Source organism: Schistocerca serialis, chromosome 4, assembly GCF_023864345.2.
Source record: "Schistocerca serialis cubense isolate TAMUIC-IGC-003099 chromosome 4, iqSchSeri2.2, whole genome shotgun sequence".
NCBI classification, from domain to species: domain Eukaryota; kingdom Metazoa; phylum Arthropoda; class Insecta; order Orthoptera; family Acrididae; genus Schistocerca; species Schistocerca serialis.
The window spans coordinates 435080718-435224896 of NC_064641.1; the positions used below are offsets into that span (position 1 = coordinate 435080718).

Consider the following 144179-nt stretch of genomic DNA (forward strand, 5'->3'; position numbering starts at 1 on the left):
GTAACTCTTTTGTGCCTAATTTGTTATACTTCAAAGGGATTTCACGAGTGTATTCAGTGAAATAAATTACTATACAGTTCATAGAATTCCGTTGTTCTACGATATTTTTATTGGTCTAAGCTTCCCGTTCGTTAATTTGCTCTTTTACTTAAAATTTGTTGTCTAATATTCTGAACTGTTGCTTGTTTCACCAATGGGGATTTAGTTCCGGTAAAATTCTGTCAAGTTTGTAGGCAATTATGCTTGTCATCTATATTTATCTGGTGCTATATGTTATCTAGTTGAAAGAAGGATCTTTACTTTACTTGTTTCATTCCATTTACTCTTGTAAAGACTGTGTAGGGTTTTTAATTATGTTTGTTATTGGTGACTAGTGGAAGATCGGTCTTGTAAAAGATTTTGTAAGACTTTTTTTTGGGATATGTGTAATAAACCTTTGTGAATTACAAGCCTGAGATCGCATTTTCTTGTGATTGCCCTTTGTGACTGATTTGAGGATTGTAAATTTCACGTCGCAACTAGTAGCAGAGTTTTATCTACGGTGGGGGTGGGGGGCCCTCCTACGTTTCCGCATGGATTGTAGCGGTATTTCCCTTGTGTTTTCCTTGTAATATTACTGGTTATTCCAAAGATATTGATCTGTTCTTTGTTCACAGGAGACCATTCCTGCCATGGCTAGCAGCACATGCCCGGGAACAGCGTATCTACATCGCCAACATCTGTTGTATGAGCTGCGCTTGCGCGGCCAATCGTGTGATGGAAATGTCATGGACCTTGTGGCCTGTCTCCGTGCATCAGCCAACGCTCCTGTAACTATACCAGCTGACATCTTCACTGATAGTGAATTCCTATCTCGTCTTCCTTCTGCTATCGATGAGCTCTCTCATACTGTAACCTTAGAATCCGCTCAACCCACTCAGTGACAAATTTGTCGTGTTCAACCACATTTTAAGCATTATAGGCATTGTTTATCTGATATCGCCTCACTTGGCTTGCCAGAGCCCACTGTAGAAACTCAAGCCCGCTTAACGGACACCGTGTGTTTTCTAGTTGTAACGTTCTCTGGCAGCACGCATCCAAAGTGGAAGTTAAAAGAACATTCCGATGTATGATGCTTACTGTAACAAACAATTTATATGTATTTCTGTTAACTGAATTTCAAAAGGACACTTAATTTTTTGAGGAAAAGTATAATTACGAATTTTGCTATTATAAATGATTATTCAAAGAGTGTGAAATACTATCTGTGGCGGAGGATGTGAAAACCGCTACAGAAGAAATGATATGTAACAAGAAATGACAAAGACTGTGAAGAATTACTTAAGATATAAATAGCCAGTATATTGTAATAGAACCGCTTGTCTTCTGCACGGACTCAATGGGAGAGGAACCCGTGACGTTGCATTAGGCTCTTATGTAGTCTTCATTTGTCATAAGTCGATGATCGACGCCATTTGTAGCTAGGATTGTAAAAGGTGGGAAAAGATTTTAATTGTTTCTGTTAAAATATATTTATCTAGTAAAATCAGTTTGTCTCAATTACTGCAAAGTTCACACCGGACATTACCCATTTCATTTAAGAAATTTCACCATTTTATTGGATATCGCTGGCGGTGCGGAGCTGCGCCGCGAGCGAGCAATCTGCAGCAGCGGCAGATTTAAATATACGATCGCAATAACGACCACATCCTAAAAAGGGTACAGGTAGAGATGAAAGAAAATAATAACGTGTTTCTTTTCACAGCACTCCAGGCGCAGAATAAAAGGAGATAGTAAATTTTATCTTGTGCATTCACAGGTGGATGCAAGCCGCAGCTTTTGTAAATTGTAAATGTTCATTCAAAAAAAGTGATAAATTCTGGACATATCGTAAAGTGTATTTAAAAGTGAAAAATTTTCATGAGAGCTTAGCAATATAAAAAAGAAAACATTTTCATATAGTAAAGATAGTCTCATGCTTCAAAGCTAGTCGGGGTATATACAGTAAAACAAAAATCCACTGCAACGTGAAAATGTTTGCCAAGTTCGACGGACAATAATACAGGGTGATTCAAAAAGAATACCACAACTTTAGGAATTTAAAACTCTGCAACGACAAAAGGCAGAGCTAAGCACTATCTGTCGGCGAATTAAGGGAGCTATAAAGTTTCATTTAGGTGTACATTTGTTTGCTTGAGGCGCTGTTGACTAGGCGTCAACGTCAGTTGATGCTAAGATGGCGACCACTCAACAGAAAGCTTTTTGTGTTATTGAGTACGGCAGAAGTGAATCGACGACAGTTGTTCAGCGTGCATTTCGAACGAAGTATGGTGTTAAACCTCCTGATAGGTGGTGTATTAAACGTTGGTATAAACAGTTTACAGAGAATGGGTGTTTGTGCAAAGGGTAAAGTTCTGGACGGCCGAGAACGAGTGATGAAAATGTAGCACGCATCCAGCAAGCATTTGTTCGCAGCCCAGGAAAATCGACTCGCAGAGCTAGCAGAGAGCTGCAAATTCCACAATCAACTGTATGGAGAGTCCTACGAAAAAGGTTAGTTATGAAACCTGAACGTCAACTACCCGAGACGATGGATCGGCCGCCAGGCAGCCCGTGACAGAGCACTTCATCACTGGCCTCCAAGAAGCCCTGATCTTACCCCCTGCGATTTTTTCTTATGGGGGTATGTTAAGGATATGGTGTTTCGGCCACCTCTCCCAGCCACCATTGATGATTTGAAACGAGAAATAACAGCAGCTATCCAAACTGTTACGCCTGATATGCTACAGAGAGTGTGGAACGAGTTGGAGTATCGGGTTGATATTGCTCGAGTGTCTGGAGGGGGCCATATTGAACATCTCTGAACTTGTTTTTGAGTGAAAAAAACCTTTTTAAATACTCTTTGTAATGATGTATAACAGAAGGTTATATTATGTTTCTTTCATTAAATACACATTTTTAAAGTTGTGGTATTCTTTTTGAATCACCCTGTATTTTCATTCTCGCACAAACGGCTTTAGTACTTGAATAAAACTTGAATAATTGTTTTGGAGTATTCAAAGAAATTCATTTTTATTAATCTGCAACAAAATATTTCATACGTAAACTAATAATCACAGATGTAAAATTTATTGCAACCTTTCATTTCTCGTGTCCATCCATGTATATGTTAAGTTCAATCTCAACGGATTCCCAGTCAAATTAAACGCAAAAAGCAAAGAAAGTTTAAATCCAGAACGTCAACTCCCGAATAATTAAAACAGACAGAATCGCTGAGGGCGTTAAGTTTAGAGGGGGAGGCTTGGGTTCTGAACCCGGCGCCTCTGTGTCAGCGACCGTGGTCGCGTCTCCATCCGGAGTTGCATTATCGGAGCAATTTGCTAAACTGCTTAATCCTCTTGTCGCGTTGCTCAATGAAGTTGAAGTTGTCGGAGACGTTAAGTCAAATTAGATCTGTTTTGTGGTTGCTCGTTCAATTGCAAATTTGAGGATTCTCTCCAGGTGCCACATATAGAGGCTTTTATCTATCAGCTAACTAAAGTAGTGCTCAGTATCATTGTTTCTGAAGTTTTAAAATCTCAGTGCTTTTTGAGGCAACTTCGCCAGCGAGTAGTGGGGACAAAACTGTCCGCGCGGATTCGTGTGAAATTAGAACTGGATTTCTGTTGGCACATGCAGGCACAAGACAAAACACTAGCTCGGTACTTCGACCGCATACGCACATAAGTGGTGACTTTTGATATGTAGGTGCCAGAAGAGAGTTGCATGGAATGCATGATTGAGGGAATGAGCCCCAGGACTGGTCGCGTTTCATTTTTTTCTAGGCGGCCCGAGTCGTTACAGCAATAACTCGGCTGAAGCTTTAGCTTTTGTCGACGAACAGCGTGAGGGGTTGTCTTGCAGGCAGGTTCCTGGGGAAGGAATCACTCAGCAGTTGCCCAGGTTAGTGAACGCAGGGCGCAACCACGTCCATGTTACCGTTCTGGCTCCCCAGGTCATTTTGCTAAACAGTGTCAGGTACAAATGGTTCAAATGGCTCTGAGCACTATGGGACTCAACTGCTGTGGTCATAAGTCCCCTAGAACTTAGAACTACTTAAACCTAACTAATCTAAGGACAGCACACAACACCCAGCCATCACGAGGCAGAGAAAATCCCTGACCCCGCCGGGAATCGAACCCGGGAACCCGGGCGTGGGAAACGAGAACGCTACCGCACGACCACGGGATGCGGGCAGTGTCAGGTACAGCGGCCTCCTCGTCCAAATAGTTGACACCAGGAAAAGGGGAGGGGCAAGAGGCGTCGCCCTAGGAAACGGCTGGCGAATTGTAAGGCGGTCTGTGTACCTGAGACTACTTCCATCGCCTATATCTGCTCCCACTTAGGTCAAGAACCCAGCTATGTTTTACTTGATGCAGGTAGTTCTGTCTCCCTGATTGACCAACAATGGTATCTTGAATTTTGCCATTTATGTACACTGTATGCCCCGCATCTTGTTGAGCGGAGACGTCGGCTCGCTGATAGGCAATGGTTACCTCTGCTAGGGCAGGAGCGGGCAGTATCTCGACACTTTTCATGGCCAGTTTCTTTGATTATAGCTAGGAGGTTGGATACTCCCCTGATTCTGTGATTTGATTTTATGCATCGTACCGGTCTCATTTGACACTATGAGGGAGGGAGTTTTTGTTTAAAGTTGTGTGCTGCCAAGAACTTTTCCTTCTGCTCCTGTAAGCTTTCGGTTGGAATTAACGCTGTGTCTGAGGAAGGGATGCAGGTTGTGAGTCGTCTCAGTTCTGAATAGGCCAGGCAAGTTGGACGACTACTTAACCGCTATCCTGACGTTCTGTCGGATAGGTTGTGGGTTACGCATCTGGTGGGGTAAAACATCCAGTTAACTGATAACATTCCGGTCCGTCACGCTCCATACAGGCTCTCTCCTCCAAAGATGAAGGTACTGCGTGCTATGATTGATCAGATGCTGCAGGACCGAGTCACTAAGCGGTCCGCTTCTCCTTACGCCTCCCCGGCATTTCTCGTCCCCAAAGGGAAAGTGTGGGGATTTTCGAAATGTGATGGATTACCGGGTCCTCAACAAGAAGGTTGTCTTAAAATCTGCGCCCTTACCTGATCTCCAGAATTGCTTTACGTCGTTCTCCGAGCTACGGTGTTTACTGTGCTGAATTTAAACCAGGCCTATTATCAGATTCCTCTCGCAAAGATGTCAAAGCCGGTCACCGCCCTTTCTACGGACTGAAACTTGTTTGAATTTAACCGCGATCCATTTGGTCTGGCCACCGGGGCGGCGGTCCTGTCTCGTCCTTTGGATAATGTGTTAGGTGACCTTAAATTTGCCTGTGTTCACAGTTAAGTCGACGACCCGGTTATTTTCAGTCATTTCTTCTCCGTTCATCTGGAGCATTTGGACGAGGTTTTTGCTCGGTTGCGCTCGGTAGGTCTTACGGTCAAACCATCGAAGATCACCTTGTGTAGACCACGTACTTCATTCTTGTGTCATTTTATTTCGGCCGGTGGGGTCCGCATTGATCAGAACAGGACCAAGGATCTTAGAGAATTTCCTCCTCCGTGAGATAAGCGTAGTATTGCCCGTTTTGTTGGAATGGAAAATTTTTTCGGAAGTTCATTCCAAATTTTGCACAAGTAGCGGCTCCTCTTAATGACTAGATAAGAAGCACCTGTAGTTTGTTTGGGGACAGAAGCAGCAGGAGGCCTTTCAGACTCTGAAAACTGCCATTGCTAATACCCTGGTCCTGGCTGTTCTCGACTTTATTGTCCAAACGGGTGCCTCACATACTGGCATTGCTGCCGTTCTCCCGCAAGAACAACGAGAGACACCCAGTCGCCTATGCTTCCCAGCGCCTTACCAACCCCGAGCGTAATTAAACCACCTACGAATGTGAAACTCTTGCGGTCCTATTTGCCCCTCAGTTCTTATCTCGAACACCAAGAAATCATACACGAAACGGTTAACCACGCTCTGAGTTGGGTCTCGGCCAGGTCACGCAAGAGCGTCGTATTGCTCACTGGGCGGTATGTATTTCAGCCTTTCGTTTTGGAGTGCGTCAACTGATAATTATGCCGCCGATGCGCTCAGTCGCATGTATGCAGAAGAGTCGGAGGAAGGGGAAAGTAATACAGAGCCGGACCTCCGATTTAGCGCTATTCTCTGCGAAATGCTCGGGCTCTTCCGCTATCTTAGTACCAACAATCCTAGGATCCTATTCGGGGGCCGCTCCGTTATCAGTTGGATGGAGAGGTGGTTCCGGATTTTGTCTCAGGAAGGGTGTTATTTGTAAGCAAGTTGGGTCCAGTCAAGAGTGAAAGACGTGCCTCCCCAGGGAATTGGTCTGGATGGTACTCCGCTGTTTCCATAATTCAGCAGTGGGTGGACATCTTGGTCTGTATAAGACTTTGAAGCCTGTCGGTGAGACATTATTCTGGCCTACATTGTACTGGGACGTTCGGCGCTTTGTCAGTAATTGTAATCAGTGCTAGCACGCCAAACCCGGTTCGGGAACAGGTAGAGGGCTCAAGCAATCCGAACGGGAACAATACCCTCTGGATCGTATGTTTATCGATTATATCGGTCTGTTGCCTCGTACCAAAAGGGGCAATAAGTATATCCTTGTAGCTGTGGATGCCTCTTCTCGTTTCACGTGGCTGCTGCATATGCGAGGAGCCACTGCCAACATCATGGTCCAGCGACTATGTAAGATCATTTGTTGGTTTGGTCCTCCGAAGAGCCTGGTGAGCGATAACGATCCGGCTTTTCCCTCAAAGACCTTTAAAGGGTTTTGAGTCAACAATGGGATTAAACATATTACAACCGTCACATACTACCACAAGTCATCTTTTGCCAAGCATACTAACAGAAACCTCAAGGCCGCCCTGTGCATCTATAGTGCAAGGACGCTCACACTGTGGGATGCTACCTTGCCTTGGCTTAATCAGGCCTTTAATCCGGCCAGACATGAGGCTACGTCGTCAGCTCTGAGCTCTCTCATGTTTGCCTATACCCTGAATTCTCCGTTATTCAATCCATGCTATCTTACCCACAGCGATTATTCCCGCGACTCTTGGGGACAATTGGGCATGGGCGAAGAACAATATTCACTTGGCTCACCAAAGACAGGCAATCAGATATAACAGAGGTCGGGGTCCATTTCAGGGGAAAAGAGGGGACATGGCCTTTATTAAAAACTTTGCTGTTAATTCCAGCCAAGATAGGGGTAAATTGAAACCACTCTTGCGAAGCTCCTGTGGTATTGTAAAAATTCTTAGCCCAATAAATTTTGTGGTGAAGGGCGGGGGGCAGGACCAACTAAGGGGCTCCTCAGGGAGTTAGACACTTGTACGTGTTTGTGTGGCGGAGGTTAAGCCGTGGGAGAGTCGCAGCGCCAGTGATTCTCTTATCTACAGGGGACTATACTCCTACTCGTTCTGGCATAGGCGTTTTCTTCTTGGTTTTCCTCTTCTGGACGCTGTTTAAGTGCGATGCTTCCAGCTACGGTTCTCTTGGTTTTCCCCTCCGGGGTCCTAGTGGTCGTACTTGCCCGTTGCTTGGGCATACGTTGTCTCGACGAGTCTTGGAGTGACCGTTATGGAGGAACGCCGGTTGCTACTGGTGCAGTGTTATGATTTGAGGAGTGTGTCGGCGGCGGGCTGGTGGTGATGACTTCCAATGCAGTAGCAAATGTGTATTGCGCTACCTGATACTGGATGCCTATGTATGATATGTGGATTCTCGTCGTTTGTTGCTGCTAACAGTGGGCGTCTGCTATTTCTTTGAAGTTGTATTTTGTGATCAATCGGATCGTAATTTGTGATCACAGCCGGATATGTCATTATCTCCACCGTAGCGGTAATAAGAAATTCACTCTTGGTTACAGTGTATGTTGAGTAGTGTGTTAAGAGTGTAAAACACTGTTCAGTGAATGGAGCACTAAGCATGAGTGGAGTAAAGGCTGCAGGAGTCATTCTAGGATAGTGTGCGGGCCATGTTTAGTGTTAAGTGTGCTTGTAATGTTACTTGAGTATCTTATGATTTTTTCTGTGGTCTCCGTTTGAAGGGGATGTGACTTTGGTGTCTTATATTATGCGTTTTTATACTCTTGTTTCGGCAGGCCATTAACTTCTCCAGACTTTATGCTTGTTATTAGGGCCCGCATGTAAGAGTAAAGAATTATGAGCTGTAAGAAGTGGATAAATTTCCATGCTATTTGTCTGAGGTCTTGCATGTGTTAAGGAGATTAAAGGGGGGTGTAACTCTGAAATAAGAGGGTTCATGTTGTGTCCTTTGTTTTGGTCGTCTTGTAAAGATTCATGTTGGATGTTACTTAAGTTTCTTCTCCCTGGTCCAGTGATGAATGAATGCGAAATTTTCCATGCTTAACAAAATTTATTCACATTGACATTCCAACTGCGCACTCATAATTTATTTTTCCACTCTTGGTTATTGCATACAATACATACTGTCCTTATACCCCTATAGTTCACGACTATTTTCTTCACAATTTCTAACACCTTGCAACACTTTATATCGTCAACTACTTTCTCCAGGTAGACAAATCCCGTTAACGCGTTTGGGTTTTACTTCAATCTTCCTTCCACCACCAACCACACCATCCGAACTCCCTCTCTGGCGCCTTTACCTTTCCTAAAGCCAAACTGACCGTCATCTAACAGACCCTCAATTTTCTATTCCATTCTTCTGTATATTACTCTTGTCAGCAACTTGGATGCGTGAGCAGCTGTGCTGATTGTCTGCCATTGCTATCTTCGGTATTCTGTGGTTGATATTTTTCCGAAAGTCTTGAGGTATGTCTCCAGACTCACAGCCTGTACATACTAATTTGAATAGTTGCTTCGCTGCCCCTTTCCCCAATGATTTCAGGTATTCCGAATGAGTGTTATCTATTTCTTCTGCCTTATGTGATTGCAAGTCCAAAAGAACTCTATTAAACTCCAATACTAAATCCTCTGTGTCATTCATGTCGACTCGCATTTCTTCCTCAGTCATGTCATCAAACAAGTCGTCTTCCTCATAGTGACCTCTAGGTTTCACTTTCCACCAATTCGCACTTCCCTCCCCAATCAACAATGTAATTTCTGTTGCATTCTTAATGCTGACGATCTCGCTTTTAATTTCCTGAAGGTTATTTTGAGTTTTCTATAAGCTAAATAAATCCTCCAGACGACCATTTTCGATTTCTTCGCATTTTTCCTTCAACCATTTCTGGTATCACCCACTGTCGATACCACGCCATGCAGTCCATGTGGAGGTGTTGGCAGTAATCGTGTGACTGCACCAAAAGTCTGTGGCAGGCTCTCAGAAACACCCGCTGTAGCATGTGTGGTCAGCGTCACCACGGAGCCGAATTAAGAAGACGGTGCATATACCGCTGGACAGTCTCCGTGTGTTCGTTGAGTTCTGCCTGGGCCCTCGAAGCGTCACGGGCACCTCTGTTATTCTTGCGACTGACAAACCAGTCTATCTGAAGGAAAGGGAAGTGATTGTATTCTGGGCTTCTATCAGTCAAGTTAAATAAAAAGATATTACTTAAACATTTCGTGTACATCTCGTTATTTTTCCTCTTCGGTAACTGTCCTTCTTAGAAGTGTACGTTCTAGAACTAAACTGCCTCTTATGGTGCGCATTAGCGCAACATCTACAACCACAGACAACTTCAGTCGTATCTCTTTATTCCTAAGTAATTCAATATCTTACCTCATTGCCCAGTAATTCTTCTGGACTAGTTTCTTAAACTTCAGCCTGCTCTTTATCATAACTTAATTGTGAGCTCCACAGGACGCTTTACAACCCAATATTTGATTACGCAATCTCTCCCATGATGATATCCGATTCGAATCTTCCGTATTTCCAGGCCGTTTCCAAGTATATCTGTTTCTCTTCTGATTTTTGGGCGCTGTATTCACAATTACTAAGTGAAATTTATTGCATAGCTTAGTCTTTTTCTTCTCTCATTTCTGCTACCTAGCCCATATTCTCCAATAAATCTTTCTTCTAGGCTTCCCCCCACTACCGCGTTCCAGTCACCAATAGTTATTAGATTATCATCTCCTTTTACATACTGAATTACCCATTCATTGTCTCATATATTTTTTCTACCTATTCGTCTTTCGTTTGTGACGTCAGCATGTGCACCTGAACTAATTTTGCTAACGTTGATTTAATATCGATTCGGACAGAAGCAAATCCTACCACTAACGTGTTCATAGTGCTCGCTCTACCCTGATTTCTCATTCATAACGAATCCTGCTCCTGTTATACCATGTTTTGATGCTGTTTATACTACTCTATGATCTTATGACCAGAAATCCTTACGGTCTTTCCATTTCACTTTACTGCCAAGCAATTTTTTTCGTATCACTGACTCCCACTGCATGTAGACTGAGTATTCAGATTTCCGTCTTCATATTTTCTTGGTTCCTTACCACGTTCAGACTTCTCACATTCCATTAATCTAGTTAATTAATTCATTATTATGTTGTGCCTCAATATTTTTCCAGTGATCGATCTGTAAGAAACAAAACGGTTGTGATTCTAGCGTGTAGAATGAACATTCTTTATCTTGATGCCTAATTGACAATAATTTTGCGAAGTAAGGGCTGGATGAAGAAGATAAAGTAAGCACTTCTCTTAGTTAACAATGGAAAAGACATCAGCTTTCGTTCACTTTACGAGAAACAAGGGAGCACAGGCACCAACGTTCAAAACTTTGTTTACAAGCTTCTTTCAGCCACTAACACAATAACGCAGCCAAGAGACAATGCATGAATTCACGTGACTGTGTTTTACTCTTTGAAAATGGAACACACCTGTGCAGCAGCTGTATCGACAACAGGCTACCGAGAAATTTCAGCAGCTTGAAAACCTTGAGTGAAGGCCGAGGCACATTTAAAGGATCAGCCATAATATGCAAAAGCGTCACTCGGGTTCTGCTCGCGAAGCTGACGAACCTATTGCCATGCTGCTGAAGGTCAGAAAATTGTTTGGCATTCTCCTTCTTCAGTTCATCACCTATGGCCAGGTAACGTTTAGATTCGACAAATTTTTGGAACGCATTAGTTAACCGCAAACTTAAGGAAAGAAGACGTCATATTTGTGTACTGAAATGGTAATAGGTCATAATGACTAGTGCTGTAGCTTTAGAGACCTAGAATAGTAGTTCTAGTGCTGTAAAATAGAATTTAGGAAATATAATGAATATGTCGTGATTTGAGAAAAAGTCGACAGATTTGTCGTAATTGTGAGTTTCCATAATGAAGGTGGGATATCTTCCAGATAACTGATGCATTGTGGACTGTTTGTATTAGTTTCTTCTAAACTTTTCTGAATGGTTACTGGTATGTTATCAACGCCGAAAGATAACCCGTTACATTGAGAAGGGTCTTAAAGAGGATTTATTTACAGAATGGTTTTGAAAGCCTACTGGGTTACATTGCTGGTATTAGTGGGGAGCATAGAATTCGCCCTCTGAACGAAAGAAGGAGCAAGTAGACACTACCCACCACTTACTGTAGAATGGGGCTATACTTATACATGAGGCGTTGTTCTGGTTCTCCACTTATTACACATTATACACAAGAGAGCTGTGGCTATATTTATGTTAAGTATAATGAACTGCTGAATCTTGGTTCTTTAATTTACTGTATTTCACAATTTTGTTGCTATACTGCATGGCTGTAATGTGAAAGCATCTCTGAACAAGCATAAGTAGAATTAAAATGTGAAACCATTTCAGAAGACGAATATATGAGGGGGGGATAAGACAGTGGAGAAAATGGAGACAAAAGATGCAAGTTGGCAGTGAATTGAAACTGTTGCAAATTAGTAACATATTGTGTATTTAAAATCTTGAACATGCAGCAATCAGCAACAGTAGAATTATGGATACAATGGGACCACACATCCAAATAGTTGCACCTAAGTAAAGGTTTTAATCAACTTCTGACATGCGACTGGTTTGCTGTGTGGTTCTCGTCGTGTCCGTATTATGTATTTGAAAATAAAATGATATCTGGAACCACTGGGGTAAGTTGACAACGAAGCAACTATTGAAACTGTCTACGAGTATCAGAACATATATATATAGACTTTTGGAAAAGTATCACCCATACAATCCCTAAGATAGAAATGGTAGACAAGTGCTAGAACTGTCATACAATCAGCTTAACAGTTCATGCATCCATGTTCCTGACAATAGTAATATACAGAAGAATGCAAAAGATCAGTGAATTCCAAACCAGCAGTATGTCAGTACCATACCAGGTATCCATAATTGTTTTCCGGAAATACTGGTCATGACTTGTCGTAATGGCTGAAAGTACTCGACTAAGTCGCCATCCACAATAGGTAGGATAACAGGATATTTTTTGGCAAATTTGTACTCCTATGCCACAGCCCGACATCGATTCGAGAGCAATGAAGAGAAGCTGGGATTAATTCCAGGTCGAACTGAAGAAAACGTTTGGTCACAACCAGCAACAAGTCCGCTTATCAGACGAAAATTGAAGAACCACATCCAAGTATAATGAACTGCTTTTCCCCATGCCACGTTATGAATCAGTATACGACAGAAGCTGGCAAAATCAAGGTCTTCATAACAGGAGTCACAAATGCATGTACCAAGCTCTTCCGGTAAAGGATGTCACAACTACTGAGGAATTTTTTAGGTGGTACCAACTCATCGAGAAAATGCTACGAAGGGTCCCTGTGGCAGTTATTGAAGATCTCCGAGTCCTCGTCCCTCTTATATGCCATTAATAAGAGAAGAGATGAATGGACTTCACCAACTCGAACCTGCACCGCAGGACAACCCAGCATCCTAAAAACGCAGATACAACCAACTCCTCTGCCCATTGTAACGCCCAACAGATGAACAGGTATTTCGAGGACAGAGAATACGCACCGTTACGTTTCTACTGATGATGCACTGGACACGTTGTATACTGCTGCAGAGAAATGTGACAAGTTTTCGACCATTACTACGCCGTCAGACATCAAACATTACAACAATTTTATTGAAGCCCATCAAATGCAGAGGATTAATAGTTGACCGGTAAAAGAATCTCTCTGCTGTGTCTTGAACAAGTTACTCCCAAACATGTCGTAGCTGTTCCCCGTCGTCGTACAGACGTACCGGCATCTCGTCTGACCGCCGAATTCAGGAAAACTACCGGACGCGAAGCGACCGCGCGCGTAAGTGGGCCCGACAGGGATGAAAATCCGCCATGGACGACAATCACAAAGATACCAGAAAAAGTTTAACATTACTGTTTAACATCACGTCGACGATGAGATCGTTAGAGATGGGGCGCAAGATGTGATAGGAAGTCAGCTGTGTCTATTCGAAGGAACCATCCTGGCATTTGCCTTAAACGATTTAGGAAAAATCATGGAGAACCTAAATCAGGATCGCCGGATGTGGATTTGAAGCGTCATCCACCTGAATGTTAGTCTAGTGTGCTAACCGGTGCGCTATCTCTCTCGATCCCAAGGTGTCAGTAAATCACCCTGACGCCATCATCAACGACCAACCTGTTTGGTCGCTGGGCGACTCTGGGACTTCTCTTTCAGTAACCTAAAATGTTTATGTCACCAGCTAAATACAGATATGTTTCGTGATACGAAAGCGACTGCAGTAAAAGTCGCAAAAGGGAAATATGTCCAGCAGATCAGAACATGTACTGCAAGAATAACTATCAATGACAGAAAACAGCCCTTCGAATTCGTGGTTTTAACAAAACGTAGTCATAATGCTGTTCTCAGATACGGGCATCAAAAGCAATCATAGACTATGGATAAACAGAGCTCTAGATTTACGGTGGTTGTTTGCCGTTGTAGATTTTTGCTGTCCCTCTGCAATCAACGAGACGAGTTCCAGTCCTCAGTCTAGGTATTCAGTTAACTGTGAGGGTTTTATAGATTGCAAAAAGATACTGTCTCACAAAAGAAATCTACATGCTAGTGTTATTATTATAAGCATTGCAGAGAGACAAGAATAACTTCATATTACTAACTATAACGAGAAGCCACGATTCTGTCCTGAAGGTATATTCGTAGGGACAGCTGAACCAGTCCGAGAATGGCAAGTTAGCGACTAGTAGTAGAGCAGTGCTCTACTACCACTGCAAACGACGCAGTAGAGGAAGCTACTGTCTAACTGAAAATGGGAATTGGCCTCACCAAGGACCAATGAGGATGATAGTTATCCATTCTCAACAAATTTTCGGATGCGTTCAAATCAACAATGGATAACATTGGTAATGTTATGGCTCATGGTAAAGAACCGAGAAACATCTACCAATATTCCAGATTTGAAACAAAGTGTCGCCTGCTCAACGACGTACAATTAGAGGCGATGTGGAAAAAATGCTTCAAGATGATATTATTGAACTCTCAGAGTTCTCAGACTTCTAGTGAGCAAAAAGAACGGCACAAGGCGATTCTGCGCCGAGTCCCAGCCACAGTACAAAATCACAAAAAAGATCATCTACCGATTCCCGCATACTGACGATAACCTAGGCTGACAGAAGAAAGCAAAATACACACATCAAAAAAAGTTTTGCATCACCCTGGTTCCCAGAACTCCTGGAGATAGACGATGAATATGGATATTGTATCACAGACACAGTCCCTTCGATTGTTCAGAGATGTCACTAAAACCGGCCAAAGACGTAAACAACCATGCATGAGCAGCGCTTATTAGACGGAGGTGGTCCGACAGCCGATCAGTTCCAGTCGTTCCATAAGGAAGGAGGTACACGGCTCACGTTGTCTGTAGTTCAACTATACCTAGACCATGGTTCGATCGCGTCCTCATTGTTACTTGGTGCCAGGAAGGGCTTTCAACAAGGGAAGTGTCCAGGCGTCTGGGAGAGAACCAAAGAGATGCTGTTCGGACATGGAAGAGATACAGAGAGACAGGATCTGTCGATGACATGCCTCGCTCACGCAGCCCAACGGCTACTGCTGCAGTGGATGACCCCTACCTACGGATTATGGCGTGGAGGAGCCCTGACAACAACGCCACCATGTTTAAACTGTGCGCAATAGTTTGCTTGATGCGCAAGCATATCGAGGTCCATCTTTGCAACCACACCATGCAGCGCGGTACAGATGGGCCCAAAAACATGCCGAATGGACCGCACAGGATTGGAATCACGTTGTCTTCACCGATGAGTGTCGCATATGTCCTCAACCAGACAATCGTCAGAGACGTGTTTGGAGGCAACCTGGTCAGGCTGAACGCCTTAGACACACTGCCCAGCAAGTGTAACAAGTGGAGGTTCCCTGCTGTTTCGGGATGGCGTTCTGTGGGGCCGACGTACGGCGCTGGTGGTCATGGAAGGCGCCGTAACGGCTGGACGATACGTGAATGGCATCCCCCTACCGATAGTGCAACCTCATCGACAGCATATTGGTGAGGCATTCGTCTTCATGGAGGACAATTCATTCCCCCATCGTGCACATCTTGTGAATGACGTCCTTCAGGATAACGATATCGCTCGGCTAGAGCGGCCAGCATGTTCCCCAGACATGAACAAGCCTGGGATAGATTGAAAAGGGCTGTTTATGGACGACGTGACCCACCAACCACTCTGAGGGATACACACTGAATTGCCGTTGAGGAGTGGGACAATCTGGACCAACAGTGCCTTGATGAACTTGTGAATCGTATGCCACGACGAATACAGGAATGCATCAATGCAAGACGACGTGCAACTGGGTATCAGAGGTACCTGTGCGTACAGCAATCTGGACCACCACCACTGGAGGTCTCGCTCTATGGTAGGACAACATGCAATGCCTGGTTTTCATGAGCAATAAAACGGCTGCAATGATGTTTACGTTGATCTGTATTCCAATTGTCTGTTCGGGTTCCATAACTATGGGAACCGAGGTGACGCAAAACTTGTTTTGATGTGTGTATTTATCAACCTCAGACACGCAAATAGGTTCATGAGACTGACTGGGAAAAGATAAAAACTCGTGAAGGCCTCTATGAGTTCAAAGTACGCCGTTTGTACTCTGTTAACACTCGAGACATCTTCGAACGTATGATGGACAACCTGTGCCGACAACTTAAATGGACAAACTGTCTTTGCAATTTGGATGACTATGTCTTTTTTTCTTTTTTTTCTTTTGAAACCTTTTAAGAACATATAAGCTGCCCGCAAAATGTGCTGAAGTGTGTTCAGAATTCAGGTCTCCACCTAAATCCGAAAAAGTGCCTCTTCATCAACCAATGAAAATCTTGGGGCATCTAGTGACTGGCCATAACCCGCCCTGCTCCAGAGAAAATAAGAACAGTCACAGAATTTTTGACTCCCCAACACAATTGTGATGTGAGAAGCTCTCCTGTAATATGCTCACCCTACCGTCAATTCATGTAAGTGTCCTGTACTAAGGTGCAGGGAGACACCAACATTCCTAGGAACAAGGTGCAAGGGAATCCTTCATTGTCCTTAATAAGGCGCTAACATATCCTTCAGATCGGTTTGACGGAGGAGATAGAGAAGATCCAAAGAAGAGCGGCGCGTTTCGTCTCAGGGTTATTTGGTAACCGTGATAGCGTTACGGAGATGTTTAATAAACTCAAGTGGCAGACTCTGCAAGAGAGGCGCTCTGCATCACGGTGTAGCTTGCTCGCCAGGTTTCGAGAGGGTGCGTTTCTGGATGAGGTATCGAATATATTGCTTCCCCCTACTTATACCTCCCGAGGAGATCACGAATGTAAAATTAGAGAGATTAGAGCGCGCACGGAGGCTTTCAGACAGTCGTTCTTCCCGCGAACCATACGCGACTGGAACAGGAAAGGGAGGTAATGACAGTGGCATGTAAAGTGCCCTCCGCCACACACCGTTGGGTGGCTTGCGGAGTATAAATGTAGATGTAGATGTAAAGCATTGTATGAATAGAATGCCAAGAAAGTAATTCACATTGACGCTAGCGGTTATGGGATAGCTGCAGTTCTAGTACGAATTCAGGAAGCTGCTGAAAAGGAGATAGCTTATGCTTCCAAGTATTCTCCAATACGAGATGAAGTACCATTAGTAAGTAATGATCTCTGTGATTCAATGCAAGGAATGGATTTACGTTACCAATGTGAAATGCAACGAACACAATCCAAGATGGCGGCAGCCACGCACCTCCCCCATGTCTGTCATCTGACATGGCCTTTCCCCACTCTTCCCTCTAGCTCCATCAACTTTTTCCCTCCCCCCAACTGTTTCCAACCAGTCACAGTGCAGTAATAAAAAAGAAAGATCCAATGAAAAATCGAACACGGCGAACTACATAGCCCAGTTGTGCATTATGCTCCACCCACCTCCACTCCTTTTCACTCAATCACAGCGAAATATTAAAGTGAGACACCAATAAATAAATAAAATAAATTTAAAATACCTGACTACCTGAATTGGGCTTTGTACACTCCCCTTACTCCTTATTTCATGCCAATCGGTACATACACTCCTGGAAATTGAAATAAGAACACCGTGAATTCATTGTCCCAGGAAGGGGAAACTTTATTGACACATTCCTGGGGTCACATACATCACATGATCACACTGACAGAACCACAGGCACATAGACACAGGCAACAGAGCATGTACAATGTCGGCACTAGTACAGTGTATATCCACTTTTCGCAGCAATGCAGGCTGCTATTCTCCCATGGAGACGATCGTAGAGATGCTGGATGTAGTCCTGTGGAACGGCTTGCCATGCCATTTCCACCTGGCGCCTCAGTTGGACCAGCGTTCGTGCTGGACGTGCAGACCGCGTGAGACGACGCTTCATCCAGTCCCAAACATGCTCAATGGGGGACAGATCCGGAGATCTTGCTGGCCAGGGTAGTTGACGTACACCTTCTAGAGCACGTTGGGTGGCACGGGATACATGCGGACGTGCATTGTCCTGTTGGAACAGCAAGTTCCCTTGCCGGTCTAGGAATGGTAGAACGATGGGTTCGATGACGGTTTGGATGTACCGTGCACTATTCAGTGTCCCCTCGCCGATCACCAGTGGTGTACGGCCAGTGTAGGAGATCGCTCCCCACACCATGATGCCGGGTGTTGGCCCTGTGTGCCTCGGTCGTATGCAGTCCTGATTGTGGCGCTCACCTGCACGGCGCCAAACACGCATACGACCATCATTGCCACCAAGGCAGAAGCGACTCTCATCGCTGAAGACGACACGTCTCCATTCGTCCCTCCATTCACGCCTGTCGCGACACTACTGGAGGCGGGCTGCACGATGTTGGGGCGTGAGCGGAAGACGGCCTAACGGTGTGCGGGACCGTAGCCCAGCTTCATGGAGACGGTTGCGAATGGTCCTCGCCGATACCCCATGAGCAACAGTGTCCCTAATTTGCTGGGAAGTGGCGGTGCGGTCCCCTACGGCACTGCGTAGGATCCTACGGTCTTGGCGTGCATCCGTGCGTCGCTGCGGTCCGGTCCCAGGTCGACGGGCACGTGCACCTTCCGCCGACCCCTGGCGACAACATCGATGTACTGTGGAGACCTCACGCCCCACGTGTTGAGCAATTCGGCGGTACGTCCACCCGGCCTCCCGCATGCCCACTATACGCCCTCGCTTAAAGTCCGTCAACTGCACATACGGTTCACGTCCACGCTGTCGCGGCATGCTACCAGTGTTAAAGACTGCGATGGAGCTCCGTATGCCACGGCAAACTGGCTGACACTGACGGCGGCGGTGCACAAATGCTGCGCAGCTAGCGCCATTCGACGGCCAACACCGCGGTTCCTGGTGTGTCCGCTGTGCCGTGCGTGTGATCATTGCTTGTACAGCCCTCTCGCAGTGTCCGGAGCAAGTATGGTGGGTCTGACACACCGGTGTCAATGTGTTCTTTTTTCCATTTCCAGGAGTGTAGTATTAAAGCGATGCCGAACTCAAAGATATGCATTATTTCCGTGAATTTACATAAAACTGTGTAATACTAAAATGATACAATATAATATAATAATATAAAGGTAAAATATATGCATTATTTCCATGGTGTGTACTTAAAATTGTGAACAAATACACACTTCTGTCGCCACCTTTTCACTTGAAAGTCTAAGATAATTATGCACACACACACACACATAACTCTGGCATAAAACTGAATAAGAGAGAGCCACCCTCAGTGACATCCATGAACAACTGCTGAGGCGGGTGTTTGTAGATTAGATATTCTGGTGGTTTGGAGGAGACATAGTTATGCGTCGCGGGCTGTAGCGCCTATTGTGACATGCTTATGGAGTTTGGGTACCCACAATGGTACCAAAATTAGTGTGCAGCATCCCCGAATTGCATAAGATGCCAGCAAGAAGCAGTACCTGGAACCAGTACGAGATGTGTGACACTGTTGCAATGTGCACACATCAAGGAGTTTGTCTACTGTGATTGTGACCGTTTGTGTCCATGCAACAGAGTGCAGGGAGGGGGGGGGGGGTTCCACCGCAAGTGACACTGAGTCTAATCTTGGGATGCTGTTACTTTTTGCCTATGACTAAAGATACTGAACATTCTGTCAGCCATAGCCAAGCGCCATCTGTTTGGCTCTGTCTCATTCGCAATTAAACTGAGCTGTAGGTCTCTTGGTAGGTTATCAACAACAAGGTTCACAGCGTGGCATGCGATATAAAAGGTGAATCAGCTGAGGTGTGGAGGCAGAGCCAGAAATGGGAGAGTGTACAATCACCATGTCTGATCTCGTACATGACATTTCGAGAGTTGCTGTTCCCACATACAGGACTATCTTCTGTAACAGCACTGCCTTGGGTGTCTCATGTCTATTCCCAGCAGGAGGCAGCTTGATGATATCATAAATTAGTTCAGAGTGGCTGGCCTGGTCACTGAACGTATGCGTATACTTTGACTGGTCGTCGAAAATGCTGTTTGTCTGAAGAAAATACTCGATGTTCGTTAACCACATGCTCAGACTCTTGGCGTCGAAAAGTGGCAGTTTGAGCTGAACGCTACATGAACATCTCGGTTTACCAGTGGTCGCATTATGTTCGTGAAGTATGTGGGCAAGATGGCTGCCGATTGTTCATGTGTAGTTGGTTGTAGGATGGCGAATTGCGAATGTTGAAATACGTTGTGTGATGTGTGGAAGACACAGGTGACATGAACGTAGTGTTTATTTATTTATTTATTGCCAAATTGTAGACCTGTTACCTGATGTTTAAAACAGGTCGTACATCTTACAATTTTCGTTTTTCATTCTTTGTAAATAAAACGTAGTGTTGCAGAAATGGTTAGAATCGAGGAGACCCTCAAAGGGGTCTACGTAATTCACTGGATATAAATCAGTTAATAGGTTCACAGTATCCGCCATTGTTGATGCGGCATCATGCCACTGTTGACTATTGGTAACGAAAACATACAGTATTCAGAGTCGGTTTCACACACTGTCCAAACCGATGCTACACTGTATTCTTGCGAGCAGCATCTGTTGATCTAAGTAGAATAGCTGGTGCATGATGGCCACGTTATCACTACACAGCAAACACGATGGACTTCAGAGAAGAATTTGAGTGTATTCGTGGTTGATGTTAGGTCTCCAGTGTGCAAATTGGGATACTACGGCAGTAGTAAGCCACCGTCGATGATAAGAATACTCTTTATTAAGCTGAGCATTAGAACAGGCCGTCTCGTCTATCACATTCCAGCTCACACCGAAGACTGTCCCAAAGATCTACCACACCACCATGTTTTGTCTCTCTGAGACGAAAGTCCCCACAACCGTATACAAAACTAAGGTCGTTTGCTACCCCTGTGGATCAACTTGAGTACTGGCACTAACGTGCATACTAATAAACAAATACATACTTGAATCTTACAGCTAGGTCATCAGGCAATTCACTTCGTTCAGGGTCGTATATGAGTTTTAGAGTTTTGCGGAGAATGTAGTTTAGAAACCTTTTATAAGATTTTCTCGTAGTACCTTACACACGAAATACAATATGTCATGGGAATTATAGAATGTCAAGTGACCTTTATTCACATGACACACGAACGTCTGACATATTTCAATTACACCATACACACAAGATTTGAAATTCAGGTTACCTCTCTTCACAGGAGTCCACAAGAAAAGACAGTACTTGCTACATAATTATTTTTTTAAATTTTTACGCAAGGACTGAGATCGAAACTTTGTATGAGGCAGTCCATCAAGATGCTCTGGGCAAGTGAGTGCAATGTTATTAAATCCACAGCAGAGGAATTAGAACGCGTCGTGCTTACAACCAGTAAGAATGTAGCTTTAATTTACGACATATCTGATGTAAGAGTGAATACTAACCAAGCTACATTGTACACTGAAATACGATTTCCAATGGTAGGAATTAAAGTGCAACAGCAATGTTACACGATACATTCATATCTGATAAAATGGAATACAAATGGAAAATAGATACAGATACAAACTCACGAAGTGTTATTAGTTTCTAGATGAAGAGATGCTCTTGCCATTATTTCTGTAGCATATTTCAAAGATTGTATTGGTGAAAATGTTATTATTTCTGGTACAACATGTGAAATTCAGTGCCGCGCGGGGTTAGCCGAGCGGTCTAAGGCGCTGCAGTCATGGACTGTGGGGCTGGTCCCGGCGGAGGTTCGAGTCCTCCCTCGGGCATGGGTGTGTGTGTTTGTCCTTAGGTTAGTTTAGGTTATGTAGTGTGTAAGCTTAGGGATTGATGACCTTAGCAGTTAAGTCCCATAAGATTTCACACACATTTGAACATCTTTTTAACAAATAAAACAGACGTAAAATTTGTTCTTGGTCTGTGAGTATAGTTATTTGGGCTAACTGGTTTTGGTATCAATTTCCAACATGACAACGGAGATAATGGCAAAAACCTTTGTCAAACAGCATTGCCTTTTGTAACTACTTGCGCTACTTTTGCTTCCAGTGAGCACTATGAGTGAAGTTGTGACTACAGTCCGCAGCTCGTGGTCGTGCGGTAGCGTTCTCGCTTCCCACGCCGGGTTCCCGGGTTCGATTCCGGGCGGGGTCAGGGATTTTCTCTGCCTCGTGATGACTTGGTGTTGTGGGGTGTCCTTAGGTTAGTTAGGTTTAAGTAGTTCTTAGTTCTAGGGGATTGATGACAATAGATGTTAAGTCCCATAGTGCTCAGAGCCATTTGTGACTACAGGTTTACATGAAAGTAAATTTAGTAGAAATCCCTCGTTTTAGAATTAGGTCCTTCCCAGAACCCCCGAGACACCCCACACATCCAACTTCTACATGCTCCGCGAAATCCACAAATCTTACAGTCATTGGCACCTCATTGTTATAGATTGTTCTGTCCCCAATAAAAGAATTTCGGTCCTCGTTGACCAACAGGAATCTAACCAGTCGCCTGTTATCTAGCTTCCCACGTCAAAAATACCACCTCTTCCTTCACTGACTTCCACCATTCCTGCCAGTTTTACTATTGACGTCACTTCCCCGTACATCACTATCTCTCACGTTCATGGTCTTGCTTTTACTGAAAACTACCTTCCCAAACACCCCTCAGACTCTGAACCCACAACCTGATTCCTCATACATCTTACCAACTTTATCCTAGCTTACAACTAATTCCCCTTTGCAGGGAAGGCATACAAACACCTGCCATTGCGCCCTGAATTGAAACACATCCTACCCAAGAGCGTCCCCACCCCTTGTAAGGTGGTGTCCCATTGCCAACCCAACGTCACTGAGTCCCAACTTCAGCACCATGCCACAGTGATTGATATCCCCGTGGAAGACCCAGGTGCAAGACCTGCCCAATCCATGCATCCAGCCCTTTCTATCCCATTCCTGTCACTGGCTTATCCTACCCGCATCAGAGACTAGGCCCCCTATGAAAGCAGCCATGTCATGTAGCAGCAATCATTGCAGAGCTCCTTATCTTGGTATGACTACCAACTAGTTGTCCACCATGACGAATGACCAACGCCAATCTTTGGCCAGAAGTGTGGTAGACCACTCTGTGACACATGTAGCTGAATATTACATGCTCAATTTCAATGGCTGCTTCACAACCAGATCCAGCTGGATCCTCCCCTCTGCCATCAGCTTTTCGGAATTGCACAGCTGGGAATTATTCTTACAAAACATTCTCTGTTCCTCAAATTATCCTGTCCTTCACCTGCAGTAACTTACTGTCCTCACACCCTCCACACAACCGTCTCTGCCCCATCTATCCTACCACTAGCTTCCTGTTCACGTCCACTCACTTTCATTTTGTACTGCCTTATACCTACACATCTGCCCATCTTTCCCATTCCCTGCAACTCTCCTTTTCAGGTGTCCTTCCGCCGGTCCCCCACCACCGCGCCTCCTTCGACGCTGCGCCTTGTTAAGCCTCCATCTACTCCGTTAACTCTCGACCACACAGCGCTCTTCTCTCCCCCTACCCCCTGCCCTGATACCCCACGTACTTACCTGCCACACTCCACGTTGCTACTTTCGTTCACTGTGACAACTGTATTCCGGTCCAAACTGCTGGAGATGGCGCTAATGTGTGCGTGAGGTGTGCTTGCTTGTATGAATGTGCATCTGTATTTTCCTTTCTGGTGAATGCTAAATGAGTAACAGTCTTTTCGTTGTGGCTATCTGCATCTCAACAAATTGTCTGTAGAGTCACTAGCAATCTATCGTTTTCCTGATATTGTTAGCAGTCAACATCACGTGTTCACTGATGGGGATGAAAATGTGGAGCACAAATAGATAAAATTGAAAAGTATCGTTCCGTATGCCTTAGACAAGCATGTTTCGAAAAGGATTTTAATGGATGGGAAAGATCCACCATGGTTTAATAGCCGTGTAATAACACAGAAGAAAGCTTTATCGCAAAGACAAGTCAAAACCAAGCTGACAAAAAAAAGCCGAACAAAACGACAACGAAAATTAGGAGAGCAACGAAAAGAATCGTTCAGTGACTTCGAAAGCAAAATTTTGCCAGTTGATCTGACTTAAAACTCTACGAAATTCTGGTCTTTTACAAAATCAGCAAGCGTATGTAAATAATCTATTCAGTCACTCTTTGGCTGTACTCAGAAGAAAACGGAAGATGACAGACAGGAGTCCGAAATACTGAATTTGGTCTTCCGAATCCGTTTCATCGTGGAAAACAGTACTATAACAGATTAGTAGTGGAAAGGCTTCTAGACCAGTGAGATTGTACAAAGATTATGCGAAAGGAATTGCTAGGTGGCTGGCGACTGGAAAAAATGCGCAAGTAAGTGCCATTTTCAAGAAGGGCTTATGACAGATTGACTTAATTATGGATCTACATCACTAACGTCAGTCTGTTTAGAATTGTGGAACACGTTTCAAGCTCAGGTATCGTGACGTTTTTGAAGAACAGAAACATCCTCTATCAAAATTAACATGGATTCTGCAAGCAGAGATTTTGCGAAACTCAACTCTCTCTGTTCCTCCATGAGATCCGCAGCATTGCGGATATCGGCGCACCGTTAATGTCATGACCCACGACTTCAGGAAGGCGTTTGAAACAGTTCTGAATTGTCGCTTTTTGGGAAAAAAACCACGAGTTTACCCTGTATCGGAAGAGATTTGCGATTGGAAAGACTTCCTTACAGATAGAACTCCACACGTCGCTCTTAATGAGGTAAAATAGTCAAAAGTAAGGGTAGTTTCAGGAGTATCGCAAGGAACTGTGACAGGGCCATACCTGTTTACGTTATCTATAAATGATCTAGAAGATAACGTTGAAAGTTCCATAAAGCTGTTGGCAGATGATGCAGTTGTCTATAAGACGTTAATAATAATAATGGCGTGTGACGAGGGCCTCCCGTCGGGTAGACCGCTCGCCTGGTGCAAGTCTTTCGATTTGACGCCACTTCGGCGACTTCCGTATCGATGGGGATGAAATGATGATGATTAGAACAACACAACACCCAGTCCCTGAGCGGAGAAAATCTCCGACCCAGCCGGGAATCGGATTGACAGTCTGTCGCGCTGACCACTTTTTTTTATTTTTTTTAAATTCATTTTGTTCATCGTTGATCGTTGTGTTTGGTCGTTGCGGACGTCACAATGACATCCGTTCAAGTTCGTTTGTTGATCCTTCCATTCAGTTTTTTTTTTTTTATTACAGAGGCCAACCGGCTCTCTGTCCGAACACGCTGAGATACCGTGCCGGCTAAAAGTATATGATTTAAGTAAGCACTTTCAACTGCAGTGGTGGTAAGAGTTTCACCGATTTCGAACCGACAGTTTCATCTTCGTGCTGCTTTTACTGTTGTTGACATTGCTTGTTTGTTGAAACAACAACAAAATGAAATATATATGTGAAGAGCCATCTGAAGATGAACCTGTCTATTCGAAAACCGGTGACGACAATATTATCGAAAAAATAGCGTTGTTAAAAAGGCTGGTAGCTGTTTCCTTCTTTTCAAGTAAAAGTAGTATCTAGTGAGATCCTGGTTCGTTATATACACACATCAAAAAAACCATTGCATCACCTCGGTTCCCAGAGTTCCGAAATCTGAACAGAAAATTGGAATAGAGATCAACACAAACATCACTTCCATCCTTTTTATTGTTCATGAAAACCACAAATTGCAATTTGTACCACCATACAGCGAGACCTTTAGAGGTGGTGGTCAGATTTCTGTAGTCACCGGTACCACTAACAGCCAGTAGGACCTCCTCTTAAATTGATGCATGCCTGTATTCGTCGTGGCATACTATCCACAAGTTCATCAAGGCACTGTTGGTCCAGATTGTCCCTCTCCTCAACGGCGATTCGGCGTAGATCCCTCAGAGTGGTTCGTTGGTCACGTCGTCCATAAACAGCTCTTTTCAATCTATCCGAGGCAAGTTCGATAGGGCTCATGTCTGGAGAACATGCTGGCGACTCTAGTCGAGCGATGTCGTTATCCTGAAGGAAGTCTTTCACAAGATATGCACGTTGGGGGCGCGACTTGTCGTCCATGAAGACGAATGCCCCGCCAATCTATCGGTTGGAGGATGGCATTCACGTATCGCACAGCCGTTACGTCGCCTTCCATGATTACCAGTGGCGTACGTTGGCCCCACATAATACCACCCCAAAACAGCAGGGAACCTCCACCTTGCTGCACTCGCTGGACAGTGAGTCTAAGTCGTTCAGCCTGACCGGGTTGCCTCCAAACACGTCTCCGACGATTGTCTGGTTGAAAGCATATGCGACACTCATCGGTGAAGAGAACGAGATGCCAATCCTGAGCGGTCCATGCGGCATGTTGTTGGGCCCTTCTGTACCGCGCTGCATGATGTCGTGTTGCAAAGATGGATCTCGCCATGGACGTCGGGAATGAAGTTACGCATCATGCAGCCTATTGTGCACAGTTTGAGTCGTAACACGACGTCCTGCGGCTCCATGAAAGACATTATTCAACATGATGGCGTTGCTGTCAGGGTTCCTCCGAGCCATAATCTGTAGGTAGGGATCATTCAACTGCAGTAGTAGCCCTTGGACGGCCTGAGCGAGGCATGTCATCGACAGTTCCTGTCTCTCTGTATCTCTTCCATGTCCTAACAACATCGCTTTGGTTCACTCCGGGACGTCTGCAAATTTCCCTTGTTGAGAGCCGTTCCTGGCCCAAGTAGCAAAGAGGACGCGATCGAACCGCAGTACTGACTGTCTAGGCGTGGTTGAACTACAGACAACACGAGCCGTGTACCTCCTTCCTTGTGGAATAACTGGAACTGATGGGCTATCGGACCCCCTCCTTCTAATAGGTGCTGCTCATGCATGGTTGTTTACATCTTTGGGCAGGTTTCGTGACATCTCTGAACAGTCAAAGGGACTGTGTCTGTGATACAATATCCACAGTCAACGTCTATCATCAGGATTTCTGGAAACTGCCGTGATGCAAAACTTTTTTTGATCTGTGTATAACAAGAAATTTTTGATCATACAAGACAAGTGAGTGACATGCTCTTTGTTTTCTCTAAATTTTTAATATAACTGATTGCAGAGTTTGGCCACTGTGCACTGTGAAAACACTGGCACAGTCAAAACAACAAATGGAGTATATAACAGATTATATTTGTCACTTGTGGACAACCTGACCGTGGAAAAAGTCGTTGTACCGTGAGAGATCGTGAAATTTAAATCAAGACTAAGGTGAACGATTATTATTTTTTTCTCCAGTAATGGTCGTAAACCATACTAAACCTAACAAAGAGCAAAGGTCTCTAAAACTCAGATCAAATTACAAAACCACACTAACACCATGGGGAGGCACCAGAAATCGTGGAATATTATATGGAGAAAGCGCAACATGAACTGCTCATCTGAACAGCTCACGAAATCAAACTTAAAGAAACAACAAAATGCCACAAATTACAACCAATCTGTGGTGGTTACATTTCTCCAAATCAGCTAGCTTCTGCCAATAAGCACCAGATGGTCCACAGAGGTGACTTTCTCTCAAAGATAGCCAGGAGAGGAATGCTCAGAATCTAAGTTCACGGCCCTCCAATTTCTACTTTCAAGTACTTTACATGGAGGAGATGACTCAATGCTGTTTCCGATTTGGAGGACGAGTATATTGTTTATTTCACAGTAAAACGGGGGAACACACAGAGAAACTTCCTCGGCTTTGCATTCAAAACGCTCATTGAGAAAGATGAGTTTGGTACCAGCCAGGTGCAGTGTTTGCTCCACTGGTCGGGCCATTTGCACCTACTGTGATGGGAGGGTGACTCAGTTTGATTGGATAACCAAAATTTAGAAGCAAAAGCAACTTTCCTCCTCAAGCTGGCCTCAGTATATTGACCTTTGTGGCTCATGTAGAAAAGGGAAAAATGTGCAGATCAGGTGTGACAGTGACAGTGCAGTACCCCTGCCCAGAGCTAGTCCTGGGCGCCAACTCTGTCCATAATACCATGAAGCAGAAAACAGCCTCACTTCCACGTTCCACGAAAACTGCCCATCTCCCAGGGGAGGCATGCCTCTCCTAGTTATATTCGCTGACTGCCTTGTGAGGACAACAAGGCCTTGAGACCACACCATTAGTGCCCCATTCCATTGCGAAAAATGCAAAGTTTTCTCCAAAGCAAACGGAATGAAGTATGCACAGTATAATAACCCAGAAGCACAGGCATAGAATGAAACAACATCACATAGCATATGTGACAGTAATGTCAAAAACGAGTCAACTGGTATTTTATACACAACCACAGTCTCGAAATGACAGTTTTCTACAAAATAACTCTAGTTTGAATATTTCATTACATTATGAGTGATGTCTGTGAGAATTTAGTATTTCTTTCTTTCAGTTCACATCACAAACTTTGTAAGATTACCCATAGAACTTTACATACACGTCTAACAATTTATTATATGATGCACTTCTTGTAAGCCACTCATATTTGTAATGTATTCTATAGGGTGAAAGTTACTTAAAATGACAACCTTTTGGAGGTTGCACGGGACACCAAAACAAATATTTTTGCCTGCTGTCATAATTTCCTGTGAGCATTTTTTTAATTCAGTAGACGGTCTATTCGCTGTTCAGTTGAAACGTCGGATTTGTTGTTGGAACGGTTCTTGCTGTAATGGTAGAAGTCCTACGTCACTCTTCAGTTGTAATAGCTGTCTCACATTCACATTTAAAAGTTGTACGTTCTGGCCCAGCAGTTTACTAATGGACCGATACATTTTGAATGACTACACTGACGTGGTTGGTGTTAATTACATAGTGAGCTACAATGTTCGAACAGAGAGTTTATCAATAACAATATCCTAGTTGCCGTACCGCACAATATCTGAGGTATACTGCTGCGTAGCAACAGCTGAGTGAGGCTGGGTCATTTAGCAGAGTACGTGGACAGGTACTAAGTCGTACAGTGTGGACTCGCCAATTTGAGGAATCTGTCCTCCGAGCGTGGAGCAAGATCATTCCGCCAGCACTTGTGCAACTGCGGGCAACGTGGGGACCAATAAGACGAATGTCAGAAACGTCCTTCATGATCAATATTGTTACATCCATTCCACTTATGGCATGTGTACAATGTGGAACCAGATGATTATCCACTTAGAGCACAATTTTCGCAGTCGTACCTGGAACAGTATCAAATGCATACTGAATTTCCAACCTCTGCTGTGTTTACAGATGCAGCAACGTTTGAGTGTGATCGGTTCTTCAACTTCCACAATGTGCATATTTCTTGTGAGCTTAACCCACATGTCACATTTACTCGCGCTCTTCAAGTGCGTGAATGTATGGGCAGGTATTGTTGGTGACTGTTTAATTTGCCCCATTTATCTCCTACCTAGGCCATTAACCAGCCGGCTTTATTACAATTTCCTCGCCAGAGCATTGCCGGAATTGCCGGGTGACGTGGCACTCTCTACAAGACTGCACGTGCGGTTCGAGTACGATGTGGCGCCCGCACATTTCAGTAATCCTGTTTATCAGAAAAGTTGGTTGGCAGAGGTGGTCCATTATCGTGATCTACTACCATGTCCTACTTGATTCCCCGATTTGATCCCTCTGAATGTTTGGTCTGGGAAGAGATGTGCAACTTAGTTTAAAAAAATCCTGTTGAATAGGAAGAGGACTAGTTGTGCCGACAGTTCTAGCAGCAGCAGGAGAAATTAAGAACAATCCTGCAGTCTTTGATTGTATTAGACAGAACATGACCTGCCAGAGTAATCTTTGTTTACAAGTCACTGGAGGCTTTTGAAGTAATTGTGTTGTGTTAATGTTGTTGTTTCTAGGTAATAAAGAATCAAAAATTGTTTGTGTTAGTTTTTGTCTACTGCAAGTAGGATTAATATCCTCTTAAAACGGTGCCTCACAACAAAACACTTTAGAAAAGTGTTTCCATGATCCCCAACAACCTCCCAGAATTGACTGCTTTAATTAATTATTAATCAAAGGAAACAACCTCTACTGGTTTAAAAACTTGTCACAGGAAAATATGACATTAGAGAAATATATTTGTCTCAATATCCCATGCGACCTCGCGAAGTTTGGTGATCTAAATCATTTCCACCTTGTATATTAAGGATTCAGCGAACTTCTTCCTCCTTTTATACCCAACAGATATTATCTGATTATCGTTGATGATAGAGATCTGTAGCGTTTTCCACACAAAATTAATGAACTTGGTACACAGGTATAGAGACCATAATGTACAAGAAGCTATTTTCGGTAATCAAAATTACATCATTGATGGAAGATGATGATGCTGAAACTTCCTGGCAGATTAAAACTGTGTGCCGGACCGAGACTCGAACTCGGTCCGGCACACAGTTTTAATTTGCCAGGAAGTTTCATATCAGCGCACACTCCGCTGCAGAGTGAAAATCTCATTCTGGAAACATGCCCCAGGCTGTGGCTAAGCCATGTCTCCACAATATCCTTTCTTTCAGGAGTGCTAGTTCTGCAAGGTTCGCAGGAGAGCTTCTGCAAAGTTTGGAAGGTAGGAAACGAGGTACTGGCAGAAGTGAAGCTGTGGGGACGGGGCGTGAGTCGTGCTTGGGCAGCTCAATTGGTAGAGCACTTGCCCGCGAAAGGCAAAGTTCCCAAGTTCGAGTCTCGGTCCGGCACACAGTTTTAATCTGCCAGGAAGTTTCATATCAGCGCACACTGCGCTGCAGAGTGAAAATCTCATTAAAATGATGCTGTTGGTAAATCACCTATATAAGTTGTAGTAAATATGTAATTTCTCTACAGGCTGATGACATACTGGTGACCGTGGACCAGGGCACGCTGCTGGGAACCACAAAAACCAGCCTCTACAACACGACGTACACGGCCTTCCTCAGCATCCCATACGCTGCGCCGCCGCTTGGAGCGCTGCGTTTCGCTGTGAGTTTACTGCCAGCAGACAGTGATAAGTAACAACCTGTTCACTGATACTGTGTCTAGTTGACATGCGGTTACAGCTTAGTTGATGAGGAAAGTGTCCACGAGGAACATATTGTATGAAGCAGCGAGTAATGGAGGAAGATTATGTTTCAACGTACTGTCGAGAACTACCAAGGAACCCCGCTGAGTGTGAGGTCGCAAAAGGCCAATAACGTTTATGAGCATGGTTAAACTGGTCGGAGAGTAACTCACAACAGTGTTACGATGCTAGTGGTGTTGATATAAAGCAGAGCGATAGCAACGGTAAACAAAGCAGACATTCCATTATATCTACAACAACAACTGCCGAAGTTGACATTTTACTAGAAGGAAACCAAAAGAATTTCGCAGAGTGAGAAATGCGTAGCAGATAAAACATTAGCGTCTCTGCAAGAATGTGTGATGTCGTATATGCTCAACTGTGCGGACAATGTACATGAGGAGTTCAGTGATGACGATAGCTGCTTAACAGGTGAAAGTGATACTGAAACAGGTTCATCATCCTTATCAGACAGGGAGTCACAAATCCCGTCGCCAGTGAAACGCAGTAAAGGACAGTCGTCCAAAGCGAGGGTACTAAACAAAATTACATACATGGCAGATCATCTGCAGTACAGTAAGAACCCAATTATGAACAAATTTCGAATAAGTCCGCAGCAATATGACCATGCAGTGCTAAAGAAACACTAGGATAGTCAAGGGAGGACAAGGCGCACTTGTTGCAAAAACTAGTGTTTGAGTGTTTCAAGGTTGCTCAATTCAATGTGCATGGTAATGATGCACATGAAACCGCGCGTGATATAGCTTACAGTGATATAAAGATAAGCAGAAGATGGTTAGACAGCTTCAAACAATGCTAGAGAATTGGAAGACGTAAGATAACGAAATTTGAAAGCGTCAACTTGACGACGCATATCAGATTTCGGAATCGGCCGGAAAATTTTTAAATGAGATAAACAAACCTTTCTCATCGTTCACTAAGAAACTTTTTTTAAACTCCTTCCATCCGGGATTTGAAAAGGAAATTCATATGAAAGGAAACTTGGAAATTAGAAATACGAAGAGAGTTTGAAACGGTACAGTAGTTTCCGCTCTATAAGCAGCAGGTTTCGCTGCTCGCTCGCACCAGGAAACAGAAACAGAGGCGGCTCCGCAGCCAATTTTATTACACGACGCGGCCGGCCGCGGGTGCAACAGAGCCCATGTGGATGGGTGGAAAGAAATGTGTCAGGCTTCATAATACGTATTTATATGTGTCGTGTATTGTGCATTTCTTGTACGTGGATGTGAATCTGCACATGAACTTTCCTAATCCTGCTCACACCTTTCCGTAAAGCGTGGCCAAATCTTTGTTGGGAAGTAGTTCTGTAGTATAGTAGTGCCAACCTTACTCCTGGGTAGGGGATGAGAGAGACAGCACAGGCAGGTAAAAGTCAAAGACTTTCCAGTGTCACAAGATTTGGGGTGGAGAGGTTGGTCACGGCCAAGTGGTTCGACCACCCCCTCCACCGGAGCCCGGGAAGACCTCCGGGTGCCCGCCATATTCCAAGAGTGTTACAGAAGACGGGTAAGTGAGCAGACGTGCCCTCAGTGCGTCTGTCTTAATGTTCACGCATGGAAGAGAGGTATTTGAATGTTTGTACTAATTCTTTTATTTCCAGTTTCGGATTGTGTAAGGTAATGAATGTGCTCGTTTAATTCCGGAAATTTGACCCCCTGTGTTAAAGCATCTAGTCCCCAGTTTGCCCGTTATCCTCCTCACATAGTGAATGTCCTATGTAAAATATTGGGAGACTTTGGTGGTATACATTTGGCCAACGCAATTCCGTCTTACCCGTAGAAATGTGCGTCCATATTAGTACACAATATAAGCGAGCTATAAGTTGTAAAATTGTAATATCTGTAAACTGAAACAATTGCTGCTATCGCTGTAAAGTCGAGTGATAATGTTTAAAATAAATAGGAAATCAACTTTCATCAATCTTTAACATACCTTAAAAATCACAAAGAAGTCAAGTTAATGGAATTAATTTAAAATAAAAGCTATAGAATGCAGGGACCCACACATCAGCATGTGAGCCCTCCAGCCCCTTGCCTAGTATCGTACAGAAAGGACACGCTCTCTAGGTAGCGCTCTCAAGCTCCTCTCCCGAGTTATCCGTTGCGCAATTTAGATTCAGGGCTTGACGACATCAACTTTCATCTGGCGTCCCTAGGCAAGGAGGTAAAACGGTAAACTTTCAAGTTGTACCAAGATCAATTGACATCAGTTCCTCAGCGTATTCTTAAACAAATATGCCGACAGTTGATCTGGATAGCAAATTGGCTGGAAGGTTATTTATTGTACAGTAAGAAGTTCGAGGTGCTCCACCCCGTACTATTCTTTCTCGTGTGCGTCGTCTAGCTAGGGCAGTAGGGAATGTTTACTTCACAGCAAGCAAGAGTGGGAAAATTGGCGTAAGACAACTACAACTATGGTATGAGCACTGCTTTTTGCCAGTGACTGGTCAGAATAATTTGCTTTAATGTGATTTGTGTTCTTCTTTTTGTTCTTCTTGCGGATATCTACGGCTGGCGCCGCTTCTTCGCCCAATTCACCATTTCCTTATGTCTTGACTTTCCTCAACATTCATACTTATCGCTTGCATTGCATTATAGTGCCAGTTGCGTCATAGGTGACCCCTTTTCTTCCGCTGGGATGGTATCTATCGTAGTACCCTATTTGCTATTCTATCTTGCTTCATCTATTCAGAGGGCCAAATCACATCAGCTGTTTCTGTTAAATGTTGCCACAGATATCCCTATCCATTTTCATCTTCTGTCATATTACGTCATTTCTTAGCCTATCCATCCTAGTATAGCTTGTGATTCATCTTAATGAGAAGCAGATTTTTTCCCTCTAGCATCCCAGCCTTCCGATCCGTACAAAACTACCCTCTGACTGTAGTCTTATACAGTATCTTCTTGATGTTCTTTTTATCTTTTTGTTCCATAAAACGGAGTTCATTGCCCTTGTTACAGCTCGTCCTTTACTAATCTTACTAGTAATATCATCATTCCTTGTGCCCTGTTTATTAAATAATATCCCAAAATACCTTGCCTTTTATGCATCTACAATTACTGCTCCATCTACCTCGAAGTTTTTTATTTTTTCGTTCCAAGTATTCATACTTCTGCATGTTCATCCACAGGCCAGCCTTATTGTATTCATCTTAAAGTTTTCTTATCATATAGCTTAGATAATCCTTATCTTTTGCTAGTACATCTGCAAAATAAAGACTAAATGTCTTGCTGTCCTCTGCTGTCACTGTTACAACCTGGCATTTTCCATGCCAAAACTGCAGGATTGCTCTTAGAAGCAGCTTAAATACAGTCGATGACAGCCCACATGCCCGTCGCAAACTCTTATTAACCTCTGTTCAACTATTCCCATCCTTACTCTCGATATGTTATTATCATACAATTTCTTAACAACCTTCAGCAATCTTTCATCTGACCTTATCTCTTCAACAACCCCCACAGTTTTCTGATGGGTCGATTATTGTAAATTAGCCAATGCAACATGTGTCTCCAGTCCAGCCTTCGTGCGTTTTCATACATTAGTCCAATCGTGAAGATGTTGTCCATCACCCATCTTCCATCTCTTCTTGCTGTCTGTGACTTGTTTCTTTCTCTATCAGATCTGTCAGTACCTTCGAGTAGTCTTCAAACGAGAGGTAACACTGCCGATCCCCAATAATTATTTGGATCATTACGTGACCCTGCATTATTCACTGGTTTTCCATTCCGATGGAACATCTTCTCCATTTAATACACTTTTAAGCAGACTCCTTAGCATCTCAGACAATTTCGGTGGACCAAACTTTGCCAGCTCTGGATATATTAATCCATACCTGAGGCCTCCTTTATCATACTGCACCTCATATCCTGTTAATGAATTTTTATATCTAAAGACCATAATCCGTTCTATTCCATCCTGACCTCATATTTATACGAAAATTCAGGCCGATTTTCCTAGAACAAATCCTTAAAATACGTTGTCCATTGATCATGACCAGTATTATTATGATGTAACTTTTCACTAGTTAACACACGCAATGACTTGATTGTTCTCCATGAATGGTATGCGTGTAAAACTAGAATAAACTGCCCTCATAGAAAGGTGTTTGACTCTTCAGTTCGTACCACCTGGAACCACTGGACCAATTCAACATCTGGATGTTTTTCTGTGCCTGTAATATATATTATCGCACTGTCTGCAAATAAGCCTTACAGGCTTGATAGCTTCACGACAAGCTCTACAACTGACTCTTACGCATTCTGTTGCATGCCATCGCATTCCATAAGTTCTCATCACCCTGTCAGTCATAGCGATATGATTTTACATGCGTTCTTTAGGAGTGGAGCCGGCCGGGTTGGTCCAGCGATTCTAGGCGCTATAGTCTGGAACCGCGCGACCGCTACGGTCGCAGGTTCGAATCCTGCCTCTGACATGGATGTGTGTGATGTCTTTAGGTTAGTTAGATTTAAGTAGTTCTAAGTTGTAGATGACTGATGACAATAGAAGTTAAGTCCCATAGTGCTCAAAGCCTTTTATTTATTTATTTATTTATTTTAAAAAATGAGTGGATATCGAGCTGGACGTCGTGAACAGTTTGTAACTCCCATTTGTAACTCCAATGGAGTTCGTCTTCGATCTTGATGATGCGAATCTTTCTGAACACTGTGGTGCGCCGTTTTTCATTCGGTTTTCATGATGCAACTTAATGGACATTTTTTGAATATCGACAATGTTCATGTTGTGAAGTGTAATACATACATCCTACACAAGGTTGAGCTTTGCACCTCCCAGACACTCATTTCCTGTCGCCCTCCTGATGCACACGGTTACTCATTAGCAGCTAATATCTTTCTGTCGTAATTGTCAACACACGACTTTCAAATGGGCCTTACTAAAAGTTGAACTTGCGACCTCGCACACAAGGGGCTCCGTGTGAGTCATTAGCTATGGAGCACAGGCTCGATAAGATAAGCATTAGAAGGAAATATAGCGCTTCTTTTCCGAAGGATCATCCGAATCGATTCAGGGGGAAAAAAAGGAAAATCTAAATGGAGGTGGCGTTTACATCTACGTACATATGCCATAGGCCACAGTACTGTGCTTGACTAAAGATACCATGTACCACTGTTAGATGTTACTTTTCCTCTTCCTAGCAGATGGAGTGAGGGAAAAAATTTCTTGTCTTTACAGCCCTTACGCGAGGTGTTCGTTAGTGGCAGTAGAATGGTTCTGCAGTCTGATGAAACTGCCATTTGTCTAAACATTTTCAATAGCGTTTAGCGGAAAGAACGTCCTCTTTTCTCTAGGGATTCCTTTTTGAATTCATGGAGCATTTCCGTAATACAAGCGAATTCATCGAACAACCAATAACAAATATAGAAGTACACTTCTGCACTGGTTCAGTGTCTTCCTTTAAACCACCTGGCGCAGATCCACTAACTAAGAGGAACTCAGTGGACAGTGAGAGTGTAATTAATGGAATTTCTTATGCTAGAAACGTAACCGAACTGATCTGTAAACATGCTGGATTTGAAACCCATTACAACACGAATTATTTATTCTCGCACCAAAAACTTACATAGTACAGACATTTATGACTATATTATTTTTGGCCAAAACTTGGCCTCTTCCAATGCATTTTCTGTTCGTTGATTAAGATCATCTTCTTGTTCGAGGCTGGATGCAGTAGGCACTGAGGCATGTGATGAACATTCTGGTCTTCTCCACAGTAGACTGAATATCATATTGACCATCGTAGCCCCATAGTGCCAAATTAACCTTTTATCTGCCAACTCCAGATTTCAGTCTGTTCATGTTCTTCCGATAGTCAGGAGACAGAGCTTCTGAAACTCTTTTTCCAGCAAGGGACAAGGTAGGTCGAAGCGCTCCATAGCTCCTACCTAAGTTTTGCAGCACTTGCTCTAAGAGCCCGATGTTCCAGGGAAACTCCTCCTTGACTCCAGGAGTTGCGAGTGCGGTTCGCACCAGTACAGAGGATGCGTTCTCTCCTGCTCCACTTCCTTTCTTTCCTCATTTGCAGGTACTTCTCTTCGAACAGGAGGTCGTGCTATTGCTGCGATGTGGTAAAGTCATTCGCGTGGAGTGGATTTTAAGCAATCTGTTATGATTATGCTGGTGTCATTGGCAGCCATGTCCACCTGTTTGGTATGTATTGAACTGTACCAAACAAGACAAGCATACTCTGTCACAGAGGAGCATAGTGCTATAGCAGAAATTCGTTGAGTTTCAGGTTAACTACCCAATCTGATCCGGCCAGTATCTGTAGAAGATTGTTCCAAGTAGAAACATTTGACTTGCAGTTCATGCAGCTCTCCTTGGTGTTTTGAGGTCTCATAGTCTTTCAGTTTGGCACCTGACTGTACTATCTTTAGTTTGCAGCAACTTACCCTACTTCTCAAATGAAAAGCACGTACTTGGGCCTTTGTGAGCTTTTGTTTCAGTTGGTTTGTGTTGCAGTAAATGGAAAATTCTTGAGTGTGTTCTCCACTAATTCAAAATCCACTGGATGGCTAGAGTAAGGGCAGCGAAATACAAGAAACTCCTCCTTTTGAGTGCTATGCGTTTGCCATTCGTGTACACACTGATCTGAATTGGAGCCAGCAGAGTTCCCTGCGAAAGCCCGCTTTCTGTACTCTCCATCGACTATGCTGTCCTTGGAAGCCGACGAAGAACCTGCGATTCTGCAAAAGAGTGGCGATGCAACTAGTTAGACTTCTTTGGCCAGGCTTTAGGCCCTGGTTAGTAGTAGCTGGGGACTGACAGCGTCATCACTGTTGATAAATCGACACATACCACTCCTGTCACCTTAAGAGGTTCAACTCCATCAAATCTTGGTTGATTCGGTACAATTAAGCGGTCAATCGCAGGTGACAGGCGATTCAAAATGAATCTTTCCAAAAATTTGTAAGGTAGTCATCATAGTTTAACTGGTCTAAGATTACAACACGAATGTAGGGGCTATATGTGGTCTTTCAGCTGGGTATAATATTCCACGAGGAAAATAAATCTAAATTTATCATGGCAGTAAATCACTTACGCTGCTGGGGCTGCATTTTTACTATAATATCCCCAGAAATGTCGCCCGTCTGCATTTTACAATACTGTTCGTATTCCCACATGATGACCAATGCAGGGAAGAAAACATCTGGCAGGTTTTAAGCGCTTTCCTACTTACATGTTGTAATCCAAATGTTGTGACTTACTTTCATGGTTTTTGCGACGTACCCTATTTCTGTGGACGGATTTGTAAATATCTGTGACGATATAAGTATGGATTATTTGTGTTGGGTAAATAATCGTTATGAGTAAGTTAATGGTGCGCTTGTGTATTCATTTTGTTATGAATAACTGTAAAAATGAACAAGTGCACTGATTTAAACTGCGTTAGATTCAAAATCTTCTGCTTCGAAATCTGCAGCCACATAATGGATCACCCTCAGACCAGTCGTATGCTCATACGAAATTCATTACAATACTGAGATTCATACAGCTTAGTGATAAAAAAAACTGTACTTCAGTACTTCTGCTCGTATCCTGGCCAGCAGATATCAGAAACGAAACTTTGACCTTTTGTGTAACTTCCTACCTCCACGTTGAGTACTATTCTGAGTTAGCGATGTTGGACGGAGAGACTCTGACAAAAATTCCAATTCTGAACTTGAAGAGCATTTACTTTTACCACGAAAATGTAGTACAGTATAACTGTACTTCACAGCACAGGTAAGAATACTCGAGCTGCCTTCATCCCAGTACAGAATGCGATGGCGCACAAGTAAAACGCTGGAATCGTATTCTGGTGAACGGCTTTTCAAGACCCCGTCCTGCCATCCAGATTGAGATATCCCATGCTTTCCTAAATGATGGGGAATACTGGCATGCCTCTTCGGAAGGCACCATCAGTTTCTTTGTCATCCATCCTCAACATAAACTTGTGCTCTGTTCCTAAACACCTCGACGTCGACAAGATGTTGAACTATTACCTACCTAGAGCGTTTCTCGAGATGATATCCTGGTATAAAACATTCTCTAAAATGTTTCATATACCAATCTTTCTTCGTTCAATTTTTCTTTCAACGAAATTTTTCATGCAGCATTTGCTATTTCCTTATTACGAGTTATATGATGTACAGATAAGGGGATACGAATAAGACGAACACTATCTGATATAAACGAGTCAGTCATTTATAATATTGAAGCAATACTTTATGAATGAAACACACACGACACTGGTAATATTCTACGGTATTGATAACAATAGTTGTACAATATTTGTAATAAATTTTACACCATTGTCGTTTGTTTCATTGATAATGTATAAAATATTCTACAAAGAACAGACGGAGCAGTCAGCCAGTGCAACTGAATCAACAGCTTAATCGTCAGATAAGTGTCGTATCTCTCTCTGCTCATTTGTGTGATGAAAAGCTGTTATTTCTGCATTCCGTAAGCTTTCGGCAATCAAATTGCTATATTTTTAACTCTCCCTTTTTTTTTTTTTTTTTTTTTTTTTTTTTTTGTCATCAGTCTACTGACCGGTTTGATGCGGCCCGCCACGAATTCCTTTCCTGTGCTAACCTCTTCATCTCAGAGTAGCACTTGCAACCTACGTCCTCAGTTATTTGCTTGACATATTCCAATCTCTGTCTTCCTCTACAGTTTTTGCCCTCTACAGCTCCCTCTAGTACCATGGAAGTCATTCCCTCATGTCTTAGCAGATGTCCTATCATCCTGTCCCTTCTCTTTATCAGTGTTTTCCACCTATTCCTTTCCTCTCCGATTCTGCGTAGAACCTCCTCATTCCTTACCTTATCAGTCCACCTAATTTTCAACATTCGTCTATAGCACCACATCTCAAATGCTTCGATTCTCTTCTGTTCCGGTTTTCCCACAGTCCATGTTTCACTACCATACAATGCTGTACTCCAGACGTACATCCTCAGAAATTTCTTCCTCAAATTAAGGCCGCTATTTGATATTAGTAGACTTCTCTTGGCCAAAAATGCCTTTTTTGCCATAGCGAGTCTGCTTTTGATGTCCTCCTTGCTCCGTCCGTCATTGGTTATTTTACTGCCTAGGTAGCAGAATTCCTTAACTTCATTGACTTCGTGACCATCAATCCTGATGTTAAGTTTCTCGCTGTTCTCATTTCTACAACTTCTCATTACCTTCGTCTTTCTCCGATTTACTCTCAAACCATACTGTGTACTCATTAGACTGTTCATTCCGTTCAGCAGATTATTTAATTCTTCTTCACTTTCACTCAGGATAGCAATGTCATCAGCGAATCGTATCATTGATATCCTTTCACCTTGTATTTTAATTCCACTCCTGAACCTTTCTTTTATTTCCATCATTGCTTCCTCGATGTACAGATCGAAGAGTAGGGGCGAAAGGCTACAGCCTTGTCTTACACCCTTCCAAATACGAGCACTTCGTTCTTGATCGTCCACTCTTATTATTCCCTCTTGGTTGTTGTACATATTGTATATGACGCGTCTCTCCCTATAGCTTACCCCTACTTTTTTCAGAATCTCGAACAGCTTGCAACATTTTATATTGTCGGACGCTTTTTCCAGGTCGACAAATCCTATGAAAGTGTCTTGATTTTTCTTTAGCCTTGCTTCCATTATTAGCCGTAACGTCAGAATTGCCTCTCTCGTCCCTTTACTTTTCCTAAAGCCAGACTGATCGTCAGCTAGCGCATTCTCAATTTTCTTTTCCATTCTTCTGTATATTATTCTTGTAAGCAGTTTCGATGCATGAGCTGTTAAGCTGATTGTGCGATAATTCTCACACTTGTCAGCTATTGCCGTCTGCGGAATTGTGTGGATGATGCTTTTCCGAAAGTCAGATGATATGTCACCAGACTCATATATTCTACACACCAATGTGAATAGTCGTTTTGTTGCCACTTCCCCCAATGATTTTAGAAATTCTGATGGAATTTTATCTATCCCTTCTGCCTTATTTGACCATAAGTCCTCCAAAGCTCTTTTAAATTCCGATTCTAATACTGGATCCCCTATCTCTTCTAAATCGCCTCCTGTTTCTTCTTCTATCACATCAGACAAATCTTCACCCTCATAGAGGCTTTCAATGTATTCTTTCCACATACCTGCTCTCTCCTCTGCATTTAACAGTGGAATTCCCGTTGCATTCTTAATGTTACCACCGTTGCTTTTAATGTTACCAAAGGTTGTTTTGACTTTCCTGTATGCTGTGTCTGTCCTTCCGATTATCATATCTTTTTCGATGTCTTCACATTTTTCCTGCAGCCATTTCGTCTTAGCTTCCCTGCACTTCCTATTTATTTCATTCCTCAGCGACTTGTATTTCCGTATTCATGATTTTCCCGGAACGTGTTTGTACTTCCTCCTTTCATCAATCAACTTAAGTATTTCTTCTGTTACCCATGGTTTCTTCGTAGCTACCTTCTTTGTACCTATGTTTTCCTTCCCAACTTCTGTGATGGCCCTTTTTAGAGATTTCCATTCCTCTTCAACTGTACTGCCTACTCCGCTATTTCTTATTGCTGTATCTAAAGCGTTAGAGAACTTCAAACGTATCTCGTCATTCCTTAGTACTTCCGTATCCCACTTCTTTGCGTATTGATTCTTCCTGACTAATGTCTTGAACTTCAGCCTGCTCTTCATCACTACTATATTGTGATCTGAGTCTATATCTGCTCCTGGGTACGCCTTACAATCCAGTATCTGATTTCGGAATCTCTGTCTGACCATGATGTAATCTAATTGAAATCTTCCCGTATCTCCCGGCCTTTTCCAAGTATACCTCCTCCTCTTGTGATTCTTGAACAGGGTATTCGCTATTACTAACTGAAACTTGTTACAGAACTCAATTAGTCTTTCTCCTCTTTCATTCCTTGTCCCAAGGCCATATTCTCCTGTAACCTTTTCTTCTACTCCTTCCCCTACAACTGTATTTCAGTCGCCCATGACCATCAGATTTTCGTCCCCCTTTACATACTGCATTACCCTTTCAATATCCTCATACTACCTTCCTATTCATAACGAATCCTACACCTGTTATACCATTTTCTGCTGCTGTTGATATTCCCCGATATTCAAAAATGGCTCAAATGGCTCTGAGCACTATGGGACTCAACTGCTGTGGTCATAAGTCCCCTAGAACTTAGAACTACTTAAACCTAACTAACCTAAGGACAGCACACAACACCCAGCCATCACGAGGCAGAGAAAATCCCTGACCCCGCCGGGAATCGAACCCGGGAACCCGGGCGTGGGAAGCGAGAACGCTACCGCACGACCACGAGATGCGGGCTACCCGATACTCGATACTCATCTGACCAAAATTCCTTGTCTTCCTTCGACTTCACTTCATTGACCCCTACTATATCTAGATTGAGCCTTTGCATTTCCCTTTTCAGATTTTCTAGTTTCCCTACCACGTTCAAGCTTCTGACATTCCACGCCCCGACTCGTAGAACGTTATCCTTTCGTAGATTATTCAATCTTTTTCTCATGGTAACCTCCCCCTTGGCAGTCCCCTCCCAGAGATCCGAATGGGGGACTATTCCGGAATCTTTTGCCAATGGAGAGATCATCATGACACTTCTTCAATTACAGGCCACATGTCCTGTGGATACACGTTACGTGTCTTTAATGCAGTGGTATCCATTGCCTTCTGCATCCTCATGTCGTTGATCATTGCTGATTCTTCCGCATTTAGGGGCAATTTCCCACCCCTAGGATAAGAGAGTGCCCTGAACCTCTATCCGCTCCTCCGCCCTCTTTGACAAAGCCGTTGGCAAAATGAGGCTGACTTCTTATGCCGGAAGTCTTCGGCCGCCAATGCTGATTATTTATCAAAATTCAGGCAGTGGCGGGGATCGAATTCGGGACCGAAGACGTTTTTGATTATTAATCAAAGACACTACCCCTAGACCACGGGTCCAAGGCACGACGTATCTAATGTCAGATAATGGAGTACAAGCAGTACATCAGATGGTGATCAAAGTTCTTGGGACTTGGTACTGGGTCTTCATGTCCAGAATCTTCGGGACCGGCGTTTTCGTCCTCTTGCTGTGTCTTTCTTCCGGGAACAGGCTGCAAGCTGTTGCGAACTGTCAAGCTTTCGTATATTTAAGGAATTTCCATGTTTATCGCCACGAATGTTCATCAGGGCTATTCAGTGACGTTGCTCTGATAGGCTGAAGAGTTTATCGGTGCAACACGGGCAGGAGAGCGTAGCGTGTGTCCTCGTAGCGCTGACAGTCAGCCAAGACGCCGGGAACCAAAGTACGTCGCCACAATTAAAACGGTTCGTGTGTTTAACAATCTCTTCTAGCGCCCTAGTTCCTCTTTTCACGGGTACGATGCGCTTACCGAAATGCGAAAATTAACAAAGCCCATATCTTGATCGCGCATTTCACTACATTCATTTACGGCTGAGTGTTGCGTTATTCAGGCGTACAGGTTGTTCATGCTGTTATAAACATCCTTTAACTGCACGAAATCTCTGCTATATCATACTGGCCCCTAATTTCGTATACTACTACAATCTGCAGTGGCTTTGGTCGGTCTTTCGTCAATCTCAACGTATTTTTTGCTTTATGATTGATTGGAAAATAAAGCTTTATATGACACTGATTTTAATTTCATATAATGTTATAACACGCTAATGATTTTATGTCAAAACAACAAAGACATATTTGTTGAAGTAATCATTATCATCTGGTGCATTTCCACAAAATATTCAGATTTCTTCCTGTTTTAGGGACTGTCTGTAAGAAGATAGTTAGTGCAGGTTCCATAAATCGCCTAGTACAATCGTTTATCACGATACGATTCTTCTCCCTTGTCTCAGGCCCCGCAGCCAGCAGCAGGCTGGGATGGAGTGCGGAACGCCACCCAGTACGGCAGCGACTGCGTCCAAGAGGACGGCAGCGGCTCAGAGGACTGCCTCTACCTGAACGTGTACGTGCCGGGTGTTCCAGAAGAGGGCGCCAAGCTGCCCGTCATGTTCTGGGTGCACGGCGGGGGGTTCGTGCGTGGTGGGGGCTCGGACCGCGAGTACGGACCAGACTTCCTCGTCTCCTACGGTGTCATACTCGTCACCATAAACTACCGGCTGGGGGCTTTAGGTATGTGCTGTTATCCTGATGGAGGTCATATTTTCAATGCCTTACACAAATACCGTCTGCAACCAGATCGCGGCACAATGTATCATCATTCCACCTGACCAAAACTATCTCTATGTAAAGCCGTCGGCACACGGACCGTGCATCCGAACGTTGAGGGTTGAGCGTGCCGAGTTTCTGACGTCATAGCGTGGAATAGCACGCTCGGGAGTCTTTCCGAAAGTGCAGAGCAATATCTAGCATGTCAGATATTTTGAGCGTGCGTCTGAGCGTTGACCAATGAGATGGCACAACGCCACCTACGTCACACGCACTCCGTCTCCCTTCAGTACAGAGTTGTGAGGCGCCATATTGGCATTTATTTCAAGCCTATGTGTATATATGCTGTTTCTGAGCACCAGCAAATTGAGAATCACAGGAAAACCAGTTGTTATCTGTGTGATTCGTTACAATAAAATGATGAGAAACGTCATATTCGTGGCAAAAGAATTATTTTAACTTGTGTATTATGAGAGTAGGCTATTTGAAGGCAGCGACACACTGAAGATCCACCCAAAACGTATTGTTCTTGGTACAATTTGTTATAATTAAATTTCAGTTAGTAACATATCTACGATTAAGGATTTCAGCAGCGGGTAACATAACCTGATTACTTGTAAAGGGTGTGATGTTGGTTTAGCTGCTGGCACGGTAGCTCAGCATGCTCGGTGAGAGGGTTAGCTGCCCTCTGCAATAATAATAATAAAACTGAGTTAATGGATCAACGAAGAAATTGAACAGACGTCATAGGACGTCCGCCTCGAACACGTAGAACAAACTGTAACGATCAACAAAAAAAAGCGTAATGAGTAGAGTCACTGACCAGTGAAGAGTTTTATAGCGAGGCAGTAGTTTGCGTCTTGAACCTACTGAATTTTTTCCCTAACATTCGTGTTTTTATTAGGTTCTGATACTTTATTATTAGTTTAATATAAGCATATACTATAATATTTGATGTTATATAAATATAAGTTCACCGTTTTTTTGAGGTTTGACTTTGTTGGATTGGCTTAATCTACAGGACAGCTTGCGCTACTTGTATGAAGATATTTTGCTCCTTTTTCTTTTACGCCTCGTAGTTCACATGTTGCAAAGATTCTGCTACTGCGTAGGAACAGTGATCAAGTAAGACTGACCTTGGGGTGTTACTAAAATGTGGGAATGATGAAATGATGTTTACCTTATGCAGTTCACCGTTTTTTTTTTAGGGTTGACTTTGTTGGATTGGCTTAATCTACAGGACAGCTTGAGCTACTTGTATGAAGATATTTTGCTCCTTTTTTCTTTTACGCCTCGTAGTTCACATGTTGCAAAGATTCTGCTACTGCGTAGGAACAGTGATCAAGTAAGACTGACCTTGGGGTGTTACTAAAATGTGGGAATGATGAAATGATGTTTACCTTATGCAGTTCACCGTTTTTTTTTTAGGGTTGACTTTGTTGGATTGGCTTAATCTACAGGACAGCTTGCGCTACTTGTATGAAGATGTTTTGCTCCTTTTTCTTTTACGCCTCGTAGTTCACATGTTGCAAAGATTCTGCTACTGCGTAGGAACAGTGATCAAGTAAGACTGACCTTGGGGTTTTACTAAAATGTGGTAATGATGAAATAATGTTTATCTTATGCAGAGAAGTATTCCAAATTTGTAATGCACTGTTTTGTAATGGAACTTTTATAAGCCTGTTTCCTTATCAATTGGACATGGTACTTTCCTTTTCGTGGACGATGGAGGAAACTTGCGTTTTAACAGAGCTAGCGTGAGAATTTTACGCGCGACCGTTGAGTAAACTGTGTGATTACGAACTAGAAGCATCCCTCAACTGCCGCTGGAGTGCGTTGCGATCGCGTATACCACGTTGGGGCCCACGTACCATATGCACAAGTCGCATCGTTCCTGAACGTTGAGCAGCACGTTGAACTTGCCACGCTGCACGTTAACGTTCGACAGCACGATCCGTGTGCCGACGGCTTAACGCAGAATTGACCTCCACATATCAAAAGAGGCGGACCCGCACTACAGAAGCAGTCGGGGTGTGTTTTGTAGTGAAAGATTAACAGCAGATTTGGTCAGCTAGGAGAGCTCACCGATGCGGACTAGTCACTGGGTGGCGAAGGCATCAAGGACGTTTCAACCCTTGGACTCTGTCCAAGTCGACTGTAGACGAAGTCATCGTGAAATGGAAATGGGAAAAAACGACCACAGTTACATCAACACCAGGCAGACCTCACGTACTGACAGACTGGGACCTTCGAGCACTGCAGAAGGTGGTTGTAAGAAATCGCGTGCAGTCAGCGGAAGGAGCCGCACTAAAGTGTAGTGCCGGACGGAGAAACGCTGGAGACATTTGCGGTGGCACTGTAGAAGATCATGTCAGACATGATGCACGTCTGGAGGAGATCGAGCAGCAGCACACACAAAATATTAAATCACTTTATTAAAATTTGAACAATATAAAATACTTTGAAGCAGTCAATGTGCACAAAAATGACTACGTACTCGTATATATTACATCGTTGAACTCTGTAACTTGCCACTTTGGACACAAGACAGAATGATACTCATATCTCAATATTCAGTTGACTCTAAACTTCGGTTTACTGTTCTGGCTTCTACTACAAATAGTGCAGTTGGATCTGACTAACAAGAAACCCTTTGATTGCGAGGTCGCAAGTTTAGTCTTCAGTAATGCCCATCTGAAGGTGCAGTATAAATAATTATGATAGTAAAAATGTTGGCTGCTGATGACTCACCATGCTGCACCAGGAGGGCGACAGAAAACGAGTATATAAGAGATGCAGAGATCAATCTTCTATGGTATGTATGCATCACACTACACAACGTGGACATCTTCGACATTCAATAAATATACAAAACAAACCACTAACTTGCACCGCGAAAACCAAATGAAAAATGGCGAGCCACAGTGATCACAGACGTCCGCACCAAGAAGATCGAAGGCGAACTGCTTGGGAGTTACAAACCTTGCAGGACGTTCAGGTAGGTATCCACTCTTAAAGAATGCGTATAGAATCATATAGGTGTATCGAGGTGATGATCTGATGTAATGTGACGGCATGCAACAGAACGTGAAACAATGTACTGTGGAACTTACAGTAATTCTGGCTACCCTTTAAGGTATAGCTGGAGATAGTGCGATAATACACTGAATCGCCAAAAAAACTTGTATAGACACGCGTATTCAAATACAGACAATTGTAAACAGGAAGAACACGGCGCTGCTGTCGGCAACAAGAAGTGTCTGGCGCAATAGTTAGATCGGTTACTGCTGCTACAGTGGCAAATTATCAGCATTTAAGTGCGTTTAAACGCACTGTTGTAGTCAGTGCACCAGCGATGGGATACAGCACCTCTGAGGTAGCGATGAAGTCGTGTTTATCAGGAATCCGGTAAAACATCAAATCTCCGACATCGCTGTGGCCGGAGAAAGATCCTGCAAGAATGGGACCAACGACGACTGAAGAGAATCGTTCAACGGGACAGAAATGCAACCATTCCGCAAATTGCTGCAGATTTCATTGCTGGGGCATCAAGAAGTGCCAGAGTGAGAACCATTCAACGACGCATCATCGATATGGGATTTCGAAGTCGAAGGTCCACCCATGTACCCTTGATGACTCCACGACACAAAACTTTATGCCTTGCATGGGCCGGTCAACACTGATATTGAACTGTTGATGACTGGAAACATGTTGCCCGGTCGGACGAGTCTCGTTTCAAGTTGTATTAAGTGGATGGGCGTGTACGAGTATGGAGACAACCTCATGAATACATGGACACCGCATGTCAGCAGGGGCTGTTCAGGCTGGTGGAGGCTCTGTAATTGTGTGGGGCGTGTGCAGTTGGACTGGTATGGAACCCCTGATAAGTCTACATAATACTGAAAGGTGACATGTACGTAAGCATCCTGTCTGATCACCATCATCCATTCAAGTCCATTGTGCATTGCGATGGACTTAGGCAATTCCAGTAGGGCAACGCGACACTTCACATGCCCAGAATTGCTGCAGAGCTGCTCGAGGAACACTCTTCTGAGTTTACTCTTACGGATTTATGGTGTCACTTCCGTCCAGCATTACTTCAGACATTAGTCGAGTCCATGTTACGTCGTGTTGCGGCACTTCTGCATGTTCGTAGGGGCCCTACACGATATTAGGCAGGTATGAAATGAAATGATCGTATGGTATTGTTGGCCGGAATGTCCCATTTGGTTTCGGACGCCAAGTGCAAGTCTTATTTCATTCGGCGCCACATTAGGCGACTTGCGGCTGTTGATGAGAATGAAATGATTATGAGTAGAGTCCACGAGTGGAGAAAAATCTCCAACCCGGCCGAGAATCGAACCCTGGCCCAGTGCATGGGAGGCAATCACGTTACCACCCAGGTAACTAGGCGGACATTAGGCAGGTGTCCCAGAAGCTGTATTTACCAGTGGTTCCGGGTGGTATGATATGCAATGTCACACACTTATCGCGAGGGATAGCGTGCTCTGAAGGAGTATGATTCTTGTACGCAGATCAGTAATGAAGCAAAAGCAAGTTTTTTTTACCAACTATTGGCCAAAAGCAGTGCTCGTAACACGGTTATATTTCTCTTACGCCCATTTTCCCATTCTTATTTGCTGTGACGTAAAAATTCCCTACTATCCTTGCAAGATTACGAACAGGAGAAAGAATAGTAGGGGGCAGAGCACCTCCAGCTTCTCACAGCACAATAAACAACTTTCCAGCCAATCTACTACCCAGATTAACTGTCGACAAAATTGTATACGAATATTTTGAGACATTATGTTAGTTGATCTTGATACAACTCTCTTTGTATCTCTAATTTCCAGGGTCCCTTTCATAAGCATTTCCTCTTCTGATCACAAGTAGTCAGTGTTGAAAACAATACCTTATTGAACGATGGGATACATTTTCTTATGTCACCTACAAATTTTCTGGCCGATTCCGCAATTTTCTGTGCATCGTCAAGTTGACACTTTGTTTGAAATTTCATTATCTGACATCTTCCAATTCTTTAGCACCGTTTAAAGTTGTGCAGCCATCCATTGCATCCCTATAAAATGTAATCTAATTCGCACCAAATTTGATACACATCGCTGTCATGCACATCGCACAAAGTGCATCGAGCATCCTCGAAATATGCAAACACCAGTTTTTGTAACAAGTACGTCTTATCATCCCTTCAGTATTCGTAGTTTCTCTTATGAACTACACGGTAATATTGCTGCGTATTTATACGAAGGATTGGGGAGAAGAGAAGCTTGAGGCACAACTTGACTAGAAGAAGGGATCGGTTGGTAGGGCATGTTTTGAGGCATCGAGGGATCCCAAATTTAGCATTGGAGGGCAGCGTGGAGGGTAAAAATCGTAGAGGGAGACCAAGAGATCAATACACTAAGCAGATTCAGAAGGATGTAGGTTGCAGTAGGTACTGGGAGATGAAGAAGCACAGGATAGAGTAGCATGGAGAGCTGCATCAAACCAGTCTCAGGACTGAAGACCACAACAACAACAACAATTTATACGAAACCCTTTCGTAATTACTTCCTTTATATACTGCGAATGATCTTTGATGTACGTAATTTTGTTTAGCACCCGCTTCTTGAACAACGATTGTCCTTTAGTGCGTTTCACTGGAGACGGGATTTGTGGCTCCCTGTCCGACAAGGATGATGAACTGTATGGCTCGACACCTGTTTCAGTCTGACTTTCACTTGTTAAGCACATATCGTCATCATTCTACTCCCCATGTACATTTTTTGGGTTTATTTTTAATGAAATGTTAAATTCGGTGGTTGTTGTTGTAGATATTATGCAACGTCTGCTTTGTTTACTGTCGCCATTGCTCTACTTTGTGTCAACACCCCTAGTACTTTAGTACTGTTGTCAGTTACTCGGCAACTAAGCAGTTCAACTACGCTCCCTAGCCTGATACTGCGCTCACCACTGTCTACCTCCAGTCCCGCCCCCTGCTGCCATTAGCAGCCAGTATTGTAGGTGCGTGGTATACAATGAGTGGGGCCTCGAATGCCGTAAACATCACCGGTCTTCTGCGACCTCCCACTCAAGGGGATGCCTTGTAAAACGTTCCTGTCGTCGTAAGCGAGGATTGCGGAGTTGTCTGAGTGGTGCTGCTCTCTGACGTAAGTAATCTTCCGGTAGCGGTGGTGTCTACGCCGACGTCTCTCATTCACTGCTTCGTCAGGCAGCGAATGTCCTTACTTGTAGTTCCGTCGTTCTTCGGACGACACCACTTAGTGCTAACAGCAATTAACCCAACACAATCACTATGCGTAGGGAGTTATGGAAAATGGGGTACGATAGTCGAGCAGTTCATCACAAATCACCCATATCTGTAACCAAAGTTAAGTGCCATGCTTTTGGTGATATAAAAAGCGACTGCACTGGGCAATGAATGGCAGGAAACGAGTGAATTCTGGTGATAAATGAGGCTGCACTCTGGGCAATGCCATGGAAGGGTTTCGGTTGGACGAATGCCTTCAGGACGTTATCTGACATCATGTGTAGTGTCAACCGGGAAGTATGGAGGAGGTGGCTTTACGTACGGGAGCGCTCTTCGTGGTTGGGGTGTGGTCTCCTTAATGTAGTTGAGAAAACTCTATTTCCGGAAGGATACGAACACATTTTGAAACATTATACACTGTGTGTAGTAGAGGCACAGTTCGGAAACTTTGATTCTTTGTATTAGCGTGACAATGCACCCTGTCTCAAAGCAGCGTCTGTGACACAATTGTATGTAAACAACCATATTTTTGAAGTGGACTAGCGTCCCGACTTAAGCACAGTGGAACACTTTTAGACTGATTTACAACGCCGACTTCGCTCTGGATCCAAGCGTCCAACATCACTTCTTCCTTGGTTTCGGTTCTTAGGAGAAACGTGCTACAATGCCTCCAAATTCACTCAGAAACCTCATTGAGATTGTCCCCAGCAGAGTTCAAGACATCATAAAGGTGATGGGTGGGCACACTTACAGTTGTCCGGACACCTGTTTAGATAGTGCGCCTGTCTTACCAACTGTTCTGCTCTATAGGGCGAAATTAATAGGCTCATGATAACTGGACAGTGAAAGGAGGTAGGAAAATGATTTCAGCACCTACAGAGATACTAAAAGTGAATCATCTCAAGGACCTTCCAATAGAGCGAGTTAGTTAGTATTTGCGTTGTCTGGAAACAGTTAACAACAATAAACAACAAAATCTGGTAGTTATAACTATTTCATACTATATGTGTTTAGTGAAATGAAGTGATCGTATGACACTGAGAAATCGGGAGACCCCACTTGGAGAAGTTCGAGCACCGAGTAGCAAGTCCTTTTAGTTGACGCCACATTGGGCACCTTACATGTCGGTGATAATGAAAATGATGAGGGCAACATAACACCCAGTCCCTGACCAGAAAAAATCTCCGACCCGGCCGGGAATGGGACCTGTTACCACTGCAGCGTAATCAGACGAGCTGACCACTCAGCTAAGGGGGCGCACTTTGTGTAAAGTAATAAATGACGTCAGTCATCGAAGCGTTTTCCCTTCAAGTGTTCAGCTACGTCAAACATCGTCCTAATTAAGTCCCATTTTTTCGTAATAACCTCCTGTAATCATACATTTAGGATCAAAGTAATCCTGAATTCAGGAAACGAAATATATGTTTAAGGATAACTGTCAACTGACAGACAGAGTCTTGGTAAGAAAGATGCCTCAAGTGTCCCGTTGGAAACCACACTGTTCCACAGTGCACTCCTCAGTGACACAGAGTAAAATACGAAAGTATGAACTTACGAGAAGCTAAATCTGCAACACACATCTCTCTTTTAATCGCTGAGTAGTTTTCAGACTTTTAATGGCTGTCACATTAAGACACCACTTCCATCTGTCCACATCAAAATACGCCGTATATACTGGTATTATGATCTCCATTTCAGAAACACCACAATCTTCGTTTTCAAAACAGTCTTTAGTTCAGTAGTAGCACTCCTGACCTCATTTGCTTCTCTGTTTGTTCATTTTCCTATCCATTTTGCTCTTGTTTCAAACTGGCTTCAGCGCAAAAAATTATATCTTTTCTTTTAAACGGAAGTATTTTCTTTTCGGTATGCGGCAGGTTCAGGTTCGATTCTGGAAAAATGTACGAATACGATAGTCCATATTGACTCTATGACATACCTTACAAGATAGTTTGAAGGAACGGAAACCCATATTTATGGGATTCACAAATTTAGAAAAATCTTTGGCAATGTTGATTGAAAAACACTCATTGGAATCCTTAAGTTATCGTGGCTAAGATATAGGGACCGAAACGTTGCTCCTAGATTATATCGATGTCATAAAACTTGAAGGAAATCTAATAAGGCAGTGGATGAGAAGAGAGTAAATGTTGTAGCATGTCCCTAACGTTGCTCGATTTGTAAACTTATCTAGCAGTAAATTTTGCGGAAATTTGGGAAACGAAATAAAATTTAGGGAAAAAATGGATCAAATTAAGGTCTGCTGATGACATTGTAATTCTGGTAGAGACGGAAAAGGGTTTGAAAGATCAGGTAAATAGAATGGATATTGTCTTGAAAAGAGTAAATTAGATATTGAGACCATAAAGATAGTAGATGACTTTGTTGTTTTGAGCAGCAAACAACGTGAAATAAACAGGATATAAAATGCAGACTGGCAACAGGGAAGAAAGCTTTTCCTAAAAAGAGAACTGTACCATATCCAAGATGTTAGGAAGTATTTTCTGAAAGTTTTTGCCTATGGTGTAACGTTATATGCAAGTCAAACATCCGTACACGAAGAGTTTACTGGCTTTTGAAATGGAATGTTGCAGAAGAATGCTGAAGATAGGTGGAGAGATAGGCTAACCAGTGAAGAGGTTCTGAATCAAGTCGAGAGAAATGATCTGACTAGAAAAAGAGATAGGTTGGCAAGACACAACGTTAGATATTAATGATAGCTAGTTTGGTAATAGAAACAAGTGTGTGAGTGTGCGTGGGGTTGGTGGGCATTGATGGTATACAGGTAAAAATTATTTGAGGAAGGCAAGCTCAAATGTTTGTAGTCTGCAATAGTTACACAGAAATGAAGAGACTTACACCTGGAAAACTAACATCGAGAGCTAAATCAAACCATTCTTCACCTTGAGGAGCACAACAATAACATACATCCTCAAATTTTTTTTTCTCTAAGAGACTATACAACTTGCTATGCGTATTAAATAGTAAAGCAGATTAGGCCAAATATATCACAGAGGGCTACGAAAAAGTAATGAAAAAAATCTTTCTTTTCCCTATTACTTCTTAAGTGACTTAAAACTTCCAAAATACAGGATTTATTTACAGGAAGGAACGAGGCTACATTGATACATGTTAAGAATTTTCTTTAAAATCATTATGTTCGCTGCTGATTGGAGAAATAAATAATTTTCTGGAGTCAACGGTGAACATTACAGCTTAAAAAAAATCTGCATCACTGTGCACCCTGATCATGAGAAGTTAATCACAAATTTAGGAATTTTCAATCAATTTGGAGGACAGATCCTGCACTCTTCCACTTTCGATGATTGGGTTTTGTTTTACCTCTAACAATACCAACGCATCTTCCATAACACTCATTACCATCGGGGGAGGGGGGGGGGGGGGGGAGAGGGAGGTACTTTATGCTCACCCCAAAAAAATAAAATATGGATAATAAAAATCTGAAAATATCTTTTAGCACACTCTTAGCAATATCAACACACTTTCAGTAACGTGTAGTACCGGGAGGGAGGTGGATACTTTAATGCCCACCATAAAAATTCGAATTTCGTTAACTGTTGTTTGGTCACAAATAATTTTTAAAGAGATACTGACGTTTAACTAATGTTCCGGATCTGAGAATATTGAATGTGACATTCATTGGGAAAAGTAAGGTCTACCACGAAAACTTAAATTTTTGGTTTAAGTTTAACTGAAAACTTTAAACAGTTGCGCAGTTTGGTAGAAGTACTCATTACAAACGATAAATATTTTTCAGAATTTTAAAATATAGGGTCATTGATAATGTTACAATATTTTCAGATGGTGAGCATAAAGTCCTCCCTCCCTTCTCCCCTCGGTACTGCGAGGATTAATATTGAGGAAACACAGATTTTGTTGCAGTCAAAAGTCATTTCCTTAGCAACCCTACAGAAGACAGGGGGCGATGAAGGAAGGACAGAGAATGTTATGGTTCATGTGACCATTTCCTAGTTTCTTTTAGAAATCGTAATGTTTTACCGAATAAGAAACATGAAATTCTACATCCGAATAGGGCGAGATATGCGGGTATTTATAATGCTACCTCATGCGACAGGGGCGCCCTTCTCACTCCTCATATTACTCATGGGCAAAGTAAGCTACCGATTTAACAGCCATAATGCATGCATTCTGCTTATGCACCAGCTGCTTCGTCAACCCATGCCCGCATGCACTCGGCCCCTGCAGCTCCTGTGGTGGGAGTGACAGCATGTCAGCTGTTTGTGCACCCCTCCTCAGCTGTGCTCGTGTTCGCCCAGCTAACACTTAGTGGACATCTGCTACAGCCTGACGCGAGATTCAAGTAGAGAACATACCGTAAAGCCGCATGTTTCACAGGATTCCTGGGTACGGGAGACGAGGTGGTTCCCGGTAACGCAGGCAACAAGGACCAGCAGCTGGCGCTGACCTGGGTGCAGAGGAACATCGCCAGCTTCGGCGGCGACCCTCAGCTGGTCACGCTGTTTGGGGAGAGTGCTGGTGCCATGTGTGCGTCCTTCCACCTGGTGTCGCCGCTGTCTGCAGGTCAGTACTCACTGGTGTTCACGCCAAACTCTGCCTCTTACACCACTGATCGTTTGCACATATTACAATGGTCGTCGAAACCACAGAAAGTGCTTTAAACTGAACACCATCACTGGTAAGGCATGCGTCTACGTGGGTGTTTAACACACCAGGAAAGAAGATAATTACAATTCTGCGACTCCAGAAAGCTCTACTAGGTTTCTTTTCCAATTGGTCCACAAGTCAAATCAGTTTATTAAAACTGTGGCATGTATACATTATTCCCTAATAGAAAAGAGTCTGTGTAGAAGGACTAGAACATAGCAGGTTGATGAAATGTTGGCATTTATAAGGATACAAAGGATGTTAAAGAAACTGACCATAGAAAAAGCGCTTCGCTCTAAGAACATTTACTCGCTTGAGGCATTAAAAGGAACACAATTTCTTTTAATCCAGCCCAAGTTGTTGCTTATTGATCTTTTACCATCTGTAGCTAGTTTCCCATTATCTGATTTGATGATGCTTTTGAATTTTTGTTTTATTTTTTACACCTACATTTTTCCTACTATTTTCCCTCAAAAGCATGAAAAAATGTCAAATAAAAGAAAATGACGGAATGTTTCCCGTCATCAAAACTCCTGTGTGGTAAGGAAGGAAGGTATGAAGACTATAGTTTAACACCTCGTTTACATCGATATCATGAGACAAGTACAGAAAATGAAGCAATGAATCAAGGCCAAGAATCGAATCTGAGCCTTGTGCATACCGGGCAGATGCATATGCACTACACCACTCAGGCACTAGTCCAATGCACTCTGTAACACAAACTTCAGTTCACACATTCTCGAGGTGGAGGGAGAGCATTGGAGTAGGATAGTCCATGCAGCTGTGTCAACCACAATGCCAGGCTACTGCACTTCATACACATCTGCCTGGTAAGCAAGAGATCTGCGTTCAGGTCCCGTCCTTGACACAAGTTTTAATTCTATGCTACATCTTCTACCCTTATCGAAGGTAAAGTTGAGACAATATGTCTCCAGGAAAATGTAACTCCATCATGTATTATTAGAGACGGAGCACAAGCTAGGACTGTGTCAAGGATGAGGAAGGAAATCGGTTGTGCTCTTTCAGAGGAACCATCCCATAATTTGCCTGTAGCAATTTAGAGAAATCTCGGGAAGCATAAATCTGAATGTCTGGGCAGGAATTCAAACTTTCGTCCCCCCTAAAGCAATGCGTGTCTTCTGAGAAAACTAGAACATAATACGAAGCAGTACTGTAATTAATTAAGTGTTATTGTTTAAGACATTGACGGTTAATGAACGACACTGAATCAAATAGCGAAAAGATTTTTCAGAAACCGCTCCCACTTATTGAAAGCATGTTATTTTGCTGCTGAGAGAGATTCATCGATAAATCATCGTTACGTATCGCCTTTCACTCACTTTAAACACCATCAAGGCTTTGAATGTGCTGCACATAGCGACTCTGGTAGCGAAACTGATGGCATTTTACTTGCAAGGAAAGAGAGACTGGTTGACTTGATGGATGCGTTAGCTGGAGACCGCTCTTAGTGATTTAATAATCTCAGTTATCAAAATTAAGACAGTAGTCGTTATTAAACAAGGAAAACAAATTCTCTATTTGAATCCGTAATATTTATAAGATTATAATAAAACCTGTTAAATATATAATTTCTATAATTTAACAACCAATCCAAGATCTGAAACATTTAAAAAAAAAATACAATACACTTGGTGTGGATCACAGCTTCAGAAGTTGTGAATACAGCACAATATGCTAAGGAAAGATAATATCTATGTTTCAAACAGAGCAATAGCTGCAATAGCAATACCGTTTTATATTGTTCAAACATCCACTTGCTCACAAAATAGGTTCCAAAAATCAGTCTTGCAATCACCAATCATATAACAGCATTGCCTTAAAAAACAACGAAGAAATACACTGCGTGAAAGAACGCAAATAACACGGAAGACATGGTTGGATATCACTGTAAGTTCGTATAGTACACACTATCAGCAAGTATGTAGACAACAGATCTGCAGTTCTCTGTGACAGAACGGCCACCATGTGAATTACTGTTGTTCGTGTTTAGTGTTGTTACCAGTTCAAGTTGGGTATATAAGGGGCACGAACAGTATCAGATATCGAGTGATCACTTTGCAGACCACGTAGGTGTCAGTTACTCGGGCGAGACAGCGTTTTCACTCCTGGAAATTTCCTGGGTTTTCATTGGGCCAGCTGGTCGAATCACGTAATATCCAAATCTGTGGGGCATTCGATGGGACAATGCCCCAATGTAGACTACTTCGGAACGTGAGGGCAGACTCATTCGTCTAACTTCCGATCGACCCCATATGACCAACACATTTTAACCGCTTCGCGTTTGAACCTACCATCCCGGAATAAGTGATGGAATCCCTGCGACTTTCTGTGTCATCCCTCACCGTTGCTCGGAGACTACCAGCAGCCTGCGTACCGAATTACCACGCCAACCTTAGGTCGGCATTATCACCACAACACAAACGCGTACATTTGGAGCCATGACGTTATAGAACCATAGACCGACTATGGGTGGTGTCGCATTGTATTCAGTGATGAATCACAGCTCTGAACTACGCCAGTGGCCTAGATAGAAGTCCCATTCTTACAATGTTTTGTAAAGGCGTAGTGATATTCCTCCTGGCGTTATGGCGTGAGAAGCTCTGTGGTATAACTTCATGTCGTGGCTGAGGACTGTGACGGCACAACAGTACGTCACAGACACCTTACTTCCTGGTGAGCCGGGTAGCTCACCAGGAAATAAGATGTCCGTGTCGTACTGTTGTGCCGTCACAGTCCTCGTCCCTTACACGACAGTATCGGATTGCAATTTCAACAGGATAATGTTGAGCAGCGTGTGACCTTGAGACACTCCTGAGGTCAGAAAAAACCTCACATTTATTCCCAAAAGAATACGCGTGTGGGAGCAGATCCAGTGTCAACTCCATCCGACTGCCAGCATCCAGGATATCGGGGACCTGGCACAGTAGCTGTTGGCCAACTTGCCTTGGGTTAGGATACAATACCTTTTTGACGCCCATGTCATCCGAGCCAGTGAATGGATCCTGGCCAGATGGGGTGCAACATCCTGGTAAGTTCTTTGTAAATTCAACTCGATGCCAAGACCACTGAAATAACAACACATATCCTCTTAAACCATGAAGTATCTTTGCGGTTCCTTCTCCCCTTCTGCGTTCTTTGCTTATTTGGTCAGATGGCCTATCGGAGGTAAGTCATAAGTTTAGCAATTTCAAATGGTTCTTCTTATTGCACTGCCGCCGAATCCAGATCCCCCTACCTCGTGTTTTCCTGAAGACTGAGTTGTCTCAGCCACACTAGACGGCGCATCCACATGGCCATGACAGTGCAGTGGTCTGTGCGCGAGTGACAGTTTAAATTGTGCCGGAAGATCTGGCACACCAGTATACGGAGCGAACAGGTAATGCTTCGACGAAGTTTCGGAGGGTATTCACGTATATTTTCTGAGAATTTTGGTACAAGGAGCCAGTGATTTTCGGCGGTTCGCTACAAAGTAATTGCATATCGTTCGATCTCTTAACGCCGTACCTGCACAACCATCGAAATATTGGCGATAGGTCGTGAGTGTCTTGTTTGGAAACAAATGTATTCCATTCACTCAGGGTAATTGCTGTTTACAGCAGTAATGTTCGCCTTCAAGCTTGCATTCAGTACTGCTCGATTTCATCTTGGGTTTCTTGTTCTGGCAGTGTTAGTTGGGCAGTAAAGATACGTTTGGTGATGAATATTTGGCCGATTTAAATTTCGTACGTTCCTTCATCAATTTGTTCATCAAATGCGATAAAAGAGGGGCACGACGACGCAGTGCTGAATAGTTCCTGCTGGAGATGGGCAGAAAGATTGTTTTCGAGGGTCTGATTAGAACCAATAATTCACTGGAAAGGTCTAGCTAGCTCTTCCTCATCAACTAGTTACTACTTCCTTATTTAAATAAATGTAAAAAAAAGTGCTTTACCTTTTCAGTCCAAGTCACTGTATTAATTTTATCCCGTTTTGAAAGAACTTAGAAAGAGGGTTAATAGTTTTCCACTGCCTCCACTGTAGGCTTTAACATTTTATAAATAATACTACATTTATTGTACAGTATAAAATTTTAACAAATCAGAAGCAAATTGGTATATTTTTTATGAAATTATGAAACTGAAAATATATAATTTTATTGAAAAGAAAATTTAGTACAAAAGCTAGAACAGAGGTTAATTTTTTGGTACCTGAAATTACTTGCTGCCATTGTTTCATGCAATACGACAATACACGTATCTAAAAGTAAAACTAATCAGCGTTATTACTTACATAAGAAAGGTATGCAACGTGAATGTACGTGTTGATGAGGCCTTTGAAGTAATTACAGTCAACCTACTCAGCCAACAGAGTACGTCCACAAAAAAATTTTGATTTTATTCAACTACTACAGTTCATTCTTAAATATAGGGTTATTTGTTAGTACCTTCTGTGTGAAAACCGTAAGACATACAGAAAGTAGACACATCGGTGGATGGGGCATCTCACCACGCTCAGGCGATCAATCGACAAACGTCAATAAGAGTGTGTGATTCATAGAAGTTGCACATATGAACTTCCTGGGAGAGAGGGACAGAAACCCTATTTGGAATTCTGTTCACTGGGTTACCTATCTTGAGGCACGAACTAATTCCGTTCGCACCAAATGAAAGACATAAGTCACAGTAAATGGTTCCCAGATAGTCGCATCAATACGAAGTGTACTCCTTTTTAGCGGCAAAGCCGGCGTGCATTTTCGTATACACATACACGTCCCGAATGGTAGCCTGATATAGATTGTCCAAGCATCCTGTTCCTTTTCTTGAAATTCGGTAATGATTCTTGCAGGCCCTACGTTTTCAATTGGCGAGAGATCTGGTGATCTTCCTGGCCAGGGTAATAGTTTTACACCGTGAAGAACACGTTACGTCGCATCAGTGCACTGTCCTACTGAGAAAGTGTATTACTGTACTGTCGAATAAATGGCAGTAGCAGGGAGAGAAGAGACTTCGCACTGATTACTTTACCCTGCAGAAACAAAAAATGTGACCACCAGTCACAAGTGATGACTCCACCCACACGAACCCTGAAATTGGACCAGAGCATCGTGGCTGAATGCACTCTGGAATGTGTAGCTCACTAGGTTTCCACCATACCCTTAAATGTCTGTCACTCGCTCACAGACATAACCTACTCTCATCACTAGAGACAATGGAGAGCCATTCCACTCTCCAGTTAACTCTTTCATGGCACCAGAGTGCCATGTCTGGCGGCGTCGTCGTGTCGATGGTAGCCTAGCCAGAGCGACATGTGATCGAAACCCTGCTGCAAGTCGACGCTTCCCAATGATCCCTAGTGGCACAGCAGGTGCTATACGGGCCCCTATTTCGACCGTGAATGATGTTCGGTCGGCCACATCTCGAATGCTGCGTCGATATTGAGCTGCACCTGTACTATGCGGACGTCCAGAATGTTGTCTACATGTGTGGGAATGTTCCACAGGGCACTGATGAGAGCAGCTAATCACCACCGATACATTACGTCCAGCATGTGCAGCATTCCGTCAATACTTCCAGTCTGCTTCCCGGAAGCCCACAATGCGATCCCATTCAAATGGCTGATGGTGTACAATACATCTATGTATTCGTCAGTGGGGCATTGCTGTACGCTAGAATGAATGTTACATAGCACTGCTCCCCTCTTAAAGACAAATTACTGCCTACAGAATCAAAACAGAAGGTACACACAGGAGCCTTCTGAGCGTCTTCTGATTACTAATAACGGAAATGTATCACTAATACTACAAATCCTACACTGCAAGCTGTTTGGCACGTTTCTTTGTCCTGCTGATAAGTGTCACTGTGCCGAGGAAAAACAAAGGACATGGTTCTCAGTGATAGACCAACTCGTGCTGAGCCATTGTGCCTTCCAGAATGACAATTATTGCAGGGAATTTGTTTTCAGACGTTTCACACTGTACATGCCAAAGGCTACCTGTCGTCGCTCAGTGGAGGTCTAGTTGCAATACTAGTGTGCGAATTCCAGTTTTCGTCGCTAGTGAACAGCAGTCAGCATGGGTGGATGAACCAGTCGCCTACTGCAGAGACCAACATGTAGCAGCGTTCGCTGAACGGTCGTTGAGGAAACACTGTTGGTATCCGCTTTGTTCATCTGAGTGGGGTTAGTTACTCAACAGTTGCACGCCTGTTGGCCATACGCAACTCCGCAGCTACCATTCACCACTGTCATTTATGGAGCAAGGTGCACCACTGTTGCCTCGTAGCCAGTTTTGGACAGCGCCATTTTGCCAAGCACTGTATAACTTAACCACGGCGTCAAGCGGAGAATTTATAAATTAAGCCATTTCGGAAACGCTTCCATCCTTGCCCCTATTGCCAATGGTCGTACCCTTTTGAACGTCAGGTAAATCTCTCCATTTCCGCATTATGAAAACTGCTACACTGTTTTCTGCGTCACCCCAGAACGCTTTATGCAGCTTCGACTGCCAGTGCTGCCACCTGCGGCCTGTGAGTGGTTATTTCATGTTCACTTCGACCATAGGCGGTAGACACAGTACTGTGACTGCAACCGGTATATACTGGATGTCTCTCATACGAGCAGACTCGACAGGCGAGTTTTTTCCGGTGTTTAGGCAAGTATTTCCAGTTCGTTTCTGAATGCGTATCTAGGGACGGCCAAAATAAATCAGCCAAAACAAAAACTATCGATTACATGTTTTATGCTACACCTTGTGTCAACAGAATGCGTCGGTTTCTTTTACGCTACAAACAGAAAAATTACAATATTAAAGTAAAATTTTACATCTAGATTCAATAGATCGGTCCAAAATTAGTGTAGTGCGAGATTCGAGACAACTATTTTGGCTTGAGTGCTACTAACTTCACCACTATGGCAACTGTTTGCCAGAACTTGATGGAAATGAACAATTTATAAATCCTTCCACATCGCAGCACTTTGCTGAGGACTACAAGCGAAACAAGGAAGTGGACAATGAAAATGCTTGCATACAGCCCCCGAGGTCGATGTTTGGATGGCCTGAAGGTTGAAACGATTTTATGTACCGGCTGGGAGCGTGCAAAATCAGAAATTGCCGGGCTGACCTCGCAATTGTTGGAGATAATCTACGTGCCCTCTAAGGCGGAGGTAGTGTTTTAAAGTGCTGAAGGTGTCAGGAGTTGACTGAAAGCTCTCGGGGTTGTAGGCACCAAGGAGTGAGCTCTGCGGAGAGGAGATCACATTTTAAGTGTTGCATTTATGATGTAGGGAGTGAGTGGTCCTCAGTGATTCTTAGTTTATTCTCTTGGTACAGAAGGCTTCAAGATTTTCAACGTACGTTTCCGAGTGCGGTCGTGGATTTCGGTTTACGTCATTTTCACTGTTCTGGGCTAGTGTTTCAGTTTTGTGAGTGAGTACATTCTAGTTTCAAGGGGCGTTCAGTAAGTAAAGTAACCTTCTTTTTATGAAAGCACGTTGATTTCATTCGGGATTACAACACCACATTATTCCCCACTCTTTTGCCTACAAAAACCTATTTTTCAACACAATCTTCTTTAAATGCTTCTTATTGCGACGGTCTGTATGCCCGCATAGTGCCGCTCTACAGGTCGACGACGGAACCGAATGTTTCTGCATCAGTAACCTCCGCATCCTAGACGTAATGCTTCCCACGGAATGCAACCTTCACTTGGCCAAACAGATCGAAGTCGGAAGATGCGAGATCCAGGCTGTAGGGCGGATGAGGAAGAATAGTCCAGTGAAGTTTTGTAAGCTCCTCTCGGGTGTGCAGACTTGTGTGAGGCCTTGCGTTGGCGGAGTTCCACAAAACGTTGTTACTATCAGATACGAAATGCATAAGTAACTCCGCGACGTCTTTGTTTGGGAACCTTCGATCACCTCGAATGAGAGTGACCAGACGTTCCAAAATTTCAGGAGTCGCAGCTGTGTTCGGTCAGCCAGCATGCGGGAGTTACGACAAGTCTCCGTGATCTTGTTGCAATGGTGACAGACATCTTGCCCAACGGCCCATCCTGCTTTCGTTCATTGTCAGGTCTCCGTAGGTATTCTGTTAACAATGAATATTTCCGATGCTCTGGATTACCACCAGAAGAAACTCAAGGTCACCTCTCTGCTTGGAACGCATCTCGTTTACAGATGCAATTTTTTAAAGACACTTACAGCGCCGCCACCAATCGGAACATCATGAAACTATAGGTACTGAAGCTGGAATATTTTACAATGTCCCACAACAAATTCCGCATTTTCTCAACCAGAACTGACCGAGAGAGAAACTTCGATGCATTTCTTGTCGATCACCCCTCGGAGACAGAGATCTCAGACTGAGGTGACATTAATTAGCTGGAGGTGGCGCTGGATGGAAGTGATGGGTTTTGGCTCTGATTCAACCAATGAAAACTAGACTTCATTTCCATAGTATGTATTGTTGCGAGTTACTAGAAACGGTCTGGGAGCGCTGTAATGGCACCTATGAGTCATTTTAGACGTAGTTAAAATGGTACAGAGCAGTTGTTAATGGTACACTAGTAGTGACAATTTTAATTGTATGTCGCGGGTCAAACCGAGGTTCTATTTAGATTGGTAAGATACCGTATTGGGTCCAGCAACAAACGATTCTGTTTGAATCTGCGCCCTAATTTGTTCATGCGCTGCATATCGAGTGCGTGGAGGTGAGGATTAGGGGGGACTTGCATGAAATGCATTTTCTTTTGCTATGGTACAGTGTGCCTAAGATATTACAGATGAACAAGTAAAATTTTATGTGGTTTTTAGCAATAGTGCTATGCAACTTTAAATTCAGTTTTCAAAATTTTTCCTTCGATTTTAAAAATTACTATAAAAATATCCATTTTAATACGAGGGGCCGTTCAGAAAGTAACCTCCGGTTGATTTAAAAAAATACACCAAGTTAAATAAAAATATTTTAATATATACATCTTACAACTACATCTTTGCACTATTTTTCTACATAGTCTCCATAGCGATTGAGGCACTTATCGTATCTCTTCACAAGCTTTGAAATTCCTTCTGCATAAAAATCACCCGCTTGTGCCTGGAGCCAGCCTGTGACCGCATCTTTGAGCTCTTCGTCGTCATCAATCCGCTGTGACCCGAGCCATTTCTTCAAATGCATGAAGAGGTGATAATCACTTGGCGCCAGGTCTGGGCTGTAAGGTGGATGGTTGATAACGTCCCACTTGAAGGACTCAAGAAGGGCCGTTGTTCTGCAAGCAGAGTGAGGACGGGCGTTATCGTGCAAAAAAACGATACCGGAAGTCAGCATACCACGGCGTTTGTTCTGTATAGCCCGTCGTAACTTTTTTATTGTTTCACAGTACACGTCTTGATTAATGGTCGTACCACGTTCCATGAATTCAACCAACAACACCCCTTTGGCATCCCAAAACACCGTTGCCATCAGTTTTCTGGCAGAAAAATCTTGCGAGGCTTTTCTTGGTTTGGTAGGCGAATTTGAATGTGCCCACATCTTTGATTGTTCTTTTGTCTCAGGGTTCACGTACTTAATCCAGGTTTCGTCACCGGTCACGATTCTGTTTAACAATGGTTCTCCTTCGTCCTCATAACGTGACAGAAAGTCTAATGCAGAGGCCATTCTTTGACTTTTGTGGTGGTCGGTAAGAATTTTGGACACCCATCGTGCACAGAACTTACGGTAACCCAATCTTGCTGTCACTATCTCGTACAAGAGAGTCTTAGAAATCTGTGGAAAACCAGTAGACAACTCCGACATTGAGAAACGTCGATTTTCACGAACTTTTGCATCAACTGTCTGAACGAGTTCGTCAGTCACCAATGATGGTCTACCACTCCTCTCTTCATCATGAACGTTTTCTCGTCCACTTTTAAATAAACGTACCCATTCACGGACAACTCCTTCACTCATAACTCTTGGTCCGTACATGGCACAAAGCTCACGATGAATAGCTGCTGCAGAATATCCTTTGGCTGTAAAAAACCTTATGACAGCACGCACTTCACATTTGGCGGGGTTTTCTATTGCAGCACACATTTCAAACTGCCACAAAAACTAAACTAGCGCAGGTACGACGTTCACTCGACCACGGCTTGATGCCGACTGACCTGTTGAGTGCGTGAACGCACAGATGGCGTCGCTACTCCCCCCACAACCCGCACTGTGACCAATCGGAGGTTACTTTCTGAACCGCCCTCGTACATCTGCACTTACTCCTTTTCCTCATCACCTATTAAACCAATCACCGCCAAAGTTGATTTGTGTTATGTCTACATAAATATAAACCACTATATGTAACAAATTTTGAATACCTTTGATAAAAAAGATTTTATAAGGTTGTTTATATTTTTGATGGGAATCGGTACAAGTTCAGCACCTTCATTTACACAATTTGTCTTAAACAAAACATTATAAATCTTAGTTCTGTGTGTTTGTTTGTTGCACTCTGGAAGCGTATGGGGCAAATATTAAACCATTATAGCACAAATGTTCTGAGGAAAAGGTACAGAAGGGTCAGAAAAAGTAGTTTCCGAGAAAATAATTTAAAGCTTAACCTCATATTTCATTCAATTACACCTTCTCATAATACTCCAAAATTGTGCTCAGAATTTTCTCTCAAGATCTTCCTTTTCTAGGTCCTGAGCAGACATTTCAGCTCTAGACACACAACATAGATCAATTCTCTCAATAATTGTTAGAGTCAATGCGTCAGTCATATGTTACGGCGTCTACGTTTCAAGTTTTACAACTGAAGATGAAAATGTTTTCTTGGGGCAAGATAACATTCAGGAACCCTTTTCTTGTCGGTGTAGAAACTTTTATTCATCAAAGAGTTGGGAAAGGAAACGTGGGCAGAAAACACTAAACAACATATATTTTTTCCATCACTTCCCACGTTTTTTAGAAAACGAAATTTTGGGAAATAGCTGTCAGTAAATTTTACTACTGAATATAAACAAAATCAGAAAATGAAATTTTTGGTCACACTGGCTCACGTGCCGGCTGGTGTGGTCGAGTGGTTCTAGGCGCTTCAGTCTGGAACCGCGCGACTGTTTCGGTCGCAGGTTCGAATCCTGCCTCGGGCATGGATGTGTGTGATGTCCTTAGGTTTGTTAGGTTTAAGTAGTTCTAACTTCTAGGGGACTAATGACCTCAAATGTTAAGTCCCATAGTGCTCAGAGCCAAACTTTAACTACAATATTCGGAAAAGAAAGTTTGTAATACTTTGAATGCTTGTGAACTGATACTGAACAAGTTTCAGGAAAAAAACCACCAATGTCAACGACTCTTTAAGTACGATATTAATGAAAAAACTGCACAAACTGACCGAAGTAGCAAAAAACAAAAAGTCATTGCGCACTGGTAGTATAAACATTTAACTAGGTGAATATGCACCTGATCAACTAAATGAATGACCTTAAAACTTTATGAATGTTCGCTGGCTTCGCGAATACATCGTGGACCAAAGAAATGAAGCTTTGATATGCGCTTACAACAAAGGCAATAAATCACAATGCGCAAATTACCGAGAAGTAAGTTCAAAAACGTTCTGTTACAAACTGTAAACTGAAATTATGAAAAGCGATTAATACCTTTCGTAGAAGTACGTATATCTGAGACGTAACATGGTTTTAGACAAGGCAGATCATCTACTGTCTATTCACTTTGACGCAGGTAACTGTAGAAAGAACAGAATTTAGATTACCAACATTATATTTTTATCGATTATGAAAAGGTGTTTGACAAGGTTAGACTGAAAATGTTATCGAAATCTCTGCGCATCTGATTACAGTAATTCAGCCATTAAAAAAAAACGAAAATGAGGATCCTCACTGTAAGAACTAGGGCAGAATCTGCCAATAGTAATAAAGTAGTTGAAAAAGGCTGCCCACTGCCCACATCTTTTTCAGTGTTTACATTGGCAACCCATTCGTAAATGGCTCATTATATTAAGTGACACATTAAGAGGTAATAATTTTAATTTGCGCTGCTACTGTTTATAATCAGTTTACAACGGAAGACTCTGAAGAAAAGGTTCAAATTACGGTGCATAATTTGAATGAAATAGCCACTAAACAAGGAATGAGAATATCGACAGATAAAAAAATGTGAAAAATGCGATCGAATTTCAAGAACTGGGGCCCATAAGAACTAAAATTATTATAGCTAAACAAATAATTGAACGAGTAACAGAGGTTAAATACCTATGTGGCAATTTTAGAATTCCCAAGTAAGAGTATGGAGAACTAAAATTGCTCAGATATTTATTTAGCAACACAACTTACATTGAAACATAACGCACTAAAATAAATATTAATTAAATGTTAGGAAGTAATAGCTTTGCCTTTGCTGTTGCTTGGTGATAAATTACGACGAATCGTATCATCAGAGATGATGTTCCTACGCTTGGTGTGTGATATTCGTTACTGGATCAGATAAGAACTAAATGTTGATCCCATTCCAGCTAAAAATGAGAAACACGAGACAACTTTGGAAATACCATGTCCAACCCATGTCTAATAATAGAATAAGAAACCTGCAAAACAATGTGTCCGAGTAGGAAAGAAAAACGTTAGACGTCCCTTAAAGACATGGGGTCAACAATTCTAACGCAGAAGAGACAAAAAGGCCTAACCCTTAAGGACGGTTATGATAATGATGACAATGACGACGATGATAAGATGTAACAACCATTCACCTTGTACCTATCTCCTACTTCTCATTTTAAGATTTTCATGAATATTGTTTGACATAGGCCTGAATTCGTACAGGACTCTTCTCAAGGATCATTATTCAGAGCGGTAACTTCATCGGACGTCCAAATACCTTGGAGCAGGCCCGCTGGAACGCTTTCAGACTGGGATCCATACTTGGCTTGGAAACGAATGACTCACAGGAGCTGGTTGAATTCCTGCGTTCTCGCGACGCAGCGGACCTGGGCGTTGATCACTCCGTCTTCTTGACGGATGAGGTACGTATCATATTGGCACAAGCGATAACCCACACACACACACACACACACACACACACACACACACACACACACACACCACACACACACACACACACACACACATACATACATACACACACACACACTCACACACACATACACACGTACGCACACGCTCACATTACTCAAATACATTGAAAGCTGAAAGTCTGAAAAGCGTCAACTTGGCACAACAGCGACAGACTTGCTTCAACAGTTGAAAGAAAGTTTTCCTTACCAAAAATTTCAAATGACTAGTGAAATTTCGAACTAATATAGTAAACAAGTGAACTGGTATGTAATTCAACGTCTAGTCGTCATCGTGCTCGGTAGAGGTGAAATACTAACAGGAAAGAAGTAGGAGAGTGAAAGAAATAGTCACACTACTTCTTTAAGAGGAACAATCCAATGGTAACAGGTTTTGTAAGAATCACTAAACGTTAATCTGTATGGTGTTTTAGTGCATAAAAGAATCGGCTTTGGTAGTTAGCACTGTGTGTTAACGTCTGTTTATTGTATGTTCGTAGTTTCAGTTCATGGTTCACCTCTTGTTGCTTTCCTGTGACCAATATTTCTCTATGAAAGCACTTTCAAACTCGTCGTATGTCACCCTAAATTCAGGGAATCTACCCAGCTGGCTGCTCCTTCTTCCATCTGCCTCCATGCAAAATCTATCTTTTCTATGTCTGGCCATTTCAGACAGTGAAAAAACGCCAATGGATGCAGTCTTCTTCCCTGTCGGAATCTGTACCAATCTCTGTCGAAAGCTTTTACTTAGACCAAACTAATTAGTACTATGTTGTTTACTCGGGGTGTATTGAGGGTCGTCGCTTCTCTCTCTAAGGTATCTATCACGAAGTCACCCTAGTTATTGCTGCTAGTTCTCACAGTGCCAGCAGCCTTTGTTAATTCCGTCTTGACCTTGGCGATTTCCACCTCAGTTGTAATTCGTACACTGGTCTCCAGAATTAAAGCAACGAAAGGAAATTTTGCAAAGTTGTGTTTATTTTTCCACGAAATAGTATAAACAGGTAATAGTAAAGTAGAAAGCAAAACGGTGCTCAAAAATGTTCTTCGTTTCTTTCCTACTTAATGGGTTTGCACACACATTCCGACAACTGGTTAATGTGATCAGTGTGTGGAGTAACTACCTCTGGCAGCATTGTAGGCTTGTCAGGGGCATTTTGTGAATTGTGTCATCAGTCTCATGTTGAGGCAATAACGCCCATTCTTCCTGCAGAACTGCTGGCAGTCTTGGAGAGTTTTTGGTGGATACTGACGTAATGCAAGCTGTCTCCCTAGTGCACCCCAGACATGGTCTACGAGTTTCAAATCGAGAGAGTGAGCAGGCCACGCCATGCGTGCAAATATATCCCGTTTCTAAGAAAACATCAGCCACCCGTGTTCTATGAGGTCGAGCATTACCATCCATCAATACGATGTCTGGGCAAATGAGGTCCCAAGATCTTGTCACCATAGGTGTCAGTAGTTAAACCTTGCCCATTCACCCATACAATTTCACGAAGAAAGGGCCCAGAGGTTGACGTAATCCTTGCCCACAATATTCAGTCTCTTTAGGCAACGTGTTCCACGTTCCCTCCAGATGCGAATCCATTGATAATCACTCTCCAGACTAAATCAGAACTCATCTACGAAAACAAAATTGGCCCAGTGTTCGAGCGCCCAGGTGGCATGTTGATCACTCTACTCTAGACGTACCCCTCCGTGAATACCCGTCAAAGAAAGACATGCAGAATGTCTCCGACAATAAAGGCCACTCTGCTGAAGCCTTCTCGAGACCGTTTGCCTCTATATAACACGTCCAGTGGATATTGCGAACTCACATGCCAGTTGCCGTGCAGTACAAAGGCGGTACTGCCTTGCCCTTACCGCCAAATAACGGCCCTCTCTTCTGAAGTCACACGTGGTCGGCTCTGCCCTGGTCTTCAGGACACAGTTTCCGTCTGTGTACACTCTCCATATCTGAGAAACAACAGAACGATTCACACTAAGCCATCTGGCCAAATCATTCTGTGACTGTCCTGCTTCCTTTCTTTGCTGTCCCTCCACCGCAAAGAGTCTGGTAGAAATCTCTGTACTATATTGCATCGACTGTGACTGTGTACACAGCGATTTTGGATGTGGGGCTGCCCGGCAAACACTACATCGTTTCATAGGTGCTCTGACGTCATCATTGACATGGTCGACCGGGGTGCAGAACACGATCGTATGGACACCTGGTTGACAGTTTGTATGATTATATCGTGAAATAGACACAGGACGGGGAAATAGCGATTTCTTGCTTTAATTTTAGCCACCAGTGTACATGTGGTACATACCATATTCTTGCCTTGCATGATTCAATACAGTCCCTTTCAGAGATTATTAAATCCTAAAATTTCGTCGTGTCACGGTACGCCACTTGTAATCTCCATTCCAGTAAATATAAGAGATCGTAAAAGAACTTAATTTTTCATCTTCAAACAATGGAAAACGTAAGTTGCTGTATTGAATGCATTCACTTTGATGATTCTGGCATTGTAGAAAGTCATTCACACCAAAAACATCCACTGACTATTCAGTATTCCTATTCCACTGGAGCATTTCCTTCAATGCGCTGTTAAAAACTTTGTAACTCAACTCTACGTGTTTCTCATTCATAGCGCTTTCGCCGTGCGGGATAGCCGCGCGGTCTAGGGTGTTTTTTCAGGGTCCGCGCGGCTCTCCCCGTCGGAGGATCGAGTCCTCCCTCGGGCATGGCTGTGAGTGTTGTCCATAGCGTGGACCGATGACCTGAAGGCAAATATCTACCTAGCCTTTTCATCAAATTTGTTTATTTACATTTTTGGGTTACTCAACAACTACAAATTATCTGTCAGCTCATCTACACTAACACGTTAGCAAAAGGAGAGTCATAAAAATTTAACATCTTTACCTTGCTTGCGCGAAGACTTCTGCTTAGATGGTCTCAGAATTCCTACATTAATCTAACACTTGGTGGCTTCACAGAGCGGCTATATTAGCGACTATATTAAAGGTGGAGAAACATATTTTTTCTGAATGTAGGGCTTTGATAAAAAGACACAACATGCAGTTGAAATTCTGTGTTGTGATGGGTAATACCTAAGGGGTGCGCAGACTTTAAACATTCCATGTTAAAGGTTTCAAGTGTAAAATCTATAGTTTGTCTACGGGTGTAATTTTCTGTATGGCTATTGCTTTAATTATATGCCTATAAACCAGGAGGATGTTAACAACGCTGACACATATATCATACTGAAGTATTATACACGCTTATGACAGGAGCTTTCGTATCTAGGAAGAGGATTGTGTGGCTACTCGGTGGATTGTGGTTGTCCAATATTGAATGGGCTGGTAATTTGTTGCACTGTGGCCTGCTCTTCGCCTGTTAAAATCTACACTTGTCAATGGCGACATGTGTCAGCAGTACATGGCTCCCGATGATAGCAGCATGTGTAGATCTTCATGGTTGCGCAGTCTGTTAGATATCATGTCCCAAACCATGCCAACTCAACATTTGGCTGCTATCAAATGCTCTGATGTTATGTTTCTCCCCCATTCTACTGTTGTTTCTCATGCGGGCAGTAAATAAATATGCTGTTTTAAACAAATTGCTCTTTTATTCGGGACATTGGAGATTCAGTCTCCATCCTGCCATCTTCATTTACGTTTTCCATGGTTTTTTTAAATGATTTCAGACAAATTTCAAAAATATTTCTAACCTAAGGCGACGACCAACTACATGTCCCATACACTAAATTGTGAGAATGTAAATAGGTGTTTGAATGAATTACGTCTTTCTTTCTGCTTAAACTGTAATAGATGACATGTTCAGTATCACTGTAAGAGTGATCCAAGATAAACTGAATAAAATTACTATTTCTATCATTACTAGTGTTACAGGAAAAATTCTTGTCAATGAGTGACTCTCCGTCTACACATTCTTACAGTTAATCACACATTTATGCCAAAATCATATCAGATAAAACAAAAACGTGATATCCTAACTCAGCTTAGTAGCTAAAGTAGTCTGTGCATGCATGCGCTATACTAACACTGAATTCGAGGTGACAGATTCGAGTGATAACGGTAAAAAAATTATAATCATTGCTATTTTACCGATAAATAGAGTACAAGTGACAGATAAACGTCATTGTCAGATTATATACTGTTTGTTGTCACCTAAACGCTTTCATAGTGCCGCTTGGAAGTGAGGACACTTCAGACCGTATACGGTGACCCATTCACAGGATTGCGTCGCTAAGATAACAACAACAATAATAAAAACATTCACTACAAACACATTCCGAGCAAAAGTATCCAGATGCTAGTTAGTGGACATTAATATGGGGTGTATCCAATATTCGCAGTTAAAACGGATTGAACTTTGATGGAACATTTCCAGCGAGGTGTCTGCACGGATGGCACCCCATTCTTCCTAAAGAGAGGGGACCAGAGAAGGTAGTTATGTTGAACACAGTTGTCTAGAGCCAAGTCGACGTTCTGACTGATCCCAAAGATGTCGCAAATGGATTCAGGTCTGGACTCTGAGCCGGCTAATCTGCTTCAGGAGTGTACTGTCCACAAACCATTGCCTCACAGACCCTGCTTCGTGACAGGGTTCACTGTCATGCTAATACAGTCATCGTCTTCGAACTGTACCTCTACGGCTCACAGTACATAATGCTGTAAAACATATTCATATCATTCCACATTTAACCGTCTTCAAGAACAATAAGAGCACCACGTTATAACCACGTTCTCCAGACATTCGACAAACCCAAACCATCGGATTACAGCAGGCCACAGCGCGATTTGTCACTCCAAATTATTCGTTTGGAGTCATCCATTGTTCAATGGCGTCGCTCTTTCACACCGCCTAAAACGTCACTTAGCATTGACAATAGAAATGTTGGGTTTGTGGAGCTCCTCGACCAGTGTACCCCACTCTTTTCAGTTTCCTATGCACAGTCATTGTATTAACTGGACCGCTGGTAGCAAGCACTTTAGAACTCAAGAGTGATTCCTTCCACTGATTTCGTACCAGTGTTACAAACACCGTCCGCACTGCTCGACACTCCTTGCTCGTCAGTACACGAAGCCTGCCTGCTGTTGGTTTAGCTCTGGTTGTTCCTTGCCATCTCCACTTCACAGCTGCAGCACCCTCAGTCATCTTAGACAACTTTAAAAGGTTTCAGATGTCCGTTATAGATTTGCTACTCAGGTGACATCCAGTGGGTAGTCCGTGTCGCTGAGCTCTCCTGACCTACCTATTCTGTTGTAACTGCTTCTGTATAGACATTACGTCGCGCCTCTTTTTGAACTTTCGGATCAGCCTCCCGTGACACCTAGTGATCAGCGCCACATTACACACTGGTTACATCTATGTGGCTCCATTACTTGTTAGACAGTCTGTTGCTTACTTGACGATGAGAATGGTAGGTACTCGCGAAAGGTCTGACTTTCATATAGAATTAACGCAACAAGTGTACGTAGAACATTCACTAGGATATTTATGAGAGATTTTTACATGGAACAATAATCACAATTTGTGCCAATGTGCAGTAATAAAAACCGTCCCACTTATCGACTGAACCTGGAATCTCTGAACCAATAATGCCATGCGCCTTTGCTTTTCTCTACTCATGTCGTTTAACATATAGTATCGGGCCACAACAAAACCGAAGTGATGTTGTTCATTGTGAAGTTGTTACAAAACCATGTTCCTTTACAACGTTAATCCGCAAATGACTGTTCGCTTTTCATAAACACGTTTCATGCCACAAATTGTTTCCCAATAAATAAAACATATTTCCTGTCACCAATAAAAGAATTAAAGAATACTTTGTGTTAATCGCTATTTTTTGTTACAGCTGAAGGTTTTATTTAGCTACGGTGTGTGGTCACCGCACGTCGAACCAAACCTCGAAGGCGCCTTCCTCACAGAGTCTTCAATCCAGACGCTCATCGACGGCCGTTTCCACAGAGTGCCCGTCATGACAGGAGTCACCTCCGGAGAGCTGGGTTCGTACTTTAATGTTACAATGGCAATCTACATTACTTCACTGTGAGACAACTGTGCAGGTTATTGCATTAATGTTTACTAATATCTAGAAGCGTAATTTAAACGATGGCCATTCACTCATACCTCCGGAGAGCTGGGTTCGTACTTTAATGTTACAATGGCAATCTACATTACTTCACTGTGAGACAACTGTGCAGGTTATTGCATTAATGTTTACTAATATCTAGAAGCGTAATTTAAACGATGGCCATTCACTCATCTCTCCTATCTGAATTACTAAACAATGGATAGTGGGCTGCAGAATAGCTGATTTTACATGTTGCTGATATGACCGAGATTAAACTCTGCAACTGTAGGCGTTATGCAAACAGTGTCTGACAGAAAAAGAAGCCGCGCGGTCAGATTCGCTTTGCCACTGTTCGCGCGGCTCCCCCCGTCGGAGGTTCGAGTCCTCCCACGGGCATGTGTGTGTGTGTGTGTGTGTGTGTGTGTGTGTATGTGTGTATATGTGTGTGTTGTCCTTAGCGCAAGTTAGTTTAAGTTAGATTAAGTAGTGTGTAAGCCTAGGTACCGATAACCTCAGCAGTTTCTTCCCACATGAACTTACCACATTACATTACATTAGCACAAGAAAAATAACAAAACTCCTGGCGTTGCCAAGTTACTATCAACCGTCTTGAATTATTTAGCTATTGCTTTCTGACCTCTACGCTGTCACATATTTCACGATAGTTAATTAACCCAGTGGCAGTGGACGGGTAGCTTACTAGAGACGTTTTATAGGACCCCGTCGGAAAACATGTATGACATCTGACTCAGGGAGGCTAACACGGTGACTGCATGCTTACTGAATAAAGGGCCTTCAAAAAGCTTGAGCCGATTCCGCAAGACCGTATCTTCAACACGAATGAAGATAGTAACTTGAAGCGAAACTATAAATTTCCCTCGGCGCCAGCTGTAAAGGGCCGGTTCATGTTGTTCACAATGGTGTTCTCTCTAGTGCAGTTAGCGCATTCATACTCAATCTGCGACCATTCAAGGTGGCGATTAGAAAGAAACAAAAGCCGTTTTGCGGCATCCGTTTCAACAGCTCCAATTCAATCAATACGTGGTGCGCATGTTTTGTCGACAGTACAGCCTCAACGATGGATCAGCCATAAGTGGAGAACCGTTCTCAGATTTTACCATTTACCTCCAATGTTCCCATGTGGCCGTATCTTGCGCTATGTAATTATTGTGGAGGTTTGTGAAAGATTTTCTCCAACTGCAACAACTTTAGATGACCTACAATTTCGCACAGACGCAGCAGTGAATGCAATGACCCTGGACCTTGTAACCTAACCTAAATTTAGGTTCATAATTTTTCATATTTTATAGAAGAAAAGAATTGTGTGAGAAATTTCTCATACCAACTGTACTCTCGTTTCGGTAGAAGCCATCACACCTGGCAAACGACGTTATTAAACATACCTGAATGAATATACGTAATGCAATAAATGTTAATAGAATTATCATAAATTCTCATTTTGTGAAAGAAATTGACTGATGTTATCTCAGGTTTAGTAGTTTACAATCAGTAAAATAATGTAGATGGAGTTATGGGGGGAGAGGGTAAATGTTGAGTTTTCCATTTGCCAGACAAGCCAAAGCCGTATGCAAGAGGTGAAAAAAGCACAGATGCGTAGAGCTCCATATAATCCTTGTTTCTGTAGTCAATTTACTCTTCTGTGTGTTGGCTTGTGTATGTATATTGAAGTCCACCATTTCATTCTGTTAGTCATGTCATAAGTTTTACTTTTTGTGTTTCTGTGTGTACTGTAGAGTCTCTATTGTTTGTGGGGTTCGGTTGCGTTTGTGTTCTCGAACTGTTTTCATTTTCTCTAGTTATACTTTGATTCTGTGGTTGAGTCTTTGTACTACATATGTGTTATAACCATTGTTTGAGGCTATGAGTTGTTTGGTTTGTAATTCTTTTTCATAATATACTTTGCTTAGTGGGATATTATTTAGTCTTTGTAACATGTCCCGTGGGGGCAATGGTTTTTTATTTTCTGAGTGATTGTACGTGGCACGTATAATTGCTTCTCTGGTGTTGGCTTTCTGAAGATGTGTAGCTCATTTGACTTCCATTCGATTTTGTGTGTACAACAGTGTTATTTGCCTTCCGGCAAATTCCCTGACTTCTTAACAGATGTCCTACCAGCCTGTCTCTTCTTCTTGGCATTGTTTTCTATATATTCTTTTCCTCGCCGACTCTGCGGAGAACCTGCTCACTGCATATCTTATCAGTTCACCTAATTCTTCTGTAGCGACACATCTCAAATGCGTCGGTTCACTTCTGCTCCGATTTTCCCACAGTCCATGTTTCGCTACCGTTCAATGCGTGTTCGAAAGATAAATTTTTAGAAATGTTCTCCTCAGAGTAAGTCCTGTGTTTGATACTAATAGACTTATCTTGGCCAAGGGTGCTCTTTTTGCCAGTGCTTGTCTGCTTTTTATGTCCCCCCCTTGCTCCGTCTGCCATGAGTTACTTTACTGCCTAGGCAGCATAATTCCTTCGTTATCACTAATTCTGATGTTAAGTTTCTCGCTGTTCCCATTTCTACCACTTCCCACTTCTCATTACTTTCGTCTTTCTTCGATTTACTCTCAGTCCACATTCTGTATCTTTAGACTGTTCATTTCATTCAGCAAATTTATTCTCCTTCACTTTCATTGAGGTTAGCAATGTCATCAAAGTATTTTATCACTAATATCCTTTCACCTTAAATTTTAAATCCACTCTTGAATCTTTTTTTTTTTTTTTTTTACTGGCATTGCTTTTTCGATGTACAAATTGAGCAACAGGGACGAAACACTACATCCCTGTCTTACACGATTTTCAATTCGTACATTGTTCACTCTTACTTTTCCCCCTTGGCACTTGTATATATTGTATATTCCCCTCCTTTTCCTGTAGCTTACCCCTATTTTTATCCCATTTTCAAACATCTTACACCTTTGGACATCGTAGAACATGTCTTAATTTTTTCTTACTCTTTCTTCCATTATCGATCCCAACGTCAGCACTTCACCTCCCGCGCCTTTATCTTTCCTAAAGCCAAACTGATCGTCATCTAAAGCATCCTCCATTTTCTTTTCTATTCTCGTACATATTATTCTTCTCAGCATTTGGACGCATAAGGAGAATTTTAGTATGGCTAAATCTCTACCGCTATTTTACTGAAAATACTTATCTATCGTTGTCCGACAGGTTACCAAATACTGAACAGCACAGAGAAAATCGAGATACTCAACAGCCAATTCGTGGAGTCGGTGGCACCCTGTTTGCATCTTTCGACTGCAGAGCAGCAACAGGAAGCAGCTCTCAAGCTGAGGGAGTTCTACTTCGGCAACGATACTATCTCTACGGACGATGCTGAATCTCTTGTGAATGTAAGTAATCCAGAACCTTTTTTCTCAGTTCGTAGGGAAGTCTCCCGAGTCGAACGCTAGTTCACTGATAAAGGAAACCTTGTCTATTTTCAATGTAGTGTGTTAAGTTCCTTTCTACGAGTAAGCCATGTACATTTGTTTGAGTGTGCGTAAGGTTATATTTGTTGAGAGTTGCCTTAATACTGCATCCACCAGTTGATGCTAATACTACACACTTATAAAAATGTCATGACCTATAACAGTTTTACAAACATAGAATTACAGTGAATTTCGCGATTAATATCACCCTCCTCCTCACATTTCCGCTTTAGCTTGTCGAAAAGTACGACAGTCATTCACATCTGTTTCTGTTTCGAGTTACCACCTAAATTCACGTTGGGGTAATGTGAGGACATCAGAGATCTACATACATTCTTCTGCATATAATGTAAATTACAGAATGCAATTGTTTAAGACTAGCTATTAACCCGCGGCTTCGCCTGCGCACTTATATCTGACTTATATTTAACAATTATGTACAGTGTTGTCAGGAAACGTTCGAAAAGGTTGTAAGGGTATTGCAGGGTAGGCTTTGCTGAGGGATAATTGTTAAGAAAAAATTCGATGCATTGCTCTGTATGCTTGGTAATTAGAATTGAATTTAGCCAATCAGGCCGCTGAGTGAGCAATTTCAAGGAAGAAAAGACGAAAGATTGGCTTTAACGTCCCTTCGACATCAAGGTAATTAGAGATGGAGCACGAGCTCGGATTGTGTATAGGATGGGGAAGGAAATCAGCTGCGTCTTTTCAAAGGAACCATCTCGGCTTTTGCCTGGAGCTATTTAGGGAAGTCACGAAAAAAGCCAAGTCCGGAAGCGGGTTTTAGCCGTCGTCCTCCCAAGTCTAGAGTGCTAACCAGTGCGCCAACTGGCTCGACGCGCGATTTCAAGCGACCCGCCAGACACGGCGTCGGCAAACGGATTCTTCGTTTGGTTTTCTAAACTCAAACAAGAGAGCGAAACAAAACTTGTACAAGGGACGGTAGTTAGGATCGAACCAGAGCCAAAGGCTGAGCAGTCTCTTGCGCTATTACCTACGCTAAGAGAATAACTGACACCAAACTGCATCTGGCGGGCTGCTTGAATTAGCGCTCGCAACAGCCATAATAATTGGCTAACTTCAATGTTGATTAATTTCCAAATGGCGCAACTTATTAATAGTTTCAAAAGAATTATTTTTCAGCATAATCTAATTATATTTGATACACACATATCACACATACCTGTACACATACTTCGTCTCTAATGAATTTCTTACTGCAGTTTCATTCGAATTCGGAAGAAACTTATAATTCTGCCAGTAATCAATTGTCGTTTCGAGAAGAAAACTATCGTAAGGAAATATCTATTCCCCTCTGTTTATCACCAAGCGTCTCCAGAGGTGCACTGAACAACATAAATGAGATTGGGATTCATACTTATGAAGTGTTCCAAATCAATGCAGGAACGTCAGATAAATAACTGGTTCAAAAAATGGTTCAAATGGCTCTGAGCACTATGGGACTCAACTACTGAGGTCATTAGTCCCCTAGAACTTAGAACTAGTTAAACCTAACTAACCTAAGGACATCACAAACATCCATGCCCGAGGCAGGATTCGAACCTGCGACCGTAGCGGTCTTGCGGTTCCAGACTGCAGCGCCTTTAACCGCACGGCCACTTCGGCCGGCCAAATAACTGGTTCAGTTGTATATAGTTTTAATGGTTCGAAATCACTTGTTAAGTCCGTATTCAGGTTTTCAGGAACCGTGAGACGCCTTGCAGCCGCACTCCGTGAACCCTGGGCTGCTGGCAGGTGACAGCCGCACGTGAAGGTTCATAGTACCTTTACACCTGAAGATGGACTTATAATTAGCCGAAAACCGGCCGTGATTTTGAACTAGTAAAATTAAATACAAATGAATCGGATATTTATCTGACTCTGCTATGGTGCTCAGATGTGGGTTTCCTTCGAATCAACTTTATTATAGGAAAGATTGTTTACGGACGTTTCTACATGCCACTCCACCTCATACTCACTTGCGGCCCTTAACAGCAGGAGGGGTCATGTGTACACCAAATTTGATTCCAGTAGTTTCTGATTTATGCGTTTGTTACACATCTTTCAACCCCAAAACCTCAGTCGTAGGCTTGCTAGAGGCGTCTTGAGTTTCACTAGTAAGTCTAGCGACGCCAAAAAACTATGGATTTGAGACCAGTATCGGTCAGCATCGAATATTTTTACATGTCGTGTTTTCTCACTACTACGTCGCCTCTAGGGCTGCTTACAGTGTTGACCCCACAATATTTTTATACAGATAATTTTACAAATAATACAATGGATATAAAAAATTTGGTTGCATTTGTTCCAGACGCTCCTGAGTTAATTTTCTATGACATCCAATCAACCTCATATGCATGGGTGTTAGGTGGATCTTAACCATACACATGCGTGTGCACTAATACCCAACAACGATTTTTATCAAATATGTGATATAGGAACACACAAAAGACTAATAAACAAACAAACAAGTACTAACATTTTTATACACATCAAAAAAAGGTTTGCATCACCTCGGTTCCGAGAGTTCCGGAACCTGGACAGAAAATTGGAACAGAGAGAGACATAAACGTCATTACCGCCCATTTTATTGCTCATGAAAACCACACATTGCATGTTGTACCACCATACAGCGAGAACTTCAGAAGTGGTGGTCGACACTGATGCACACACTGCTACCTCTAATACACAGTAACACCTCCTCTTGGATTGATGCAAGCCTGTATTCGTCCCGGTATACATCAGGGCACTGTTGGTCCAGATTGTCCCACTCAACGGCAATTCGGTGTAGATCCCTCAGAGGGGTTGGTAGGTCACGTCGTCCATAAACAGCCCTTTTCAATCTATCCCAGGCATGTTCGATACGATTCATGTCTGGAGAATGGCCACTCTAGTCGAGCAATGCCGTTATCCTGTAGAAAGTAATTCACATGATGTGCACGATCGGGGCGCGAATTGTCGTACATGAAGACGAACGCCTCGCCAATATACTGCCAGTATGGTTGCATTACCGGTCGGAGAATGGCAGTCACGTATCGTACAGATGTTACGGCGCCTTCCATGACCACCAGCAGCGTACGTCGGCCCCACATACTGCCACCTTGCTGCACTCGCTGATCAGTGTGTCTAAGGCGCTCAGCCTGACCAGTTTGCCTCGAGACCCGTCTCGAGGCATATGCAACACTCATCGGTGAAGAGAATGTGATGCCAATCCTGAGCGGTCTATGCGGTATGTTGTTGTCTCTATGTATCTACTCCATTTCCGGACAACAATCGCTTTGGTTCACTCCGAGACGCCTGGACGCTTCCCTTGTTGAGTGCCCTTCCTGGCACAAAGTAACAATGCGGGCGTGACCGAACCGCAGTACTGACCGTCTAGATATGGTTGAACTACAGACAACACGAGCCGTGTACCTCCTTTCTGGTGGAATGACTGGAATTAATGAGCTGTCGGACCCCCTCCATCTAATAGGCACTGTTCATGTATGGTTGTTCACATCTTTGGGCGGGTTTAGTGACATCTCTGAGCAGTCGAAGGGACTGTGTCTGTGATACAGTATCCACAGTCAACGTCTATCTTCAGGAGTTCTGGGAATCGGGGTGATGGAAAACTTTTTTTGATGTATGTATATTAGATATAAGTTAAATGTGGATTTTATATAAGAAAACGGAGTTCGACTTCTCAAGTGTCAAATGAACGGTCCTTTTCTTTCACGTTCGTCCAAAACTGGAAATTAGTTGTCAAACGTGTCTATATTATAGTCATGCCTTTAGTCTATTGAATCTCATGTGACTCACAAGCCAATGGTGCAGTCCGACATCTCGAAACTTGCTCTGAAGTTTTATACAGGACAATTACACCAAAAGAATCACAGTGTAAAAATTTTAGCTACCAAGACACACTACAGGTATTTTTATAGAATTTTGAAAACTGGAAAATTCGTAGCCCGCCAGATAGCTGGAGGAATATGTATCCCTTTTTTACAGCGCATGCGCAACACGGCAGTCACATACACTTCGTTGATGGCGCATTAGCAAATAGAATACGAGGCACAATGCAACTGTAATTTGTAAGCCGAATTTCAGTTTTTGTTGATAGTTTGTCACAATTGTACACAGTTACTAATCATGAGAATTCAAAACTCTTTTAATATCCATAACAATTAGCAATGATTGGTAATAACATCTGTCTTTGTGGAGGTTCCAGAGCTTCGCGGATTATGAAATTCAGTTTTCAACCTAGCAAAGATTAAATACGAAAAACTTGATGCGCTGTCGAAATCTCCCATTTCTCCTGAAGACCTACGTATTGGTTATTTATCAGTTAATTTCTTGGAAATTCTCTCGAATGTTGTCGACATTTCGTTACAAATTGAGGAAATACAAATATTAGAAGGAACATAACTTGGGCGATTCTGTTAATTGTAGTTCGAACTATGACTGTTGTGCTAATAAAACCCCCGAACAAAAATAAACTACCCTTCCAAGACGAAAGTGAACATGTGCAATAATAGTTTTCAATGACAAACTAAAGGAAGTGAATTTTTCTTACACAGTGGGGGAAGAAAACATTTAAACGTAAGGAGTTTGCGTAGCCAGCTTCATTTCGTAATATCTGAACACGAATTCTATAAATACAAAAGAGATTTACAGGAAAGTACGTAATATCCATCAAAATGAAACTCTCAAAAGCACGAAAGAAAAACTTTTCGAAAGATTTAGAACTGCTCTTGAGAATTAGTGCACTGCTACCGAAGAAGATCTACAGGACTGGGCGCTCTGAATTACAAATGGATGAATATTACTGATTTCCAGTCTACTTGGACTTGGTTAAACAGAGTCGGGAAATTATACGAAATGGAAGTCGCAAAATTTCGAATTTTATCTCGAGTATTCCTGTAGATATGTCATTAATAGGTAATACTATAGAAAAATTCGTAGCTGTTTTCGAAACGGAGCTCCTTCTTTCCCCCAAACTGCTGTGTATAAATCAGGTTCCGTGTAGAAATTTCGAGCAGACCTCAATTTATCTTTTCGAGAAGATAAAAAGTATTTATCTATCTCCAGGAACATAAAGGTAAATTAGGACAACATTTTTTAAAAAAGACTGTTTACTAGCCAAAATCTTGTAATCTACATAGCAAAATCAGGAAAAAAAAACGGGAGTAATGTTACATCTGAAACGTCTTCTTACCACTTGCAGAAAATAATTCATTGCTTTTGTTGGACTCTTGACCTGGACATAACAACACATCTGTCTTTAGAAGGATGCCGAAAAGATTCAGCCTCTCAATAAATTAATTTTTCGACATAATAGGTGATTTTTCACCAGATTGTCAGAAATATAATTTCCAATAGCTCATTGTCATTTCAGGTTTATGGTGGGACAGTATTGTTAAACTTGAGTCATTTATGCATTTGCAGTTTGCATCACCACATTTGTCGAATTTGATCAAGTATGACTCGTACACAGCACAATCTGCAGAACAACGGATATGATGGTTTCTTACTCCATTCCAGTTTTGATAAATAAGTGTAATAATTACCGTGAATTCACTGAATGAACCAATATTTTGTTTGGGGTACGTGGTGTAAGAAAAATGTTTGTTTTTATCATCCAAGAGACACTTCACACTTTTGTGAAGACTACAGGGAACAAGCAAGGAAGTTTTTATTGTCAGTAAAACATACATTGCTCAAAAATTATCATAAGAACTATGCTACATGAATTGCTAATAAATAATTAACGCCAAAAATTAAAGTCCCGACTGATGGAAGACGTCTGTAATATAACACCGTACATTCCCTAGGTTTTCTGTTCTTTCTGCAACAGTCAAGCTGTCGATATTAACTGCAAGTTATTCAAAAAAATTAATGATCTGATACATTTTCGGTATGGTCTGAATGCTCCAGATTTGCGTGTGTGCACTATGGACTTCGCGCTACGCGGCACTACGTTTCGTATCACGGCTGCCTCTGCTTATTCGACGATCGCCCTGTGTAGGAAGGGACTTACAAATCGCTGTTGTTAAGTGGTTCTTCATGCGCCAAAAGTTAGTACCCTTAACGTTCTTTTAAATACTTCAGCTAAAATTTTGACAATGCATTTCTTTCGGTGTATTCTTCTTATGTAAAAAGTTTCATGATAGGTTTCGACATATCGGATTCGGCCATTCCGTTGTATTCCTCATATGAGATGCTCCAACAAAATTTCTCTAATATTACTTTAAATGGGACCGTATAAGCATCTTTAAATCGTAGTACACAGTTTTGCTGCAGTCTGTTAGTTCTCTTCACTTCTTTCAGCATTTATCCGTTGTCTGGTTGTTTGCTGAACAGATTTATTGTTACCGCAACTGCTAACTCAGGTCTCAGTACAAAAGAGCTGACGACATGTCAGGTCTGTTATGTCACCCTCCGGTCGATACCAAAACGTAGATATGAAACATTTCTTTTCTGGACAGTATCTCAAGCTTCGAAATTTAGTGCAGACTTCGTTGAACTTCAGTTACGCAAATAGTAAAATAATTTTGATTGTTAATAACACGCAAAAGTGGTCTAAATTATTTGTAAGTATAGTTCGGGCCGAGAATGGAATTGGGAGTAATTAAAGGGATAGTACTGAAACAGATTCCAGATAGTGAGGTAATCACATTCCTTTAAAATCACTAGAATTAATTTTCAGCACAGACCAAGATACACGTAACTACATGTGAAGATGAGAATTAATGTACTGTGCGTAAACGACCATTTATCCCACCTTCAATCACTTCCAGCACAGATATACATTCGGATATTAATCAAATAAAGTTGAACAGGAAACTAAAATAAAAAGAAAAAATACAAAAGCTGAGATGTAAAAGCATGAAATGATAGTCCAATGGGGAACGGTTTATAAGAATCTGAGTCTGGCCGCACCACTTTTTATACCACTGGAAATACTTCAAAGGTTTTACTGGTACTTATCAAATTCCAAAGACAGAATGACGGGCGATGAGCTAAATCTATTGTTCAAGATCTTCTTTGTAGAACATGTTCGCAGCTTTAATATATCAAGGAGAAAGAAGAAAGATTACAAAATAGTACATGACAGTTTTGTATTTCGAAACAGTAAAGCACTCGCGACGGAATTCCAATTTTGCCTACTACCGGAGCAAATAATTGGAAAAATTCGTCTGAATGGTATTTAGAAGAGCCTTTCACAGTGAAAACTGTAATTTTTTTGTAATGTAGTGACATATGAAAATACAGTACAGGGGGTGGGAGGGGGGCATTAAACACAAGGTGTACAAAATTCTAGAATGAATAATATATGTAAATAAGAAAGTTAAGCCTAACACAGAAAGAAGGAAGCAGTTGTGTGTAGATAACAGACAAGACATTAAAGAACTACGCACAGAATATTTGAAAATGGAAAGTGTACTGATGCCATTGATTTATAATTAAAGATGAAACGAAAAAAATGGAAAAGGAAAATCTAGCACTGGAGACACGTATATCAACTGAGTGGAAAAGTAATGTCGGAAATAATTAGTGAAGTCAATAGGTGAAAAAACGTTTAACCGCGAAACTTGCTAGGAGTTAGAGTTTGTTTGCGGCAAATTAGTTTATCCACTTACGTTTGGGAAGAGTAAGTAGGCGATCGTTACTGTGAAGCAGTACAGGAAACTGTTACACAACAAATCGAATTGATAAATTGTGTTCAAAGAATATAACTCCATAATTTCAAAGAAAAAAGACTGTACTTGATAAAAGTAATTTTTTCTTACTATATTGATTCATATAACGGTTGATATAGCTACCTTTTAAACTAGTGTGATATATCACAATTCGACACATAAATTATGAAACTGCAGCAACATCAATCAAATTAACAGACAAATCATTTCTTTTCTTATAATTCAACAACGACATGATGTTTTTCGAGCCAACGGACGCGCTGGTTAGGAAAGTGGCCGAGCTAAGTGACACACCAGTGTTCTATTATGAATTCGACTATCGTGGGGATATCGTCGAATCAACTAAGTGGGGTGAGTATAAAGAAAGTAACGCACCTAAATGAATCTCTTTGCTGTCAAATATCTCATGTTGCTGAAATAATGCAGTGACATCGAAGTAAAGTTTGCTAAAAATGAGAGCAGTCACGCTCATCTGTGAATGCCGTCCAAAAGCTAATCAGTTTTCTCACATAATATGTCTGCGCCACAGAGTAGCAGTCGACACCAACACCTTTACCAGCCAGGATGCCCACTTCTGCCCCAGAAAGGCTTGCGTAGGTTCGGCGGGTGGTTGTCTTTCACTACTGTAGCGAGGGCGGAGGGAGAAATGCTCACTCAAAAAAGCGACTGACAGTGTGCGTGACCTTAATGATACTGAACAGCTGTCTGCTTTGCAGCGGTGTAGTGAGACAACTGACTGGCGTACACTACATGCGGCTTGCGGGGTAGACAGGGCCGTGCAGGTGCTCCATGTTGAACACAAGACATTTGCAGTCGGCCAGAGTATCAGTCGATGACACAGGACGACTCTTGTCAGTGGTATCAGTTCGACGTCCGAAGTCAAGCTAGTGGCTCGAAGACCATCAAATTTTCATAGCTGATGACACTTCTCACTGACACTTGTGCGGGTTCGCCAAACGTTGCACTGAGAGCTGTTGTGGAGACTGTCACAGTAATACGGTAATGGTGGGATTCGGAAGCCAAAACACCAGTGCTGCTAATGGCTGAGCGGGGGGGGACATTTATACCTGGCTGTCCCGAGTATGTTGTGACAGTAGTCTGGTTCCCATCACGGCAGCTGAAGTGCGGCGTTGCGCCTCGGCATAAAGCAACACAGGCCACCGCCACGGCAGACGGCTGTGTTACAGGATGCTACTCCAGTACAACTTCAGCACCCAGCTGGAGCATATCGCCGGTGGCGAGACTGCACACCCTTCGGCGGGTTGCAATGTCGTGCCTGTGGCCAATGCCGCAACAGTATTCTCTTTCTGCGTCGACGTATGACTCGTCAGCAGGAAAATGGGATACACCGTAACGGTAGTGTTTATTTATTTGGTCGCACATGTAGGAACTACACAATTCAGCCAGATCATTATAACCACCTACCTAACAGCTAGTACGCCCATCTCTGCCACGGATAACAGTGGGGACGCCTCGTGACATTGGTAGGTCGCTGGAAGGAGTTGATACCACATCTGCACACATAAGATGACTAATTCCTGTACATTCCGGGAGGATTCTATGAGCTCTGACCCCACATTCAATCATACCATACATATATTCGATTGGGTTCTGATCTGGCGAGTTAGGGGGCCAGCACATCAATTGTAACTCGCAACTGTGTTGCTCGAACCACTCCATCACACTCTTGGCCTTGTAACATAGCACAATACGTTGCTGAAAAACGCCACTGGCGTCGGGAAACACGATCGTCATGGAGAGGTATGTGCTCAAATGTATGTGAATTGCTAATGGACCAAACTGCTGAGGTCATCGGTCCCTAGACTTACACACTACTTAAACTAACTTAACGCTAAGAACAACACTCACACCGATGCCCGAGGGAGACTCGAACCTCCGTCGGGAGGGGCCACACGATTAGTGACATGGCGCCTCCAACCGCGCGGCAACTCCGCACGGCGTCATGAAGATGTGTAAGGGGTCTGCAAACAGTGAGCTATACGCCTTGACCGTCATGGTGCCTTGCACGAGCTCCAGTGAATGTCACTCAGACCATAATGGAGCTGTCGCCAGCTTGTCTCCGTCCTGCTGTACTGGGGTCAAGGAGCTGTTCCCCTGGAAGGCGACGGATTCGCGCCGTCCCATTGGCGTGATAAAGAAGGTATCGGGATTCATCAGACCACGCAACGCTCTGTCACTGTGCCAACGTCCAGTGCTGATAGTCAAGTGCCCATTTCAGTCATACTTGCCAATGTCGTGGTGTTAACATTGGCACATGCATAGATCGTCGGCTGCGGAGGCCAGTCGTTAGGAGCGTTCAGTGCACTGTGTGTTCAGACACACACGTACCCAACCTACGACGTCTGACAACTGTAATGAGTGGAGAGCGCCCAACCCCACGACTTCTGGACGTGGTTTCTCCTTGTTTTCGCCACGTGTTGAAGACACTCACTACAACACTCCTGGAACATACGAGAAGTCGTACAGTTTCTGTAACGGTCGGACCGAGCCTCTGGGCCATCACAATCTCCCCCGGTCAAACTCAGATAGATCGTGCGCCTTCCCCATTCTACACACGGACAGCACGCCCACTGATACTACATGCACCGTGCGTGTGACTGACTAGCAGCCATTCCTCGCCAGGTGATGCTCGTATCGCCTGGACGGATTTGTATCGATAGTAGGTCGGTGGTCATAATATTTTGGATGATCAGTGTATACACAACAAGTCGAGAAAGTACAGTTGCTACTTTAAAACGCACAGATACAAATTTTTACCGGGCCTGTGTACACCGTTACATTGCTATCATCAAATTAAATTTTACATGTTGTGCGTATACGTAGTTACGTCGGCTCAGCTTATGCCATTTGACGTTTATTCTACCTCTCTGACCTGGTTCGAGCCTCATTTACGCGTCTGTGAGAGTTAGAGCAACACGGTTGAGTACTAAAACTTCATCCTTCTGAATGGCGAAGCTGCTCGTCGCCTTCATCAGGATCGTTCTCCATAACGTCCGACTTCATCACTTACCCTTTTCGACAAAATTACACAACGGGTTTGAGAAGGGGTAGCTTCACCGTCAGGAGGCGTGACAGAGGTGTTCCAAGGAGACACCAGGGGAAGACAAAGACCCAAGAAGACCTCAGTCCTAAATACCGATTTGTTTATTAGATCTAGGCTAAGGGGAAAGCGTCTGTGCCACCGCCTGAGGGGTCAAAGACAGATAATTGGCATGAGTGGCTTCTGGTACCGTTTCAGTGAAGCGAAATGCATCGAGGATGCGGTGCATCACACAATGCTTACTGTGAACACTTCAGACGAGAAGCGTAATGTTTCATATAGATAGGCCATTCTATAATTTATTATGCCTGCCGTGTTCAAAAGACTGAAGCAGATGGACACCCCCCCCCCCCCCCCCGGTGTCTATGTAATAGCCTGTGAGATATTGCAGTCAGACAGGTGAAATTGGTAAGCTCCGGAAAGAAATATGTGAGAAACACAAGGATGCCCTCAGGGCGCAATTTGTGGTCCAGAGACCTGGGATGTTGCCTTAGAGCCATTACTGAACCATCTTCGTAATATGACAAATACTAGGGTGGCACCTCCTACACAGATGATCTGCTAATTATAGTATCAGCCAACACAAAGATTAAAGTAGAAAAGATAATAGGGAAGTTCTTGTAACTCTTAGAAACTGGTGAATAGAAAATAAATTAAGGATAGCAGCACACAAAGCAATTTACATGTTACTAAAAGGAACATGGTCATCCTCGAGAAAAACCCATAAACAGAACAAATGACCAATCTGTGAAAACAAAAGGTAAATGTGAGTTCCACGTTATAAACATTGACGAAAATCAAGACTTACATGCACACTTAGGAATAGTTACCAGAGAGAGATATTAAAATACTCAGCAAAATAGCCTCTGACTGCAGTAACAACGTATCACAACGCAATCGTAACAGGTATTGTGAGCTAAAGGTCGAGTGTGAGGGTCCATAGAGCCAGAAAGGTAAAGACAGCACAGGCTTTCTGGGGAGAAGTGTACTTCTTTGCCTGATAGTGGTGTACAGCTCAACACTGCCTGAGGTGAGGTGCTGCGTGTGATCTTAGGCCGTAAGAAAGAGAGGTGGACAATATTGGCTCAAAAGGGAGAGCACGTTTACATAAAAGAGATTCTGTTCACAAAAGCTACATGAAATACGGAAATAAAGACAGTAATTAACAGAAAAGGCAAGAAATATGCGACAGGTCAGAAATATGGAGGAGAACCTACAAGTAGCTTCCTGACATAACTGAAAGATGAAGAGTATCACACCTCCTTCCGACCAAGGGAGCTACAGCTACCTGTCGGGATATGGTCCGTATTCCAGAGACACTTATGAATGTGAAGCATAACCTCTGGGAGTGTGCCATGAAACAGAATGCTACAGACCAGGACACGCTGAAAGTCCACTGGTGACGTCGAAGGCAGCGATAGCAATGTCGGCGATGGTGTGGCTTGATCATGATTGTTATGATGATAGAAGTGGTTGATGAGACTAGCAAGGGCAGAAACTGTTACGGTGATGCTGGAAGGTGCCTTTGCTGGTGGTGAGTGACGACATTTGATCAACTGTGAGTAGCCTCCACTTCGACTGCAATCCACCAGGGTTGAATTCCAAAGCTTCTGGCCTACATACTGGTGTCAGGATGCCACCACAAGGTGAAGTTTCTGAAATGGTGAGCCATCAAAGACAAGAGCATCTGAGATATACGCAGGATTCTTGTTATTTGTTTGCTGTTCTCCAGTATGTGCTCATAAAGTGAATGAGAGTCGACTTACAAGATGCTACAGCTGAATATTTCAACATCTGCTACTTGAAAGTCTTAAAAAGGCGCACCGTGACCGCAGTTATTCTGGATGGAATGAGGCCAACGTGAGGCGAACGTCTCCGTTTTGACGGTAAAATATTTGGGGATATTATCTGGTGTGATGTTCAACCTTTGCTTCAATATATGACGACTGGATCCCTGTGTTGCGACCCCCCTTCATAAGCGTCTTTTAATAGAATTCGGAGAATTTCTTTAAATGACCTGAAACTGATTGATGAAACCGTCTGACACAACAGTAAACGATAATGCTTCTGAGAGCAAGGCTTTTCTTATTACTTTTGGCAGTTATATTTTAATTTATACTAACATAGGGGTAGTATGATAATGCCATCGACACAACTAGAAATACAGATTTTAGCAAAGCTTCTAGCTACATAAGAGTGTAAATACGTTATGACCCTGGTGTTAATGCTCTGAAAATATTCCTCGTTTCATAAGATTGGTACCCGTAAACTAACAAACATTGCGATATGACTACCATTAATGTAACAAGTCACTGTGAGCAAACTCTCATAGCGTAAAGGAATATACAGGGTGTTCAAAAGAAAGTGTCAAATACCTTGAGAGGTGGCAGTACTCATCGAAACAAGAAAACTAAGTCCAATAAACATGGGTCCGAAAACGTATACATTCCGAGATAAACACGTGTTTACAGGAAGCGCTGCGCGGCGCTTGGTTGCATAGGCGTTGCATTGGTGGTCCGTCAAAAGTGTTGGCAGGGTATTATGATGTCTTACAGTACTCTACCTACCTTTAGGTGATCTGCAGTCAGTTGTGGAGCTCGAGTCGTCTTGTAGGCTACGTTAGTTTTCGTCGTGTTTGTGTGCCTTATTGTACAGTCAACCCTGGGTACCTACCTATCGTGGTGTTTTACCTTCTTCTAAAGGCGGATTCATTTATGTGTTTACTGTTATTGCACTGTTACCAATGTAAGCCTACTACTCGACAAGTGAAATGGTGGATATGATATTCTGCTATGGTTTAGCAAATGGACGTAGGCTAAGAGCCTGTGCCGTCTACGCTGAAAAATATTCACAGCGCAGAGCGATCTCTGAGAAGCTGAGCGGAAGGTTTTTCCAGCGCCTGAAGGACACAGATACCTTTGCACTTCGGAAGACTGACAGTGGAAAGTCCCGTACAGCCTTCACGCCTGACATGGAGGAGTATATGCTACATTCTGCTTGCGATGATTAGCGGCAGCAGAAGGCGTATCTCACTCTTTTATCTGGACAGGACGGGGAGCTTCATGAACAATTGCTGTACCCATATCATCCACAGCGCATTCAGGCCCTAAGGCCACATGATCATCATGGCATAACGGCGGTTCTGTCAGTGGCTGTTGTAGAAGTGTGCTGCAGATCCACCGTCCACAGCCAAGATTTTAATTACCTACGAGACAGTGTTTACAAGAGATGGTGATGTGAATTTCCATAACCAGCATGTATGGGAAGATGTAAATCCCCATGAAACTCAGCAAAGAGGGCATCAACACCGATTCCTAATCAATTTATTGGCAAGCGTCCTTGGCGATATATTGCATGGCCATACGTGCTACCACTAAGGTAAACTGGGCCGGCCGAAGTGGTCGCGCGGTTCTGGCGCTGCAGTCTGGAACCGCGAGACCGCTACGGTCGCAGGTTCGAATCCTGCCTCGGGCATGGATGTGTGTGATGTCCTTAGGTTAGATAGGTTTAACTAGTTCTAAGTTCTAGGGGACTAATGACCTCAGAAGTTGAGTCCCATAGTGCTCAGAGCCATTTGAACCATTTTTTAAGGTAAACTGGGGTGCATTATCTGGACTTGTACATCTTGGCCTGCTCCTTCCCCAGACCTCAATCCCGTAGACTTTTATAATTTTCAATGCTTCCAGTAGACTTTTGGCTATGGCGATATTTGAAGGAATTGTTCTACGCCACTCCAATCAACGATGTGCGGACACTACAGGGTCACGTCTTCAATACTTGCCAGCGGATACAACAACAACCAGGTATACTTCAAACGGTGCGTCATTCCTTACGCCGGAGGGCAGAGGGTGCACTGTCGTGAATGGACGCCACGTTGAACATCTACTGTAAACACTTGTTTACCGCACAAAGTATGCATTTCCGGACCCATGTTTATTGGACTTATCTCAAAACTACGCAATTCCAGACCTACGTTTATTGCACTTATTTTTCTCATTTCGATGAGTTCTGCCACCTGGCAAAGTATTCGACACTTTTTTTTAACACCCTTTATAAAAGGGCCTTTTATTTTGTGTAAAATAAGGCAAAATTACATACATGCTTTTCAACTGTCCAAATACAATCCGTCAGTATGTTTGCATCTTTCCTTACTTAAAAGACGTGTACAGCGTAAATGGTACTGCTTTTAGTATGGCCTAATATCGAACAACCAAAAGAATTAATAACTGGAAGCCTCAAAATCTTCATGAGTGCACCACCGGTACCGAAGTTCTGTGGAACTCGCAACTTACATTAATTGAACTGAAAATCGTCTAGAAAACTAATACACATTTTGTCTTCTGAGGGCAGTTAATATTAACCTGGATTTTTCTGAAGGCAGATCGTTTACAGAACAAGGGCTAATCGAACATATGTCACTGACTCCAATAGTTCTCAAAATTTGAGAATGATCTCGGGAGAAAATAATGCATAGGACATTTAAGACTAATTTAAATTATTATTAAATCATGAAAATTCTTGAACCATAGATACAAATGTCCACAATGGGCCAAAGTGTTTGCGCAAATACCACACGTTCACAAAAAGAGACAAGATCCCAATATACTTTCATATCCCTGTAATACTATAAAATGAGTGGGAAATCAACGTTTAATTCTACCTATATGCTTATTTATTTATTTTATTTATTTACATGTCAAGTTCCGTAGGACCAAATTGAGGAGAAAATCTCCAAGGTCATGGAACGTGTCAGTACATGAACTTACAACATAAAAGTAATAACAGATAAAAATAAATGTTCATGAACCTGAAAGAAAATCAGTCCATAAGTTTAAGCAAATGCTATCAGCATTACAATGAGAATCAGCTTAATTTTTCAAGGAACTCCTCGACAGAGTAGAAGGAGTGACCCATGAGGAAACTCTTCAGTTTCGATTTGAAAGCGCGTGGATTACTGCTAAGATTTTTGAATTCGAGTGGCAGCTTATTGAAAATGGATGCAGCAGTATACTGCACACCTTTTTGCACAAGAGTTAAGGAAGTCCGATCCAAATGGAGGTTTCATTTCTGCCGAGTATTAACCGAGTGAAAGCTGCTTGTTGTTGGAAATAAACTAATATTGGTAACAAGAAACGTCAATAAGGAATATACATATTGAGAGGCCAATGTCAAAATACCCAGACTCGTGAACAGAGGTCGACAAGAGGTTCATGGACTCACACCGCTTATTGCCCGAACCGCCCGTTTCTGAGCCAAAAATATCCTTCTAGAATGGGAAGAGTTCCCCCAAAACATAATACCATACAACATACGTGAATGAAAATAAGCAAAGTAGACTAATTTACTCACTTTCGATACCGTTCGAATAGTGAAAATGGCAGTATTCAGTCTTTGAACAAGATCCTGAACGTGGGCTTTCCACGACAGCTTACTATCTATCTGAACACCTAGGAATTTGAACTGTTCAGTTTCACTAATCTTATGCCCGTTCTGTGAGATTAAAACGTCGGGTTTTGTTGAATTGTTTGTTAGAAATTGTAAAAACTGAGTCTTACTGTGATTTAATGTTAGTTTATTTTCTACAAGCCATGAACTGAGGTCATGTACTGCACTACTTGAAACCGAGTCAATGTTGCACACAACATCCTTTACTACCAAGCTAGTGTCATCAGCAAACAGAAATATTTTAGAGTTACCCATAATACTAGAGGGCATATCATTTATATAAATAAGGAACAGAAGCAGCCCCATGGTGGCCAAGCGGTTAAAGGCGCTACAGTCTGGAACCGCGCGGCCGCTACGGTCGTAGGTTCGAATCCTGCCTCGGGCATGGATGTGTGTGATGTCCTTAGGTTAGTTAGGTTTAAGTAGTTCTAAGTTCTAGGGGACTGATGACTTTAGAAGTTAAGTCCCATAGTGCTCAGAGCCATTTGAACCATTTGAACAGGAGCGGCCCCAACACTGATCCCTGGGGCACCCCCCACTTGACAGTACCCCACTCAGATCCCACATCACAGCCGTTATCAACATTATGAATAATGACCTTTTGCTGCCTGTTGCTAAAGTAAGAGGTGAACCAATTGTGAGCTACTCCCGTTATTCCATAATGATCCAACTTCTGGAGCAATTTTGTGAGATCAACACAGTCAAATGCCTTGGTTAAATCAAAAAATACGCCAAGCGTTCGAAACTTTTTGTTTAGCCCATCCAGTACCTCACAGAGAAAAGAGAATGTAGCATTTTCAGTTGTCAAACGACTTCTAAAGCCGAACTGTACATTTGATAGCAAATCGTGTGATATAAAATGATCAATTAACCTTACATACACAGCCTTTTCGATAAGTTTTGCAAACACTGATGGCATAGAAATAGGTCTAAAATTATCTACATTATCCCTTTCTCCCTTTTTATAAAGCGGCTTTACTACTGAGTACTTTAATCGCTTAGTTAACTGACCATTCCTAAAGGAAAAATTACAAATATGGCTAAATACAGGGCTAACATGTGCAGCACAGTACTTTAATATTCTACTAGACACTCCATCATAACCATGAGAGTCCTTAGTCTTCAGTGATTTTATTATTGACTCAATCTCCTTCTTGTCTGTATCACAGAGGAGTATTTCAGACAACAATCTCGGAAAGGCATTTGCTAAGAAATTTATATGATTTCCTGTAGAAACTAAATTTTTATTTAATTCACCAGCAATTCTCAGAAAATGGTTGTTAAATACTGTACATGTATCTGATTTATCAGTAACAGAAATATTATTACTGCGAACTGACTTTATATCATCAACCTTGTGCTGCTGACCAGACACTTCCTTCACAACTGACCATATGGCTTTAATTTTATCCTGTGAAGTAGCTATTCTATTTGCATACCACATACTTTTTGCCTTGCTAATAACATTTTTAAGCACCTTACAATACTGTTTGTAATGGGCCACCATAGCTTGATTGTGACTACTTCTAACATTTTGATATAATTCACACTTTGTTCTACATGATATCCTTATCCCACTAGTCAGCCAACTGGGCTGTCCATTACTGCTAGTACCCCGTTTAGAATGTTCTAATGGAAAGCAACTCTCAAAGAGCATGAGAAATGTGTTATGGAAAGCATTGTATTTATCATCTATATTATTGGCACTATAAACATCTTGCCACTCTTGTTCCTTGACAAGTTTTGAAAAACTCTCTATTGCTGTTGGATTAACTTTCCTACGTAGTTTGTAATTAAATACGACGTTGGTTTGAGTACAAAAACCTTTTAATGTTAAAATTTGTGCATCATGGTCTGAAAGGCCATTGACCCTTTTACTAACAGAATGCCCATCTAGTAATGAAGAATGAATAAAAATATTATCTATGACTGTGCTACTATTCCCCTGCACCCTAGTTGGTAAAACACAGTTTGCATCAGATCATATGAATTTAGGAGATCTACCAACATCCTTTTCCTTGCACAATCATGTACAAAATTAATATTGAAGTCACCACATATAACTACTTTCTGGTACTTCCTACAAAGTGAATCAAGAACCCTCTCTAGCTTAAGCAAAAATGCTCTGAAGTCGGAGTTAAGGGACCTATAAACAACAGCAATTAGAAGTTTACTTTCACTAAATTCAACTAACGCTGCACAACTTTCAAATATCTGTTCAGTGCAGTGTCGTGATACGTCTATGTACTCAAATGAAATACAGTTTTTTACGTACAGAGTCACTCCCCCACCCCGCAAGGAACTCCTTGAAAAACAGCCAGCTAATCCGTAGCCTGGTAAAGGAAGCCTCTGAACTATCAAATTATTTAAGTGGTGCTCTGATATACCAATAATTTCGGAGTTAACATCTATTAGCAGTTCACTAACTTTATCTCTAATACCTCTTATATTTTGATGAAATATGCTAATTCCTTCTCTACTTGGAAACATTACATCCTCTGGAAGTGAGCCCTTAGTTAGAGGCACTTCCTTTAAGCAGGTATACTTATCAACTGACTTCAGTCTAAAAAAGATGCAGTTCTAACACCAACTACTACAGGAATTTTTCCATGCGTGATACCACTACCACCACCACCACCACCCACTACACTGTCACCTATAAGCTTAGCCAGCCTTCCCTTCCCATACCTATTGAGGTGCAGGCCATGCCTAGTGAAACACCATCTACTGATAGACCCAACTGGCACCACTGAGAGGTGATCGATGCCCTCCGCCATCAGTGCCCTCCCCAGCCCCACATTAACACGCCTAACAGCCGCATTAAGGTGAGGCCGATCATGACGCTGAAACAGTTGCACGAAATGCACATTAGTGCCACCAGTTTGAGCAGCTATCTTAACCAAGTCACCACTGACATCATATTCCCCGTCCTTATCGAGACTGTTCACTGCTCCACCCACTGTCACTACCTGATTCTCTTTCGTAAAATTCTTACATAACTCCCCTATGCTTTCAGTCACCTGAGCCAATCCTGCACTGGGCTTCACGATGCTGGTGACCTGGTACTCACTCCCCAACACTTCCTGCAACTGCTGGCCCACACCTCTACCGTGGGAACTACCTAGCAGCAGCACCTTCTTTCTGCTAGACTTTGCAACTAACCTAGGCCTGCTAATTGCTGAGGACTGCTGCAAGTTACCTACATCTACGGCTACACGAGGCTCCTCTCCACTCAACTCTGACAGTTGGTCGTATCTATTGCATGTATGCAAAGTAAAGCTGTCTGAATACCTCCTCTTCCTAGCTACCTCCTTGCCAACTGCCAGTTCCCATTCCCCACCACCCTTCACCCTCCTCAACCTATCTAGTTCCACCTTTGCGCATTGTAACTGCACCTGAAGGGCACAGATCTTGCGCTCCTGCTCTATTAACTTGTTTCTACTACAGATTCTACATTCCCAGGAGAGGATCTCCCTAAAATGACCACTGCCTTCCCCACTGCATTCCCCCCAATGAAAATACTTTGAACAAATCCCACACCGTAATCCACTACTCACAAACCTACGACAGAGCCCACACTTTTCACTAATGGTAAAAATTTTACAGTTACTCAAAAAACTAGAACTGTTTAAGAACCAACAATAATGGTCTCGAAATCCTCTGCCTACGAAGAAAGCAGCTACTTGTATTAATACTACTACAACACAGCCGATACCAATACCAGCAAAACTTCACAAAATTATTAGCTAACACCAAAAAATTAAAACGACCACTGTAACACTAAGCGAAGTTAACACACTAAATGAAAATTTTACTGAAATATTTCACTAGAAAGAATAATAAACGTCAGTTGAAAACTAAACCACGAAATTTACTAACGAGTTCAACACACTGAAAACTATAAAACACAGCGAACGACAATTACAAAAGTTTATTAAGTCGTTATTTCGCCACAAACGGCACGCAACACCGCTGAAATCTATTAAATTTAATAATTGTATTACAGAGCACAAATAAGTTTGTCAGTACCTAGCTTATATCCGCTACAGCTGCAGTGCACGCCGCAAAATGTAAACACACTACTGAGGGACGAGGCTTCGACGAACGACGAAAGCACACTCACAAATAATAGACCACTCGAGTCAATAACACAGGAAGAAAGACTGAAAAAGTGGTTCAAATGGCTCTGAGCACGGCCACCGCGGCCGGCTGAAGAAAGACTGAGCTTAATGAAAATCCACTAATAAGTTACTTTTACGGCAAATATTAAAACAAATAAACTTTAAAATAAGTAAATGAAGTCTAAAATTTATAAAATATTAACAAGCTATTTCAATAGCAGTGCAGCACACGTGACGTCTCACCAAAGTCCTGACTTACTGATGACTTACTGAAAGATAGATATTGATACTTGCACAGTCGGAAAAATTATCGATCCAAACACACCTGAGTACTCAAGTGCACTGGAAAACCGTGTAAGATGTAACCACACCAGTGAAGCGCAAGTATGCAACATTCTCACAAAAATTCCGTGAAACCGCAGCTGTGTAATGGCCATGTAAAATTATTCACAAGACAATGTACGTGAACTTTTACTAAGTTGCCCTCAAACAGTGCGATGTAAACACCGTCTCCAGCTGCGAATGAAGCGCGCAAACAAGAAATAGTAAGTGATTTGCTCTAACACACGATGGCCATGCGAACTCCAATTTAACCGCTTGGCTACCTGATCGGCTGACAAAGCTCGGTGCTCGAACTATTGCTTGTAGGTATATTGCATAACCAAAGATAAAACTGCATTAGCAAACGAAGCTATGGGCAATATAGTCTTCGTATCACGCATGTGAATCATAACTCTGCGAGTAAATTTTGTTTCAAACGCCTTTCTAACATATTTCTTTCAGGCTACATTGATAAAACCAGCTCATTGTCATGGTTCCGTAGGAGTAATACAGAGTAAAAACACTATGCTCCTCCATGATGGTCACCAGATACTCGACAAGCCCCCATTAAGAATAAACATGGCCTAGGTGGGCGATAAACATAACAACCACAACAGATTGGTATCAATGTATGTTTTATTTGTGAAATTCCATCTTCATTACATAAACTGCACAACATCGGTTTTGGCTATTGCGTTCTTCAGATCTGGTAAAAATAGAAAAACATTTGTGCAGCAGCCTCATTTGATTTAGATGAAACAATTTGTGCAACAGGTCTAGTGATACATAAGAAAAGTAGAAGACAGAAAAATAGAAGACACTAACATGATTACCAGCCATACATATCATAAAAATATAGTGATGTAAGTACCAAAGTCAGTCTATATAACTAGGTGCATAATTAGTGCTGCTAATGGCCTGGGTGCGTCCTGTGTTTATACAGATAACTGTGGCCAGTAGAGGCCACTCATGTGAGGGTACATCAGTAACCAGAATTGTAAATTCAACAGTTGAAAGGCAGTAAACATAGTCATTAATTAAAATTATTTCACATGGCGAAAGGAAAAAAAAGTGTTCAAATGTGTGTGGAATCCTGTGGGACTTAACTGCTAAGGTCATCAGTCCCTAGCCGCGCAGGATTAGCCGAGCGGTCTCAGGCACTGCTGTCATGGACTGTGCGGCTGGTCCCGGCGGAGGTTCGAGTCCTCCCTCGGGCATGGGTGTGTGTGCGTTTGTCCTTAGGATAATTTAGGTTAACTAGTGTGTAAGCTTAGGGACTGATGACCTTAGCACTTAAGTCCCTTAAGATGTCACACACATTTGAACATTTTTTTCATCAGTTCCTAAACTTACTCACTACTTAACCTAAATTATCCTAAGGACAAACACACACGCATGCCCGAGGGAGGACTAGAACCTCCGCCGGGACCAGCTGCACAGTCTATGTCTGCGGCGAAAGGAAATCGTCTCACAATAAAACATGTACTGACATGCAATGTGTGGAAATAAAATGCAAACTAAATATCCGCATAAAAAGTGTAAGGAATAATAATACGGACCTCATAGTCCGGCAAAATAAATAACAGTTAGTTGTATAAAAGTCAGATTAAAAAATTTAAAAGTAAACATCACACCTATAAACCCAAAACATTTAGTATGACAAAAGAAGCAAGTATAACGGTAAGTGTGAGATAATTAACAGGACAGTGACTATTAATTGAAATGTCGATAGTCGATGAGACGTTCGGAGTAGAATCTCAGTGGCGCCGCCTTGTGGCTTCTCTGAAAGAAGTTTATGTTTTCCTGCGGCGGAGCTTGCGGAAGAAGCCCAGTCTCCTTCCGTTGGTGGACGGCGCACTCTACCACAGGAAGAACTGCTGCGGCGCGCGACGCTGCTCCCAATACATCGAAATAAACATCCAACTTAATCTCATTCTATTCAAAAATGGTTCAAATGGCTCTGAGCACTATGGGACTTAACATCTGAGGTCATCAGTCTCCTAGAACTTAGAACTACTTAAACCTAACTAACCTAAGGACATCACACACATCCATGCCCGAGGCAGGATTCGAACCTGCGACCATAGCGGTCGCGCGGTTCCAGACTGAAGCGCCTAAAACCTCTCGGCCACATTGGCCGGCTCATTCTATTCATTCAGCAGTAATACCTGTTGCTGTTTCCTTCGTACATAAATTTCCAATTCTTCTAGTAGGTTCAATAACAGTCTTTTTGGCACCTTACGCAACACTTTTTGGTATTTGAAATAATTTTGTTTAACGACTATATACATCGTATTTTAACCATTCAATTTACAATACTTGTTACTCATTCATCTTAGAATTAGTGCCTTCTCCTGGCCTCAGTTATTTGTATAAATACAGCAGGCCTCCATCCCATCACCAACAGTTACTATACACCTAGACATATAGATTGACGTTGATAACTACATCATACTACTGTTCTGGTACATATGGCCGTTAATTATTTTAGTGCTTTTTTGTTTTTCTAAATTATCACCAACTTTTTAAGAAACTGCTTCAGTTAATACGACTTGTGCTGTTACAAGACAGCGTTTCTACTATTTGAAACAGATCTGAAGATGGCGACGACCGAAACCGGTACTTGTGATTTTATGTGACCTAGACCGACCTTTAAAAATAAAGTGCGATAAAATGATCGCGGATTCAGTTGGTTTAACTGTGGAGAGGTAAGTGCGAAGAGGGACGCAGGTTTTCAGTAGTGGCAGAGGCAACAAACGGCATTATTGACTGATATGGTAATGCCCTTCTTGTGTTGGTACTGCGAACGACTGAAAGCAAGGGAAAATTACAATCGTTATTTCTTCCCGAGAGCATGCAAGGCTACTGTTCGGCTTAATGATGATGACATCCTCATGAGCAAAATACTCCGTGAGTAAAATAGTCCCACCAGTAGGATCACAGGGCGAGGAATACTCAGGAGTATTTAATCATCAGGTAAAACAAAGCTTGCATTATGTCGGCCACAGTGTGGAATATTTAATCCCTTATTCGAGAAGGTGAGTTACAGAATATAAAAACGGAATCGAATAGGGTAAGGATAGATATAGTGAGTATTAGTGACGGTGGCAAGAATATCATGACTTCTGCTAGGTCAATACGTTGTTATAAATACAAAATCAAATAGGGATAATGCAGGACTAGGTCTCTAAGAAAATAGGAATGCGGATAAGCTGCTAAGAAAACCGTGGTGAAAGCATTATCGTGAACAATATAGACACTAATCCGACACCTGTTGCAGTAGTAAAGGTTTATATGCCAACTATCTCCGCAGATGATGAATAAATTGAAAGAATATAGAGGGACCTAAAAATACATAAACTGTTTAATTGCCCATAACTCCGATAATAATTGATTAATTGACGTCACATTTTCGTTGAAAATGCAGCCTAAAGATCAAATTATCGAAAGCAGTACAGGTGTTCGAGGTGTCCACCATTAATACCCACACATAGGCGATGCCGCTGAACTGCTGCACCGGCTACTGACTGCAGTGTGTCCAGCTGGATTCCTGCACGGGAATGTTCGATGCATTCTGGAGGCTAATCCAATGTGCGTGGTTTTTGTCGAAAAAAAATAAATCCTTTGGTGCTCCTCAAAGCTAAAAGTTCAGAGACCTTAATTTGGAGAAAATAGTGGAATTGACGGCACCTATTCATCCTCCACATCACGCGGTACATTTTCGTAGAGGTACTCCGTGAAACGATTGTGGCGGTGTGGTGGGGCGTCCTCTTGTTGACAGTAAAACCTTTCGTCTCCATACATCTCACAGATGGCAGATAAAATTAATCTCTCTAGCTTCTTTAGGTACACCTCACCCATACCTGTGCCATCAAAGAACAGCCAAATCGAACCCCGATAATGTAACTCACACCACACGTTCCCTCCAAGTTACTTCACGACTTTCTCCACATTAACGTATAGATTTGAGGCGGTTCAGCAGACGGAATTTTGGCGGTTTATTGTACCATAGAGTTTAAATTGCGTCCCACACAACCATCTCTGCAAACACTTCATTGATACACACCTTACCATTAAATCACTCGTACTCGTTTCTACGATATGTGTCGGAGTCGTTAATTGCGTATAGCAGATTTAACATGCAGCACTTACACTGAGCACGCTTCAGAAAACGTTGATCACTTGAGTGACTCAACATGGTTTCACGGGAACTCTGTCTCACAGACTTACGTGGAGAGAGAGTGAATTGTTGTTAACACAGCACTGGAGTTCGCTGGACTTGCTGCTGTCGTCATAGGTCCTATATCGTAGTTTTTGTAGATCTTTAACACGACCTCAGCGGAGATTAGTTTAGGTTCTGCGAAAGTGTTACAGCACGTGAGGCAATACTGAGCCTACGACGTATCTAAGAAGATGCGTTGAAGAAACGCAAACCTACGTTTATAACATTTATAGATTTAGGGGCTATGGAAACTCTGGAAATTCCGAATGCTGTTGATCACGAAACTGTTCCACCAACTGATGTCGGTGTTCTTCTTCTCCTGTTTACTGCTGTTGTTTCAATCCTACTTGTTGCAGATACTGTCCTTGTCGTTCAAAATGTTTTTTCTTGTTGTGAGTCTCTGCTTACCACTTCGTTTTTCTCACTTGAAGTTCTTGTTTCCTCGTCATTAATTTTGTAAATATGTAGATTAGATAAAATTACATTAGATATTCTCTTGTTCCATAGATCCATGGAAGAGACTCTGAAGAATGTAGGAAGTGTCGTAAAACCACAACAAGTAATAACATATGTGTAAACAAGGGCCATACTAATGTACTAATGCTCCTTCTAGAGGACGTAAATGAAATGGTACTCATGGATGTTGAATAACTCAAGACAATACTTAAAGCTATAAAAGGAACAAATAAATTATGTACTGAGTGTCTGATGGACTGATAAGAATGGCTTCAGATACAGCCACTCCAGTGAAAATTATCGACTGCCAAGAAGGTGCTATCATGAACAGCGAACGCAGAATTCTGAAGAGCGTCCATAAACGAAATCCGTATCCCACGTCATTCATCTCTGCGTCATCCTTCATGATGTTGAAGAAATGGCAGCACCCTCAAATAGGTGGCTTTAATCTTGCTTTGTGTCATTACTATCACTGCACAACAATATAGCGCCTCTCGTTGTAACTTCACTACAGCCTTATACACTCTATATAGTGTTGACTACTATTTGTTCGTGATGAATGCCCTCGTTAAAAGGAAAGTGTAAGGAGTATGAAGACTTTAGATAGGAAATATTATTGTGAAATGATTATTAATATGAGAGGAGAAGAATAAATTAATAATAAAAACTTAAAAACTTTAAGGTAAAGTAAGACCGTCATTTTCTGAGCGGTCGAAGGAATCCGTATAATAACAGTATATGAATTTATGAAGATCCTTTGCGTGATTTCAACAGCTTTTTCCTCGTCCATCTTGGTGTTTCAACAAAATAATGCAGATCAGCTCGAAGAGAAATTCAGTCTAGAATGCTTTTTATAATTCAGCAAGCTCAGTTACGTTATGGAATGGCTTCTGCAGTTATGTAATTATCAGAATGATTCTTATCTCCTTGTTAGAGGGATTACAATTTTTTGTTTAGTGCCTGTCATTGCAATATAAATTATCAAACTGTGGTCGCCCAGAATAACACACAATACTTTATGATGTCTGTTACGATGTAGATGACACTTGATGTATTTTCATCCATAAAAGAGAAGAGAATTTCAGGGTTATACCATGGTCACATAGAGGTATAAAGTAATAATTTGTGAATTCAAAACAAAGTGCATCTTCCTTATGTATTTCCTAAAAACACTCAGACTAGTAATTCGCCCTCAAAGGGGAGAACTTAAGACCTATTGCCATCGAAAAACTGTTCTTTGGTATTAATCGCGATTATGAACACAAGTGTATGCTCTCCTGGTTTAAAGCAGGGCCCGCCATGGCGAGCCAAACTTCACGTATGCAGCCTGTGCGGGCTGCGTGCGGACCATGGCCCCTCCTGTCACTGGGCTTTTCTCGGTCCTTATCGGTAGTATATTTCATTTAGCATTGCGGTGCGGCATTTTGCGGTCGGTAGAATCGTGGTGTCGGTGCTATTTACTCCACGCTATTTGTTCGTATTATGAAGACGTTCATAGGTCCATTTGCTGTTTGCACAAAAAGAGGCAATCTAGCAATCTGTTGTCACAATCCCTTAAAATGAATGGGAATCACTGAAGAGAGGGACCAGAATTCTCAATTTGCATAAGCGACGGATACTGCTTGCTTGCTAGGAAACGACGTTATAACGTTGCGGATAGAATTAAAACTTTCAGACGACAATGAAAGAGCAACAACTCCGAAAGGTCGACAGACGAGACTCATTGTTCTGCACATTAACAAGCACTTTGTGCTAAATTTGCAGGCGTGGAGCACTTGAAGGAATTGGCGGTACGAATAGTAAACTATCTGAAGTCGCGCACATTATTCCATTTCCAGTTTCAACAGTTTTAACTTGGAATGAACGGAGAGTATGGAGGCATCATATATTACTGCGAAGTCCGTTGGTTGAGCCAAGGGACATGCCTGGGCCTATTTTTCGATTTAAATATTGCTGTTGAATTTATGGTTCAAATGGCTCTGAGCACTATGCGACTTAACTTCTGAGGTCATCAGTCTCCTAGAACTTAGAACCAATTAAACCTAACTAACCTAAGGACATCACACGCATCCATGCCCGAGGCAGGATGCAAACCTGCGACCGTAGCGGTCGCTCTGCTCCAGACTGTAGCGCCTAGAACCGCACGGCCACTCCGGCCGGCTTTCAATTTATGAAGGAAAAAGGAGAGCAGGAAAGAAAATTAGAACACGATATTGCAGTGAAGGTACGCCGCATCGTAATTCGGAATAACACAGGCACTGCAGTATTGTATTTAACCGCCGACACCAGCAAATGACTTTCAAACAAAATTCCTCTCCTGTACGGGAATATACATAACGGATGTATGAATACAGGTTGTAGACAAACGGTTGGCGACGTGTGGAGATTAGGATCTGGCCGTGAGTTGTGCTCAGATAGCCAGGTGGTAAGGCGACCGCTCGTGATGACCAGGAAATTCGGGTTCTAGTCCCGGTCCGGAACAGATTTTCATTGCCATCATTCCATTATGCAGCTGTTGGTTATCGATATTCGCGACAACGATTACATTTAGTGAAAATTAGAACATCCGGAATAGACTGCAGACTTCACATCTTAAGTAGACCTGACTGCACACTGCTCACACTAAGACATTTCGAGATAGCTCCTTCTTGATTTGATGGGGATGCGTTTAAAAAAGATCGCGTTGTAGAATGGACACAGTCTGATAAAGACAATCCAGTTCCCTAAGCTCACAGGCTTTAAAGAAAGCTCAAGATCTGAAGAATTAGCCGCTCGCGGTGACCGAGCGGTTCTAGGCGCTTCAGTCCGGAACCGCGCGACGGTTACGGTCGCAGCTTCGAATCCTGCCTCGGACATGGATGTGTGTGATGTCCTTAGTTTAGTTAGATTTAAGTAGTTCTAAGTTCTAGGAGACCGATGACCTCAGATGTTGCGTCCCATAGTGATCAGAGCCATTTGAACCATTTGTCTGAAGAATTCATTGTGACGTAGCAAGAATTACAGCGATAGTTTCATAAAGGTTTTTCATGACATATGTTCTCGATCTGTTACCGTTGAAAGGAACCCTATGCATGTGCAAATGTAACTGACTGGCCTCCAAGACGATTCCATTTTTAATTATAAATCCTTTAATATTAAAAGTGTCCAGGATGTCTTCATTGCTTTTCTCAGGTAGATTTTCCAAGTCTCCATAATGAGGTTGCAAAAGTGCTACAATATTTCAGTCGACGTATTTATGTGAAAGACTTCTTTTGAATTACGAACTAAGTAAGTCACGATTACTTGGCAACTTGAGTGTAAAACTTTGTAAAATTGTCTGCGTTTGTCCGTAAGCCGACAGTTTGTAAGAGATAGAAATCATGTCTTCAGCGTGCCAAAAATAATTAATTAATACTGAAAACTTGTTTTGCTCGTCCTCTATGTTCTTGAGAAATGTGAAATAGAAAACCAAGTAGTACGCAGTGCGACCGCACTACCACTTACATTCTGACAGCGCAGTGTGGCAGTGCAGGAAATGTGAAGCGAGGCTGATCGCTTTGGCAATCAGGTTGAGGCATGGTCCATAAGCCGAAATCTTGACCATCCCTGGTTTCAAAGATACAACAATGACGCCAGTAACTACTTTGTATGAAGCATCATAGTAATGGTAGTACTAGAGGCACTCGTATTTACCATACTAAAATAATGCAAGATAATATCAGAGACAGAAATATGACAAGGTAATTTCACTTCTTTATTAAATTATCTAAAGTCATAACCACCTCAGAACCAGATCAACAATTTCCCACAGCATTAACAATATACTACCTACTGTTTTAACATAATCTCCTCTTTCAGGGACGAATCACGCTGGTGACATATTCGTGCTCTTTGTGAGAGATGATACTGTATGTAACCTGGATCCAGAGTCAGAGGAGGATCAGGTGCGCAGGAATATGGTTCGGTACTGGACCAACTTCGCTAAGTATGGGTATGTACAGACATGATTAGTTCTTTCTTCTTCTGTAATCAGATTTTAAAAATTATTTCTCAAATATTGCTTTCACTGTCGTTAGCTGAACAGTCTGAAGTAGGACATTAAATACAGTTTCGGCTGTTTGCTAAAAATTCCAGCAACTGCTTTTCGTTCTAAACGCTTTCTTAAAACTATAGTTGCCTAAATCATGTACCTTAAAAATGTAATTCCTAAGCGTCAGCTGATTTACATCAACTTTGATTTTCCGCAGAAATCCAACCCCGGAGGCGGATCCTGTGATCTGGGAGCCGTACGACAATGTGACCCGCAGCTACATGCTGATGCAGTCCAACTTCTCCCTCGCTCACAACAAAGACGCAGAGCGGATGGACTTCTGGTACCAGAACGTTCCGCTGCAACCATACGCTGACAACTTCTAGAAAAATATGGAGAGATTTGACAACCTAAAGCTTCCTGAGACATGAGACAAGATGTTTACTCTATTATCATAATTACATAGTATCGTTTGATGGCCTAGTATTGTGTTACCAATATGTAAAAATGACTACAACTCCAGCTGTGGATAAGTAGTTATTGTTCTACGCAGATTAATTCAGTACAAATAATTATCCGACATTTACTGAAAGATGAAAATAAATTGCTACTCAACGTTTTACATAACTCATGATTGGGATAGTGTTTATGTGATCGGAAAACCCTTTCTCGATGCTCTTTTGACCACGGTCAATCGCTACGAGCAGTCGCCTGCGTAATGGAGGTAAAAGTGTAGCTGAAATAACAAATGCTTTAAGGCGAGTGCTTTGTGCCTCCAATCTGTGAACCAGAGGAAGCGACTCCTGATGGCCGTTGTCTGTCAATGTTCCTCCAACGTAACTACAAGCGATTTCTCAAAATGACTGCCATCACGAGAAGCTTCCTACCGAATCGGCGCAAACCACAGTGACACTTTTCGAACATTCACCTGCTACTGTGAGAAGTAAAGCATGGAACTTTTGTCCGCTACCTACAAATTATGGCTTACAGTTACCTCGAGCAGAATGATTCGGAACTATAATGTCTTTTTGTATGTGACTTGGGCTGTGACGACACGCCCTATAAGCCACGCAAGCAAATATCCTCTAGGTGTTCGTTCCGAGAAACAACACAACCGGCTAAACACCGGGGACCGCCAAGAAGATGGAATGGAATATGGAAACAATGGTGTCTGGTCTCTCCACTCAGAAGTACAGTATTTGAAGCTTGATGATAAGGAGCGTGTGGAGGCAGTCAGGTAGCAATGTACGTCCCACACGGGGGATAAACACCAAGGTGAGTTAGTTACGCCAGCGGCCGCTGTAATGTACATATATCGGATACATCTCGTAGTTATGTGGGGTAGTATCCGGACAGCATTCATACCCACAATTAAGGGTTCCTCTTTTAAGCCGATAACGCAAAACTGTGGAACCATTGTCTGGGGTTAGCGTCTAGTAATTAAAGTGTCCTGGGTTCCGGATTCGAACCTAGCCTTTTCTTACATTTGATGTAAAAGTCATGAGCATACGAGTATGGCGGCCGAAAACTACCTGTATAAGAAACCATTACCGACCCACTATCGGCCTGGTCAAGGCAGAGGAACAGACAGGGATTCAGAGCATTCTCTTACACTTGGGGTTCGAAACTACAAGTAAAAGGCGGAAGAATCAGCAATGATCATCGGTTTGCGAATGGAGAAGGCAATGGAAACTATTGCATCAAGGACAAATAACGCGTATTCACAGGACATGTAACTTGTAATTGACAAAGTGCCACAATGATCTCTCCATTGGCAAAAGATTCCTGATTAGTCTCCCATCAGTATCTCTGTGAGGGGCTACCAGGTAGCAAGTGGCGACTAGAGAAAAATGGACTAACCAAGCAAAGTGTTACACTCTATAAGTCGGGGTCGTGGAATGTCAGAAGTCTTAACGTGGCCAGGAAGCTAGAAAATATGAAGAGGGGAGTGCTAAGGATCATTATAGATATAGTGGGTGTCAGTAAAGTGAAATGGAAAAGAGATAAATATTTCTGGTCAGACGAGTGTAGGGTAATATCAACAGCAGCAGAAGTGGTATAACAGGAATAGGATTAGTTATGAATAGGAAGGTAGGGTAGAGGCTGAGTTGCGGTAAATAGTGCAGTTCTTATCAGAAACGACAGAAAACCAACATCGACCGGTATACATCCTGAGGTTGCAAGCAGAAGAGACATAGAAAATGTATAAGGATATTGAACGAATAATTCAGTACGAAAAGGAAGATGAAAATTTCATGATCAGAGGGACGATTGAAATGCCGTTGTAGTGGAAGGAGTGGAAGTAAGCGTTGGAGAGAATATGTGATTGACAATACGAATGACTAATTGACTTTTTCAATAAATATCAACTAGTAATAGCGAATATTACATTCAAGAATCACAAGAGGAGGAGGTGTACGTTGGTAAAGCATGGAGACGTGAGAAGATTGCAGATGGATTACATCGTGGTCAGACCGAGATTCCGAAATGAGATATTGGATTCTAAGACGGACCCAGGAGCAGGTATAGACAGGGATCACAATTTAGTGATAATGAAGAATAGCCTGAAGTTAAGCATGATGTGGAAGAATCAATGCGGAAGGAAACTGGGATACACTGAAGTACTGAGGAAGTGTGATACGCGTTTGAAATTCGCTGAAGATGTGGACACCGCGATAAGAAACACCACAAGCTGAGTTGCGCAGAATAACCCATGACAGATGAAGCAAGGAGGACATAAAAAGCAGACTTGCCCAGACAGAAAATAGCATTCCTGGGCAAGAGAAGACTACTAATTTTAAACATAGGCCTTAACCTGAGGAATAAATTTTGAGAATGTACCATTGGAGCACAGTATTTTATGGTGGTGAGTCATTCACACTGGGAAACGTGGGATAGAAGAGAATCAAAGCATCTGAGATGTGGTGCTCAAGAGTAATGCTTGTCGAAGGAAGGAACATAAGGAAAACACTGACAAGAACAAGTGACAGGATGATAGGATATGTGTTAAGACATCAGGGAGAAACTTTCAGATCCCTGCCTCGTATCGCAGCTTGAAATTCAGAGTTGACAAGCTAGTCACAGAGGAGAGACCATCGGGAGCATACGTGTTTCGGTTGTATCTCCTACTTAGTTCGTTAAGCGTTGAATTTCTTGTAATAAAAGTAGAATCGGTATTCGTGCCCATAGTGATTAACAGGCGGGAAGTGGCTCTCGTTAATTACTGTCAGTCTTAGTGCTCACACATGCATGTCCGTCGTCCGTTATTGCGAGGTCACACATGTGTGTAATAACTGTATTCTTTGTACTTCCCCACAGTAGCAAAGTCCGATGGTAGTATATAACTAATGAAGCGTTTAGTGCAGTATACGTGGTGACATTACAGAATATCTGGATAATTATATGACAAAATTTAAATCGTTGTACACTCTTTATAGCCAAAATCAGTAGTTCAGGATACCCTTCACAGTTTACCATTGCAGCTATGCATCTGCCTCCAGATCTTAAATGCCCACGACCAGTGCATCAACTGCAGCGAACGGAACACCACCTGAAAGAAGCAGAGTAGTGGATTTCAGATCATCAACCGCGATATGTGGCGGATTTGAATATTTTCAACGACGATCTCGCCTTGTACAGTCAGTCCAGACCAAATAGAGGCTTGCCAATGAAAGGGGAGTGTCGTAATACGCATGAGGAACCAAGTATCGGTCGCCTTGTAAACAACATGTCGTAGAGCATCCGAAGTTATTGCAAAGTACACCAATCACTGTTACCCAGCAGCTGATTTTGATTTCAGACATGCTCTTTCAAATACATACATCTACATCTACATCAACATCCATACTCCACAAGCCACCTGACGGTGTGTGGCGGAGGGTACCTTGAGTACCTCTATCGGTTCTCCCTTCTATTCCAGTCTCGTATTGTTCGTGGAAAGAAGGATTGTCGGTATGCTTCTGTGTGCGCTCTAATCTCTCTGATTTTATCCTCATGGTCTCTTCGCGAGATATACGTAGGAGGGAGCAATATACTGCTTGACTCTTCGGTGAAGGTATGTTCTCGAAACTTCAACAAAAGCCCGTACCGAGCTACTGAGCGTCTCTCCTGCAAAATCTTCCACTGGAGTTTATCTATCATTTCCGTAACGCTTTCGCGATTACTAAATGATCCTGTAACGAAGCGCGCTGCTCTCCGTTGGATCTTCTCTATCTCTCCTATCAACCCTATCTGGTACGGATCCCACACTGCTGAGCAGTATACAAGCAATGGGCGAACAAGCGTACTGTAACCTACTTCCTTTGTTTTCGGATTGCATTTCCTTAGGATTCTTCCAATGAATCTCAATCTGGCATCTGCTTTACCAACGATCAACTTTATATGATCATTCCATTTTAAATCACTCCTAATGCGTACTCCCAGATAATTTATAGAATTAACTGCTTCCAGTTGCTGACCTGCTATATTGTAGCTAAATGATAAGGGATCTATCTTTCTATGTATTCACAGCACATTACACTTGTCTACATTGAGAGTCAATCGCCATTCCCTGCGCCATGCGTCAATTCGCTGCAGATCCTCCTGCATTTCAGTACAATTTTCCAATGTTACAACCTCTCGATATACCACAGCATCATCCGCAAAAAGCCTCAGTGAACTTCCGATGTCGTCCACAAGGTGGTTTATGTATATTGTGAATAGCAACGGTCCTACGACACTCCCCTGCGGCACACCTGAAATCACTCTTACTTCGGAAGACTTCTCTCCATTGAGAATGACATGCTGCGTTCTGCTATCTAGGAACTCTTCAATCCAATCACACAATTGGTCTGATAGTCCACATGCTCTTACTTTGTTCATTAAACGACTGTGGAGAACTGTATCGAACGCCTTGCGTAAGTCAAGAAACACGGCATCCACCTGTGAACCCGTGTCTATGGCCCTCTGAGTCTCGTGGACGAACGTAGTCTTTACATAGTCTACATAGTCTTTAATTTGGTTATTGGTTTGCTTTTATTATATATACGGGGTTAACCGGAACTCCACGAACAAACTTTGGGAGGTGGTAGTATAGATCGTAACAAGAAAACATACCTCAAGAGCTATGGACACTTCATCTTCGCTACTGTGAGATACATCTCGTAGTTCTTATGGTATGCATTTAAAAGCCCATTTTTGTCAGACTTTTTTTCTTGTTTTGGTCCATACTACCCGCTCCCAAATAAGGAAAACAAAGCATTAGAAGAGATATGTTTCGTAGTATCGCAGATAAAGAAGCACAACAGGAGGACAGACCTCGAGGCCGTAAAGATCGCAATCTGTCTAGGATAGATCAAGCCTGAAATAAAATCAACTGGGACGGAAACTTAAAGATGGCAGCTCCACTACTGTCCTTACACTGCGCACCGTTTGTGATGCGGTCAGGAGACACTCGATTGCTAAATATCCAAAGAAAATTTCACGCTGGACTGATCATTATTTACCGATCCACAAATGAAATAAAGCAAAAAGTAAGGACAAGTTACATACATCAGGAACGTTTAAAATAGCAACAACGACAGTTAGTCGTCTGACACATAAAGGAACAGAACTGGAACAAGAACTACGCAATGCTAAAATAGGTATTGCTGTCAGAACTGAAACAAATATGAAATTACGGGGAACGATCGAATTTCAGAATCATGTGACGATATATTGCGGAGTATCACTAGAACAAAGAACTGCTGGTGCAGTCTCCATCTTCGTGCGAAAAGCGTTAAAGAACAGAATACATTCGTGTAAATTTATAAATAAAAGATCACTAATGCTATGCCTCAAAGTTGAGAGAGGTTACACCTCCGTTTTGTCTCGCTAAGCTCCTTAAGAAGGAAGAACTGAAAATTCTATTGGATTTTATGACCTGTTACAGAACACTATGGTAAAAATAAATGAAAATGATTATCTGCTTCTCATGGGAGAATTAAACGCCCGATTAGATAAGTGATACATTAAAGATACAGAAGGTACAGAGGATGAAAATGCTCTGAATAACAGTTTTCCACAAGCAATGAATTACGAATAACAAATGCCTTCTTTAAAAATCATAACATCCGTAAATCTACATGAGCGACTCATGGTGCAGCTTCAATAATAGACTGTATTCTTGCAAATAAAAATGTATAAGTAAGAATAGACAAGAAGTTTACAGGGCTTGGAATGGATCATCAGGTCTCTTTTCAGTAAGAAGTGACGTAAGGGTTCGGAAAAGATGGATGAAACCACACATAAATGCCTAGCTGGATGCCAACTTACAAGGTGCACCTACTCCAAGAACATAGTATCAAACTACTACATCAAAAAAGACTAAATAAGGAATGTCAAACGAAACTAGTAAGCAACAATATAAATACAGAATGGAATTCAATTTTTAAAAAATCCTAACGCACACGGCTGCTGAAGCATTAGGAAAGAGGAAAAAGAAATACTCTAAAAGTGGATTAACGATTTGGTATGATCATATTAGCATGTTAAATAAAAGATAAATAGGGTCGATCTAAAAACTTTGTCATTACCTAATAATGTAATTTACAGATAGGATTATAAAACTATATCTGCTTTAGTAAAGAAAGAAATATGAAAAATTAAACGGGAAAGTTGGGACTGATATGTGAATGCAACAGTACACGATATGAAACTTCCTGGCAGATTAAAACTGTGTGCCGGACCGAGACCTTTGCTTTTGCTGGCAATCTCATTCTGGAAACATCCCTCAGGCTGTGGCTAAACCATGTCTCCGCAATACCCTTTCCTCCAGAAGTGCTAGTTCTACAAGGTTTGCAGGAGAGCTTCTGTGAAGTTTGGAGAGTAGGAGACGAGCTACTGGCTGAAGTAAAGCTGTGAGGACGGGGCGTGAGTCGTGCTTGGGTAGCTCAGATGGTAGAGCACTTGCCCGCGAAAGGCAGAGGTCCCGAGTTCGAGTCTCGGTCCGGCCCACAGTTTTAATCTGCCAGGAAGTTTCACATCAGCGCACACTCCGCTGCAGAGTGAAAATCTCATTCTGGAGTACACGATATTATTGGAAGACAAAACAAAGCCTACAAAATCCGGGAGCACTTGAATATGAATGAACGAGATACTTTAGAATTAAATGTAATACACGAAGAAGAATTTAAAATACTTCAAATGTTTGTGGACTGATAATGAAGAAGAACCAGAAATAAAAGCCAGTACCAGCACCTCTATAAATCTGATAATAATGGAAGAATTACAAAATGTCATCAAAGGAAAAACGACGGCTGGCATATAAACATGGAGCTGATTAAATATACATGTGCGCAACTAAAGCATAGACTCTAAAATTTTATGAATGTTTTCTGGCTGAGCGAACGAGTACTAGGCAAATGTAATGTATGCCCTATTTACAACAAAGGTGATAAATCAAGATGTGAAAACTACCGAAAAATAAGTCTACTAAATTGCTGCTATAAACTGTATGCTAGAACTATGACCAAGAGATTAGTACCAACAGCGCGAGCATGTATGTTAGAAGTACAGCACGGTTTTAGGAAAGGTAGATCACTGATTGCCTTTTCACCCTGGCACAATTAACAGAGGAAAGAATGAAATTTAGATTGTCAACCAACTATGTTTATATCGACTAGGAAAGCCGTTTGACAGGGTAAAGCGGAAAATGTTATGGAATTCAACTAAGGAACTGTGGGTTCCAGCACATCTGATTATAGCAATTCAGTCATCATACAAAAATAATAAAGAAAGGATCCGTACTGTGAGGAATATGAAACCATCTGCCGATATCAGTCAAGGAGTTGGATAGAGCTGTCCTCTATCCCTCACCCTTTTTAATGTTTGCATTGCTGATGTCATTCGTAAATGGTTTAGTTTATTAAATGACGCATTAAGAAATGATAATTTCAATTTTATGACAACGTTATTTACTGATGGTCGGATTTTAATAAGAGACTGAAAACAATATTCAAAGTTCAGTACACAAACTGGGTGAAACTGCCGCTAAATACGGGTTGAGAACATCAATAGATAAAACAAAAGTGATGGAATTTCAAGGACTGGAACCCATAGGGGCCAAAATTCTTATAAATGGACAAATAATTGAACGAGTGAGAGAGTTTAAATATTTAGGGTGTAAATATAAATTTCCCATGTCAGATGATGCAAAGCTAAAATTGGCCAGATTCAGACGTTGCTATGGAACTATATATAGCGTACATGAAAAAATAACGCAAATAAAAAAACCTTAATTAAACTCTACAGCGTTATTTTTGCAGCTGTATAGTATCGAATGCCTAACATCTGATCAATGACAACGACTTGAAGCATGAGATACGAAGTTCCTTCGCTTTGTAGCAGGATATTCGCTGGTGGACCATAAAAAGTACCAATATTGGACAAGAACTAAATGTTGAAATTATTACAAATATAATTGAAAAATACCGATTGAACTAGAAAGAATGATAGAAAAACTAGGAAGAATGATATAATAACTAGAGCACCAATACAATGTAGCCCAACTAGCAAGAGGAACGTTGGACTTCCGTTAAAGAGATGGCGTGAACAATTCTAAGGCGGAACAGGTCAAAAGACCTAATTCTTGAAGGCGATGGTGATGGCAAGTGCTCACAACTGTTAAGGTATAAATTTTAAAGCCTATATTTACTACGCATTTTTACCTGTTTAATCTCTCAAAGTTTGCCTGGGAGTTCTGATTCCCCCTGTATAGTTTTCGTTTTGCATTGATGTAAACGATATTTCCAGCAACATTTCTGAAACAATATTCGTCTCGCGGCAGTTTGTACAGCGTTTGAACATCACTACGGTCAAAAACTTCATTGATTCATAGCGGGCAAATGGTGCGCCTGTGACACTTCTGTCACTTATAAAATGTTTCTTTTTATCTCCACCAAACACTGTAAATTATTAAATAAGTTGTTTTCTTACACCAGTGTTTTTCGGTAATGACGATACCAGATTTTGTGTCTGTTACAACCCTTTGTGCACTACAGTAGTACCTATTGTGGTTGTGGTGATACCTGAGTCATGTGGTCGCATCGGAATGTTTTATAATGTTTTAAAGCTTTGACAGTTGTTCTAGAATGTCAGCTAATGTTTTCGGATGTTCCAGAATGTTGTGCACTTTGGAAACAGATCAGAGTGCACCGATCCGCACACCTGCAGAATCGTGTTAAACGATGCCTTTTGCAACGTATTAAAACCAGAGAAACAATTCATGGAAAAAGTGTCTCTATCTACAGAGATGGCTGCATTTCCAATAAAATGTGAAGTGGTTCCGCATCAACACAGCGAATAACAGGGAAAAAAAAAAGTGTTTAAATCTACTGATACAATGATGAACCAAAATGAAAGCATTAATTTCGCAATATAATTCTTAGTTTCGCTCAGTGTTAGCGGTAAGCTCTCGCAAGAAAGCAGCTACACAATGTCATGGAAGTGGAAGTTGTATCTGGAAAAGGAAACAGGTCAGTAAGTGTATCATGAATTCCACTACTTCTCATTAATTTTCGGCTTAACTTTCCGTTCACCTTTAAAAGGTTCCAATTTCCGTTAAGACTACCATACTGTACGACTATCAACAAACCACAAGGGCAAGCATTCCATTGCAGAAGACTGAATTTTAAGTACTCTTGTTTCTTGTTCTAACAACCATAAATTGCATATTCACATACTGGACGACCACCAAACTTGTTTGTTTTTACATCCGACGGTGAAACGTGAAATGTAGTTTATAGAATATACTAGCCAAACTAATCGCAAATTTTCCCATTTCAGAATACAAATAGAAATAAAACACCAGGTGAAGTGGGACCTCTGTAGTTTGCATATAATAAGAAAATTCAATCGACAGAGCACACAGTAGTAGGGGAATTACTTTGGGACGAGTCATTGTGCACGAAAGTGTAGTAGTCCAGTTCGTGGGAAAATTCAGAAAAGCAGCTAAAGGTTTCGGAAGACTTTTGACAAGGCACTGAGATTGTGTATGAAATAGGTAACACATTCAGTTACCAGCATTTTGGAATGTAGAAGATCAGATGTGCAAACTGTGAATTCTTCAGAGCTGGCGGCAGGGCATATAGTTAACTTGATATATAGGGAAGATATAAATTATAGCAAAAGAATTCTTTTTACTGCACACTTCCTCGAGGCAGGTGACACCACCACGAATACAGAACAGAATTCATCATGCTCCATAAAAAAATGATGGCATATGAAGAGGTTGGAAGTGTATGTAATATACAATAATCGTAGAAAGGTAACAAGATAAATTTTTAACTGTACAACCAGAGATACTCTACAAGGTATTTACTGAAAATTTTGAGATTCTTAGTAATGAACGTCGTGTCTCCCTTTTACTACTTTCTCGTTCTTCTATTCCAGTTTTCTCCTCTTGTGTGGTTTCTTTTTGTGCAGCCTTTCCACAATATAACTTGCCTGTGCCATAAGAAGTGTTCTCAGCATGTACATTGAACCAATGTATGCAGTTTAACATCACGTGTACAATTTTAAATCTTGTCAAAAACTTCTTTAAATTGATACAGCCGCTTCAGTAACTTGATGGTCAGCTTACAACTGGTTACAAACACACTGTGTATGGTGTCTGACATCACAGTGCTTATAAAGGTACTCGTATTTTAACAGTGATTATGATAATCATGGGAGACTTCCAAATTTATCATCACAGGCGAAATTCATATCGCTGCAGCAATTAAGCACGATATAGAATTAATAATATGCACTGCATATCCTATACACTGGAAAGATTGCTACTGTAAGAAAGTTCTATCACAATGCTACGACACTTCATAAGGTGATATTATTTTCAGTTCCTTCGTGGACATGAGTAATGTATTAAAAGGTAAACTTGTCTCAAATGATTTGTATCTTCTAAAGTATGGTCATTATTTACGTTACTCATAATTCAATACTGATGATTACTACACCACTCCAAAGATACAGCTTTTAGCATTTTGTGACACCATATACTGTCTGCCGGTAGCAACATGAATTAACAATTGTAAACAACACATATGCATTCGACCAGTCAGTTCTGAGCAGGCAGTGCTAAACAGCGGGCGATGTGTCACAAATGACAATGGAAAAACATCTCGAAATCAGTTGTTGAGGTTCTCCAGAATGTTTTGAAGAAGGACTGAGGTTGTGCAAAGTTTGTTCCGCTCACATTGACATCCAACAAACATAACGTCGCCTGGACGCCTGCCACTGTATGGTTGGAAGGGGGAACGTGGACTTTTCCTTTCTGAAAAAGTGATCACAGATGATGAGACTTCATGTCAGCAATATGATCCCACCATAATACGACGAAGTGCAGAAATACACATGAAGGGTCAACGCTTTGACTACATAACCGATATACAGAGCAATATGGTGCGCGAGTTTCACAACAAAGGAGGACATTTCTGCCGGTTTAACTTTGTTGTATGACTGTCCTGTGGACTGGATGCATATGGAGGAGACGGGGACGAGGAGAGAGGGACTGTGTAGAATATCCAATGAAGCATTAAGACTACACTACTAAACCCTCGTAAAATTTACGACTGCAGTTGGTACCGATTCGCGGTTTCCACCCTTCTGGTGTTGTGAGTATAGGGTGTAAAGAAAGGTATCAACCTCGATACTTCTTAGTTTGTCGGGATATGCTACATGGAAGTGATATGTTTAACAACGCAACGATACCATTCCGCATTCATTATACACATTACATTAGGTTAACAATTCTAGATATTCCACTGACACAAGAAATGATAATAACACGATTGGAAATCAGTACTCTTCGTATAGATCCAATGTCGTTTTTATTTCATTCAAGTAATCACATATTTGTTAGTAACTAGCGGACCTACACTCACTTTTCAAGCACCCTTTCACTACGAGGTTCAGAGCGATCGTGATGCAAACATAGGTTAGCTGCATGGGGATTTTCTCTTATTTTACTTATTTGGGCCTAATTATAACAAACTTCTGTTGATGTCGGGTGATTTAGGCAGAGAAGTGTCAGCAGTTTTACTGTGTATAAGCGAAAGCAGAACTTCAAGTAAGCAGCAACGTTGTCGAGCAGTGGCAGCAAAAGTGATTTGGCTACAGTCACAATTTGCGTCACACCCACGTTTCGTGCGGCATCTGTTTTGCAGACAACACATAACGTCACAGCAGGTGCGCTCTGGAACGTCGCCAGGAACACCAGACAGGTCTTCTCTGTCAATGAATGGACTGGTGTGGCTCATGACCCGTGGCAAACCTATAATGTACCATGTAGGCTGTTCGCTTGCCAACTATAAAGGATAAATATCACGTCTACGTGACTAATCTCTCTCTGTGTGTGTGCGTGTGTGTGTGTGTGTGTGTACGTGTGTGTGCAAGACGGAGCGTTGTGTTTGTAGTATTTATAACGATGGCAAGTGACGAAAAAGGATGAATCATTGCCTTTACTCTAGATTAATTTCTGGTTTCAACCTATGAATCACCACCAACATTTTGCGTCCATTTATTCCATGAGAGAGTGGAGAGAGGATTGATATTCAACAGGAGAAACAGTCTGGTGATGAGAACTGTATTTCACCAGTTTTCTTCCCCTTGCCAGCAAAGTAACAACGACGAAAATTTTTCTTCTTTATTACTGCAGCCGGCTATCTGTAACTCAAACAACATTACACTAACACATATTGGCAACCGTGCAAAAAACAGAACTGATTCAGTTGTTGTCAAATCTTAGAAGAAAGCAGTCGAATAACGATTCACGATCTCCAGGTACTGACGGCCAATGCTGATACATCTGAATGTCTATACATGAAGTACATATGGGTCATATAGATGGCATATTGAAATGCCAAGACTGGTTGTCGAAATAAAATAAAATAACTTCCCAAAACGAATGGCTGTTTGGCGACTTTCCCTGGTACATATTTAGCTGAGTGTTCAGTAGTAGCTACGTAGTAGCACATTAAATAATCTTTATGCAGAACAGGTAACAATCGTGTCGGCTTGACTTGCTACCTTTAACATAAAAAGAAATGCTCTGTAACTTCCATTTTGTCATGACAATGAACAACACAACCGATAGTTGGTTTCAGTAATGCATTTGACAAGCAATGTCAGGTCACTTTCGGCCTGCCGCAACAGTAGCACACACTTGACCTTTCACTTCCGTTTCTCTGTCCCACCATCCAGAGCAGCCCTCGTATGGCGCAGAACGTATTTACAGGACACAGTCTCCAGTGGTTCGTGACGTTGTACGCTTGTAGGCTAGAGCCGAAAACAAATACGTTTCCCTTTCCTACCCAATTGGTTGATGTCTCTTGGTGTGGGATGATGACTGCTCCTAGAAGAACTTTCAGACTGACTTTTACACACTTTGATTGAATCTTACAAATGAGATGGACTGTGACTACAGTTCTTGGAAATCACTTTATAATAGACGCAAACATATAAGAAACAAACTGTATGGCTTCTTCATCCACTTAATTGTGTCTGTATCTCCCTTCGATATCCGTAATAACTTGTTGATTGTAAGGAGCTTTCAGTCTCGTGAGGACAACGTTAATTTTATCACTATGAAATAACTTCTTTTCAAGTAAATAGAAGCACATTGTACTTAATACACTAAACTTCTGAAATCAGACCTGAAAATAATTTTATTCCTGTGTATTTACTTTTAACTAAGTTTTAGCCCTAAATTAAATTTGTTGTATTTATATTAATGTGAAATTTCAGTGTAATGTGGTCTTTCCATGAATAATTAATGCTTTAGTAAATATATACCCGTATCCCCCACTGCATAGCAAGAGTCATACAGACCAGTTGTAACTAATCAGCTGAACTCCTTGGCAGACATGCTGATCATGTTAAGACAGTTTGCAAACCGTTAGAATATTGTCACTGCAGGCATTCCATATAATGCCTGTATTTAAATTATTTTTCTATTGGTAACTCTCAAACAAGTGTGCAGGTCACTTCTTTGGGGCAAAATGAACGTATATTAGATGCATGTGCCAAATGAAATTTCACTACCTTCTTTGATGTACATACTTATTCAGCTAAGCTGAATTTGTTTTCATTGCAAGGAATTTCTCGCTAAATGTCATGTAATCTTCGTGATCGCCAATACACAGTATATATCACACATATTCACAGCAACTGAATATGAGCAAAAGTAGTTCGAGAATTGAGGGACGTGTTTCCTTATACCAATGGTTTCATTCTCTACATTACCGTAGATGGCTTGCAGAAAATGCTCAATGCTTTCCCACTAATTGTATAAATTCAGATGCAAGACTTGAAGGTAGCTATTAACTGTGGTGTTATGACCAGCGTTTTTAGTATAATGGCACTCTGTCACACACACACAAGTCGCCTAGAGGAATGGATGGACTGACGTTTTTTCCGTCATTTTGCAAAATTTACTATGACGTCGTTAATTTATACACTCACTGTAGGGTCAAAGTACCTCGTAAATTAGCCGGCCCGTCTGTCCGTATGGTTCTAGGCGCTTCAGTTTGTAACCGCGCGACGGCTATGGTCGCAGGTTCGAATTCTGCCTCGGGCATGGATGTGTTTGAAGTCCTTAGGTTAGTTAGGTTTAAGTAGTTCTAAGTTCTAGGGGACTGATGACCTCAGATGTTGAGTCCCATAGTGCTCAGAGCCATTTGAAACATTTTTTGAACCTCTTAAATTACGATCTCTGCTACCATATTTTTCGTGGGATTACTCTACTTATAATGGTCTTTTCATCACAGTGTACAGGTCTAGAATGACTAAACTCGCATAATTGGAATAATAATAAAAATAGTTTGTCATTATTAGTTATAACAAATAGCCACATGCTGAGCCTCTCACTAAAGATCACACAACTAAAACGGAGAGACAATTGTCTGACAGCAGCGGGACCCTCTGGCGAATAGCTGAGCATGACATCACCAGTTCCTGGAATTCTGGTATTATCAATTTGGGCCAGAACTTGTACTGCTACCCTACCGTCCTATTGCCAACCTGAAGATGATTGTAATGGTGGCACAAACACTTACTGACTTATCCTCATGGAGTAATGTGGTTCTCAGTCCGAACGCCGATTTACTAGAGCTCTCTACGGTCGTATATTACAGAAAACTACAAATGTTATACTCTCATTTACAGAAGGAATCAAAAATACGCTTGACACCTCATCTAGTAGCTCGATACATGAGGGATGAACTGCCTACAATTTCCTAGTGTTGTTTGAAGAATTTTGTCCGACTCATAGAGCATCATAATCAGTGTCACTTCTCCGGAACTCAGATCAGTATTAAGTATTAAACTGCGTTACACCTTGCGACTAAGTTCTTCTATAACGGCGTGCTGAAAAGCAATGCCTCCAATATTTTAAGTGAATACGTTCAAAACTTTTTAAATAAATCAAACTTTATTAAGATCCTACATTTTTATTGTTCATGTCTTGATATTCATTTCCCAGAATAGTCACCCTGGCGAGTACCACATTTCTCCCAACGAGAGATCAGTTTATAGATACCGTCATTGTAGAATGTCTGATTCGGCAGACAGAGCCACAAGCTCACCTCTGCTTGCACCGTTTTATCACTATCTAAGTGAAGTCCTCGAAGCTGTTTTTTAAGCTCAGATGAAAATCGGATGCGGCAGAGTCTGGAGTGTAGGGAGGATGATCGATGACAGTGAACCCAAGCGTCGAATTGTTGCAGATGTTACAGCACTTGTGCATGATCTGGCATTATTATGCTGAAGGAGAGGTTGTTCCATATGTGGACAGAGGCACGATTTTAATTGTAGGCATGCCTTCTGTGGTCATAAACGCGATCACAGCACATTTCTTCTCACCTACCGACATAATTACGTTGAGCGCCACCATGTTACACGCTACAATTCGAAATCCTCCAGCGACAGAAGGTTGCAACCTGCCTCAATGAAGCGCGAAGTCGACCGAGTAATATGCTTGACATATAATACCTCAACCGATACTGAAAGAATAAAAAAATCGGTGGTATTACTTTTCAGCACGCCCTTGTCATTCGTGTTTCTTCTTCACCATCGTAATTGTTATGAATCACGCGCTGACTCCATCTCTAGTCCTTGTTAGGCAAATTTTATTTTGGGAAACACTTTTCTTCAAAATTCACATAAATCTAAACTGAAATTTTGTGTTTTTCTACCTAAATAGTTATTACTCAGCACTTTTTACGTTTTATTAGAGTTATGATGTGTACTGCTGCAGTAAAAAGTTTAGATACCTGTACTGTAAACCAACAGTGGCGTATTAAAGTGTATTAATGGCCACCAGTCGCAGTTATTTTCAACCATCCTTCATTTACATGCATCTTCACAACTCTTTCGCTTATGTATCTCCACTTTTACCATTACTTTCTCAAGAATCTGTGACTTACATTCGAGGCTGTGTGACTGCAATATAGTATCAACTTCATCGTTTCCATCTTTTTAGATGAGGCAGTACTGCATTAGTTGCTATGTCAGCTTGGACTGTCCAACGTTTCTAAAACGATTGGTGTATCACTCACACACCATGTAACATCCTAAGAACAAGGGCCGTAAAAAAAATTCTAGTCGACAGGGACCAGAGATGACTATCATGTCAATGGCATCCTGTTCGAAACTTACTTTAAGCCATCACACCAAGAGGCTTGTGCGACATCGCAGTTACAGCTCTCCATCTTTTTCTGTCTTCTGGTACCTGTCACCAGTTTTTTAAAGGTTTCCCAGCTGCATCAAGCTTTGTCTTACCGCATTCATTCATCCATCTCTTCCTAGGTCTTCCCATTGATCTGCTGCCTGATTACGTCCAATTCATTACAGTTTTGGGCTATCTCGTTTCTGCCATTCTCACTACATCTCTAGCCCATCGAATTCTCTTAGTAGTCATCATTCCACAGACGTCAGGCTCCTTGTACAATTCTTCTATTTCAGTAGTGTCACCCACCCAAAGGCCATGACAAAGATGGTGGACAAAGCGGAAGAATCAGCAATGAAAACAGCACGAGGATACAGAAGGCAATGGAAGCTTGTGCGATAGACACATAACGTGTATCCATAGGACATGCGCCCTGTAATCGAAAATATGCCTTTATTGGCATCCATTGGCAAGAGATTCCGGACTATTTCCCATTCGGATCTCTGGGAGGGGACTGCCCACTGGGAGGTGAACATGAAAAAAAGATCCAATAACCAAAGAAAACACAGCGTTCCACGAGTCGGGGCGTGGGATGTCAGAAGTTTGAACGTGGTAGGGAAGCTAGAAAATATGAAAAGGGGAAGTGTTAAGGCTCGATCCAGATATACTGGGGCTGATTGAAGTGAAATGGGAAGACGACAAGGATTTCTGGTCAGGTGTATAATAGTGTCAACAGCAGAAGAAAATGGCATAGCGGGAGTAGGATTCGTTATGAACAGGAAGGACAGAGAGTGAGTTACTGTAAATGGTTCAGTGATAGGGTTGCTCTCATCAGAATCGTCAGCAAACCAACACCGACGACAATCGTTCAGGTATACATGCCGACGTCGCAAGACTAAGGTGAAGAAATAAAGAAAGTATGTGACAATACTGAACGGGTAATTCATTACATAAAGGGGATGAAAATCTAATAGTCATGCGGAACTGGAATACGATTGTAGGGGAAGGCGTAAATGAAAAGGTTACAGGAGGATACGGGCTACCTACTAGGAATGAGAGAGGAGAAAGACTCATTGAGCTCTGTAATAAATTTCAGCTAGTAATAGCGAATCCTCTGTTCAATAATCACAAGAGGAAGAGGTATACTTGGAAAAAGCAGGGAGACAGGTAAAATTTCAGTCAGATTACATCGCGGTCAGTAGGGATTCCGTAATGAGATACGGGATTGTAAGGAGTATCCAGGAGCAGATATGGACTCAGATCATAATTTAGTAGTGATGAAGAGTAGGCTGAAGTTTAAGAGACTAGTTTGGAAGAATGAATGCACAAAGAAGCGGGATAGTGAAGTACTAAGGAACGAAGTGACACGCTTGGAGTTCTCTGAGGTTGTAGATGTTGTGATAGGGAACATCTTAGTAGGCAGACTGGCAGTCACAGAAGCTGGAAAAAAAACATAGGTACAAAGAAGGCAGATGCAAAGAAACCACGAGTAACAGAAGAAATATTTCAGTTGATCGATGGAAGAAGGAAGTACAAAAATATTGTGAAGAAATCGGTAAAGAAATGATTGGCGGATGACTCATTCAGCATATAGGAAATTAAAGTCAAGGGTGGTAACATTAAGAGTGCAATGGGAATTCCACTGTTAAAAGCAGAGGTGAGAGCGAATAGGTGGAAAAAGTTAACTGAAGGCCTCTATGAGGGAGAAGACATGTCTGATGCGTGACAGAAGAAGAAACAGGAGTCGATGCAGAAGAAATGGGAGATCCCGTAGTATAATCAGAGTTTAGCTTTGGGAGACTTAAGATCAAATGAGGAAGAAATTGATCAATAACATTCCATCAAAAATTCTAAAATCGTTGGGGGCAGTGACAACAAAATGACGATTGACGTTGGTGTATAGAATACATGAGTATGCCGATATACCATCTCACTTTCGGTAAAACGTGATCCATACAAACCAGAAAATTGCAAGACCCGACAAGTGTGAGACTTATCACTCAGTCAGCTTAACAGCTCACACATCAAAGTTACTGACAAGCGTAACGTACCGAAGAATGGAACAGAAAGTTCAGGATGTGTTATATGATGATCATTTTCGATTTAGGAAAGATAAAGGCAACAGCGAGGCAGTTATGACGGGACGGTTGATAATGGAAGCAGGAGTAAAGAAAAATTAAGACTCGTTCATAAGGTTTGTCGACCTAGAAAAAGCATTCAACAATGTCAAATACTGCGAGATGTTCGAAATTTTGAGGAAAATAGGGGTAAGATATAGCAAAGGACGGGCAATACACAATATGTACAAGAACCAAGAGGGAACAATAAGAGAGGAAGACCAAGAATGAAGTATTCGGATCAAAAAGTGTGTAAGTCAGGGATTTAGTCTTTTGCCCCTACTGTCAATCTATATCTCGAAAAAGCAATGACGAAAATAAATGAAATGTTCAAGAGTGAAACTAAAATTCAGGATGAAAGTATATCAGTTGCAATTGAATGAACAATCTAATGAGTGCGGAATGTGGACAAAGAGTAAATCGAAGAAAGACGAAAGTAATGAGAAGTAGCAGAAACGAGAACACCAAGAAACTTAACATCAAGACTGATGACCACGAAATAAATTAACTTTGTGAATCCTCCTACCCGGACAGCACAATAACCCGTGACAGACGCAGCAAGAAGTACGATAAAAAGCAGACTAGAACTAACAAAAAGGGTATTACTGGCCAAAAAAAGTCTACTAGAGTCAAACATAAGCCTTAATTTGTGCAAGAGATTTCTAATCATGTAAATCTGGAGCATAGCATTGAATGATAGTGAAACATGAACTGTGGGGAAACCAGAAAAGAAGAGAATCGAAGCGTTTGAGATGTGGTGCTATGGAAGAATGTTGAAAATTAGGTGAACTGATAAGGCAAGGAATGAGGACGTTCTCCAGAGAATCGGCAAGGAAAGAAACATATGGAAAACACTGATACAAAGACGGGATGGGATGGATAGCAGGGACAGGATGGTAGGACATTTGTTAAGACATCACACAATAACTTACATGGTGCTAGATTGAGCTACAAAGGGAAAAAATTGTACAGGAAAACAGACTTTAATACATCCAGCAAACAACTTTGCAAGAAAAATTCTAAGATGAAGAGGTCGGCATAGGAGAGAAATTCATTGCGGGTCGCATCAAACCAATCAGAAGACTTATAAATAAAAAAACTTGTAATGCCTTATCCGTTCCTCTGTAGTTCGATCCGAGACTGGTCCATACATTTTCCTGAGGACTTTCTTCTCAAATACAAGCAGACAATTATGAACTTGTTTCCGTGTGCTCCAGGTTTGACACCCATATAGTACTCCTCGTATTAATGTTTTGTGGCCGTTGCATCTGTAGTGATGAGCGGTTCCTCATAAAGTATAACGGGGGTCTCACTGAGGCCTTTACAGATCGTAATTACCATCCTAACCTTGTACACAAACAGATATCCTGTGTCTTATCTTTCCAGTCACCCAACACCTCCCGAAGTTCCATCGTCTGGCCAGAGAGTAGCATTACCCTCGTGACTCAGTACCAACCAGGACTGAAGCAACTGAATTACATACTCCACCAGGGTTTCGACTACCTCTCGTCGTGCTCTGAAATGCGAAATGTCGTACTCATTATCCTTCTCACTCCTCCTACAGTGGTATTCCACCTCCAATCGAACCCACACGTTATCCTCATCCATCCCTATACAACTCCTGCTCCCATCCCCCTGCCTCATGGCTCATGTCGCTGTAATAGACTTAGATGCAAGCCCTGTCCCATCCCACCACCATGTATTCCTGTCCCATCAAAGGCAGGACTGCCTGTGAAACCAGTCATGTGATTTAAAAAATGGCTCAAATAGCTCTGAGCACTATGGGACTTAACATCTTAGGTCATCAGTCCCCTAGAACTTAGAACTACTTAAACCTAACTAACCTAAAGACATCACACACATCCATGTCCGAGGCAGGATTCGAAACTGCAGCCGTAGCAGTCCCACAGTTCTGGACTGCAGCGACTAGAACCGCACCGCCACTGCGGCCGGCCGTGATTTAAAAGCTAAGGTGCAACCACTGTGCTGCATTCTACATGGGCATGAGAACTAACAAGCTGTCTATCCGTATGAATGGCCATCGACAAACTGTGGCCAATAAACAACTGGGCCACCCTGTTGCTGATTCCACCATCCAGCACCACGTCCTTCATTTCAATGACTGCTTCACAGCCTATGCCATTTGGATCCTTCCCACCAATACCAGCTTATCTGAATTGCGTTGGTGGGAACTCTCCCTACAATATATCCTTTGTTCCCTTAACCCTTCTGGCCACAATCTTCGTTAGTCATTTCCTACCAATCTAGCCCTCCATCTAACCTCCCAACTGCACATAGCTGCCCCACACTCCACCTCGTTTCTACATGCTCCCACCAGCAGTTTACCATCCCCCCCCTACCTCGCTATCCCTCCCCCTCCCCACCCCACCTCCTTATCCCCACTCAGCTGCATCTCCTATAATGCCCTGCTCCTCGCAGTCTGGCTCCAGCTGTCAGAGACTGAGGTCATGCGTGTGTCAGTTGCATTTCCGTGAGTGTGTATATGTTGTCAATTTTTAACAAAGGCATTGTTGGCTAACTTTCTGACAGTCTATTTTTCATGCCTTTCCGCGACTCAGCATCTCCACTTTATGGTGAGTAGCAAATATCCTTTTCGTTATATTGTTACCTATAGTCTTAGTTTTAATATTTGTTATATGATTCCCCATTTTAATATGGGCTTTCGCGAGTAATGGCATCTGTTTCTCGCCTGCCATCTACCCTTCATTTCTGCTTCTTCTGATGTTGCCTCAGTACAGTTCTTATGTTTATATGTGGTACAGATCACAGATATTGGGAGTTTTCTGCTTATGGTCATGTACTCAGTCTTTTTAGTATTAATCTGTAGTTCTAACAGCATTGTGACTGATCCCAGGGTCTGACTAATTCTTTTGAGTTCTTCTTGTGCATGCTGCTACGGCAATGTCATAAGCAAAGGCCAGATAAGTAATACAGGGTTCCGAAAAGTCTTTCCCTGATTACATAAATTGATAGGCTAGAAGTAAGATACAAATATGAAACTGGTGTCTGGTTGTTTACAAACCATCAAAGTTTTTTTCACACATCAGTAAACTTCCACATGAACAACCTTCGAAGCACGTAGCACATCTAGGCGATATTCAGTTTCCGTCCACACATTAGCCAACATTACTGGAGGGATCGATTCAACGACTGTGGTTATCCGTTGCCGCATGGTTTCAAGATCTGGTACACGTGTTCGGTAGACCTCGTCCTTGACATAACCCCATAATAAGAAGTCTAATGGGGTTGTGCCAGGAGAGCGTGGAGGCCAAACCGTTGGCCCATCACGACCAATCCATAGCCCAGGAAAGGTCATATCGAGATAGGCATGGACGTCCAAACCCCAATGAGGTGGTGCACCGTCTTACTGAAACAAGACATTGGGGTGATACTGAAACAGCTGAGGAACAGCATACAGTTGCAACATGTCCAGATACACTACAGATGTGATGGTAGCCTCAGCGAAGAAGAATGGCTCGATAATTCGATCGTGCAATAGCGCGCACCAAACATTCACCTTTGGACTGCCTCTGGTGCACTCCATGGCATCGCCAGGGGGTTGTGAACCCCAAATGCGCACATTATGGCGATTCACTACTCCACTGACAAAAAAGGTTGCTTCGTCTGAAAAGGCAATTCGTCTGAGATAATCATCATCGTCCTCAATACGTGATAGCATTTCGACTGCAAAGTCATGTCGACGTGTACTGTCATTGGGCAACAAGGCCTGGACGATTTGCACTTTGTATACACGAAATCCATGAACCATGGACCTTGCCGTTGGTGGGGAGGCTTGCGTGCCTCAGCGATACAGATAGCCGTACCGTAGGTGCAACCACAACGGAGGGGTATCTGTTGAGAGGCCAGACAAACGTGTGGTTCCTGAAGAGGGGCAGCAGCCTCTTCAGTAGTTGCAAGGGCAACAGTCTGGATGATCGACTGATCTGGCCTTGTAACAATAACCAAAACGGCCTTGCTGTGCTGGTACTGCGAACGGCTGGAAGCAAAGGGAAACTACAGCCGTAATTTTTCCCGAGGGCATGCAGCTTTACTGTATGATTACATGACGATGGCGTCCTCTTGGGTAAAATATTCCGGAGGTAAAATAGTCCCCCATTCGGATCTCCGGGCGGGGACTACTCAAGAGGACGTCGTTATCAGGAGAAAGAAAACTGGCGTTCTACGGATCGGAGCGTGGAATGTCAGATCCCTTAATCGGGCAGGTAGGTTAGAAAATTTAAAAAGGGAAATGGATAGGTTGAAGTTAGATATAGTGGGAATTAGTGAAGTTCGGTGGCAGGAGGAACAAGACTTCTGGTCAGGTGACTACAGGGTTATAAACACAAAATCAAATAGGGGTAATGCAGGAGTAGGTTTAATAATGAATAGGAAAATAGGAATGCGGGTAAGCTACTACAAACAGCATAGTGAACGCATTATTGTGTCCAAGATAGATACGAAGCCCACACCTACTACAGTAGTACAAGTTTTTATGCCAACTAGCTCTGCAGATGACGAAGAAATTGAAGAAATGTATGATGAAATAAAAGAAATTATTCAGATTGTGAAGGGAGACGAAAATTTAATAGTCATGGGTGACTGGAATTCGAGTGTAGGAAAAGGGAGAGAAGGAAACATAGTAGGTGAATATGGATTGGGGGACAGAAATGAAAGAGGAAGCCGCCTGGTAGAATTTTGCACAGAGCACAACATAATCATAGCTAACACTTGGTTTAAGAATCGTGAAAGAAGGTTGTATACATGGAAGAACCCTGGAGATACTAAAAGGTATCAGATAGATTATATAATGGTAAGACAGAGATTTAGGAACCAGGTTTTAAATTGTAAGACATTTCCAGGGGCAGATGTGGACTCTGACCACAATCTATTGGTTACGACCTGTAGATTAAAACTGAAGAAACTGCAAAAAGGTGGGAATTTAATGAGATGGGACCTGGATAAACTAAAAGAACCAGAGGTTGTACAGAGATTCAGGGAGAGCATAAGGGAGCAATTGACAGGAATGGGGGAAATAAATACAGTAGAAGAAGAATGGGTAGCTTTGAGGGATGAAGTAGTGACAGCAGCAGAGGATCAAGTAGGTAAAAAGACGAGGGCTAGTAGAAATCCTTGGGTAACAGAAGAAATATTGAATTTAATTGATGAAAGGAGAAAATATAAAAATGCAGTAAGTGAAACAGGCAAAAAGGAATACAAACGTCTCAAAAATGAGATCGACAGGAAGTGCAAAATGGCTAAGCAGGGATGGCTAGAGGACAAATGTAAGGATGTAGAGGCCTATCTCACTAGGGGTAAGATAGATACCGCCTACAGGAAAATTAAAGAGACCTTTGGAGATAAGAGAACGACTTGTATGAATATCAAGAGCTCAGATGGAAACCCAGTTCTAAGCAAAGAAGGGAAAGCAGAAAGGTGGAAGGAGTATATAGAGGGGCTATACAAGGGCGATGTACTTGAGGACAATATTATGGAAATGGAAGAGGATGTAGATGAAGATGAAATGGGAGATATGATACTGCGTGAAGAGTTTGACAGAGCACTGAAAGACCTGAGTCGAAACAAGGCCCCCGGAGTAGACAATATTCCATTGGAACTACTGACGGCCGTGGGAGAGCCAGTCCTGACAAAACTCTACCATCTGGTGAGCAAGATGTATGAAACAGGCGAAATACCCTCAGACTTCAAGAAGAATATAGTAATTCCAATCCCAAAGAAAGCAGGTGTTGACAGATGTGAAAATTACCGAACTATCAGCTTAATAAGTCACAGCAGCAAAATACTAACACGAATTCTTTACAGACGAATGGAAAAACTAGTAGAAGCCAACCTCGGGGAAGATCACTTTGGATTCCGTAGAAACACTGGAACACGTGAGGCAATACTGACCTTACGACTTATCTTAGAAGAAAGATTAAGGAAAGGCAAACCTATGTTTCTAGCATTTGTAGACTTAGAGAAAGCTTTTGACAATGTTGACTGGAATACTCTCTTTCTAATTCTAAAGGTGGCAGGAGTAAAATACAGGGAGCGAAAGGCTATTTACAATTTGTACAGAAACCAGATGGCAGTTATAAGAGTCGAGGGGCATGAAAGGGAAGCAGTGGTTGGGAAGGGAGTAAGACAGGGTTGTAGCCTCTCCCCGATGTTGTTCAATCTGTATATTGAGCAAGCAGTAAAGGAAACAAAAGAAAAATTCGGAGTAGGTATTAAAATTCATGGAGAAGAAATAAAAACTTTGAGGTTCGCTGATGACATTGTAATTCTGTCAGAGACAGCAAAGGACTTGGAAGAGCAGTTGAATGGAATGGACAGTGTCTTGAAAGGAGGATATAAGATGAACATCAACAAAAGCAAAACAAGGATAATGGAATGTAGTCTAATTAAGTCGGGTGATGCTGAGGGAATTAGATTAGGAAATGAGGCACTTAAAGTAGTAAAGGAGTTTTGCTATTTGGGGAGCAAAATAACTGATGATGCTCGAAGTAGAGAGGATATAAAATGTAGGCTGGCAATGGCAAGGAAAGCGTTTCTGAAGAAGAGAAATTTGTTAACATCCAGTATTGATTTAAGTGTCAGGAAGTCATTTCTGAAAGTATTCGTATGGAGTGTAGCCATGTATGGAAGTGAAACATGGACGATAAATAGTTTGGACAAGAAGAGAATAGAAGCTTTCGAAATGTGGTGCTACAGAAGAATGCTAAAGATTGGATGGGTAGATCACATAACTAATGAGGAAGTATTGAATAGGATTGGGGAGAAGAGAAGTTTGTGGCACAACTTGACCAGAAGAAGGGATCGGTTGGTAGGACATGTTCTGAGGCATCAAGGGATCACCAATTTAGTATTGGAGGGCAGCGTGGAGGGTAAAAATCGTAGAGGGAGACCAAGAGATGAATACACTAAGCAGATTCATAGGGATGTAGGTTGCAGTAGGTACTGGGAGATGAAAAAGCTTGCACAGGATAGAGTAGCATGGAGAGCTGCATCAAACCAGTCTCAGGACTGAAGACCACAACATACACGAAACAATAAACGTTTGTATAAAATGTCATGGAGAGAGCTTTTTGGCATCTGTAATTCACGTGAGGCCCTGCGCGATTTCTTCAGATTTCGCAGAAAAGACTGTCTTACAGCTTCCACCCTGTCTGCTGAGGTTCTTGGTCGACCAGACCTCGGAAGGTTAGCAACTGATCCTGTGTTCTTGAACTTCTCATACCGGGATTTAATGCTCCTGACATTAGGTGGATTACTTCCAAATGTTGCCTGGAAGTGTCTCTGTACTGTGGTTGGTGATTGTGTCTCATGGTACCACAGGACACACTGTGCCTTCTCCTGACTGGTTAACATGGCTTCTTGGGCACTGCACCTCATCCACTACTTACGTACTGCGAATCTAAAACAGAATATAAACTTTGATAGTTGTAAACAATTCGACACAAGTTTCATATTTGTATCTTACTTCTAGCCTGAGTTATCAATTTATGTAATCAGGGAAAGACTTTTCGGACATCCTGTAATTCCACTGTTGGTTTGGATGCCTGAAAGTTCTCTTTGTTGAACTGCATTATATTTTCGAGTGCCAGATTGAATGGATAGATGGACTGACTGAGGAACCGAACTACGAGGTCATCGGCCCTCATTCCTTTTTGTGTCAAGTCGGGAACAGAGCCCAGAGAAGAAGGATCCAAATGAATACGACTGTACCCGAGAATCTAAAAAACCAAGAAGAAGTAAGAGAGGGCTAACGGGGTGAATGTGGAAACGTTCTGCGCCCACAAAGCAGCTAGAGTCCACCTTGACAAGTCATGTGATGGGAGACATACCCTCTGTACCCTCTGCCCTCCATCACCACAAGAAAACTAGTAACATGGAAAGGTTGCTAAAACCTCTGGACAGAGAAGAACGGTGTTGCTGCAGTAAACCAAAGATAAATGTAAAAGAATAAGAATATGGATTGAAAGAAATTTCTTCTGAAGCCTAGATTCCTAAATAATATTTATTCCACAATGAACGGTTTTGACAGTAGCTTTCTGTCATCAATTGATCTACAAACGTAACAAAGGATAAATGACACTACAAGGTGAATTTTAAAATATTGTAAAAGAACAGTTTTACAGAAGTTGTGTACTTATGATAAAATACATTACTTACCTTCAGAAATTTAAAGTGCATGATATGAATAACATAGTGGGAACAAATCCTACTCATAATATAGTGCAAGTACATTCGTTTGTCAGTAACAAAATGGTCAACGTATGAAATACACAATGCACCAATATATTCGCTGAAGTGATATGTGGTAAGAATTGAATGGAAGTGCAGCTCAGGGCAAAGCGTGCACATGCAGAAAATGTCAACTGCATTATTTTACTTACATGATTTTATTTTGTCCTTTTTTGTTATAACACGTAAAATACTCTGTGAATCATAAATTCATACAAGATATTTTTTATAACACAGAAAAACACACTGGCATCAACAAGGAATATGAACCATGGGAGTTTCTACGTCGGTTATCATTTAAATAAAAACAGTGTTATTAACGCATTACAGTCAGCTTAGCATAATACTATAGTTCCACTGACTGACAGGAAAGAGACAACACCGACATTTGCAGTTGTACTTATTGCCAAGACTTTACAATATCGTCAGTAAAATAAAAATTTTAATTGTTATGAATTAGTCAGAACACCATTTGTGAGACAGAAGAACGAAAATGATAAATTCGCCATTGTCAGTTAAGAGCAGATATCATTGCACATTCAACGTTATCGAGAAAGGTAATTTTGTAAGCATTTCAAGTTAAGTATACACAAATATATACATTAAAACGACAGATGCGAATAGAATAAACATGTGAGAAGTGCTAGAAGTACAGTATCAAATGACAAACTAATCATATTAAAACAGGAAATGCAGATCCGCAATAATATATATGTGGATATTATGGATAGTCGTAGGTACTAATCCAAAGACTTGTAGCCACACATCAGTCGTACCACAGGTACATCAGCCATCCATGTACGTTTTCTTATCCTTTAGTAATGTTTGTACGTGCGCATAATTAACCTCTACACAAAGGAGTATATGACCAATGTCATTAATCATCTAGAACTGAGTAAATTATTATACAGGGAGTAAAAATGACATCTTTATAATTATAGTACCATAAAAAGCAGGTGAACCACGAGTCAACATTGTTGGGTGCTGAACAAGAGCGCCATTTTTATAATGAACAAGCTAATTTACAAGTAGTAAAGCATTTTACTTATATTACATACACTTACATCTCTGTTATTCATGGGAACGTAGTTTACAATAATAAGTTTCCTAATGACCAAATTTTAAATAAAGTAGGTCACACAGATCATGCTTGAAAAGAAGGTATATGATATTAGGCAGTCTAATGACAATTGGGTATATAATAACCATATTACAAAATCTCCATGTCTAAGAAAACATTTGCTACAGAAAACATGTTTACGACTACACAAAAACATTCACAATTATCATCAAAGAATAATTAAAAATATTCAGAAACATGTCTGCAATAAGACGAGCCAAAGCAAAAGTACGTATCAGTTATGAGCAAGTGCACTCATTTATTTTATGTATATGTCAGGGACAGCATCAGACAAGACAGGGAGAGGGGAAAGTGACAACTTCTGAACATAAACCTACCTACACTTTCTTCAAAGTTCTCCCTTCTCACAAACACTAGAGTATGGAACCATCTTATTAGATTAGCACCTAAAATGTACTGTACATGGGATACAATTAACATTTATTAATAATGATGTGTTAGATGATGATCAGTTTGGCTTGGGAAAAGGTAAAGAGGCAAGAGAGGCAATTCTGATGTTGCACTTCATAATGGAAGCAAGGCTAAAGGAAATTCAAGATACGTTCGTAGGATCGATCGACGTGGACAAACCGTTCGACAATGTAAAATGGTGCAAGATGTTCGAAATTCTGTGAAAATTTGGGGTAAGCTGCAGGTAGAGACAGGTAATATACAATGTATACAAGAGCCAAAATGGAATAATAAAAGTGGACGACCAAGAACGAAGTGCTCGGATTAAAAAGATGGAAAGACAGGAATGTTTTCTTTCGCCCCTACTGTTCACTCTGTACGTGAAAGAAGCAAGGAAGGAAGTGAAGGAAAGGTTCAGGAGTGGAATTAAAATTCAATGTGAAAGGATATCAGTGATAAGAGCGCGGATGACATTGTTACCCTAAGTGAAAGTGAAAAAGGATTACATGATCTACTGACTGTAATAAACAGTTTTATAAGTACAGAATATTGACTGAATGTAAATCAAAAAAAGAGGAAAGTAATGAGAAGTAGCAGAAATGAGAACAGCGAGAAGTTTACATCAGGACTGATCGTCACGAAGTGGATGAAGTTAAGGAATTCTGGTACCTATGCAGCAAAATAACCAATGACAGACAAAGCAAGGAGGTAATCAAAAGTAGACTAGCACTGGCAAAAAGGGCATTCCTGGCCAAGAAATGTTTACTAGTATCAAACATAGGCCTTAATTTGAAGAAGAAATCTCTGCGAATGTACGTTTGGAGCACAGCGTTGTGTGGTGGAGAAAGATGGACAGGGAAAACCAGAACAGAAGAGAATTAGTAATGTGCTGCTACCACGACGAATGTTGAACATTAGATAGATTGTCGAGATTCTGCACAGAATCGGAGAGGAAAGGAATATGTGGAAAACACTGACAAGGACAAGAGACAGGATGATAGAACATCTACTAAGACATCACAGAATGACTTCCTTGGTACTAAAGAGAGCTGCAGAGAGCAAAAACTGTAGAGGAAGAGATTGGAAGACATCCAGCAAGTAATTGAGGATGTAGGTTTCAAGTGACCCTCTGAGATTAAGAGGTTGGCATAGGCTATGAATTTGTGGCTGGTGGTATCAAACCAGTCAGAAGACTGATGGCTCAAAAAATGCGGAGTAAAGGTAAATAAATAAAATAAAGGTTATTAAAATAGGGACTTTTCTTCACAGAAAATATTCAGCTAACAAGAGCCATGTGTGTGACCCCCAAGGATCAATCTTAAGCTGCTATTTGTGAAAATCTTGACTTATTCAAACCTCCTCATATTCATCGTGATATTACACCTCCAATATCAACTCCCAATGTGAACATCTCATACATTAAAAAGAAAATCTGTTAAAGAAAGGCAGGGATGGCCAAATAATACTGCATCCCACCTGCCAACAAGACTATCTCATTATACTACAAAAAATCCGGTTACAGATAAGACAGGGAACAGATTTATAATGACCTGTAAAGACACTACTGACGTAGCGTACGTATTTGCTTATCCAAAGATGTACATTATTCGTTTTGTAGCAGCATAAGTTTTTAGACTACCTCATACACTATACAAGTCTATTACAGGTCAGAAAGGGAAAGACAAATAAACCTAGATATCAACTACCAAAATGACCATCTCACACACTACAAAATGTCTGCTACGGATTAGACAGACGAAAGGCATGTAAAATAAGACTGAGACATAAGAGATATTAATACGTCAGAAGATCGTCAACAGATATATCTAGGAAAACATGTAGTCTAAACCCACCCCTCTCAACGCATGTTCATATTACAACAGTATCTTCATCCTTAATTTCCACTGCCAACAAGAACATTTTATTTAAAGTCAATTAAAGGAGGATTCAAGTAGAGACATCATATCCTAAATTTTGAGATGAATGCGTAAAGAGCCAGGTATAAAGGTACTCACCAGGGAGGAGGCATCAGAAGAGTTATATTTTTTCACATTTACAGATGAATACTGAATAAACACTCATAAAAATGTTTAGATCATAGGCAAGGATACAGGCATATACAATCAAAAGATAGGCCTCGGCAACTGATTGTAGGATAGTAGTAACGAGCGGCACAGTACACTAATCCTGATGCATATGTGCTCCGGAGATATCTGACATATAGGAGATACAGATACGTATGCGAGTGATAAAACTTCAGAAAGCCAAAACTCAAGGATTCTACTATGGACAATTAGAATTTTAAAATAAATTTATGCCAGAAAGTCAAATTCTTGTTCTTACCACTTTTCTCATCACTCCTTCCAACCTCCCCCCCTCCCCCTCCCGCCACCGCCACACCCTTCAGTCCATGCCAGCCACTATCTTTCTAACTACATATTAACATCAAGTGAAAGTACCAATCATATGATAGCTTCATACAGCCCATTAACCACTTCCCGTCCTACTTCTCCCTCAGCACTCCACCAACACCGTAACTTACGTACCCAGTACACTACTATGCTAGAAACTGTCTACCTACTGCTTAGCTAAGCTAAGTAAACAGGTAACAGAAGTGTCAGGCTGTGTAAGGCATCGTAGGATAGCATAAAATACGTCAAATAAGTTATTGCCACTCCAAATCCAACTGATCATTCAACACACTGACAGTTTTTTGTTATGCCTATGAATCTGCTCGCTTTCCACAGTGTTCACCTCCTTGCCTTTGGGTACCTCAAGAAGAATTTTCATATTATGGTCAATGTCGTAAATTTTGTGCTTGGATTGACGCAGGTTATCTTCAAACGCAATTTTATTGTGCTGACTTTTGAGTTGTGTGTCTGTTCTGTGAGTGCTGATACGACTAGCAGAAACAAAACCATTGTAAGTGAAGGGGACATATTTTTTTCCAGCTTGGAATTTACATTGCTGTTATTCTTTTCTTTAGACTTAATCTTTCTGCACATTTCATCAACCAAAAGTAGATCATAATCATTCCTGTTAGCAATACAGTTTGAAGTCACACTCTGTCTTTAATACAAAGGTAGCTTGATTACCCTGTGTATCACTGAAGAAAGTAGGGTTTTTTTAATCCCACCAAGTGGCATCTATTTGTAGGCATAATCATATCTGATGTAAATTTTTAAAAATGTTTAAACTGTGCTTACGAGAAGATTTACTTACAATTAAATCTAGGAAATTAATATTGTTGTTCTTTCCTAACACCGTATGCATAGAAATAAAATAGCATAAGTAATTATGCACATTATTCACATTACCAGTTATTTAAGCGATGACTTCATCAGCATATCGCTTATAGTATACAGTCCCGCCTTTGTGCACCTGTTTTTTCGTAGAAAAATTTCTTTTCGGATCGTTAACATAAATGACGGCCACACTCTTATCTTGTTGTTGTTGTTGTTGTGGTCTTCAGTCGTGAGACTGGTTTGATGCAGCTCTCCATGCTACGCTATCCTGTGCAAGGTTGTTCATCTCCTAGTACTTACTGCAACCTACATCCTTCTGAATCTGCTTAGTGTATTCATCTCTTGGTCTCCCTCTACGATTTTTACCCTCCACGCTGCCCTCCAGTGCTAAATTGGTGATCCCTTGATGCCACAGAACATGTCCTACCAACCGATCCCTTCTTCTTGTCAAGTTGTGCCACAAACTCCTCTTCTCCCCAATTCTATTCAATACCTCCTCATTAGTTATGTGACCTACCCATCTAATCTTCAGCATTCTTCTGTAGCACCACATTTAGAAAGCTTCTATTCTCTTCTTGTCCAAACTATTTATCGTCCATGTTTCACTTCCATACATGGCTACAATCCACACAAATACTTTCAGAAACGACTTCCTGACACTTAAATCTATACTCGATGTTAAAAAATTTCTCTTCTTCAGAAACGCTTTCCTTGCCATTGCCAGTCTACATTTTATATCCTCTCAACTTCGACCATCATCATTTATTTTGCTCCCCAAATAGCAAAACTCCTTTACTACTTTAAGTGTCTCATTTCCTAATCTAATACCCTCAGCATCACCTGACTTAATTTGACAACATTCCATTATCCTCGTTTTGTTTTTGTTGATGTTCATCTTATATCCTCCTTTCAAGACACTGTCCATTCCGTTCAACCGCTCTTCCTTTGCTGTCTCTGACAGAATTACAATGTCATTGGCGAACCTCAAGGTTTTTATTTCTTCTCCATGGATTTTAATACCTACTCCAAACTTTTCTTTTGTTTCCTTTACTGCTTGCTCAATATACAGATTGAATAACATTGGGGAGAGGCTACAAACCTGTCTCACGCCCTTCCAAACCGCTGCTTCCCTTTCATGCCCCTCGACCCATAACTGCCAACTGGTTTCTGTACAAATTGTAAATAGTTTTCGCTCCCTGTATTTTACCCCTGCCACCTTCAGAATTTGAAAGAGAGTATTCCAGTCAACATTGTCAAAAGCTTTCTCTAAGTCTACAAATGCTAGAGATGTAGGTTTGCCTTTCCTTAATCTATTTTCTAAGATAAGTCGTAAGATCAGTATTGCCTCACGTGTTCCAATATTTCTACGGAATCCAAACTGATCTTCCCCGAGGTCGGTTTCTACCAGTTTTTCCATTCGGCTGTAAAGAATTCGTGTTAGTATTTTGCATTTGTGACTCATTAAACTGATAGTTCCGTAATTTTCACATTTGTTAACACCTGCTTTCTTTGGGATTGGAATTATTATATTCTTCTTGAAGTCTGAGGGTATTTCGCCTCTCTCATACATCTTGCTCACCAGATGGTAGAGTTTTGTCAGGACTGGCTCTCCCAAGGCCGTCAGTAGTTCCAATGGAATGTTATCTACTCCCAGGGCCTTGTTTCGACTCAGGTCTTTCAGTGCTCTGTCAAACTCTTCACGCAGTATCATATCTCCCATTTCATCCTCATCTACATCCTCTTCCATTTCCATAATATTGTCCTCAAGAACATCGCCCATGTATAGACCCTCTATATACTTCTTCCACCTTTCTGCCTTCCCTTCCTTGCTTAGAACTGGGTTTTCATCTGAGTTCTTGATATTCATGCAAGTGTTTCTCTTTTCTCCAAAGGTCTCTTTAATTTTCCTGTAGGTAGTGTCTATCTTACCCCTAGTGAGATAAGCCTCTAACACATTTGTCCTCTAGCCATCCCTGCTTAGCCATTTTGCACGTTCTGTCGATCTGATTCTTGAGACGTTTGTATTCCTTTTGCCTGCTTCATTTACTGCGTTTTTATATTTTATCCTTTCATCAATTATATTCAATATTTCTTCTGTTACCCAAGGATTTCTACTAGCCCTCGTCTTTTTACCTACTTGATCCTCTGCTGCCTTCACTACTTCATCCCTCAAAGCTACCCATTTTTCTTCTACTGTATTTCTTTCCCCCATTCTTGTCAATTGTTCCCTTATGCTCTCCCTGAAACGCTGCACAACCTCTGGTTTAGTCAATTTATCCAGGTCCAATCTCCTTAATTTCCCACCTTTTTGCAGTTTCTTTAGTTTTAATCTACAGTTCATAACCAATAGATTGTGGTCAGCGTTCACATCTGCCCCTGGAAATATCTTACAATTTAAAATCTGGTTCCTAAATCTCTGTCTTACCATTATATAATCTATCTGATACCTTTCAGTATCTCCAGGGTTCTTCCATGTATACAACCTTCTTTTATGATTCTTGAACCAAGTGTTAGCTATGATTAAGTTATGCTCTGTGCAAAATTCTACCAGGCGGCTTCCTCTTTCATACCTTACCCCCAATCCATATTCACCTACTATGTTTCCTTCTCTCCCTTTTCCTACTCTCGAATTCCAGTCACCCATGACTATAAAATTTTCGTCTCCCTTCACTACCTGAATAATTTCTTTCATCTCATTATATATTTCATCAATTTCTTCATCATCTGCAGAACTAGTTGGCATATAAACTTGTACTACTGTAGTAGGCATGGGCTTCGTGTCTATCTTGGCCACAATAATGCGTTCACTATGCTGTTTGTAGTAGCTTACCCACACTCCTATTTTTTATTCATTATTAAACCTACTCCTGCATTACCCCTATTTGATTTTGTATTTATAACCCTGTATTCGCCTGACCAAAAGTCTTGTTCCTCCTGCCACCGAACTTCACTAATTCCCACTATATCTAATTTTAATCTATCCATTTCCATTTTTAAATTTTCTAATCTACCTGTCCGATTAACGGATGTGACATTCCACGCTAAGATCCGTAGAATGCCAGTTTTCTTTCTCCTGATAACGGCGTCCTCTTGAGTAGTCCCCGTCTGGAGATCCAAATGGGGGACTATTTTACCTCCGAAATATTTTACCCCTGAGGATGCCATCATCATTTAACCATACAGTAAAGCTGCATGCCCTCGGGAAAAGTTGTGGTTGTAGTTTCCCCTTGCTTTCAGCCGTTCGCAGTACCAGCACAGCAAGGCTGTTTTGGTTAGTGTTACAAGGCCAGATCAGTCAATCATCCAGACTGTTGCCCCTGCAACTACTGAAAAGGCTGCTGCCCCTCTTCAGGAACAACACGTTTGTCTGGCCTCTCAACAGATACCCCTCCATTGTGGTTGCACCTATGGTACAGCCTTCTGTATCACTGAGGCACGCAAGCCTCCTCACCAGTGCCAAGGTCCATGGTTCATGGGGGGACTATTATCTTAATGATAAAATTTTCCATTAAATTAAAAGAGTCTGAAGGAGAGAAAGATCTCCAAAACGTTCAAGCGTTCGCTGTCGTATTCCTTCCAACTTCCTGCTTATTACTTTGTAACCATATCAATTTGGCTAAATGTCTCTCTTTGATAACTTCCTCACATTCCTTATCAAACCACCCTCGTTTCCCCTCAATTCACTTTGGAATTACTTCTTCTATCGTTTCATTGATTCCATCAGCAATTACCTTCCTATTTTAAGATATCTCGAGATTTCTGTTCTCTTCATTCTCTCATACTTCCAAACAACTGGTCAGTTCCATCCTTAAAATGGCTGTTAGTAGCTATCAAAGGTCAGTTCAAGTTTCAAGCCAGTTACAACTGGTTTCTTATCTCAAGGTCACTAACAAGGTCTTCCAGTGTAAGGTCACGAACTTGGGCAACTTACAGTCAAGGTCACTCCCCACTCCTTCCCCTGCATAACCGCTGGAAATGAATAGGTTCATTCAGAGGAACCCCCACAATCTCTCCTCTCCCTCTCCGCCCTCCCCCATCTTTTACAACTGGGACACATCAGTGGGTGGATTCACTCTGAAGTTGTGCAGCATAGGGAGACGACCACAGTGTACATTTCTTAGTAACAAATTAATGTTATTGTAATTAGTTTAAACCATATCACTTGAGGTCTTTTCGTTAACAATGAACTAAATTTATACGATTTTCGTAATTCGGAGAGACCATAACTAGGTAGATAAGATTTAAAATGAGCATGCTGTTGGAATAACTACGATGTCATGGCAAAATTCTGATGCTTACAACCACAGATACTGTGTATATAAGAAATAGACTACCTCTATAAAGCTGAAGGTGAGATACAGATGCCACCATGAACACCGCATTAGCAATGACCAAGAAACTTGCATTACTTCAGTTGTGAACATGTCTGACCTCATTACTGGAGCAAAAGGCTCTACTGCTACTGTATTCAGCGAGGGACCTACCGCCCACGCTGATTACTGCAAAAAAGTCCCAGCATGTCGGTGGGAATATGTGAGCTGCATTGCAGATAAGCACTTGGCACTCACCTTCCCCTTTACACTCTCTGGATCGATCAGAATGACATACATTAAATGTATTCACAATTGCGAATATGGATAACCATCAGTTCTAGAGTGGAGTGACGACAATGAAAATCTGTGCTGGACTGGGATTCAAATCCGGATTGTCTGCTTATCGTGAGCGGTCGCTTTACCATTTTGCTATCCGTGCATGATTCATGGCAAGACCTAAACTTCCATACGTTGCCAACAATGCGTCTACAACCTGTACTCGTACATACATTATGTATATTCCGTAGAGGTGAGACATTTTACTTGAAAGTCGCTTGCGCAATGCCAGCGGATAAATACAATATTGCAGCGCCTGTGTGGTTCTGAATTACAATGCTTCATCGTAATTCGGAATAACACAGGCAATCAAATCGTACGTATCAGTCACAATGAAGCTTTTACAACTCTTGCTTATCCGCGGCCGACGTCAGTCACTTACAACCAGAGCTCCTAGGCAGGCTAAATAGTCATGTCATACGATATCAGCTATTGCGTTATTATTAAGGTGTGACACAGCTAGAAGATACGTAGAAACTCCGAGTAGATAAATTTCTGTGTCCGTCACATTAGTAACGTTACTCTGCCGTTTCCTTCAAATGGGGGTAGGAATGGCACAATGGGACAAAGCTACTATAATACTCCGGTCTACTCGTGAACCATTCTCAGCATATCAGGAAAAATTTGGCGACAAATACAGTGCTGCAAGCACACTAGCGGGGGTCTACATCTGCCAGTGCGACCTGAGGCAAAAAAAAAAAGAATGTAACGCTTCCGAAATGAGTGGACGATGTCACTGTGAGACTCA

The 144179-nt window shown here is 42.0% G+C and overlaps 1 protein-coding gene across 1 annotated transcript; it reads left to right on the forward strand.

The window, feature by feature from the left end:
* The first annotated feature begins 10954 nt into the window (after window positions 1-10954).
* Window positions 10955-107551, forward strand: LOC126475043 (acylcarnitine hydrolase-like). Its single transcript, XM_050102590.1, has 10 exons — window positions 10955-11048; window positions 30725-30859; window positions 43827-44103; window positions 54785-54970; window positions 67853-68052; window positions 73968-74118; window positions 77373-77554; window positions 85533-85662; window positions 106775-106907; window positions 107164-107551. Exons 1-10 carry the CDS (start codon window positions 10986-10988, stop codon window positions 107330-107332), a joined length of 1626 nt encoding a protein of 541 aa, XP_049958547.1. The 5' UTR covers window positions 10955-10985; the 3' UTR covers window positions 107333-107551.
* The last annotated feature ends 36628 nt before the right edge of the window (window positions 107552-144179 follow it).

Bases quoted from the DNA above. Each gene is read 5' to 3' on its own strand.
- LOC126475043 (XM_050102590.1), top strand. From the start codon at position 10,986: ATGCTGCTGAAGGTCAGAAAATTGTTTGGCATTCTCCTTCTTCAGTTC. The intron at 30,860-43,826 runs GTGAGTTTACTG...CCCTTGTCTCAG, and splicing joins TTGGAGCGCTGCGTTTCGCT to GCCCCGCAGCCAGCAGCAGG. The intron at 106,908-107,163 runs GTATGTACAGAC...GATTTTCCGCAG, and splicing joins ACCAACTTCGCTAAGTATGG to AAATCCAACCCCGGAGGCGG.